This window comes from Salvia miltiorrhiza, chromosome 4 (assembly GCF_028751815.1).
Source record: "Salvia miltiorrhiza cultivar Shanhuang (shh) chromosome 4, IMPLAD_Smil_shh, whole genome shotgun sequence".
Lineage (NCBI taxonomy): Eukaryota > Viridiplantae > Streptophyta > Magnoliopsida > Lamiales > Lamiaceae > Salvia > Salvia miltiorrhiza.
Window position 1 is genome coordinate 38,741,242 of NC_080390.1, and position 144,179 is coordinate 38,885,420.

The following is a 144,179-nucleotide window of genomic DNA, read 5'->3' on the forward strand; positions in this document are numbered from 1 at the left end:
TGGATTTGGATTTTTGACTTTGATGATTCAATTAATCAAGATTTATTTATCCTTTTTTATGTTCTTATGTCTGTTGATTGCTTAATTGCATGATCATCAATTTTGCATAATCTTAGGTTTTAATTTGATATCGAGAGATGCCTGAACTAAGAACATGAAATATACTTGTCAATATTAGTGAAAGAACTGAGATAAGTGTGAGGACATTAATCCTAATGACTATTAGGAGTTGCATGTTTAAGAGTGATCCGGACGGTAGTCTTGCATGTAATCAACGGTTTGTATGTCACGGAAGTGAGTATAGACTAAAATTGAGATTGTCTTGGGAAAATTTATCTTGGCTTATTGAATGGAATTTGTTGGATTATCTGAATTTGTTGAAACCTTTGCATTGGGATATTTATTCTTCATAGTTTTATCTTTTTCTGCTTGTGTGGTTTTATTTTCTTTTATTTATTTTATTTTTAATTGTTTAAAATCAAATCTTATTTTCTATCATCCATATAGAGGATAATAGTTTAAGATAATACTCATTAGGAATCAATCCCTGTGGAATACGACCTTGCTTGCTACTATATACAATTGCACCCGTGCACTAGCAGTGTTAAAAAATAAGTGAACATGAAAAAAAGTGATGATGCAACTGATTCAGATTAGATGTTCATAGCTGAACCGTAATATGTTGAAATATAAGTCATAGATCTCTCAAATTGAAGGAAGACTTAGAGAACCAAGGTTGTAGAGGCCAAAGTACGAAGTTGCAGAACTCGGAGGCGACAACTCAAACACAGTCCAGCGGGAAGATTTCAATTACCAACGAGCCGAAAATTGGAGAAGGCTTTCTCCAACGACTTTATTCAAGACCCTACCTATATATATTACGGAAGATCATAATGCACCAAAGTTGCTGCACATTTGATTTCGTAAGCTATCAAGCTATCTCTCAAGATAACAACAATATTCTGAAGAGGAATTCGTTCTAAAGTGTAATATTCTAAGTCCATACTTTTGAATCAATACTTAGTTTCTATGTAGGCATTTTCTTTGTAATGTGCTAAGCTTAGATCTTGAACACATTGAAATACCCTTTTGTTCTTTATTGTAACAATGTGTTCAATTAGTTGGAAACCGCCTTTGAAACCTCACACCCCTTGTAAAAGTTAGGTGTTAGAGTTAGAAAGAATTCAACAAATAAGCTTCAAGTGAGTAGTTTGAAAACTGAAAGAGAAGTCGGACGCAATCGAGTAAATTGCTTTAATGGTCACGTCAGTATAACCCGATCAGCTTAGCCGAACTAGCTGGTCAATTAGTTGCAACTATAAAATAAGGAATCCTAACGTGAAGTGGAAGTTCATTAGGATCGTGGACGTAGGAACTGTTGGCTATGAACCACGTTGAATATTTATATGCTTTATTTTCTGTTTTACTTATCATTGTATATAACTGTCATTATCAAGCACACAATCATTCTGCATTTTGTTTACCAAGCTCACTCAATTAGTTTTATAAATATTGATTAATTAAATTAAATGTTGACTAACCTGATTAGAAAGCTAAATAAATTTTCATAAAACGTGTATCTAAACCATCACATTCCGCACATATCAAGTCATCAATCAAACTGATTACCTTATGAGCTGTCAATGAGATCGATAACTGTCCACTTGGTTAGAACATGCTTGTCTAGAACTTGGTTAGTCTACTTAACTAGCTGACCATAATTAATTTCAACTAGTCCATTATCAGTTAAACTTGTTATGTTGACACAATTCTAAAAAGTAACAAAAAAGTTGCAACTGGTGTATCCCCCTACACCAGTACACACTTGCTTGGGACCAACAATTGGTAAAGAGCAGGAGGTTCAATAGGCCTTTGCATGGTAATATCAGGTCTGCTTGAACTAATCCTTGAAAAATCTCTTTCAAAGTGTTTTCATTCAACACAGTGCATAAACTATCATCATGAACTCACATATATCAAGCAGAAGTTTAGCTCCCCCTCAGACAAAAAGTGCTCTAGATCAACCAACCACGAGCACACCATTTAAAGAAAAATCTCCAACTATATCAGGTAAAGTGCTGATCTAGAAGCTGAAAATTCAAAGGGAATGTTGTCAGCCAAAGAATTCACTAAGACACCCACTGAGATATTGCTAAAGCTATGCGATCTCATGCATGGTCAAGTGATTCGAGAAGATAGATTCAAAATTCAACAAATACAAAAGATTCCATCAAGATAATCGCAGCTCTCATTGAAGCTTTAAAAATAGGAAAGGCTATGAAGAATCTGAAGACAAACCCATCACATCTAAGAAAATGTTATAAGTGTGGGAAGTCGATACTCTTCAAAGTGGATCGAGTGCCCAAGTATGAGCCACAATGAAGGAAAACTCTTCAAGTTAGGTGAGATAGACAAATAGCCGAAACAATAGCTATGATCATAGAAGAGAAATACAACTCCAACTGCAAGCCATTCAAGAAATCATCAAACTCAGATGTCTTATTGCCAACACAACCAATAATGACATAAGCAACAATCAAGTCATTCAAGATGAATTTTTTGTGGACGAAAAGAGTATAACTTATAAAATATTAAAATTAATATAAATATATATAAAAAAAAAATTCCCTCCGTCCCACTCTAAGAGGCTCGTTTTCCTCTTTGGGATGTCCCACTAGAATAAGCTCGTTTTTTATTTTAAATAAAAAAAATGTATTTAATTAGTGTGGACCACCACCATTTTTCTTTTAAAAAATAAATTTTTTAATCTTGGTGTCCAAAAGAAATAAGCCTATTAAAATGGGACGGAGGGAGTAAGACTTACATGAACTATTATACCCCCTTCCGTCCCACTGTATCTGAGACTCTTTCTATTTTGGGCGTCCCACTGTAAGTGAGACTCTTTCATTTTTGGGTAAAAGTTTTTCTCTTCAAACACCTTTTTACCTTTTCACCTACACACAAAATACACTTTTCTTAATTCCCGTGCCCAAGAAAAAAGGTCTCACTTACAGTGGGACAGATGGAATAACAATATTTCTCATTCACGTCTATACATATACACACCTTATAGAAATCACAGCCGGGAACATCGTCATGTGGCATCCTTATCCTACCGACTAGTCCTTCCAAAATATACACATGCTTTTGGTAATTTTAAGCACACGCCCACTTGCCTTTCAGAATTTACTTTATGCTTTCAAATGATCTCACATTGATTTTGTATGTCCCAAAGTCCAGTCAATTTTTTTGGGATATATATATATATCTCTCTAAAAAAGAAGATAAAACTAACTAATCCCATAGTTTTCTTTATATTTTGTCGAAATTAAACTAAATTTCCTTTAGTTCAACTGTTTTCCGGGATTGGAGAATAGCTTTACAAAAAATTTCACATTGAAAAATGTGTCCGATGCGTAGTTAAAGCATATATGTTACTCCATTAATTTGAGTTCAAAATTCATAATTTTAATTATCTATGAAATGAAAAAATAATTTTAAAGATGGTGTGACGGTAGATTCGAACCTGAGATATTTAATTTGAGGCATTAAAAATACTACCACTAAATCAACACATGCACGTATAATTAACTTCTTACAATCAAGTTGAGCGAGTAGCAAAAGCAATGAAGCACTTCACAGTGTGGCTGGGTGGAAAGATTTTGAAGATCTGAAGGGCTTTAAATGAATGGACTTGAAGAGATTCAGTTAAAGATTTATTTATTTAAGATCCTTTTTTTTTTTGGAAATTATAGTAATTAGTGTTTCGCTCATATGGTGTATTGGTTCGAGAGAGGAAGAAAGAATAGTGAAGAGAGGTTAAATAAGATGTGTAGAAAGAGGGAGAAGTATAGATGCTGGCTGCAACAGAAAGAATATATAAATCGGAAATATCGAGATAGGAAGAAAGAACATAATTTAGAGAGAGAGAGAGAGAGAGAAGTGAGACATGAGCTTACTATCTCAGCTTCATGAATCATATGATCTATGAGTTTCAAGGAATATATCCTACTTTTCTCATCAAAAACGATTTATAACTAGTAAAATATGTTCATAACTTGCACCTCAATTATAGTCAATCAAAGTTATATATATATGTGGAAGGGATTAGATAGAGAATAGAGGCTTTGGGCCTTTCTTTCGCGCCTCAGTTTTATACGCCTTTAATAGACTATGTATTAGTCCTCATCACATCTCATCATTTATCAACTATTGCATGATATCTCCATTCTGTTTTTCCTTCACATTTTCTCCACATATCAGAGTTGCTTTGGCACTTCTACCGATTTCATTATTTACATACAAACCATAGTATTAGAATAATGTTCAAATTTTAATATTTCCATGAACTAAGATAATACTCTTTCCCTCCCATACTAAGTGTCCCTTTTTTTTCGGCACAAAAATTTAGTTTTGTATGATTAAAGAGTAAAAAGATACTGTAGTGGAGACCAATTTTATATTGTAAGATGAATAGAATTTAGCTATGTGGAGATAATTAAAAGGTAAAAAGATAAAAAGTATGAAAAAAGACACTTGTTATGGGATGGAGGGGTATTAAATAAAGATTCTCGATGATATATTATCATAATTTTCAAAATTTTAATAAATTATAAAATCTTCAAAATTCTAAAAGAAGTGGCCTGGTGGTCCAGCCTCGCCGAGGCCCTCTCCTAAACATGGGCCGCCTTCTAAACGGGTCTATAGTTATTATGGGCTAATTTTAAGTTCAGGTTACCACATTTGTAGCTATCAAAATAAACAACTAATATGTTGACATAATACAAAGCACAATAATTAAAAATTAATCTTGATATCCAAATAATTTATGCGATATTAGTACAATTTTTTTATTTTACGCGATTGATTAAAAATGTACCGAAGTACTTTGAATACTTACTTTTTATAATAATATACGAGCTTATAAACTTTACCTTATATTTTACAATAAGTTATTTCTGAAGCTCATTATGAAAGTAATGAAAGTTCTAAATTGTGATATTATATGACTAAAACTTAGTTACACAAACCAGATAAAGTTCTGGAGTTCATTATGAAAGTTCTAAATTGTGATGTTATGGAATCAATTAGATGACAAAACGTCCTCTAAAAAAATAGATGGCTAAATGTTAATTACACAAACCAAATAAAGGCACAAAAATGTTAGCTTAATAGAATTCTTCAATGAACATAAAATATACTCTAAACCAAATTGGAAAATCAGACAAAAACAAAATAAAAGCATGGTACAAAAATAACGATGGAAACTCTGCTGCAAATAAAATGTGAAGAAATTTATTGAGGAAAATAATAAAGTTTGGAGGTGGAATAAGTCAAAGTTATTTAACGGTCGTCCGATCAATCACCAAACACAGAATATAGCTGTTATTGCCAATGAAGGACAGGTTTTTCAACCCCCAAAAACTAAAAAAAATAACCAACCTTAAAAAACATACAACTTCTGCAAACCAAGTAACTAGCCGTTGTGCTTTCAGACTAAGGAAAAAAGAAAAAGAAAAAAACATAACTAGCCGTTGCGATCAAACTGGAGGTCACAGTTAATATTCTCACACTAAACCATAGATTCCTCTCTCTCCATAGCTCTCCCATAAATCGTCTGTACTGAGCTGCAGTCAAAGCAGAAAAAAGCTGAGCCCCAGTGGCTAAAAAGATTTCTCACACTAAGCTCCCTCTACTGCTCAATCTCTCTCTCTCTCATCCGCCATTCATAGATGATGGACGATCCAGTTCAATTGCGGCTCCATCATTTCAAAAATCTCTCGGCGGGAAATGCTGCATGGAGCTTGGGCTCAAACAAGAAGAGAGAGAAATGGAAGCCGGAGTTGGCCTTCCTCAGCCTCCTCCTCGCCCTCTTGTTTTCCGATTTCCGGCTCGTTTCCGGCGTCAAATGGGACGGCGTGATGGTGAGCCGAGCTGATTTCCAAGCCCTGCAGGCCATAAAAAAGGAATTGATCGACTTCAAAGGGGTGCTGCGCAGCTGGAATGACAGCGGCGCAGGCTCCTGCGCCGGCTGGATCGGAATCAAATGCGCCGACGGCGAAGTCATCGCTATACAGCTGCCTTTCAAGGGATTGGGCGGTCGGATTTCCGACAGAATCGGCCAGCTCCAGTCTCTCCGGCGGCTGAGCCTCCACGACAATGTGCTCGTCGGCCCGATTCCGGCGGCTCTTGGATTCCTCCCTAATCTCAGAGGCCTCTATCTCTTCAACAATCGCCTCTCCGGCTCTGTGCCTCAATCGATTTCCAACTGCCCGCTGCTTCAAACGCTTGATCTCAGCAATAATCAGCTCACCGGAGTCATCCCTCCCAATCTTGCTAACTCCACCAGGTTTTATAGATTGAATTTGAGCTTTAATGGCATTTCGGGGTCCATCCCAGTAAGCCTTTCTCGCTCCTCCTCTCTCAACTTTCTCGCTCTTCAGCACAATAATCTCTCTGGCTCTCTTCCTGATTCTTGGGGTTCATTTCAGCTTAAGTCTCTGAGTCTTGATCACAATTCTCTTTCTGGAAAAATTCATGCTTCTTTAAGCAGATTGGTTTCTCTTGAGGAGTTGGATCTGAGTCATAACAAATTTGATGGGAATATTCCTGATGAATTAGGCAGTTTGTCATCTTTAGCGAAGATGAATCTTGAAAGAAACAATCTTGATGGCCCAATCCCAGAATCCATTGGAAAGCTACGGAATCTCACGTTTCTTGATTTGTCCGAAAATAATCTCACCGGAGAAATCCCATCTTCTCTCTCCAATCTCTCAAACCTCACTTCATTCGATGTCTCCTACAACAATCTGTCCGGCGCCGTTCCATCTCTTCTATCAAAGAAATTCAACTCCACCTCCTTCGCCGGAAACATCCAGCTGTGCGGCTACACCACCTCGACGGCGTGCCCGTCGCCTGAACCCTCATCGCCGCCGCAACCGCAACCGCAGCCGAAGCGGCACCGGCGGGAACTCAGCACCAAGGATATAATACTGATTGCAGCCGGAGCCCTTCTGCTGGTTTTACTAATCCTCTGCTGCGCGTTGCTCTGCTGCTTGATCGGAAAGAAGGCATCGTCAAAATCCAGCAAAGCCGGAGCTCCGCCTTCAACCAGCAGAGCTGCCGCCAAGGCGGGCCCCGTCACGGCTGCAGAAGTCGAAACTGGCGGCGACGCCGGAGGGAAATTAGTCCATTTTGATGGCCCTTTTGTTTTTACAGCTGACGATTTGTTGTGTGCTACTGCAGAGATTATGGGAAAGAGCAGTTATGGAACGGCCTACAAAGCCACGCTCGAAGACAACAATCAAGTTGCGGTGAAGAGATTGAGAGAGAAAATCACCAAACCTCAAAAGGAATTCGAGTTGGAAGTTTCCAATCTTGGAAAGATTAGGCATCCAAATATCTTGGCGTTGAGAGCTTACTATCTCGGCCCCAAAGGCGAGAAGCTTCTTGTCTATGATTACATGCCTAATGGAAGCCTCGCATCCTTCTTACATGGTTCGATTTCATTTCTGTGTCACATTTTTATGTTTATAGCAATGTTAATTGTTGGTTTAATAGTATAATGTTATGATATCTGTGCAGCAAGAGGTCCGGAAACGAGCATCCCATGGCCCACAAGAATGAATATAGCTATTGGAATAACAAGAGGGCTATGCTATCTTCATGGTGAGGTGAGCCACGTCCACGGAAATCTGACGGCAAGCAACGTTCTACTCGACGAAAACAAGGAGCCCAAGATCGCCGACGTGGGGCTATCGCGGCTGATGACGGGCGCCGCCACCACCAACGTGGTGGCGACGGCCGGATCGATGGGATACCGGGCGCCGGAGCTCTCTAAACTGAAGAACGCGAGCAGTAAAACGGACGTGTTCAGCCTGGGAGTGATCGTGCTGGAGCTCCTGACCGGAAAATCTCCGAGCGAGGCGAAGGACGGGCTGGATCTGCCGCAGTGGGTGGCGTCCATTGTGAAGGAGGAGTGGACCAATGAGGTGTTTGATGTGGAGCTGATGAAGGACGCTTCCAACGTTGGCGATGAGCTGCTCAACACCTTGAAATTGGCCCTTCATTGCGTCGATCCATCGCCGGCCGCGCGCCCCGAGGCGCAGCAGGTGCTGCACAAGCTTGAGGAGATTAAGGCGGAGGCCGGCGACGCTGCCAAGACCGATGAGTGAAAAAAGCAGCTTCAGATTTGCTTGTGTTTTTGGGTATTTAAGTACTCCATTCATTATTCATTTATTCGTTTGGAATCAGTGGTTTTTTGGTTTATCTGATTTAAAGTGTGTATATAATATTTCTTGATTTTTTGGGTGGAATTACATTAAACTCTATTTTTGGGCTATATTCTTCATGTTCATGTAATAAGAGTACAACTAGTGTACCATTTTTTTTCTTGCTGTTGTTGTAATTATTACTTCTATATTAATGGATTTGCTTCTTTCTTTCGTGCATTAAAGGTTAACGGATTTATAAACGTAACTTAATCAAATAACTATTAATGGCTTTGACTTATTTAATGCTTTTTTTCCCAAACATATGTATATATTACACGTAAATTAATCAAATAACTATTATCAATTATAAACTAGACTAAATAATCAAACAAAATACAATTTAAATAATTAGTGTTTAAAAAAAATCTTTAATGTCTCAACTTTACTGCCAGGACTAGGCGGCCTTCTTCACAACTAATATTGTAAGTTGTTATGTGCGTGTGTTGGCCAAACGGTAAGACCAACTTTATCGGTATCAAAATAGGAGACCAGGTCTCTTGCCATGTGTGTAAGTGAATTAAAAATAAAATATAAAATAAAAAATGAAATGTTTGGATGGAGGGAGATTCAATCAGCTTAAATAAGAGACCACCTTCGTCTCTAAGAGCATCCGCAGCGGCCGGTGCTAAGGGGGGATCGACCCGGGGCGAGAGAGGAGGCCGCGCGCTGGAGAATCGGCCAAGTGCGAGGCCGAGGCGAAGCCTAGCGCCGGGTTGAAGAGGAGGCGTGTGTGGCGCGTCCTGCGGACGCGCCGTTTTTTTTTAAAAAAAAATTCTAAATTCGTTAATTTTTTCAAAAAATGACCGTTTAAATTTTTGTTTTTTTTTTTTTTTAAATGGACCGTTGCCTCCAACGGCCGAATTTCAATTTTTTCCTTTTTTTTTTATTTCCCTTTTATCTATATATATCACCACTCTTTTTCATTCATTTCACATCTCCACATCAAAAAAATCATCTCCACATCAAAACAATTTCTAAAAAAAATGTCTTCCTCCTCATCAAGCCACGAGGACGAGCGACGTGCTGAAGAATTTTCCAATCTTGTACAACAATTTAACCAAATTGTTCAGGATATTGGTGATCCAGAAGAGCAACCTCGTCGTCGCCGACGAGGAGCGCGGAAGAAGGCTTTCATTCGTCGGGACCGTGAAGCCGGCGCTGTACGTTTGCACGCGGATTACTTTGATGAAAATCCGGTCTACCCCGACAACATCTTTCGCCGCCGTTTTCGGATGCGTCGTGCGTTGTTTTTGCGCATCGTTAATGCCGTCGCCTCCGATCCATACTTCCAACAACGCACGGATGCAACTGGAAGGCCCGGCTTCACGCCATTGCAAAAATGCACTGTCGATGTTCGTATGCTAGCTAACGGTGGGGCAGCGGACCAATACGATGAGTATCTCCGGATTGCAGAGTCCACATCGTTGGAGTGCTTGCGGAGATTCAGTCATGTCATTATTCAACTCTTCGGCGCGGAGTATTTGAGGAGGCCGACTTCCGCTGACTGCCAACGGCTTATAGCAATGCACGAAGCGAAGCACGGCTTCCCGGGAATGCTAGGGAGCCTTGATTGCATGCATTGGGCGTGGAAGAATTGTCCAACGGCATGGCAAGGCGCATACACTCGCGGCGATCAGGGGGAACCGACCATCATCCTCGAAGCCGTCGCCTCGCAAGATCTATGGATTTGGCATGCTTTCTTTGGGACTCCTGGTTCGAACAACGACATCAACGTGCTCAACAACTCGACGTTGTTCAACGATCGACTGCAAGGAATGGGGGTGCTGGTCACATATGAAGTCAACAACTCCTACTACACAAGTGGGTACTACTTGACTGACGGCATCTATCCCAATTGGCCTGTATTCGTGAAGAGTCCTACACATCCGACGGATCCGAAGGGAAAGAGGTTCAAATTGATGCAGGAAGCGGCTCGCAAGGATATTGAACGAGCCTTCGGCGTCCTTCAAGCTCGTTGGGCAATCGTCAAAGGCCCAGCGCGTCTTTGGAGCAAGGAGGCGATGAGCGACATCATGTTCACGTGCATCATTTTGCACAACATGATCATCGAAGACGAAGGCGAGCAAGCAACGCAGTGGGAAGAAGACGCCGACGAAGCTTCGAGTAGCGCCGCATCTCAACCTCATGTCGGTGCTCCGCCGGATTTTCGTGCATTTATTGCACGACAATCATCCATGCGAGACGCGGAGATGCATGCTCGCCTCACTTTGGACTTGAAGGAGCACATTTGGTCTCGTTTTGGTCCGATTGAGTCCTAGAAAATTAGTGTAATTTTTATTTTTTTTATTGTATTTAAATTATGTCTTTAAATTATTGTAATGTTTAATTTTAATTTTAATGAAATTTGAATTTTAAAAATAAAAGTGTAGAAATATGAATTTTGTGGAAATGGGGATCTAAGCACCCACCTAAGACACAATGCATTGGAGAGGAGTGTGTCTTAGGTGGGGCCCACTCCTAAGACACCCCTCTAAGACACCACCATTGTGGATGCTCTAAGAGACCACCTTGGTCTCTCACTTTCCTCTACTTTATCACCAATAGATTAGTGACCCTTGTCTACATGGTATTGGTTTCAAAGATTTTATTTAGAAAAATAGATAAAACTATTATATCTTTTATATAAAATATTTAAAAAATAAAATAAAAATATCAAAATTTATATTTTTTCATTCTCTATAAATAGAGACCACTCTTGTCATATTTCAACACACCTTCAAAATCTTCTATTTCCCCTCTCTACATATAACATCTATATTTTTTTTATATTTTTTTTCAATCTTCTATTTCCCCTCTTTTCATTCTCTATAGTATTTTTTTTATATTTTTTTTCAATTGATCGAGGCAATAATTCTTTCTTCAACTCTCATAATTAAATGCTTAGTAGTATTATTTTTTTTATATTTCGAGTTTGGATTGTTGTAATTTATATTTTTAGTTTATCGTAATTTAAAGTTTTATTAGTTTGTTATTTTTTTTAATTTTAATTTTTTTGGTAATATTTTAATTTATATTTAATATTATTAAAATTATTATAATTAAAAATAATAACAAAATAATTATATATAATGTTATGGTTGGGAGGTTGGGTGGTCATTGATAAATCAATAAAAATAGATGTGGTTGGTTTGGATGAATATTAGTGATGTGGAAGAGAGAGAAATTAATTAAATATTGAAGATGGTTGGATGGTTGGGTGGTTGCTGATAAACTTAGTCTAAGAGGTTAATGCTCAAGGCCAAAGATCTTGGGTTCAAGTCCTCTGTGGTACGGTCTTTAAATTTCTTTATTTAATATTGTTAATTTATATACAAAAAAAAATGTTGTAAGTTGTTGGACTAGAACAAGTAATTATTAATCGAGGGTGATACCAGGCCTCGTTTGATATTTAGATTGAGATAAAGTGTGATAGTTAAAACCTTGATGAAAAAATATTAATTTGGTGAGATTATTATTCTTTACATGTGTTTGATAGATAATATATAATTTTAAGATATCTAATATTTTTATTTCGTAGACAAAATATAACTCTAGATTAAATTAATAAATTACCAATTTAATCTTAAATAAATAAATTCAGGAAAAAAAAAAAGAGTTAAAACTGAACACGTGTTCCAAACCCACACTCACTCCTTTGTCTCCAGACACACGTTCCCCCCCTCCCCGGGCAAATTATACCTCCCCCTCATCCTTCTTTCAGTTCTTTGTCTGTAAAAGAAACAACAGCGAGCAGCGCTCTCTCCTTCCAGCGCCGCCATGACCCACCCCCAAATTCATGTCTCTCGTCGCCCCACACCTCCAACCCAAAACAAAATTGTGCTTCCCCATCTGGCATGGAATTCCACTAGTTTGTTCCTTTTCCCATGTCGTCGTCGGCATCGAGCAGCTCTCATCTCTTCTAGGTAAGCTTGCACTGGCCCCTTATCCCAAAAATAGTGGCCTGAACAAAAACTACTCACCCTCCCCTCATCTCACCCAAAAAGAAGACTGCTCTAGCCGCACAGTTGCACCGTCACCGCCACAATTGCTACACCGCCATGCCCAATCCCACTGTTATGATTGCTTCACACCAACAATTCCCTTAACCACCACCATTGCTATCAGTATTGTCCAACGAAATAAGCTATCTGATGAGTGGGTAAAATTGTCGGTCCAAAAGTAATGGAGGATTACTGTTCAAAAAATATAAGCTATCCGACCCTCTATATTTTTTTTGCGGGCTAAACAAAAACACGGGCTTCATAGATTAGTTAAATAGCTTTGCTATCTTGCTAAGGCCTACCAAACAAGGCCTACTAGCTTATTTAATATTTCCTTCATCAATCAATTCTTGACTCATTCTATTTTTAGTGAATTTTCCACTCAAAATAAGGTGCGATCCTCATTCCACTCACAACATACTCAATTTATTAAAACTCATGTCATTATCAAATGAGTTAAGAAATGATGGATGGAGGGAGTACATTATATATATATATATATATATATAATATATATATATATATATATAATATATATTATATATTATATATACAGTGAAAACACTTCTTAAAATATAAATATAAACATTTTTTAATGTACGAATTTTATCCAACAGGGTTACGAATTCATCCAACATGGTTACGAATTGTAAAAAATAAATTTTTGCTACATTTGAGATTCGAACATAGGACCACGAATTCATCCAACATAGTTACTAATCAACCGTAGATCTTGATGATCTAAGGGCTGAAAATTGTTTATATTTTACTATATTTTATATTTTAAGAACTGTTTTTATTTTAGCCCTCCCCTATATATATATATATATATATATATATATATATATATATATATATATGAGGATCTATGAGGGATTATTAAGTTTTTAATAGATTATTTTCACAATCCGTTTAGGATCTATGAGGGATTATTAGAGCACCCACATCGGTCAACTCATACGAGGGCTTGAGTTGATTTGAGGATGAGTCGACCGATGTAGGGCGCAGGCGACTGGAGTTCAGCTCATCTCGATGAGCTCGACTCATCCGGTGGAAATGTAGGGCATGTGCGTTGCACATGCCAGAATTAAAAAAGAAGAAATGAATTTAAAGGTGTTTAATGGCCGAAAACGGCTAGTTTCCAAAAAACTTTATACAGCCTTTTCTTCTTCATTTGTCACCATTCCTTCGTCCAATTGACTCTTTCCTTTTCATTTCTTCTTCATTTTTTTTCCTCAATGACTTTGTGGTTCAATGATACTTCGTCTTCTTCGTCCGACAGTGAGATGAAAAAAATCGTGGACATCATCGTCCAATCGCGCGAAATGGTGGCTCAATTTCTCACTCCCCAACCACAACCCCAATGACGAGTTATCTCGTTTTGAACCAATCGTCTCTGTTCGATGACGTCTTAGGAGGAACGTCATTGCCGGTGACGTTTGTAGTCAATCGTCACTATTATTAGATGAGCTACTAGTTTTGATATGGCATCTACTTTGAGTGACCAACGTTCGTCAAGAGTCCACCGTTGGCGACCAATCCAAAAAAGGCGAGGTTTAAGAAGATGTAAGAATCGACACGAAATGATGTCAAACGTGCCTTTGGAGTGCTTCAAGCTCGATGGAAAATCATTAGAAATCCGGCCCCTTTGTATATTGATCATCTCAGAGAGATCATGTTGGCTTGTATCATTTTCCACAACATGATTATGGAGAATGAAGAGGAATGAGCTATGCACTGGAGAAATGACGACCTGGGACACGGGGCATCTAACAGTGACTCACTGATGCTTCTCGATCGATCCCGCCTAACTTCGAGGAGTACGTGCAAAGAAATACAATTATCAGAGATAGGAAGATACATGCGAAGCCTCAAGCGGATTTGATCGAGCACGTTTGGCAATGTTTCGGACCTCTAGGGCCGAAATAGTTATTTAGGTTTTTATTTTAAGCTATGTTTTATTTTTTAAAATTTTATGTAATTTAAATTAATTCAATTTTAATTCAAGTAAGTGTGTTATTTAAGTTGGTGCAATTTAAATTAAATAAAAAATGCAAAAATCAAAACTAATGAATATGATACAGTTAGATGAGCCTCCCCAATGCAATGTATTGACTCATAAGTAGTCCTCCATGGATGAGTCAGTAAATGACTCAACCAATATGGATGCTCTAAAAGAAAAACAAGCAAATAATTTCGACAAAATTAGGTGAAGGCGGGTAAGGTTTAGGGTTTCACAGTACAAGTGGAAGCCGAGGACAATATTATCATTTCCTATTTTCATTCTTTATCACATAAAAAATATAGGGATAATATATAATTCCTTCTTGAAATTAAAAAATTTGTTAAAAAATTACAAAAAAAAATTATAATACGGTGAAAACAATAAAATTAACTAAATCCTTTTTAGTCTTGAATCAAAAAATTTAAATAAATTAATTTTTTTTAAAAATTAATATTTTTTTTGTTCGAATAAATTTTATCCAAATAACAACGCTGCTTAAATTTATAACCAAAAGAACACGTGCCCATAGCTGAAGTTGGTAGCAACATCGACATGCTCGATCGACGGACATTCACACATGAAGCTAATTAAACTATATAGAGCTACACCGTTTAAATGGATCGATCATAAGCTACGCTTGTTTCTCTATTAATAGTTAATGATGAAATCAAAGTGTGAGTGGTATTGATATCTTGTCCGAGAAAAAGGTCGAGTACTACGTATCAAGCAATTAGTAGTGGTCCAATATTTCAAGAAAAAAAAATTGCATCGTGGCTGTCATTGTCAAAAGTTTCTTAGTGAAAAGAATAAATCAAGGTTCTAATGATTTAAGCTTGACTACCATATCGCCAAAACTGTATCCGATTCTATTCAAATGAGTAATCTTGGTGCTAGATTGGTTGTGCCTATCGATGTGAAGAAGAAGCCAAAGGAGCAAAAAGTTCCTCTGCACAACCGGTGGCACCCTGCTATTCCTCCGGTGGCGGAGGTCCGCACCGGAGAACTTTTCAGGGTGGAGATGGTGGATTTCAGCGGCGGCGGCATCACCAAAGAGTACACCGCTCAAGACATCAAGTTTCAAGATCCTTCTATTGTGAGTTTCTCATGCATCTACAATTTATTTTACTATCAAATTATTTAGTTTTATTTTTAGGCGGACTTTCCAATCCTTACTCTATTATAGCTTCTTGTTTGCCTATTCTTCAATCCAAATTATCGGTTTTGGACTTTGCCACTAGTTGAGTTGAGAATCTCTCTTTCTTTCTTTTAGGGTCATTTCAGATCTTATGTTTAATTGGTGTTTCACTTTTAAATTTGATATTTTAATTCTCAAAAAACAAAAGATTTTATATTTTAATAAAATTTATTTATATTAACCTTTACAATCAAAATATTGAAATTTAAATAAATTACATAGCTTATATATAAATTTATCAATCCTAATAATCAATTATAAATGAATAAGACAAATTAAATTCTCAAATTATAAACCCTATTAATAAGTAAGTTAAACTAAAAATACACGAGAAATTAAAAATGAGACATTTAAAAAAATGAAAAAAACTACTATTAAACAAAATAAAAATTACTAGTACTCAATGGGACATCAAAAGATTTTAAGAAGGTTTTTCCTTCTTAAGGTTTTTTTTTGGGGTTTTTATAAAAAAGGTTTTAATGAGGTTTGGACCCCAGTCCGCGTCTCTGTATTTTTTAGGGTTCTTTTTCTAAGTTTTTTCTGTTTTTTTTCTTTAATAGAATGGTAATTTAATAACTCAATGGGACATGTAAAAAATGAGACCATGGGTCTCAAAATGGAGCCTCCATCATGTATGTTGATTGTGTGTAAGTCATTATATTCTGTCTTACCTGAAAGAGGAACATGATAATATATAATCCATTTCTTTTCCCATAATTAATAAGGTCATGAAGCTTGAATATCTAGCCAGCCTTGAAAAAAAACCTAGCTAGCTCTAAAAGGAAAAGAAGAAATTTTTCTTTCCTCACTTTATTTTGTCAATGAACGTATATAATTGAGAAGAAAAAAAAAAGAATTACAAAAGGAGAAGAAGAAAAATCCAAGCTCATAGACATCAACCAATGTAAAATGGACACACCAATATAAAAGTCCAAACCTTATCACATTTTTATCAACTCCGTAGAAAAAAAGACACTCATACGTTGAATATTGATCATCGATCATTATACTTTATAGGAACTGCTGAATTGTTAATACTACCATAAGATTGATAATAATTACCAGAAATCTATTACAAAAACATCCCTATCATCCGTTGCCGATAGCTTCCAAGATCATTTGACGAGGACAATTAGGGACCACTGGAAAAGTTGCCTCTTCATTTGTCAGTTACCGAACCGTCTAAATCATATTGAACTAATTAAATATCTATTCATAAATATAGTCTTCTTTTGTTGCAAGAGTTTCATGTATCTCAAAAGCACATAGTATATGATAAGGTGAAGAAACATTTGATCAATCAACCCCTAAGTGAGTCATGGCCCCTCCAACTCCAAGACTAACAGTCCCAATAGACTTAAAGAAGAAGCCATGGCAGCAGAAGCTGCCACTTCACAACCGGTGGCACCCGGAGATACCGCCGGTTGTGGAGGTCGAAACCGGGGTCGTATTTAGGGTAGAGATGGTGGACTGGACAGCAGGGGCAATCTCAGATGACAACTCTGCAATTGATGTAAAAACATTAGACCTATCAGCTGTAAGTACAACTTCTCTTTTGGGTACCTAATAAACATGTAAAAACACCCTTTTCAAATAATAATTTCTTATGTATTAACAGGAAAAAAAGAAAGCAAAGAAAAGACCGTCCCTGCACCCGACTTAGCATATAGTATAAGAAGTCTCATAATCAGTTTATCCAAAATTATAATTGAACATCAAGACTCCAATATCTAATTCCATTCTCCATCTTCTCACAAAGTGTACAAGTAACATACAGTATGATCTGTTGACATATATAAGTACTACTCCACAGGTTCATTATCTGAGTGGACCAATCAGAGTGGTGGATGCAGAGGGGAATCCGGCGAAGCCCGGGGACCTTCTGGCGGTTGAGATATGCAACTTGGGGCCTCTACCGGGAGATGAATGGGGTTACACTGCAATCTTCGACAGGGAGAATGGTGGAGGATTTCTGACGGATCACTTCCCTGGTGCAGCCAAAGCTATATGGTATTTTGAAGGAATATATGCCTACTCTCCTCATATTCCAGGTGTAAGATTTCCGGGTTTGACACACCCCGGTATAGTCGGAACTGCACCTTCAATGGAACTGCTGAATATATGGAACGAGAGGGAGAGACAAGTCGAAGAAACTGGGCTCCACACATTCAAATTGTGTGAGGTGTTGCATTCACGGCCCCTAGCAAACCTTCCATCCACCAAGGGATGCGTTCTAGGCAAGGTACACAATGCATTACACTGCTCATTCATATACATTATAGTTGTTGATGATGATCATGATCATGATATGGGGTTGTGTTGTAGATCAAGGAAGGAAGTGGGGAGTGGGAAAGAATAGCAAGAGAGGCTGCACGGACGATACCCGGAAGAGAAAACGGGGGAAATTGTGACATCAAAAATCTGAGCAGAGGTTCGAAAGTGTACCTTCCGGTGTTCGTAGAGGGAGCAAATCTAAGCACAGGGGATATGCATTTCTCACAAGGGGACGGCGAAGTAGCATTCTGCGGGGCCATTGAGATGAGCGGGTTTCTGGAGCTCAAGTGCGAGATCATAAGGGATGGGATGAGCAAGTACCTAACTCCCATGGGGCCCACTCGTTTACATGTGAACCCCATATTCGAGATAGGTCCCGTGGAGCCAAGATTCTCGGAGTGGCTGGTGTTTGAGGGGATCAGTGTGGACGAGAGCGGCAGGCAACACTACCTGGATGCCTCCGTTGCTTACAAGCGTGCTGTGCTCAACGCCATTGACTATCTTTCCCGATTCGGATACTCTAAACAACAGATCTATCTCCTACTCTCCTGCTGCCCTTGTGAAGGGAGGATCTCAGGGATTGTGGACGCTCCCAACGCCGTCGCCACGCTTGCAATTCCAATTGCTATTTTCGATCAGGATATTCGTCCGAAAACAACGGGTGTGCCTACGGGGCCTAGGCTTGTCAGAAATGGAGGACTCCCACAGTGCAGCTATGATGGAAACCTGCCTATTACCAAAAATCCCAGTGCCACTACCTGACTCCATCTCATTTTCAATATCATGCTCTGTGTTTTATCAATGCAATTCTCATCCAACAATTCATGTACCCTTACTTTTGGTTCACTGTATATATCTTAAATTTTTACCACTTTTTCATCTCTTCCTTTCTTAATTACCACCTCAATGTATTCATGCATTTTTTATTTTTGTTATTCTTGTAATTTCTTCGAGCACCCATGGTTCTTCCCTATTGCAGAAACGTTTACTTTCTCCCCATACAAAACTTCATCCCCAATAAAATTACACCTCACCAAAATCGAACCTAATTCAAAAATAATCCAACCAAACTCTATGTTCCAGTTTTTTTAATTAAAATTTTCGATTTGAGTTGAAAATTGCAAATCCAATTTTATTTTGATTCGGTTTTTATTTATTTATTTGAATATTCTATGAATGAAGTGATCATTTTACTTCATTTTCAATGTGCTCATTGGATTTAAGTTTAGTATGTTTGTAGTTTGTAGAAATGTTTTTTGTGATGATGCATTGATGCACATGTATTTTAAGTTTAGAACCAGTGTACCCATGCGACGTACGGTGATTGTGATTTTAGACTCACGTAAATTGTGCATATAATATACTCCTTCCGTCCCATATGGATAGGATGATTGGGATTCTCATGAAGATTAAGAAAAATCATTGAAAATAAAAATATATAAGTAAATTTCCTAGTATGCCCATATTTATTATTTAATGATGTATTAAAGTGTGAGTAAATTAAAGAATTAAATAGGGGTATAATAGTAAATGAGTAAAAAAACATTACTTTTTATGGAAACAAGCCTATGTAAATGGGACATTCAAAAGAGGAAAACAAACATAAGCATATGGGACGGAGGGAGTATTCCCTCCGTCTCACTTATAATGACACACTTTAAATTTGTCGCACTTTTAAAAATAGTAGTATGTGATTTTTACTCATTTTACACTAAGGCTACGTTTGCTTTGATGGAAAAATTTATCCATGGAAAATAATGGATAACAAAAATTTATACCTTTAAATATCTCATTTCTTTTCCCACATCTATATAATATATAAAAGATGAGTTTTTTCCCTGTATTATTTCCCTCTCTTTTTTCTCTCTCTTCTTCTACCAAAATTTCATTATTTTTATTTACTTCTTTATATTTTGTAATTATTTTCTAAACGTCATCAAATTTGATCATGAAAAAATAAACAATATGTATCTTACATTTAATATAGTATGAAAATCATCAAAAATGAATAAGTTATGAAAATATTAAAATATTTTATTTTCTTTCTCTTCATTAAAAATTTATAACTTTTTATTTACGTTTGTATAAAAATATTTATTATGATGAATAATATATGCATAGTGAAAATTTTCAATATCGAATAATTATTAAATTTATTTAATAACTTTAATTATCATTACACTTTGTATAAATTGAATATTTACAGTTTTAAATTCAAGATTTTATTGAGTAATTGGTGTGAACTATTATATTTTATTAAAAATTTATTGTATTTGTTTATATTTAATTTTTTTATTGTTTAAATTTATTTATTTAAATTTATCGTTTAATTTCGATGTCGATTCGTGCATCGCACGAATGGGCGTATACTAGTTTTACACAAAAGAGAAGTTTACCATTTTTTCTTCCTTATTTTCACTTCAAAGATGAATAATATTATCCCTCCAAAAATGGATGGATAATATTATTCATCCTTGAAGTGAAAATAAGGAAGGAAAAATGTTTTTGTGTCAAATGTTGGAAAATAAATTAGACATTTAAAGGCATAAATTTTTATTATCCATTCTCTTACATGGTGATGAGGAGTAATGTGTGCAGAGTAGAGAAGGGACATAAATCAGAAGAATCATGTGGAAAAATGGCCATTGCCAGAGAAGCCATCGCTACAAAAAGAGTCATCCTCATCAGAGGAGTCATCTTCACCAGAGGAAGTATCCTCGTCAGAGGAGTCATCTTCACCAGAGGAAGTATCCTCGTCAGAGGAGTCATCTCCACCAGAGGAAGCATCTTAGTCAGAAAGTATATCCTTGCTAGAGAAGTCACTACCGCCAGAGGAGACGCCTTCGCCAGAGGGGACGTGTTTACTAGAAGAGTCACTTCCACCAGAGATGTCAACATCACCAGAGAAGACGCCTTCGCCAGAAAAGACATTGCCATCAGAGGAGCCAACAAACGCGCGGGAAGGTCTCCCTCATATTATCAAAATTACCAGCGTACCCTTCCATCACGCAACACGCATGCACCGCAGATGTTTTTACTATTTTACCCCTCCGCTTGTAAATCTATAAATAGGGCCCGAGCTCGTGTATTATATTTTACGCTATCTCATATTTTGAATACAACTGCTATTTTCTCTCCTGCGCAAGATTTCCGATCAGCCACTTTTACTCTTCTCGACTAGGTAGAATTCGCGATTTCCCTTTATAGATTTAGGTGTTGGTTTCGCAAACACCACATGGATAAATTTATACATCAAAGTAAACGCAGCCAAAGTGATTTTTGTCCACTTCACACTCTTTATACTTATTCTTAATCTTGGTGTCCATTTCTATTGTGTCATTTAAAGTGGGATGGAGGAAATACTATTTTCTTATAATAAAAGAGAAACATTTTATCAATTGAGTTGTGCTTCATATATTGTCACAGCCCGCCCTAACTAGGGATAGTTAGGCCGAGTGATCCACGACTAGGGATGGGGTTAAAGAAGAAGGGGAAGAAAAGGGGCGTCATTTATAGCCGTAAAACTTACTCATCTTAATAAAACTCGTATTTTTTTTATTCATTAATACTCAATTGAAAACAGTCTATGAAAGACAGCATAAAACTTAATTAATATCATTAATCAAGTTATACATCGTATGAAACCATTCTCTTAAGACTCAAAGTATGACATAACATACTATAACATCAACAACATCTTGCAGCGGAAAGTAGCTAGACATATGTATGAAGACATATTCTAGACAGGTTAACTATTTATTAACAACCCTGGAGACTCCGCTCATTGCAGCACCATCATCACATCAGCTCAACCTGCACATTTAGAAAACATATGCAGGGCTGAGTACAAAAGCACTCAGTGGGCACGTATGCCTAGGTATAAAAATACATGCTTCAAAACTATAAATTGTCATGCCATCATAATCAGTACAGCAAGGGAGTTTTTCGCTAAAAAGGCCCAAGCTTACTAAGTTCATTTGTGATTCTTAAAGTTCGTCTGATCAGACTAAGTTCTTTTGTAATCTATCATATCTGGAACTTTGTGCCGGAGAGGTGGCCACCTCTCACGGTCACTTGACCGGCCAACCCGCTAGATGACTCACGGTCACTGGTGTACACTAGTCCTGGCAGGATAGCTATCAACTGCTCAGGACCCGAATTCGATTGCATCATTGGCAAAGCCAAAGCAGATAGATATCATACTAAAATTTAAACATTTTATGGCAAGACAATACTTGAAATAACTTTAACTCAAAGATTTTGTCATGAAATAACTTGTTTGAATGTAACATTTAAACTCATTTGATATATATGAAACTGAAATTAACAGTTAGATCATCTCATGCATTCATTCGTATAAGAGGCCTACGATACGTAGGGGATCTCTATATACGTATAGTAAAAGTAATGCCCACCTCGTTGTGTCTCTGTATCAATGAGTAACGTCACTCTCTCCCTCAAGTCGTTACTTCCCAAAAGGACCTTCATTGTTATGAAGAATTGATGAGAAGTTATAAAAGAAACCTCGATCAATAATCTAATCTCTTTTATGAAACATTAGTATCTCTAATGTTCATCTCTCTTGATTGTTAATCAATATAACAATTATTATCTCTCGTCATTACTCATTAATTATAACATCCTTATGTTATAATTAGCAGCTCTTCAATTAAAAGAAATATTTAACACATCGAAAAGTCCACTTTCTTAGCAGATCTATTCGCTCTCATCTCGTCTAATTAACCAATTAGAAGTTAAACTATCCATTAGGCATGTATTTGAGTCACGGGTCAACAAGAATTGACTATGCTCAAATCCTAATTTCACTAAAAATTTCGGCATGACCTATTCATATATAATGTCAACCACGAGATTTCAACGCGTGAATCTCACTACGTGAACTCGTCTCTCGACTCAAAACTTAACATCTTGACATCTTTTCAACGCAAACCAAACAATTCAAAATCATCAAAACTCTTTATCAGTAAACTATCATTTATACTCGACACCAATTGTTCGAGTGTCAGATACCAACATTTATGTGCGTTAATCATAACTCTCACAACTCACACCATTTAGTCATATCGTATCATCCATCAAAACAAATATAATCAAGTTGTTTTCTAGAAAGTTTTGCTGTTTTTGTGTCATCTTTAAAAATTCATAACAACCAACTCAATCATCATAAACTCTCATACCAATTGATCTCAAAAACTTCATGAAGTGTAGTTCACTCTAAAAATGGTAGTTAACCAAAAAGGTTAAAGGTTTTTGGAGATATTGCTCTTTTAGTGCAGGCTGTCAAAGATTGACAGTTTCTGCCAATTTTGTTTAGGCCATTAGAAACCAAGGCAAACCTTAATAAAATTCCATCAAATTTAATCATCCAAAACTAAAGGTATCCTTGAAGATTTGGTTAAAATTTCACAAGAGAAAACGTTCATATGATCTGCCAAATAAACAATGAAACTCATACACTTTTACTGTTGGACAAATATGACAGCAGAACAGGGCATTTTTGAAATAATAAACTGCTCTGTTTCAGAGGTCATAAAAATCGAAATCTTATGTTTTTAGAAAAGTATTGAAGTCTAGTTTCGTTTAAGAAAAACGGTGATGCAAAATCCTTCATGGATTAATAGATATAAACGTTTTTGTGAAGTCTACCAATAGTTGACAGATTCTGTCAAGGACTTTTCAAAATATCTTTAAAATAGCAAACATCATCCAAAAGACATGAAATTTTGCAGCAACGAAATACACATATCATAGATAAACATACTAAAATTTCAGAGCCATCAAGAAATGAAAACTCATCGAAACATAAGCTTGAAACTGCTGTAAAATTTTGACAGAATTCCAGTTTTAATTTCGTTCAACAATTATCATCCATAAATTGTAAATCAATTAGCATGCTCATGTGATATCGTAGAACACATATACGCAATAATATTCATTATGCAACGTCTCTAACTTCACGAATTTAAATAATCATACTCTAAAAATTTATACAATTTTCGTGCTTGGAAAAATACGAATTTAATATATATCGATTCTAGCATACCCCTAAGCACAAATATCAAGTCAAAACGATCAAACAAAAATCGAAAGACAAGCTAATATGTGAAAAACGGGGCTGCCCTCATGGGTTTCATAGCTACGGTTCGTTCCGTTCTTACTCCCTTCATTAAACATGCTCAACATCTACCCAAGAACAACATACTAAAAATTTCACGACGATCCGACGTCGTTTCAAAATAAAGTCGAGAATCGACGTTTTTCGACGTCGACGAAAATCGAAAAGAAAACCATCAAAACGTAGGTAGAGATCTTACCTACTTAGATACGTGATCGAAAAGATGATCGGCGTTCATCTCGGTGCTCAAATCGGAGCTCAAAAGCTTGAGCTCAAGCTAAAAATGGTATATGCGTGAATGGTGTGTGTGTTTTAGGTGTTAGTGTGTGTGAGTTGTGTGTGGGCTGAAAATCAACGTGAGTTAAGAGTGTTTGACTGAACTTGGGCGGTTGGGGGGTGGTTTTGGTGGGGTAGGGTTAGATATTTAGTCGTTAAATATCTCGTCTCGTCTCGTCTCGTCTCGTCTCGTCTCGTTTTAACGACTAACAACCCATACTCTTCGTTACTCGCCCTCTCAACCTCTACTCACTTTCATTACACTCGTAATTCTATATAAATATAGAAAACGCAAGCTCGTTCTCGAAATTCTGATAAACGAGCTCGGTTCGTTTATCGAGAAATCCCGATTTAGTATTCACTCGTCGTCCAAAAATAAAAACTTTCATTATTGGACTCGTATCGAAAAACTAAGAATATTTCTCGACGACGTGCACGTAAGATTTTGAAAGTCGACAAAAAGACGAAATAGCCGTATTTTACTATTCATCGTCAAAAAGTCAAAAATTTCAAAAACGTCTTAACGGACTCAGATTTCACTTCCGAGTTCACCGTTCTCATTCAAATAATTATCTAGAATTATTTGAATACTCAAACTCAAATACGGATATAAAATTCCACATCATTCTCACATCATCAAAAGAACATCTCAACATTTTTAAAATATAACAACAAAACTTCATATAACTCTTCATCTCTTTACAAAGTAAATCAAACAAGGGATCTAAACCCTAATTACTCAAATTCAATCAATTAAACACGTCATCAAAAGCCCGGGTATTACATACCATCCCCCTTAAAATAAATTTCGTCCCGAAATTTGTACCTCCTGTAAATGTTTCGGGCACTTCTCTCACATCATATCATCAAGCTCTCTTTCCACTTCTTTCTAACTATAACGTCTCCACTGGACTTTAACCAGTGCAATCGATTTATTTCTCAATTGTCGAATCTTATGATTTAGCATCATCTGAGGTCTCTCTCTTCATAACTCAAGTCTGGTTCTAAGATCATTTCTTCTTAGTAAACCACATGGTTTGGGTCGGAAATATGTATCCTCTCAATTGTGACACGTGAAACACGTTATGCACATTTCCAAAGCTAGGTGGCAAAGCCAACCTATACGCTATTGGACCTATCTTTTGCAATATCTCGTAAGGACTTATAACTCTGGGTCTAAGCTGTCCTTTAACTCCAAATCTATTCATCCCCTTTGAGGGTGAAACCTTCAAGAAAACTTTGTCTCTTATCTCGAAACTTTGTCTCACATCTTATAGGTAAACTCAATTAGTGGCAACACATTCTCCCGATTTACTCCTCTATCAAGGATAGTAGTTCCTATAATATCTTCTATCGCCTGCTATGCTAACATTCATCCTTGTACCCAACTCTTTCTGTAACTCATCCAAAAACGTGATGTAAATTTTTTTTTTTTTTTTCTGAGGTGATCTACACCGGTACTCAATGCAATCTTATAATCTCACGAACGTACAATTGTGATAACTTATCTGGTCCATACGCGATTAGGATCGGTATGAAATGTGCAGATTTTGTTAGTCGATCTACAATCACCCAAATTGCTGTATTTCCTCTTTGACTTTTGGGTAAAGCTGTCACAAAATCCATCGCTATGTGATCCCATTTCCACTCGGGAATCTCCAACGGTTTTAACTTCCCATAGGGTCGTTGGTGTAATGCTTTCACTTGCTGACAAGCTAAGCATCGCTCTACAAACGAAGCTATGTCTCATTTCATTCCGTCCCACAAAAATCTATTTTTTTTACAACCTGATACATCTTTGTGCCTCTTGGGTGGGCGGTGTAAGGCGTGTTATGAGTCTCACTCATGATCGTATTCTTAAGTTCATCATCGCGGGGAATGCATCTTCTCCCCTCAAATAAGATAGCATTGTCTGATTTTTTTTTTTTATTATTTTTTTTTATTTTTTTGTAACTCTTGAGATCTCCTGCTCTTATCCTTTCTCGTAACTTGTTCATTGTCTCATCTTTCCTTGTGCTTCAATCACCATTTTCCTCAAACTAGGCATCGTCGCAACAATACTTGCTATCGTCCCTGGTGGTTTTATCATCTCTATCCTCATCTTGTCAAAGTCCTTTATAAGCTCATCCTCTCTCGTGAGAATACATCCTAACTTTGACGAGACCTTTCGGCTCAATGCATCGGCTACTACATTGGCCTTGCCAGGGTGATAGTTAATGTCGCAGTTAACATCCTTTACTAATTCGAGCCATCTCATTTGCCTCATGTTAATATCCTTATGCTTGAAAAAGTATTTCAAAGTTTTGTGGTCCGTGAAAATCTCACATCTAACTCCGTAGAGATGATGTCTCCAATTTTTTTTTTTTTTTTTTTTTTTTTGGGCATGCACAACGGCTGCAAGCTCTAAATCATGCATTGGATAATTTATCTCGTGGGATCTAAGTTGTCGTGATGCATAGACTATAACTCTTCCTTCTTGCATCAAAACACATCCTAGCCCATTCTTTGACGCATCTGTGTAGATGGTATACTCTTTATCCATTTCCGGGACTAGCAGCACTGGTGTTGTAGTCAATTTCCTTTAAGCTCTTAAAAACTCTCTTTACACTCCTCTTTCCAATTGTACTTAGCTTCTTTTCTCGGTCTTGCTATCGTGGAAAATCCTTCAATAAACCTCTTCTAGTATCCTGCTAAGCCTAAAAAGCTGCGAATCTCGTTAGGCGTAGTTGGTGATCTCCACTCATGTACAGCTTGTACCTTGGCGGGGTCAACTTTAATTCCTTCGGATGATACAATATGTCCTAGAAAAGTTACTTCGTTCAACCAAAACTCGCACTTGGTGAATTTGGCAAAAACTTCTCAACTCTTAGCGTTTCCAACATCGTTCTCAAATGTTTTGGCGCTCCTGCTCATTCTTCGAATAGATGGGAATATCATCTATGAAAACTAGGACAAATTTATCCAGTTATTGATGAAAACTTGATTCATGTGATCCATGAAAACTACTGGTGCTTTTGTCAAACCGAATGGCATAACTACGAACTCATAGTGCTCATACCTCATTTGAAAAGCTGTCTTAGGTGTATCCTTCTGTCAAAATTTGAACTGGTGGTAATATGATCTCAAGTCAACTTTCAAGAAAAACTCGCTCCTCGTAATTGATCAAACAAGTCATCTATCCTCGGCAAAGGATATTTGTTCTTGAGTGTCAATTTATTTAGATCTCGATAATCTATGCACATTCTCAACGTGCCATCCTTCTTTTTGACAAAAATGACTGGTGCTTCCCACGGGGATACACTAGGTCTAATAAAACCTAACTCGAGCAATTCTTGTAGCTGAATCTTCAGCTCTTGTAGCTCCTTAGGCGCCATTCTATAGGGTGCCTTCGACACTAGTGCTGATCCAGGTTCTAGATCGATAGTGAACTCCAACTGTCTTGTTGGTGGCAATCCTGGTAAAACCTCGGAAAATACATCTCTATATTCCCTTATCACTGCTACATCCTCAAAGTTTATTTTTTACTTGATTATCCTTCATCATTCAAGTAAACTAGATAAGCTTGTGCTCCTTTCTTCTTTACCAATTTCGACGCCTGAAGTGCCGAAATGATTGGAATTCTCTTCTTTCTATCAATGTCGTGAAAACATGTCTGTTCCTTCCCAGGTGGTTGGAAAGTTATCTGTCTCTTCTTACAATCAATCGGGCCAAAGTTCTTTGCTAACCATTCCATCCTTAGAATAATGTCTACGTTCCACATATGCATTAAGTGCAAGGTTCTTGCTTTCATCTTTAGTGATCCTAACTCAAGCTCTAAGTTAGAAATCATGTGAGAAACTGTAGTAGCTCTTCCTACAGGAGTGATTACTCTCAACTCGGGACTAGCTTGTTTTGGTTCGAGTTTGAAGGTAACATGCTTCAACCAATTAAAGAATGCGAGGCTCCTGTATTAAACAGGATTCTAACTGGTGCATCCAATAACTTGCCCATACTACCTTAAAGTCCTGCCTTAAACCGGCACTTAAAACTCAGACATCTCTTCATCAGTATCCATCTTCTGATGAGCGAACGTGTTAGCTCACAGAATTCTCGATTATACTCTACAACCGATTTCTTTCCTTGCATCAAACTTCGATAATCAGCCTCTCGCTGCTTACTGTACTCCTCTGTACATACTTCTCAAGAGTAGTCTTCAATTGTTCTCAAGTGTAGTTTGCCAGTTGCTCAGGTGTTAAAGTCCTCTGACGTGCCTCTCACTAGTCTTATACATCAAAAAAAATCTACTAGGATAACTCAAAAGTTGTAAGGGTTCAACCCTAGAACGACATCAAAACAAATTGTTCAAGAGACTCAAATGAATGACCAGAGGGTGGAATGAAGTAACTACCAGGTCGAACAAAAATGACCTAGAGTAAGAACCCATCTGGCTTTTCAACCGAAAGTTGAAACACATGGGTTTATAAACCCAAAACACGTCTACTGAGATTTGGATCATGCGGACTGGCCAGGTCCAACATAATCACTCCCCAGTCACACGGGATATACTATCCCGAACTTGGAAATTCTGTGTCTTCTAAACCCTCAACATACTATACATAACAAAACTTAAGTTCACACCAGCAAGCTAAAAGCTTAAACTCAGGGTCCTATGTTCTAGACTCTTGTTTCGAAAGTTCAATATTTTTTACTCTCCTCTCATGTTGCGGTGGTGGTGGCGGAGTATTATCCCGCCTATCCTTCACCTCACACTCTTGATGACATCTTTGAGGCATTTTTGAAATCACAAAAGGAAAACTCAACTCGACCAACGCTCTAAGCATCCTCAAAACTCAAGTTCAATTTACTAACTCAACTTTAAGGAAAACCCTCACGGTCGCCTTAACATTCATCTGTAAGGCAATAAGCACTCACGAAATGCTAACAAAAAGACCACTCTGGTCAACCTAATATGTCCATCAGTAGAATGCCTCTTTTTAGAGGGCTTACATAAAGGGGTTATTTAAACCCTACAAAAACCATAGTATCTATCGTAATGTCCCTTCTAAACCAACACCATTAATAGTACTATGTCTCGGTCTGAACCTCTTACGGTAATTGCTACCAGTTAACTCATCTAGTTGCTACTTTAGCACACTAGGAACATCCATCTATTTAACATCAGTAGGGTACTATATTCGCATGCTTATCTATCATCATGTCAAAATCTCAAGTACCAGTATCTCCTAAGTAAGTTATATACATCGCAATGTAATTGCAACTAATCAAAAACGAGGGTGTACCGCGCATACTCTCAAGATCATCCTTAGCTCTAGCCTACATCGACTTCTCTTCTCATCCTCATCAACTCTAGCCCTCCTCGGCTACTTCTCGTCCTCATTATCGTTTATCATTTTATCATCTTTGGTAACTGATACTCAAGGATCGACTCGATATCTACTACACTCTTCTAGAGTCCCTGGTAGAAAACAGGCATCCGGTCAGTAGATCCGCATAGAAAATCTGGGTATCTGTAACAAATCCCATCTCCTGTGGGTCCAATGCTCAAGACGACATGTCCCATCATATTGAGTGGCTTTCTTCCTTGCTCAATCCTACCACTCGATTGGTAGCACGGGGACTAGGTGCACGATGCCATCCAGTCTAGTAACAACCATAAGGCTTTTATCCTTTCATAGTCCTATGAACATGTGTTTGAAAATCTGCTAGGGTATCTCTGTACCACATACTGTACGCCTCGTCCTCATATCCGATCTTTCCTGAGTTCGATCTCACAACAGTCCACTTTCGTGCAGTGCCAACAGTCCTGGCCAACCTATAAGGAGAACTTAAAGGTGACTCTAGGAACTAACTCTACTTGGCTCCAGCAACAGAAATAAACAAAACATAACTTAGCAAAACTCCTATTAAGTAGTACTGTTATCTTAAAACTCAAGCTCAAAACATCTAAATTCTCATCTCGTCCCATCTTTACTCAGTAGAGAATCTCTCTAAACAATGATATTAGATCCCTTAATCTAAATCATCGTGACTCAGTAAGACAACTCAACAATTCTCTCTCAAAGCCATCTCCAAAGACTATGGCTCATGATACCTCCTCAAGTACCATTAAGGTTGCGTGAGCAAAACTCGCGTCACAAAACAACTCAACATATCATACAATATCTCATTGCAGCATGCTAATAACTCATCATTAATCATGCTATTATACTCAAGCTCATAACTCAAACTCATAACTCAAACCAACAAGTACATTAAAGCAATTGCTAATTCTCTCAAGCTTTAGCTCTAAGTTCTCATTTTCATCCTTCTACTTAGTAAAAACAATCTCTCTTAACAATGACATTAGATTCCTTCATCTAAATCATCGTGACTTATCACAACTGCTCAAACAATTCTCATCACAAAACATCTCAAATACATCACATCATAACTCATAATTATGCATCCTCAATCATATAACATCATATGATATAAACGCTCTCATGATTCATCATGTAACATCAACATATGCTCTTACAACATAATAACTCATTATTAATCATGTTGTCATCCTCAAACTCAAACTATGCACCTTTAAAGTGTAAGATCATAACTCATCATATAACCTCAACATAATGCTCTTCAAAATTTAACGTCAAATAAACTTTGAAATTTTACATACCTCGTTGAGCCTGGTGTGATGGTGCGCCGAGCTCACGGTTGTTAATAACTATTAGTCTAGTGACTCATTCTAGACTAAACTCAAGACTTCTAATTCAGAGCTTTCCTTCGCTCTGATACCACTCTGTCACAGCCCGCCCTAACTAGGGATAGTTAGGCCGAGTGATCCACGACTAGGGATGGGGTTAAAGAAGAAGGGGAAGAAAAGGGGCGTCATTTATAGCCGTAAAACTTACTCATCTTAATAAAACTCGTCATTTTTTATTCATTAATACTCAATTGAAAACAGTCTATGAAAGACAGCATAAAACTTAATTAATATCATTAATCAAGTTATACATCGTATGAAACCATTCTCTTAAGACTCAAAGTATGACATAACATACTATAACATCAACAACATCTTGCAGCGGAAAGTAGCTAGACATATGTATGAAGACATATTCTAGACAGGTTAACTATTTATTAACAACCCTGGAGACTCCGCTCATTGCAGCACCATCATCACATCAGCTCAACCTGCACATTTAGAAAACATATGCAGGGCTGAGTACAAAAGCACTCAGTGGGCACGTATGCCTAGGTATAAAAATACATGCTTCAAAACTATAAATTGTCATGCCATCATAATCAGTACAGCAAGGGAGTTTTTCGCTAAAAAGGCCCAAGCTTACTAAGTTCATTTGTGATTCTTAAAGTTCGTCTGATCAGACTAAGTTCTTTTGTAATCTATCATATCTGGAACTTTGTGCCGGAGAGGTGGCCACCTCTCACGGTCACTTGACCGGCCAACCCGCTAGATGACTCACGGTCACTGGTGTACACTAGTCCTGGCAGGATAGCTATCAACTGCTCAGGACCCGAATTCGATTGCATCATTGGCAAAGCCAAAGCAGATAGATATCATACTAAAATTTAAACATTTTATGGCAAGACAATACTTGAAATAACTTTAACTCAAAGATTTTGTCATGAAATAACTTGTTTGAATGTAACATTTAAACTCATTTGATATATATGAAACTGAAATTAACAGTTAGATCATCTCATGCATTCATTCGTATAAGAGGCCTACGATACGTAGGGGATCTCTATATACGTATAGTAAAAGTAATGCCCACCTCGTTGTGTCTCTGTATCAATGAGTAACGTCACTCTCTCCCTCAAGTCGTTACTTCCCAAAAGGACCTTCATTGTTATGAAGAATTGATGAGAAGTTATAAAAGAAACCTCGATCAATAATCTAATCTCTTTTATGAAACATTAGTATCTCTAATGTTCATCTCTCTTGATTGTTAATCAATATAACAATTATTATCTCTCGTCATTACTCATTAATTATAACATCCTTATGTTATAATTAGCAGCTCTTCAATTAAAAGAAATATTTAACACATCGAAAAGTCCACTTTCTTAGCAGATCTATTCGCTCTCATCTCGTCTAATTAACCAATTAGAAGTTAAACTATCCATTAGGCATGTATTTGAGTCACGGGTCAACAAGAATTGACTATGCTCAAATCCTAATTTCACTAAAAATTTCGGCATGACCTATTCATATATAATGTCAACCACGAGATTTCAACGCGTGAATCTCACTACGTGAACTCGTCTCTCGACTCAAAACTTAACATCTTGACATCTTTTCAACGCAAACCAAACAATTCAAAATCATCAAGACTCTTTATCAGTAAACTATCATTTATACTCGACACCAATTGTTCGAGTGTCAGATACCAACATTTATGTGCGTTAATCATAACTCTCACAACTCACACCATTTAGTCATATCGTATCATCCATCAAAACAAATATAATCAAGTTGTTTTCTAGAAAGTTTTGCTGTTTTTGTGTCATCTTTAAAAATTCATAACAACCAACTCAATCATCATAAACTCTCATACCAATTGATCTCAAAAACTTCATGAAGTGTAGTTCACTCTAAAAATGGTAGTTAACCAAAAAGGTTAAAGGTTTTTGGAGATATTGCTCTTTTAGTGCAGGCTGTCAAAGATTGACAGTTTCTGCCAATTTTGTTTAGGCCATTAGAAACCAAGGCAAACCTTAATAAAATTCCATCAAATTTAATCATCCAAAACTAAAGGTATCCTTGAAGATTTGGTTAAAATTTCACAAGAGAAAACGTTCATATGATCTGCCAAATAAACAATGAAACTCATACACTTTTACTGTTGGACAAATATGACAGCAGAACAGGGCATTTTTGAAATAATAAACTGCTCTGTTTCAGAGGTCATAAAAATCGAAATCTTATGTTTTTAGAAAAGTATTGAAGTCTAGTTTCGTTTAAGAAAAACGGTGATGCAAAATCCTTCATGGATTAATAGATATAAACGTTTTTGTGAAGTCTACCAATAGTTGACAGATTCTGTCAAGGACTTTTCAAAATATCTTTAAAATAGCAAACATCATCCAAAAGACATGAAATTTTGCAGCAACGAAATACACATATCATAGATAAACATACTAAAATTTCAGAGCCATCAAGCAATGAAAACTCATCGAAACATAAGCTTGAAACTGCTGTAAAATTTTGACAGAATTCCAGTTTTAATTTCGTTCAACAATTATCATCCATAAATTGTAAATCAATTAGCATGCTCATGTGATATCGTAGAACACATATACGCAATAATATTCATTATGCAACGTCTCTAACTTCACGAATTTAAATAATCATACTCTAAAAATTTATACAATTTTCGTGCTTGGAAAAATACGAATTTAATATATATCGATTCTAGCATACCCCTAAGCACAAATATCAAGTCAAAACGATCAAACAAAAATCGAAAGACAAGCTAATATGTGAAAAACGGGGCTGCCCTCATGGGTTTCATAGCTACGGTTCGTTCCGTTCTTACTCCCTTCATTAAACATGCTCAACATCTACCCAAGAACAACATACTAAAATTTCACGACGATCCGACGTCGTTTCAAAATAAAGTCGAGAATCGACGTTTTTCGACGTCGACGAAAATCGAAAAGAAAACCATCAAAACGTAGGTAGAGATCTTACCTACTTAGATACGTGATCGAAAAGATGATCGGCGTTCATCTCGGTGCTCAAATCGGAGCTCAAAAGCTTGAGCTCAAGCTAAAAATGGTATATGCGTGAATGGTGTGTGTGTTTTAGGTGTTAGTGTGTGTGAGTTGTGTGTGGGCTGAAAATCAACGTGAGTTAAGAGTGTTTGACTGAACTTGGGCGGTTGGGGGGTGGTTTTGGTGGGGTAGGGTTAGATATTTAGTCGTTAAATATCTCGTCTCGTCTCGTCTCGTCTCGTCTCGTCTCGTTTTAACGACTAACAACCCATACTCTTCGTTACTCGCCCTCTCAACCTCTACTCACTTTCATTACACTCGTAATTCTATATAAATATAGAAAACGCAAGCTCGTTCTCGAAATTCTGATAAACGAGCTCGGTTCGTTTATCGAGAAATCCCGATTTAGTATTCACTCGTCGTCCAAAAATAAAAACTTTCATTATTGGACTCGTATCGAAAAACTAAGAATATTTCTCGACGACGTGCACGTAAGATTTTGAAAGTCGACAAAAAGACGAAATAGCCGTATTTTACTATTCATCGTCAAAAAGTCAAAAATTTCAAAAACGTCTTAACGGACTCAGATTTCACTTCCGAGTTCACCGTTCTCATTCAAATAATTATCTAGAATTATTTGAATACTCAAACTCAAATACGGATATAAAATCTCACATCATTCTCACATCATCAAAAGAACATCTCAACATTTTTAAAATATAACAACAAAACTTCATATAACTCTTCATCTCTTTACAAAGTAAATCAAACAAGGGATCTAAACCCTAATTACTCAAATTCAATCAATTAAACACGTCATCAAAAGCCCGGGTATTACATATATAGTATGTCAAGACTCTACTTAAATATCATTGAATTTTGATAATAAATTGTATGTTGTAATCAAACACTATATTGTATGCTGATAATTTAATATTATATTTCTACATAAGTTGGATTATAGTAAAAATTTTATTTAACTTAAAAACTACAAATCTTGCATGTAACTCATTATTGTAACTGCACTTAACGTAAAAATTAGTTGCATTTTTATGGTCATGAAAATACACTATAATTGCGTCCCCTACGAGATTTTGACTCAAGACCATAAAAATGCACATACTTTATAATTTTTTTTAAAGGATTAACTAATGGTTTTCCATTTTCCCCCGTAGTGACAGGAATTCTTGATCTATTGGTTCGAGGGGAATCGTCTTACGAACTGAGTTGCGCTCCATTGTCCACATACTTTAAATATAAGTTAAGTGCAAATACTTTATATGTTAAGTATAAGCGATTTATAATTTTTATGTTCAAGAATAAGAAAGTGCAACAACTTTATATGTTCAGTGCAGCAATTGTATACGCAATGTCGTAATGTTCTCATGATAAACCAACCATATACATGTTCTTCGTTGCAAATGTTGCTATGTATTTGATTGTTTAACAAGAAAATCTTTAAGTTTTGATAAAATTTATTATTGTTTTTGATCTTATTTGGAAAATTTCTATAGTTTGATTAAATACCAAAAACTTCCTAACAATGATAGTCAATTGATGTAATTTTATATTGCAGCTCACTTCTTAGGGAGCTTAATTAACAATGGGAAATATCGTCGATGATCTGTCGAGAAATTCAACGATGGATTTTTTCGTCGTTAATCATTTTTTCCGCGATTATTATAATGACGCCTAGTTCCAGTCTATAATTCGTCGAGAATAATTTTAACGATGAGAATTTTCGTTGTTAATAGCATCTTTTTTTTTTTGTAGTGATTGCTTTTTATTTTACGGGATTCTGCAAAGAAGAATTAATAGATGAAGATTGTGAGCCGCCCAAAGTTCCAAGTATCTTTTAGCGTATGACTCGAAGTCTATTAATGGTGTAAAAAGATAAGTCTATTGATCAATTGACCAACTGAAAAAGAGAATATATCAGCCTTGGTCACCTCAAGATCACAGATCATTTCACACATCAACTAATAAATTAGTTCATTAGTTCAGCAACTATTTAGGTCCCAGCCGAAGAAAAACATAATCAACCTAGGACTATAACTAAATTAATCCGAAGTTTGACATCGTTATCACTTGAGATTTCAACAATTATTTTCTATCAAATTCTAAATTGTATTCGTTGTAAATTCATACTTTTAGAATTGAGCTAACTGAATCATCTATGTTGTTCTTCATTGTAATAGTTTGTTCTAATTAGAATCCGCCTTCAAACACTCACATTTTTTTAGAAAAGTTAAAAATTTGTTATTATAGGTAGAAGCAAGTAAGCAGCAAAGTGTTTAGTTATCTGAAAACAAAATAAGATTTTCGATCACAATCGATTAATTTCTGATTCAGTTCAAGATAACATAACTGATCAGCTGACTTGCCGCTATAAAATAAAGAATCTTAAAATTAAGTTGATTCAGATACTTATCAGGTTCGTCGGTGGAAAGTGAATTCACATAGATTCACAATTTTACAAAAAAGTAAAATATAAAAAATAAGAAGATAAAGAAAAAAATTATAAATAAATCTTTAATTTTATTTAATAAAATAATTATCACATAATTTTAAAATTAATTTAAACTCATTTCAAATTAAAAGATAGTATATTTTTAATAAATTATAGATTATAAATTATAAATTTCCGCACCAAGAAAAATTCCAACGTACGTGATCCCGACTTTATAGTATAATGTAAAGTGGACAATTTAATTTTATTGAAATACAGGGAGACATGATGGTCCAATTGAAAAGGGTGGCCCAAGTTGCGAGAATCATAATTATGGATGCAAACAAAAGAGTTGGAAGAAGACAAGCACACGAAAAGGAAAATATAGATTTGCATGAAATTTAGATGGTGTTCGGCTGAATTTACCAGTTTTTTTCAGGATATATTAGTAATTGTTTAGAAGTTCATAATTTTTTTTAAGGTAAGAATTTTTTACTTTATCTTTTCGGAAACGTCTACAAAAGAATTTTTTATTTATTTTTAAATTATATTCCACCACTTATACATATTGCATTCAATCTTATTTTTCATATTTTCACTACTTCTAATACTAATTAAAACATCTTTTTACCATTCTCAATACACTCAATAACTTTTTCTCTACTTTTAATATATCTAATAATTTTTTCTTAGAATCAGTGTCACTTCCTCTTAGGAAGTTCTTTTATGGACGGAGGGAGTATATGATAAAATAAGCTTCTAAATAGTTTATAAACTCTAAAAATAAGATTCAAAAGTTTATGAGCTCCCAAAAAATTAATTTTTTCATAATCTTATATGCAACAATCATTTTACAAATATTATTCAACTATAATTTATTATTTTCATCATATATATTATTTTAAGTTCATTTATCTTTAATCTTTTCTTGCTAATAAACATCTTCTCTCTAATTTATAATAAGTTTAATTATCCAAACACTCTGACAACTTATAAGATTTTGATAAACTACATTTTATAAGTTCTTGAAACATCGTATGAACTGTTAAAGCTTATAAATTATTTAAAATAAACATAGCCAAACACCCTCTAATATATGCATATAGTCAAAGTCCAAATTATGAATATTATTTAATGGCATTAATATTGAGTGATATTGACACAGTCTGAAGATTGAAGAATTATTTAGATACTTGAAGAATTATTTAGATACTATAAAGATACAAAATAGTAATGTACATGTAGGGTCTTTAAGCATCCACACCACCAATTCTTGTCTACCACCAATCTATTGCATCTAACTTTTTCAATGTTCTGTCGATGTTTGAGAATATCTCACCGTTATGAAGATTTTTAAGACATCTAAGATTTTTAAGACTGCAATTGATTAAAAATATTTTTCGATTCAGCTCTCATTATAGTTGGCCTAATTGGTGGGATGGCAATCCTATAACTTTTTTTTTTTTTTTGTGAGTTGAATAAAATACCATAGGTCCGAATTATATGAATATATTTTAAGTTAAGGTACCTTATGCATTTCATCGGTATCTAAAAAGATTTGGGCAATATTTTGGAGGAAATTAGAGAACTTGCTGCTGAGGTTGGGGTTGGATTCGGCTTGGATCGGAACCCAAGTATTGCATTTGTATCGTGTTGCTCTTCCTGTTCCACTGGTCCTTTGCCAGACTGTTGACTGCTATCTCTTCTGTTTCTTAATGCAAGTTTTGTGATTGGTTACAAAAGAAATATACGTGAAGTATTGTTATTAACATTTGCAACTAAGAGTACGTTTACTTTGATGGAAAAGGAGAAAAAAAATATATATATTTTCACCTATTTTCCATCATTTTTACATGTTTACTATGATGGAAAATTTTCTTCGTGCACGGTGGAATATTTGCTCAGGCAGCCTTTTCACTCATTTTTTCTCCAATGTTGAATAATATTATCGTAAGGTAGGAGTGTGAAAATATTTTTGAATATTTTCTCATTTTTTTGTCTTTAGTAAACATATGATAAAAAAAGAGTAAAATATAATATTTTCTTGTATTTTTTATTCATCATTTTCTAATAAAATTTTTACAATCATAGTAAACGCACGCTAATAACATTTGTTTCTTCATTTATCAGTTTTGAAACGAGAAGAACAGCTAGGAGAAGATTAGCTATATAGGCTCTCAACAAATCAAGTACTTCTGGATCGAATCGTATAAATTGATGTTAGAATTTGAAGCATATGAGCTTCTGTTATGAAAAGAGAAGACTATCAAAGGTCTCTTAAGTTGAATCAGTACCGAGGATATATAAATGGTTTCGTTCTGATATTTTATAAAAGGGTTAGGTCCCATGCTAATCTCGAAATAGTATGTAGCATTAAATTTGAACTATTTATAATGTATATATAGACTACAGCACATGACATCACATATTTTATTTATTTTATTCTTTCAATTGAAGGGTAGAATTGGAAATTACACAATTCCTACCATTAGCCTAATTTTTCAAAAATAGCAATTTTTTATTGGATGAGATCCGGTGCCTCATAATTATATGTAGATATGCCACTATGTTTCATTTTTATAATTATAAATACTATGAATTATACTCATCTTTTATTTCAAAAATATAAAATTTTAAAAAATTATATACCATAACTTTTAGGGTGTGTTTGCTTTTTATCCCTCTAAATGGAGGGATAACAAAAATTTAAACCTTTAAATGTCTTCTTTCTTATCCCACATGTTACACAAAAGAGAAGTTCACCATTTTTCCTTCCTTATTTTCACTTCAAGGAGGGATAATATTATCACACCAAAATGGAGGATAATATTATCTCTCCTTGAAGTGAAAATAAAGAAGAAAAATGGTGAACTTCTCTTTTGTATAACCAATATAAACCCTATCAAAGACGAAATAATATTATAGTAATATATGTGTGTGTTCGCTTAGAGCATCAACAACCGTGCACCCATTCCAGCAATGGATTTAATTTTATTTTTGATATAGTTTTATTCTAATTTCAATTTTAAATTTACAATACTTGATAAATTAAAATTTCACTGAATTCAAATTTAAATCCTACATTGATTGAATTAAAGTTGCAATACAAGAAATTAAAATCCTAAATTACTTAAATTAAAACAAACATAAAATAAAAAATCCTAAAAATCTAGCGTATTTTTTTAAAATTTGCATCCACCAATTTTGCTAATTTTTTTAAAATTTGTTTTTAAAAATTTGCTATTTTTTTCAATTTTAATTTTTTTTTTTCAATTTTGCTATTTTTTTATTTTATTTCTTGCTTGAAAAGGGGCGCGTGTTGCCACCGCCCCTCCTTTGCACTCGGTGCGGCCGCTTGCTCCACCTCCATTGCACCCGGGTGCGGCAACGGTGGCGGGTGCGATAGGCCGGGTTCGATCCCGCCATTGTACCCGCCGTTGTTGATGCTCTTAGCGGTATGTGGTTAATACTCAAGGCTTGAGATCTTGGATTAATCAAATTTACCGTTGTGCAATTTTTAATTTTTTTTATTTATTTGTGTATATGTTTTCCAAAACTAATCTCTTCCCGATAACTTATTAGTTCCCTAGTTTCGGTGAACAGATCAATTATGTTATGTGGATTTAAATAGAGTTCCAACTCTGAATTGCAACATCTAAATTTCTAGGTTTCATGCAGTATTGAATGTGGTTAGAGTTTTAATTCAAACAAAAAATCTAAAAGTTAAAAATTTATGTATTGTTTAATCAATTAAATAGTATTGCTTAAAAATGAAAATTTAGATATTCTTATTGTATTTGTAGACAAGTCATGACCCTATAGTAATTGAAGAATTGTGCGTGTATGTTGTGTTTGCAATAAAAACTCTCTTTTCCATTTTATTTTGTTAATTTACTTTTGGTGTATCATTCCATACATGGCACGGAGGTAATATTAGTGTGATATAGTAACAATAACACAATCAAAATCTACCGCTTCCTATAATTAATAACTACTATCAAAGTAGAAACTTCCTCCAAATACTACCTTATAAACATTTGGAGGATGTCTCTAAAATATACTCCATTCGTCTCACTCTAGTAGACTCACTTTTTTTGGGTATAGAGATTAAAAAATTTACTTTTTAGGAGAAAAGTGGTGTGATCCACATTAATTAAATACATATTCTTTACTCAAAATGAAAAATGAGTCTATTCTAACGGGATGTCTCAAAAAGGGAAATGAGCCTCTAAGTACACGTCCTCGAGGGCAGCATTCATGGCAATCATCACTAGTTTCTCCCGAGGAGGGCATAGTATGGCTTTGTTCTTGGTGTTGTTTCATAGATGTCGAGTGCCGCTTTTCCCCGTCCGAGAATCTCCATTTTCTAAGTGGGCGCGCTTATTAGAGTGGGACGGAGGGAGTACTAGTAAGCTTTCTTCGGTACTGAACTACTGTATATAGAGAGAAAGAGACATAAAAGACAATTTATCCGACAAATTCTCAAGGCAGAATCTTTCAGAAGATTGTGATGCAAATTTATGTCAGATTAAGGCAAAAGAAACAGACACTATTATTTAAGAAAATCTGCTTAATTAACCTGAACTGCAGATTAATAGTGTGTTGACGCGAGGAGAATATACAATTAATGTACAGAAATTGTATTAACGGAATTGTAGTTACATTGGGAGAAGAGGATTGAAGGGGCAACGCATGTGATGTAGAGAGAATAAAAGCAGTTTGGATAAGAGGAAAGGAATGTGGTCACTATTTGTCCACTACAGGTGAAAGAGGAGATGTTCATTATTTATTACTTACTATTTTATTGGACTGGACTGAATCAGTCAATAACAAGTAATAACCTCGTTCACTTGTAGTTGTAGTATTCCATTTCTTGGAAACTATTATTAATGTGCATGTAATTTAAGTATAAAGTGAATTTTTTAAAATAAATTTGAAAAAATAGTAGTACGTAGTAACTTTTTTTTAAAGTATTTTGTCAAATTAAGTAAAAGAAAAAAATGTAGAGTATAATTTTGTGTTGCATATTGTATAATTTTTTAGTTACATTGAAGGTGTTTATCATGTATTGAGTGTTTCAAATGAAATACTATGAAAACATTTGTTCCTAATTTCCCTCACTAGGGGTAATTATATGTGGCCATAATTATGATTGTCATAATACTCTTAATATTATGAGTCAATTTTTAAGATAGTTATATTGGACAATGAAACTTAATATTTGGCCATCCATCTTAAAAACATAAATAAATTTTGGTCATTTTTAATAATTTTGAACTGTATTGCCCTTAATTTGGGCGGATCGGATCGGTTTGGACGCGCGGGTTCGGGTGGTACTTTTGGCACTAATGTAACGATATTATAATTTATGCCAAAAGTATCAATTGTTAGGTCCGGGGGGTCTCGAATAGGTGTATGGGGGGGGGGAGTACACCTATAGGCTATTTTTGACTATCTACCAACCTCAATCAGAGGGATCTCAGTCAGAGATAGAAAAGAAACTTTACATGCAAACCAGACACCTGTTTAACCGAAATTAGTTTTGACCAACAGGGTTGACGACTGATACTGAAAGCTCTTCAGTAAAGAGTTATCAGTTAAGTCACTAGAACTTAACTGATCCACGTACGGGCTTCAGTCGTGTTTGCAACGATAGAGATGATATCTCTCTTACTTACTATCAGAGGATAGTTCAGTCAGATTGATATCACACGCAGCGGAAATTAAACTTAGTTTCGAATAGCCTCGGTGGAGCAGATAGTTGGATTAGGGTTTCTCTTGCTGTTAGTCAGTGTTCAGTTTTATCAATTGAAATAACACAGTTATGAAAGTAAAACTGAAAGCTGTAAATAACACAGAGACTTTTACGTGGTTCGGAAAAACTCTTTCCTACATCCACGGCTGGTTGATCAAACCAACAATCCACTCCGCAAGTGCTTGCCTGGTGCACTGCAAACCGTAAACTGAAGATAAACTCTCTTCAGCACCTACACACCTCGCGTAGGGTTTCCCCACCTACACACCTCGCGTAGGATTTCAGCACCTACACAACTCGCGTAGGGTTTCCCCACCTACACACCTCGCGTAGGATTTCAGCACCTACACAACTCGCGTAGGGTTTCCCTGCTAAGCACACCTCGTGCTCAGACTTCCCTTTCAGAGTTCAGAGTACCTTCCTGAATCTCCGAGTCACTCAAACACTCTTATGGGGGAGAGGTTTAAACGAGTGCCAACTATACTTACAAAGAACAAGTTCTTTGAAGCAAGTTTGACCTTTGGCTTCTGGGTACACAGAATATATGCCTAGGGTCTAAGAGAATGTATGTAATCAGCAGTGACTGATTTTGGCTTTGGAATTCTCTTCTTCGATTCAAGCTTTGAGCGGTTAAGCTTTAGGCTGAGTAGCTATTTCGGCAGAGCTTCAGCTTATGTCGTTGAATCGGTGAAGATTGAAGTGATCCTCGAGCGCTATTTGTAGGAGAACTCTTGAATAGATCCGTTGGCGTAAATCGTCCTCAAGATTTCTTCCGTTGGAGAGCAATTCGAATTTTGGGCTGAGGCTTCAATCTTCGAGGTTCCTTGTCTGTGTGGAAACGGCTCTCTTTGAAGGACAGGAGATGTGACATCTCTGAAAAGTAGCCACCAGATAGGAATGACCTCTGCAGAGATAAGATATTGAGATATCTCTGCATTTAATGCGGCTGTACTTGAGCGTACGTGGCTTCCACTGAACGTTGGAAGATCAGTCCTAGGAGGAATGTTCAACTGATACTTGACTTTAGTATCAGTCTATGGCGCGCATTAAATAATCAGTCTTCAACTGATTCTTGAACTGACACTACAGTTGGTAACTCCAGTCTTCAGTCTTCAGTCTTCGTTCTTCAGTCTTCGACACCGCAACTAAACTAGAAACGAACTCTAACACTTGAGTTCAAAACGATTCTAGTCTATTACATTTAAGTCCTATGAGTTTTGGTATCATCAAAACAAGGGTTAGGATATTCCACAAGGTTCCCAACATCAATATAACGCAAAACAAAAATAGTACTAAGTAATTTGGTACTTTGACACTAATGTTATAATTTGTGCCAAAAGTACAAAAATACTTAGAACAAATGAGAATATTAGTGCCAAAAGTACAAACATAAAAAAATGGGGGGAGGGGGGGTTAAGGTGCAGATCCACCTTTGAAATAGAGACACCTAGAGCGTTTACCCCCTCATTTTCGACCTTGGCCCAAACACCCCTTCATAGTCCATAAAAAATGGTGCAATTTAACTCAGCCCAAAGACGGCCGTTAAGCGTCCGTTTTTTTTTTTTTTTTTTTTTTTTCCGCCGCCCAGTGAACCTCAACCCCCTCCCCACCGGCCGTCCCTTCCTGTTTCGACCATCGCACACCACAACTCCAACCACCACCACGGCACACCAATATCCTCTCACCTCCTCCGCAACGCCCCTCCGCTCCTCTTCCACCCTCCAATTTCCTATTAAATATAACATGCAATAATTTTGTTATAGTTCTAATTATAACTCACCTACTGTTTAGATTCTCATCACGTATTTGTGTGTCAATTGAAGGTTGAGTAGAATTTGCTGAAAAAGTGTCGAGAGAATGGGACAGATTTGGGTCGAATTTCACGGCAGAGGGGCAGACGGTGGAGCTGCCGGAATCAGTGGTGCCGGAGGCATACCGGGAGTGGGAGTTCAAAGTATTCGACTAAGGATGACAATCGAGTACGACGGGCATAGATAGTGGCTATCCATATCCATACCCGCGAACTAAATGGATAGTGGATTTTAACTACTAAACTATTCGTGAATATCAAATGCTATCCAAATCCGCCACCCGCGGATACCCGCTACCCGTCGGGTATTCGTCAACCCACTATCTGTCGGATACCCACCACCCGCTATCCACCGGATACCCGCGAAACATAATTTAAATATAAATTAATAACAAATTTAACATAAAAAAAAGAAATTCACCACAAATCACATAGTTCAAATCCACATTTTGCATCGATGTTCAAATTCACAAATCATAGTTCAAATCCACATTCATATTTTAAGAATATTTTGTGGGTATTTTACGACGGGTATTTTCGCGGGTAAATGGATTTCGCGGGTATGGATAGTAAGTATCCAAACTCATACACACGAACTAAATGGATAGTGGATTGTAACCACGAAGCTATCCGTGGATATCAAATGCTTCTCAAACCCGCACCTATTAGGGTCGGGTAATCGCGGATATCCGTTACCCGCGGGTAAATTGTCATCCCTATATTCGACTGGCAAACACAGTGCCCCACCCTCGCTGAAACCCTAGGCAACTCCCCCTCTCTCACGTATAGATCCATCAAGCTCTTCCCCACCGTCGGATGCGAAACCGATGCCGCCACTGTCTACACCTCCGATGAGAGAAATATCTTTGATGCCTCCGCCTTCACATATGCTTCCACCGGATGTTACGTAGCGGAACAAAGGATCGATTCCGTATCCAAATCGGTGGAGCTAGAGCACTGCCTGATTGATCCGACTAACAAAAAGTCGAGGGTGAGGGTGATTCAGGTGCTCAATTTGCAGGAATTTGAGCTGAAATTGGTTCGGATCAAGGTGTTTGTAGAGCAATGGTACGCCCCCTTCCAGAACGACGATCAGCTCAGAACAGGAAGGGACAACCGGGGGAGGGTTCATTGGGCGGTAGGAAAAAAAACCCTGTGGGATGGGTTAAATTACACCATTTTTATGGACTATGAGGAGGTGTTTGGGTCAAGGTCGAGAATGTGGGGTAAACGCTCTAGGGGTCTCTACTTGAGGGGTGAATCTGCACCTTAACCCTAAAAAAATCCAAGTAATTTGATACTTTTGGTACAAATGACAATATTAGTGCTAAAAGTACCAAATTACTTGGTATTTTTTTGTTCTAAAGTAATTTGACACTTTTGGCACAAATTATAACATTAGTGCCAAAAGTACCACCCAAACCCGCACCCAACCCGATCCGGTCCCCCCAAATTAAGAGCAATACAGTCTGAAATTATAAAAAATGGCTAAAATTTATGTTTTTAAGATGGAGGACCAAATATTCAATTTCAATCCCCGATATGGCTATATGAGTGCATATTCTAATATTATATAAAAAAATAATTATGTCTAAAATGCCTCTAAAGTATTTTAAATATATTATTTCTTCCTTAATTATCAATTATTCTTCATTCCATAATTATAGCACAATTTTACACAATATTTTATGAGATTAAAACTAAGCAATAACACGCGCGCGCTCACACACGCATATATATATATATATATATATATATATATATATATATATATATAGGGTCGCATTTTACAAGAAAATGAGCTTAAGCAAGAAATTAAGAAATATTGAACATGTCAATAATGCGGTTGAACATACCAATAATTTATTGAACGTTTGGGGATTTTTGGGTTTGAAACCTGGATACGTTCAACACAATTACTGATATGTTCATCCAAAATCTGGATGCGAAATTTAATCTTAATTATTGACCGCTCGATGGATTATGATCAATGACTGAGATTGTTTTTCTTTTCTTTGCAAACATTTATTTCGCTATTGAACTTCCTCCTATATATAGGGAGTGAATGATCCACCCCCTTATAATAGTATATAATACCTAGCGGTATGACCACACAATGGGCCACGTGGCGCACTAGGAGCGCGCCACATGGCAGCAGCCTCCCAAGACTTTCCAAAGCTTCCAAGGCAAAAAAACACGGAGGAGTAAAATAGTCATTTTAAAAAATATAAAAAAAAATATACTTCCTCCGTCTCACAAAAACATGAACGTTTTTCCATTTTGGGGTGTCTCACAAAAACATGAACCTTTCCATTTTAGTACATCATGGCCCACCACTATTTTTCCTTAATTAATTCATTACTCTCACAACACCTTTTAAAGTGGGACCAATTTTCCACTTACTTTAACTCTCAACTAACATTTCTTAAAACTCGTGCATTTCTCTTTGTTCATGTTTTTGTGAGACGGAGGGAGCTCCGTCTCACAAAAACATGAACGTTTTTCCATTTTGGGGTGTCTCACAAAAACATGAACCTTTCCATTTTAGTACATCATGGCCCACCACTACTTTTCCTTAATTAATTCATTACTCTCACAACACCTTTTAAAGTGGGACCGATTTTCCACTTATTTTAACTCTCAACTAACATTTCTTAAAACCCGTGCATTTCTCTTTGTTCATGTTTTTGTGAGACGGAGGGAGCTCCGTCTCACAAAAACATGAACGTTTTTCCATTTTGGGTGTCTCACAAAAACATGAACCTTTCCAAACATCATGGCCCACCACAACTTTTCCTTAATTAATTCATTACTCTCACAAAACCTTTTAAAGTGGGACCCATTTTCCACTTACTTTAACTCTCAACTAACATTTCTTAAAACACGTGCATTTCACTTTGTTCATATTTTTGTGAGACGGAGGGAGTATTTATTTATTTATTTTACCGAAAATTCATTTTTTTTCTCGCGACTGTCGTCAAAATTATGCATATAATTGAAAACTAATATGCATAACGTTAACACAAATATGCATGATGTTAGATAGAAATATGCATGAGAAAGTATTAGTATGTGACCCATCTGGAAAAGTATGATCCGTCAAATTACCAGCGGCGAGCGCTACCTAATGGTGTCGCATAGTATTATGCATATAGTTAAACACGAATATGCATAAGTGATGAGGAGTAATATGTGCAGAGCAGAGAAATTATGTAAGCCAGAGAAACGGGCTTTCGCAGAGAAGTCAGAGGGATGGACTTTATCAGAGGAACGACCTACACCAGAGAAGCCGCTCTCGCCAGAGGAACGGTCTTCGCAAGAGGAATCACCAGAAACGCGGTAGAATCTCCCGCGTGAGGATAATTTTACTATTATGCCCTTATCCACGCAAGGCGCATGCTCCAGTGATGAATTTACCATTTTACCCTTTACGTGTAATCTATAAATAGCTACCTAAGTGCACTTTGTAATCTTACGTTATTCTTACTCTTAATACTACAGCAGTTTTCTCTCGAGCTCTCAATCTTACTTTTCTCTCCCGATCTTCAAGCAACACTAGGTATAATTCATAGTTTTACAATATTTCACCGATAAAATCCATAGCCATTCAATCGTACTTCACCATCTGGCGCCGTCTGTGGGAAAAAAGGGCTAGGACGTGAGTTTTGTTCGCCGGCGCATGCAGATCCGTAATTACAGTCGGATTTGCGTGCGCAGGCCTCGATCGAGCTACTAATCTGGTTACCCACGTGAATTTGAGTCCATAATCGTGTTTTCTAGGCTGATCTACCTGTGAACCTTTGAGATCTGCATTTTTCATGTTTTCCTTGCATGTACATGATGGGAAGGTGGTGGGGATTGAAGATCGGGTGTTAATTTATGACTACTTCACGCATGATCGGGATAATTGTGTGTGGTCGCAGTGTTCTTTCGCATAATTTGTGTTTTCCTTACGAATCTAATGTATTACACTAGTGATTTGTTGGTTGACGCTCTGTTTTTGCGTTCCTGGGTTTTTTGTCGTTGATTTACGGTTATTTTACGTATAATCGTGATAATTATGGGTCGTGATTTTCGTGTTTCTCGGATAATCTTTATTTTCTACCGTACCTAACGTGTTTCGCTAACAAGTCTCTTGGTTGTTGCTCTGTTTATATCTGTCTTCAGATTTCTTAATTTGGTTATCTTGATAGTCTGTTTCTTCTGCTGGATCCTAATATGAATTCCAAGGGGAAATCTTTGTCGTTTGTACTCCGTTAATTCAGTCTATGCCCTGGGTTTATTTCCCAGTGTATAGAGATATTTTGAGGGGAAATTTATAACGGCTTTTACGCCGGTGCTCTGGATTTCTTATATCGGGAATTTCGGTCACAAGAGATGGATCGATTCATTTTTTATTTGAATTTTTCTCACATCGTTTACGTGTAGGTACTATGGGTTCTTCGGACGCTCACCGCACTCTGGAAAAGGAGTTCGACAACGTTGGGCTTAACTCCGCTGCTCACACTACTGAGGTGCCAACTTCACTGTTCAACGGCATGCAGGGCAGCACCGCCTTCACCACGCCGCCGGGCTTTCACGCTATCTCAGCTACCCCATTGACAGGGCAAAATGTTAACATCCAGAGATCTGCTCTGGTGACACCGGGTTCTGACATGCCAAGCTTGGTCCCCACATCTGGTGGTGGATCGCTAAACTTTGGACTAGCAGAGCAAATGATGGCCCTGCTCAACTACGCTACCATGCGCCAGGCTTTGGGGACTCCCATGTTGTCCACTATCCCCGCCACAACTCCCCTGCTGGGAGGGCTCAACCCACAGGGCACTGAAGCCCCACCTCCCGCTGCTCTGGAGGTAAATAACCCGATAATCAACAAACAGGCTGTGATGCCTGGGGAAATACAGAAGGTCCCTGCTGAGAGGGAATTGGAGAGAAGGCCAGAGGGGAGTCGAGTCAGGCTTAATAGCGTTGTCAGAAGGGAGGGGGTTGATGAGTCTGATAGTCAATCCATTTCTCCCGTGTTCGAGGAGGAGAGGCCGAGGGAGAACGCGCGGTTGAAAAACCAAGTGTCGCAACTAAAACACCAGCTCAAGGACCTGGAGAACTCACTAAGGGAGAAGTCCCAGAGGGACGACAGGGCGCAGAGGTCAGAGAAGTCCCGCAGGGCAGAGAAGTCGTACCGGACAGAGAAATCACACCGGTCAGAGAAGTCACAACAGACCAGGAGATCAGAAGGCAGGGAGCAGGAGTACTCCTCTGGAAAGCAGGACCATAGGGTGCATAAGCGTCATGCCCATGACGCGCCGAAGGAAAGAAGGGAACATGGGAGATACAAGGAGGACGAGAGGGCCAAGACGTCAAGGTTCCACCCCATCAACAACCGCAGTCCTTTTTTCGATGACATCCTGGCGGATACTCTGCCAAGAAGCTACAAACCCATTTCTCTGGACTACGATGGTACCACTGATCCGGAAGTACACCTCAACCGGTTCGAGGGACTCGTTACTCTTCACATGTATACCGAGGGCATCAAGTGCCGTATATTCTCCACCACACTGACTGGACCTGCTCAGCTGTGGTTTGGGACGCTCGCCCCAAATTCCATCCGTTCGTTTGAAGAATTACAAATGCGTTTCCTGAGGCAGTTTGCAAGCTCGCGAAGAGTTGGGAAGTCAGCCCTTTCCCTGATGGATATCAAACAAGACCAGAACGAAACATTGCGGGAGTATACTGCCAGGTTTAATCTCGCTGCTCTGGAGGTGCCAGAAGCGGAATCTCAAATCAAGAATTGTGCCTACGTCAGAGGGCTTAAGCCGGGGCTCTTCTTTGATGAGCTGCAAATCAGACCGGCCAGGGACTTCGACGATATCATGTCTAGACTACCAGGGTATTTACAGTTGGAGGATGTCAGGATGGCAAGGAAAGCTGAAAATGACAAACATAAGGCTAAAAGAGCCGAGGAAGCACCGGAGAGGCAGCGACACCAGGATAGGGCCCCTTTCAGAGGGTTACACCCGAGGGTACCTCCCCCCCAAGTAGAGGGACCACCCCGCCAACAGCGCACTGTGAATGAAGTTACTCATTTCGACGAGTACACCCCTTTGAACAAGCCACAAGAGGAGATCTTCCATCTGATCAAGAATCAAACGTTTTTTAGGGCACCTGGGACTTACAGAGATGGGCAGCCCCAATAGGGACCCAACAACAAACTGTACGAGTATCACAACGCCTATGGGCATTTTACCAAACATTGCGGGCATCTGAAGCATCAGTTGGAATTTTTGGTGCGAGCAGGTAATTTGGATCAATTTATAGCTCGAGGGAACGAAGCCCAAGCACAGAGGCCAGAACAGAGAAATGAGCCCCGACAGGACAGGGGAACAACCGAGACCGAAGGCCAGAGGAAAATCGGGATAATCGTCGAGGAGGAGCAAAGGGTCGGGTACCTCCCTTCCCGTACCGAAGAGAGGTGCACATGATTTTTGGGGAAAATGGGATACCCACATCCAACAGGGCCAAGAAACAAGTTGTACGAGCGGTGAACTTAGGATACTACCCTAAACAAGTTATGGAGATCACAAGCGCGGCAGAAGAGCCAGCTATTACCTTCGGATCCAAGGATCTGAGGACGCTTATGTATCCACACGACGATGCGTTGGTTATCATGGCAGATATAGCCGGTTACATCGTTCATCGTGTTTTCGTAGACTCGGGCAGTGCAGTAAATATCTTGTATTTGGAATGCCTCCAGAACATGGGAGTCGACGCACACATTGAGCCAACAAACGCCCCTTTATTCGGATTTAGGGGGGAAATGGTCATGCCCATAGGCCATAGGTTTCGTGGAGCTATCATTAACTCTCGGCTATGCAGATGCTAGCAAAACCAAGGTAATACGATTCTTGGTAGTGGATATGCCAAAACCATCCTACAATGTGATACTCGGCCGTCCCGCCTTGACGACGTCAGGGCAATAATCTCCATGTTCCACCTAAAAATGAAATTCCCCATCGGAGAGGGAAGAGTGGGAGAAGTCTGGGGTGACCAGAAAGCATCGAAAGCATGCCATGTACAAATGCTTACACATTCCTCGGGTCAAAAAAGGGAAAGAATAACAGAGGGACCGGATACCTGGAAAAATGGAAAGGTGGGCGAAGTAAATGCCCCGGCAGAGGAGCGTCGGGAGCTGGCGGGATAATTGAAAGACAGGGACAGCGTAGAGAAGACCGCCCTGGTCTCCACCAGTGATGTGTGCAATATGATAGAATTGTTCCCCGGGTGAGAGGGCTTTCAGACCAAGATAGGGTCTTCCATGGATGAGCAAACTACAGAGAAACTGACCAATTGCCTCCGAAGAATCGCGGATGTGTTTGCCTTTAGCACAGCCGATTTGAAGGGAATAGATAGAGGGTTGGAGGAACATTGCCTTAATGTGGATCCGAAGGTTAAGCCAGTAAAACAAAGAACAAGGCATTTCGGTGCCGAGAAGGACGCCGCGATCAGGGAACAGGTTCAAGGGCTGTTGGATGCCGGGCATATTGAGGAAGTCCAATATCCAGAGTGGATATCAAATGCTGTGATGGTAGCAAAAAAGACGAACACATGGCGGATGTGTGTGGACTATAGAGATTTGAATGCTGCTTGCCCAAAGGACCACTATCCTCTGCCGAGGATTGATCAGTTAGTTGATTCTACTTCCGGTTGCGCGCTCCTGTCAATGATGGATGCGTACCAGGGTTATCATCAAGTTAAAATGAACAGAGGGGACATTGCTAAGACGGCTTTCGCCGTCTGTTGTGGGGTTTATGGCTGGAAGAGCATGCCATTTGGCTTAAAGAATGCAGGGGCCACATACCAGAGAATGATGGAAAAAAAATTTAAGGAACAACTCACAAAGAATATCTCAGTTTATGTGGATGATATGCTTGTACGCAGTATCAGAGCAGAGGACCATGTCTTTGACCTGGAGGAGGTTTTTACGGTGATCAAAAAACACCGGCTCATGCTCAACCCAGCAAAGTGCACTTTTGGGGTCACCACAGGGAAGTTCCTGGGATACAAGCTTACCCCCGCAGGGATTGAGGTCAATGCAGAAAAGGTTAAGGCTATCATGGAAATGACACCACCCAGAGGGATCAAAGAAGTACAAACCCTGAACGGGCGTATCACTGCTCTGAGCAGGTTCATCTCGCGGTCGGCAGAGCGCAGCATGCCATTCTTCAAAATCTTAAGGAAGGGGACCAAATTTCTATGGACAGCGGAATGTCGAGCGGCATTTGAGGATCTCAAAGCATATCTGGCGAAGCTCCCAACTCTAACCAAGCCAGTCCCGGGAGAAACATTGTATCTATACATAGCGGTGAGGGAGGAATCGGTTAGCTCGGTGCTTATCAGATAAGAGGGAAATCATCAGAGGCCGATCTATTTTGTCAGCAGAATCATCCAGGGTCCCGAGTTGAACTAAACAGAAATCAAAAAGGCTGCTCTGGCGGTCATGGTCACAGCAAGAAAGTTGAGGCCCTATTTCTTATCACATCGGGTAGTGGTGCGCACTGCTCTACCTTTCAGACAAGTGTTGGGACGACCGGATTTGTCAGGGAGAATGGTCAAGTGGGCCGTGGAGTTGGGGGAGTACGACGTGGAGTATGAGCCGAGAACGGTAATTAAAGCACAAGCTCTGGCGGATTTCATCCAAGAAACCACTCGCCGACCTATGCAAGAATTTTGGGTCGCCTTTGTTGATGGATCAGTTACAAAGGAAGGGTGTGGAATTGGGGTGTACATCATTTCACCAGGATATGGGATATATCAGTTCGCTATCAAATTCACCTGCCGGATGTCCTATAACGAGGCCGAGTATGAGGCTGTGGTCAGAGGGGCACACATTCTGTTAGAGCTGAAGGTTGAATGTGTTATCATCAGGACCGATTCCCAACTAGTGGCTCAACAACTGTCAGGGGCCTATCATGTCAAAGACCAGCGGATGAAAGCGTATCACTGCAAAATCAGCGAAATGAAACAAAAGTTCATGAAATTCAAAATCGAACAGATTTCCCGGGAAGATAACACAAAGGCAGACCTACTGGCGCGCATGGCTAGCACGGTAGAACAGACATGGAGTGACGAGATCATATTGCTCTGTGATACCAGAGAAATGGGGACTTCACAGGTTTTTTCAGTGGAAATCAGGGATGATTGGAGGGCTCCAATTATACATTTTCTCAAGACAGGTGAACGGCTGAGCAAGGAATCTAATCAGAGGGCCCGATACGAGAATTATTGTTTAATCAATGATCAACTCTACAAGCGATCTTTTACCCAACCCTTGTTAAAATGTTTATCTCCAGAAGAGGCTAATTTTGCTTTGAAAGAAATTCATGCAGGTTGCTGTGGTGGTCACACGGGATTCCGTGATCTCGTACGAAAAATCATTCGGGCAGGGTTCTATTGGCCTAACATCAACAAAGATGCCAGGGAGTTCGTCCGCAAATGCGAGGCTTGCCAGAGACATGCTGGGAGAATCAACGTCCCGGGGGAAACCATGGGAGTCATGTATGCTGCATGCCCATTTGACAAGTGGGGCATAGATATCGTTGGGAAGTTGCCCACGGCACCAGGGGGCAAATGTTTCCTCATAGTGGCAGTGGATTACTTCTCCAAATGGGTCGAAGCCGAGGCTGTGGGGAAGATCGACGAAGTGACAGTGGAACGGTTCATTTGGCGGAACATATGTTGCAGATTTGGCGTCCCAAGGATCATTGTGTCAGACAATGGAACCCAGTTTACAGGGCAGAGAATTGCGGATTTCTGTGACAGAATGGACATCACCCAGCGTTTCGTGTCCGTAGCTCATCCTCAAGCGAATGGGCAAGTGGAGCTAGCAAACAGATCAATTTGCGAAGGCATCAAAAAGCGCCTGAATCAGAGCAGAGGGAAATGGGTCGAGGAGTTGGACACCGTCCTTTGGGCCTACCGAACTAGCCCAAAGACAACAACCGGCGAGGCACCTTTCACCCTGGTATACGGTTCTAATGCAGTAATACCAGCGGAGGCCAGATTGGAGTCATATCGCATCACTACCTACGATACAGAGCACAATTCCGAACTCCGAAAAACAGAGCTCGATCTTGTGGAGGCACAGAGGGAAGAAGCTCAAGTCAGAGCAGCGAAATACAAAAGCATCATCAAGGCAGGATACGACAAGAGGGTCAGAGCAAGGAAGCTAGCTAAGGGCGACTTAGTCCTCAAGAGAGCCGACGCACTGAAGCCAGTGGGCAAATTTGAACCCAATTGGGAGGGCCCCTTCATCATCATCGAGGTCCTGGGCGGCGGAGCGTACACTCTGTCGGATCCAGATGGCAGAGCTCTCCCCAGACCATGGAACATCAATACTTTGAAAAAGTTCTATGTGTAATGTTGCTTAGATGACACGACAACTTGTAGACCGAATACTCTTTTTTCCCACAGGGGTTTTAACGAGGTTCGGGGCCATGATATCAATAAAATCGGATACGTGGTTCTAGGGAATTCCCTGGTGTTGACTCATTTATTTTAATTATTGCTTTTCACGTTGCATATTACACCTAACATGTTCATGCAGAGCATTGCACATGTCACCAGAGGGGGGAGTAGGGTGTATACCCATAGTCCACAATTTACAAATTGCTGCTTAGCAAGTCAAGGGAAAACGAAGGCAAAATTGCTTCTTAGCAAATCAAGGGAAAAACAAACATCAAGGGCAGACCAGATGAATCATTTTAACCGTAAGCCACGAAAGTTGGTTGTACCCCCAGGGTCTTCCATGCTCCGTGCAGGGGGTTACTGTTTAACCGTAAGCCACGAAAGTTGGTTGCACCCCCAGGGTCTTCCATGCTCCGTGCAGGGTGTTACTGTTCAATCGTAAGCCGCGAAAGTTGGTTGCACCCCCCGGGTCTTCCATGCTCCGGGTAGAGGGTTACTATTCAATCGTAAGCCGCGAAAGTTGGTTGCACCCCTCGGGTCTTCCATGCTCCGCGCAGAGGATTACTGTTCAATCGTAAGCCGCGAAAGTTGGTTGCACCCTCCGGATCTTCCATGCTCCGCGCAGAGAGGGGAAGCAGCAGCGAGAGGAAGCAGCGAGGGGAAGCAGCGAGGGGAGGCAGCGAAGGGAGCAATAAAGGGATGGCCCTGAAGAAGGAGTCAGAGAAATCCCAGAAGGAAATACCAGAGAAATGCTCAGAGCAGTCACAGAGGGCCGAACCAAAGACGTTCCCGGCAGAGGAAATCAGAAGAATCACTCAGATGAATCATTCAGAAGGATCATTCAAAAGCATCAACCAGAAAGCACAGTCAGGGAAGCTACTCAGAGGAAAACTCGACCAGAGGAATCACAAACACTTCAACAAAAAATAAAAATCTTATCCTACTTCACAAAAACATACATCATAAGCTCGAGGTCCGGGAATGCAAGCTCAACACCAATAAATAGCAGAAAAACACAAAGCACGAAGGAAGGCAGAACCAGCGTGGAAATTTAAAGGCAAGACAAGTGATGAAGAAATTTCATTTACAAGTGCCAAAATGGCAGATTATACATCAAGGGCCAAAATAAGTGTTAAGTTTTTACAAGCTAAAGAGTTACAAAATAGTGATGAAGACAGAAAAAGGGAGATCAGGGCCATCAGGAGGGAGGGGCAGAAGAGTCTGGAGTAGGGACAGTGGAGACCGAGGCAGAAGAGTCTGGAGCAGGGACAGTGGAAACCGGGGCAGAAGAATCTGGAGCAGGGACCGAAGAGACCGGAGCAGAGGCGACAGCTGCAAGGACCCGGCTAGAGGAGGCTCTCTCCGCAAGCACCGGCAACGTGCCGGTATCCTTCACCTTGGGGAGACGGGCTTCCACATCCAGTAGCTTCAAAGCTTCTTGCACATATGATGTTTCATCTCTGTACATGGCAAAAAGCTGATCCACCGCGGAGGAAGAGGAAGCAGGATTCTCGAAGGCTGAGGCTTTGAAACCGGAGGGCAGGGGAGACTCCATGCTATACTGTGAAAACCCTCGGGTGCTGCTAGCAGCTGGACCTCGCAGCCGGTTCACGAACCTTACCAGGGAAGCACAGAAGGCAGGCTTGTACACCGGAGCAGCAGGCACCGAGTCAGAGCCGACCCCAAAGGCAAAATAGGGAAGGGCCTTCTCCAACACCAGATACAACCATTCCGGCTTCTGGGGGGAATCAGCAGTGATCCCCAGCAGCTGGTTCAGGTCCTCATCCTTGATGTTCTCCATCAAGGCCGGCAGGTCCAGGGCAGCAATCTGCTCCGGGGCCACCCCGCCATCTCCAACGCCTTTGTTGCGGTCTGTTTTATCACGTAGGCGAAGATGGACCCGAAGCCTTCCAGGTAATCCGGAGTCCGCTGGAAGACTGCCAAGGTACCCTCCAGCATCATACCCAGGAAATGTTGGCCCTGGGGAGACAAGAAATACTCCAGGCGCTGGTCCCGGGCTCCCATGACATAGCCGCGGTTCTGAGCATCCGTACAGATCGTCTTCCAGCCACGTTTGGCCTCCTTGTACTCCTCGTCGTACCTCGCCTTGAATCTAGCGAGGCTCTCATGACCCTCCTTCGTGGCCCTCGCCAGCTCAGAGGCCAAGGAGGCCTTCTCCACTTCTGCTTGCGCAAGCTTGGCCCGCAGCTCGGCGACTTCCGCCTCTGCCTTGCTGAACCGCTCCACGGTGCCAGCAACTTGCTCGTCGCGCTTCTCTATCCGTTTCCTCTCTGCCTCTAACTCATTCTCCAGTGCACCGTAGCCATCGATGCACTGGATCACCTCTCCAACCTGGGATTCCAGCTGCAAAGAAATGATGGGAAATAGTCAGAACAGAGAAATCAAAAGGTCAGTAACATAAAATATTCAAACATGTATTGAATAGTGCAGGGTACCTGAAGCACCAGTCGGCTAAGTGAGTTGGCCAACGCAGCCTTCTTTATCTTCTGCATGGCCTCTTTGTCCTTATGGTGGATGTGGGAGAGTAGGGTGTTGACAAAATTGCGCCCCTTTAGGGACGAGATTGGTTTGGGGCCCGGAGCCTCCGATTCCTCTGCAGGCAAGGCCAATGCCTTGCCCCTTTCAGCATCCACGGAGCCTGCTGCCTCCGTTTCACTTGCCGATCCGACTTCGGGGTCCACGAGCCTGCTGCCTTTCGGTAGTTTCTCCTTGCGCCGCCTCTCTGCAAGGGCCAGAGTAGCAGCTTTTCTCTTCCTTTGGATTAAGCGGGAGTCGGGAGTGGGAACGGTGTGGAGCGCCTGGGAGAGAGGCACATCGTCATCCAAATCCACCACCTCAGCGGCAGATTGTCTCCCAGTCTGGCCAGAGCCAGATCCTCCGGCCCTCTGGCTGTCCGGGCTAAAGGCAAGCAGCACGCCCATATCATTCCCCTTGCCCGGGGGAAAATGTTGTGTGGGAGTGGTCTCCCTGGCACAATAGGTATCAGTCCGGAGACGTCTACCCCAGAGTCCACGGGCTGACCAGAGCCCTGTCCCTCCTCGCCAGAGGGACGGCCAGACGAGAGATCGGCCCTGCACTTGTTCCTCCACGACATCCCTGCAAGCAAATATAGCTTTATCAACAAAAGCAAGGTAACAGATAATTTTGACAATAATTACTAATGCCTATTTTACCTATAGATACAGAAGGGTACAGGGGAAATAGCCCGGTGGCAGCTAAGGCCGATTTATCCTCGGTTAGCTTCTTACAGGAGAAGGGAGCATCTTCATTAAGGGAGTTAAGGAAATTAAGTATGTTCAGGTCAAAATCAGAGGGCTTCTCTTGAGTAGGAGGTTTATATGTGGTTCGGGACTCGTGCCACTGCAGCTCTTGGGCATCATACTGACGCCAGGAGCCTTGGTTGATTTTTACATAACAGTAACGGGATATGAATCCCTTATCATGGGAATTGAGGGAGTTGAGGAAGGAGGTAGGGTAGGTCTTGCGGGCGGCAAAGCTGTATAGGGGGTGGCCCTGCCACCTGATGGTTTGAGTTTGAATAAACAGTTTAGCAGTATCTTGGACACCATAAGCTGTGCAGAGGATGTGAAAAGCAAACAACCACTGAATATCGGAGGGAAGTACTTGGAAGAAGGGGATATGGAAATGGTTGCAGATTTCCACTAAGAGGGGAGGAGGGGGAAGTCTCAAGCCAGTATCCACCTGGGCTTGGAAGAGGGGAATTTTGTTCGCGTTAAGTTTGGTAAAAGGCACCGAAGCCTTGGAATAAGGCTCGAAGGTCAAGCCTTCCGGGCGTCTGCACCTATCAAACATCTTATGCATCGCCGCCACACCCAGGCGGGACGGAGAAATAGTCTTGGGGGATCTGGGAGCGGAGGGTTGGGGCTCAGTCGAGGCCGGGGAATCATGGGGTGAACCAGGGTTGGAAGAAGATGGAGAGTTGATCGGAGAAGCCACGGGAGATGGAGAAGGGGAAGGGGAAAAGTTGGGTTGGGCAATGGGGGAGGAGGAGGCCATGATCGTAAAAATTAAAAAACCTAGGGTTCACGCTCAATCAGAGCACCAACACAGCAGACAACCTATCAACGACAAAATATAAGCACCAGGAAAGGAATATGCAAGTTACCTAAGTCAAGTAAGATCGATGGAAAAGACTGGAACGGAGGGGTTATGATATACGCCGGAACCGAGAACAAGGAATCGCCGGAAATCGCAGTCGAAGGAATTTAGAAAAATCGGAGAAGGTGAATAGTGGAAAGTAAAAATTCGAATCGACTAAGTAAAACGTACGCGGGTAACTACCAACACGCGGGATGAATGACACGTGGCCTCAGGGGAATAATCAACGGCCAAGAATTTCTACAAAAAGACGAAAGGACGCGAAGAGTAAAAAGTAACCTCGAAATACGGGAAAGTACACTGTGAAGGGACAGGCAGTTAATGCGAATGACGTCAGCCACGCGGGTGATTACTCTGACTAGGTTACTCTGTGCCAGAGCGAACTAGTCAGACCAGAGGGGGGAGTAGTTGATGAGGAGTAATATGTGCAGAGCAGAGAAATTATGTAAGCCAGAGAAACGGGCTCTCGTAGAGAAGTCAGAGGGATGGACTTTATCAGAGGAACGACCTACACCAGAGAAGCCGCTCTCGCCAGAGGAATCACCAGAAACGCGATAGAATCTCCCGCGTAAGGATAATTTTACTATTATGCCCTTATCCACGCAAGGCGCATGCTCCAGTGATGAATTTACCATTTTACCCTTTACGTGTAATCTATAAATAGCTACCTACGTGCACTTTGTAATCTTACGTTATTCTTACTCTTAATACTACAGCAGTTTTCTCTCGAGCTCTCAATCTTACTTTTCTCTCTCGATCTTCAAGCAACACTAGGTATAATTCATAGTTTTACAATATTTCACCGATAAAATCCATAGCCACTCAATCGTACTTCACCAATAAGGAAATACATAAATATGCATAACGTTACACACAAATATGCGTAACATTATTCGACAGCGAGAGACACCAGATGGTTTGCATACTGATATGATCTCATGCATATTTCTATCCAACATTATGTATATTTGGGTTTATGTTTATGCATATTGGTATACAAATTACAATTAATTATATGCATAATTTTGATGACGGCTGCGGGAGAAAAATGAATTTTCGGTAATATATATATATATATATATATATATATATATATATATATATAGGGAGAGGTTCAAATAAGAACCACTAATAAAATAAGAACGGAGAACCATTTTAAGCCATTCGATCATCAAGATCTACGGTGGATGCATCATCTTGGTGGATGGATGCAGATGCTGGGTTCGAATCCTGAAGGGAGCAAAAAATTATTTTTTTCGGATGCATTAAATTTAATAGCGGATGCATTAATTTGTATAGCAGATGCAGTAATTTTATTGGTTCTTATGTTCTCACGATAATTGTGGTTCTCACTATAACCGCACCCTATATATATATATATATATATATATAATAGGAACCATTTTCAGCCCTTAGATCATCAAGATCTACGGTTGATTCATCACCTTGTTGGATGAATTCATGGTCCTGAGTTCGAATCTTATAGGTAGCAAAAAAATATTTTTCGCAATTCATACCTTTATACAGTGAATTCATACGTGTTCTACATAAAATTCAAACATTTTTGCTGATTTGTAGTTTTTATTTTAAGAGTTGTTTTTACTGTAGCTCTTCCATATATATATATATATATATATATATATATAGGGGGCCGCTCCAATGAGACCCCCTAATTTTAGTGAGATCTAGGGCACAATCTGGTGCGTTTATTTTATCAATCATATGGCTGATATTGTATCTGGAGGGTGATTTTTTTTCGCAGGGTTCGAATCCTGAAGGGAGCATAATATTTTAAATTTTGTTATTCATCAGTATATACTGCATTGTTCATCAGTATATACGGCCTTGTTAATCAGTATATATGTCTTATTCATTACGAATTTTTTAAATTTTATTTTTCATCAGTATATACATTTTGTTCATTAGATATACGTTTTGTTCATTAGTATTATATGTCTTATTCATTGTACTCATGTTACACGAAAAATAAGGTGTCTCACTGGAGCGCGCCCATATATATATATATATATATATATATATATATATATATATATATATATATATATGAGGGAGGGCTAAAATAAGTACACTTCTTAAGATATAAAATAAGAATAATTTTTTAGCCCTTAGATCATCAAGATCTACGGTTGATTCATCATCCTGTTGGATGAATTCATGATCCTGAGTTCGAATCCCAAAGATAGCAAAAATTTATTTTTCGCAATCCATGCCTTTATGTAGCGAATTTATACGTTTTCTACATAAAATTCATATATTTCCGTGTTTTTTGCCTTAGAAAGCTTTGAAAGGTCTTGTGAGGCTGCAACCACGTGGCCTCATTGTGTGGTCCAAATTTGGACTTATATACTCTGAGGGGAGTTGATACTACATGATCTCATCTCTATATATTATAGTATATGTAATAGATATGCATGTGAGTGACTTATTTGATAATATAATAGATATCTATTGTAATTTTAAAACAATAAATAAATAATTGTAATAAATACAAAATTATTAATCTAATCTATTTATGGCGGCCATAATTATAGCCATTTAGCACTACTCTTTCACTAAATGGCATATTTGGTATACGCAGATATTTATTTTGTACATATTATTTAACTGGTGTGTGTTTATTTAATTGTCACTAGCATTTGCATCACATGCAATGCACGAGAAAATATTTTTTATTTTTATATTTATATAAAATTAATACTAATTCAATTATTATACTTATAAATATAATAAAAAAAATTAATTTTGATTGAATATATTTGAATTGAATATTGAAAAAAAAAATCACTATTATAAAATTTGATATTATGAAAAAACAAAAAATAAAAAATTAAGTTAAAAAAATTAAAAATAAAATACTAATTAAAAAGAATTAAAAATATATTTATTCAAAATAGATGAGAGATGAGAGAGAAATTTATAAAACTTTAATATTTAAACAAATTTAATTTTTACATTTTAAATCAAATATATTCATAAAATATATTATATTAAAGCTCTTATCGTGATCTTTAATTTGATATGCATATTAAATATTTTATAATTAATCGAATTTCACAAGTTTGGAAAGAAATGTAACAACAATTTAGAAGTTAAAGAAAATGAAAGTAAAAAGAAAAATATATAGTTTAAACATAAACGTTTAATTTTATTATAACTACAAAATTGCCACTCAATCTTGAAATTAATTTAAAATTGATTTCAAATTGGAAACTCTTTTTTTAATATAGTATAAATACATATATGAGACTTAAATTCTAATTTTGACAATTAGTTGTGGTTTGAATTTAGATTCATTATGTGGTTTTGAATTTGAATGTTTGATCGATAATTTATATTGTCCTGAATAATTGATTCTATTTTCCCCTACATGTGTATATATTAATACCCAAACATGTTTAAACATAATACTCCCTCCGTCCCTCGAATAAGTTCCTCTTTTTCCTTTTTGGGACGTCCCCCAAATAAGTTCCTCTTTCTTTCTTTCTATTTTTGGACAACTACCACACCACTAATAATACTTTATTTATTCTTACTTTTCACTTTTTCACCACTCCCAATACTAATTATAACACTTTTTCACCTTTTCACCACTCTCAATACTAATTATAATATATTTTTCTCCACTGTCAATACACTTTACTACTTTTCCTTAAAACCCGTGCCGTCCCCAAAGAGGAACTTATTTTGGGGACGGAGGGAGTATATAAAAAAATGACGAATTAATAATGAAAATATGATTGATCAATGACATAAGTCAAACTAAGATTAACAACAATTATCGATGAAAATATATTGTCGTAAGTTAACGATATAAAATAATAGTCGTTTAATTGATAACAAAAATATAGTTGTAAAATGAGATAACGAATCAATGACGGAAATTTTCGTCGTTAACGTCCTCTTTCATGATAATAGTAACAATGCCCTAAAACTCTTATCAATCGATCGTTAAAATAATTAATGATGAAAATTTAAATTTTAACATCATTTTTTTTGTAGTGTACATTATTCTAGATTAATATGCATTTTATAAAAAAAAATTGCTACCAGTTTAAAATCTTATCACGAAAAGTTGTTTTGTGAACCTTATCATAAATAAGTAATCATAATATAACTACAATCAACTAATCAAGCAAAAAACAACTAATTATTAAAGCAATGGGGGTGTCATTGAACTCTAACTCCAAAGTAAGCATCATTAGTATCCATGTGACCCATATGGATTCCTTCACATATTGTATTTCTCGTATTTCTTGATGATGTTTTAGGCCACAATTTTCTTTATTCAAAACCCATATTATTACTCCAATTTATTTACTTGTATATAGTAGAATATTCGACAGCGTTGGATGCCATTATTATCAAAGTACGAGATAGAAACACGGATATGTCGTTTTCTCTTCTAAAAAACTAATTTTGAAGTAAAAACGTTTGACGAAATTCCAAACAGATAAAAAATAAAATAAAAAAAGGCTTTCGGTATGATAAAAGAAAAGCAACAGTGTCAGCTTGGCGTGCCTAACGCTATATTTTGTTTAAAAATATTTTATTTTATTATAAAAAAGAGTTGGCATTATATCCACTTCCCTTAAAATTAGGGAAAATGTCATATAAACTCAAGGATTACGAAAACTACAAAATAAACATTTCACCAATTCATTGGCATAATTCGACAATAAAAAATGGTGTAACAATGTGCATGTATTAATTAAGAGTGAAAATTTAAAATGATATTTCTTAAGTTATATATGAAAAAAAATACCCTCTTTTATAAACATAAGCTCCTTATGCCTTATTCTTTAAACACAAAATCTCATGTACACCCGGGTGTACGGTACACTCGGGTCGTACTCAACTTGAATCCTAACTCGAATTCAATATAATTGAACTATTCTACCTGAATGTCAAGTGTTAGAGTCATTTTGATATAGTGTCAGTGTCATTTATACATAGTGTTAGTGTCATTCGTAAAACAAAATAGTATTAGTGTTATTTTTGAAATAGTGTCATTTGTAAAACAAAATAGTATTAGTGTCGTTCCAAGATCGTGTTAGTGTTAGTGTCATTTCGTATTAACGTTAGTGTCATTTCAAGAAAAAAATGGGTTAGGATAGTCCAACTGGGTCAGGATTCGGGTCGGGTACAACTTGGGTGTACAGGAGATCACCTCTTCTTTAAATATCCTTGATGTTGATGGGTTTGCTTGATTTTTTGTGAAGGTCTTATACATTTGACCGATTTGACAGCTATCAGTCAAGAGTACATGTGACCTGTGGGTGACTAGATTATCTGATCGCCTGGGCGATCATATCATTTTATCGGGCGGTCACATAATTTTATCAACCGGATCATCTGATCGGCCGGTAAAATCATGTGACCGCCTGAACGGTCAGATAATCTAGCCACCCACTGATTACATGTACTTTTGACTGATAGCTGTCAAATTGTTGATTGATAGCTGTCAAATGTGTAAGATTTTCACAAAAAACTAAGCAAACCCATCAACATCAAGAGGTAAAATAGGTCATTCACTTAATTTGAGCATAAAATGCTTAAATTTATAAAGTATGACAATTTTAACATACACCTTAAGGAATAGGACATTTTTACCTATTAACACTTAATCTAGTGTAAAGTCATTAATTAATACAGATGCCAAAAGCATCCACTACAAAAAAAAAAAAAAAAAAAAAAAATCCACTAATAACATTAGGCTTGGTAGCTATTATGTGTGTCATAAAAATTAGTGACATTTGATGATGTAGCTAATCACTAATAATTACACTTTCAAACACCACTAATTTTTGTAACACAAATATTAGCTATCAAGTCTCATGTCACTAGTAAAAAAATTTTTTTGCAGTGATCAATTTCGAATGTACTATTACATAATTTTTTTAAATAATAAATTTATGCAGCTCCAATATGTCATTTTTGGCTATTAACAAATTAGTGAAATAAGAAAAAAATGATTTCCTTAATTTATTTTTTAAAGTAAAAAAAGATTTAGTTGTTTTAATGGATTGTTCACATTGTAGCTTTTTTTTTGGTAATTTTTTGATTTGATTTTATTTTTTTTAAATAAAAAATTACAAAAAATTAAAACAAAGTAACTTTAATGTGACCAATACAATAAAATAATTAAATTCTTTTTTATTTGAAAAGATAAATTAAATATATATTTTTTTTCATTTAACTAGTTTGTGGGCAAGATTATTTAGCATAATTACTCTTTTTAAAAATATTTTTTTCCTACCAAAAATATTGTGAAAACAATGTCTGTGATTAATGTTTGAAGTTAATGTTTCAAATTCAGTAGCGTCATTATTTGTTCATTTATTCCAGAGGACAGAAAGCTGTTTAAGATTAGAGTAAAATTTTGAAGTAGCCAAAATGAAGCATAAAACACAATTTATGGCCACACATTGAAAAAACACAAATTTTGGCCATTTTTATTGATTTGGACGTTTTTGCCCTTAATGAGGCGGACTGGGTAGGATCAGGCACGCGGGTCGCGTGCCGGGTCGGGTTAGGCACTTATGGCACTATTAGTGCCATAAGTGCCAACGAAATTCAAAATAAAACTAAGTAAAATGGTCATCAGCACAAATACAGAAACAACAACATCATTTAAACCCTAAATGGAACATCTAAACCCTAAATGGATAATCTAAACCCTAAATGGAACATCTAAACCCCAAATGAATAATCTAAATCCTAAATGGAATATCTAAACCCTAGGGGGAAGTGTGCACTTATGGCACTATTAGTGCCATAAGTGCCATACGTGCAGCATAGATCAGATCAGATCAGATCAGATCTGTCGATGGCTGAAATCGAAGGAGGCGGAGATCTGATCTGCCGATGGAGGAGGCGGCGCAACGATCAGATCAGATCCACCGTCGCCGCCTCATCAGATTAGATCCACCGCCACCGCCGAGGAAGGAGTGAAGCATGCCGCCGGAATTAGAATCGCGATCGATTTCTGCTCTTCATCGACGCGGAAGAGAGAGAGAGAGGAGGGAAGCACGCCGCCGGAATCACGACCGATTTCTGCCGTTCATCATTGACGCGGAAGAGAGAGAGCGCGAAAGAGAGGGCGCGAGAGAGAGAGAGGAGGGAAGCTTGGATCACACGTACTGTTACTTGGTTGGAGATGGGTTGGAGATGGAAGGATAAGTTAGTCATACCACCTAAAAAATGGCCAAAATTTTATGTTTTAAGATTTGAGGCTAAATTTTGATTTTGTATGCCCAGTAGGGCCATTCGGCCCTATTATCTCTTATATAATTATTCATAGTTCGAAACATTTATGTTAAAAGATAATAATTCAAATATTTAATTATAATCATGCATGATTTGGGATATTATATTTTTAATCAATTCACTTTATATATTAAGAGCTCGTTTCATACGAATGATTAGAGTGTATAATATATTTATGAGTAGTGCTATTTGGACAAAATTTGACCAGACAAAAATAAGGTTAAATTTTTTAAAAAATTAATTTATTTATAAATTTTGATTCAAGTTTAAAAGGATTTAGTTAGTTTTATTGTTTCTTCATATTGTAATTTTTTCGTAATTTTTTAACAATTTTTTTTTTTATTTTTTGTTACTTTATTTGTAGTTTGTGTACTTTAAAAATAATAATAATTCAAAAGGTTATTAAAAAATTACAATATAAAGAAAACAATAAAACTAGCTAAATCCTATTTTATTTTGAACCAAAATTTTTAAATAAATTTATTTTATGAAGTATTTAATTATATTTTGTTCGGATAAATTTTGTCCAAATAGCATTATTGTATATTTATAGTACCTTAAAAGTAACGTGACAATACTAGTGAGATTAAGATATAGGGAGTAGAAGGTTATGTTTGTCGATAGATTCAAGACAAAGATATTAATCATTTTTTAATATACTATTCATTTAGTTAAACATCCCATCGTTTTTGCCGAATTAGGAAGTCACTAAGTTTGGCAACAGTTTTCCACGAAACCCTGGCATTTTGCTTCACAATTCGACCAAACTTTGAAAGAGACCCATGTAAATTGTAATTATTACACAAACTAAGACTAAGAAGCATAATACAATTAATACCACTTTCCGGAAAAATGAAAATAAAATTGATACCATTTGGTAACAAAGAATCTCATGTATCCTTTGATACATGTAGAATTTGCCCGATATTTAGGATGGTGAATGTAATTCATTTTATGGGAACTATTTCCTCCGAGCATTTAGTAAAACATGCCGTAAATATTTTCAAAGATTTGAAACAAATTTTCAGATAAGATTACACAAAATTAAAGCATACAACAATAATATCAAGTTGTATTTATATTTATTTAAAGGTTCGTGTAATGTAATATCACTATGTTATCACTTTTATTTTGTTACAAAATTAACACTCCTAAAATTTTATAACTATCGAAGAGCTGACGTGATATAAGAATGTATCTTATAAATGTAATTACGCGATCTTGATTTGCAAATAAGTTAGTACTAGTATGATCATTCGTGCGATGCACGACGAAAATCGAAGCTAAATTATATATTTAAGTGAACAAATAAATATAAATATTAAACAAACTTAAAATATAAATTTTTAATTTTGTATAAAGCGTAATGATAATTATTTCTATTAAATAAGTTTAAAAATTATTTGATAATGAAAATTAGCATTATGCATTATTATTATAGAGTATTACACATCATAATAAATAAATAAATATTTTCATATACAAATATAATTAAGAAGTTGTGAAGTTTTAATGAAAAAAGAGAAAATAAAATATTTAAAAATTTTCATAAATTATTGATTTTTGATGATTTTTTATATTATATTAAATTTACGATGTATATAGAATATTTTTTCATGAATCAAATTTGACAATATTTACAAAAGAATTAAAATATAAAAAATAAAAAGGAAAAAATAGTGAAAAATTTGGTGGAAGGAGAGGGAAAAAAATGGAGGGAAAAAAACTCCTCTTTTATATATTATATAGATAGATATAGATATAGATGATATGAATACGTTAATTGATGGGTGATTTCAGTTAATATAACAGTGACCTCATATGTTAATTTACGGGTGATTCCGAAAAATTATGAGGGTTTATTTTAAGCAATATTTGTAATATCGGGTTAATATTAGGAAATGAATGTAAGTGTCTGCATTAATTATTAATTAATTCTTTATTTAAGCACGAATTAAGTTATAGAAGTGTCATTCTATTGGGATTTATATAGAAGATCTCCATTGGCTACAAAGCTCAAAAAGAGGCCGCCCCACGCCGTGGACTTACAGCGTAAATACGCAGATTATTAAACAAGGTAGTAAAATAAAAATTTAAAAAGAAACACAGCCAAAACTTTGATCTTTATTTTATTTATTTAATGTAATTTATGTATTAGTACTGCAACTTTTATTTAACTAAACGTTACGGGAAAATGGTAGTAATAATTTGATTGATGGTATAAAAAGGCGTGGGAAGGGGAGGAAAAAAGGGTGTTTTGGTGGTGGGGCGGTGGTGCTGATAGGTGAGAAGACTGAAAACATTCTGAGAAGGAGTGGCTTTTTTGTGAATACACGGTGTTGCTGTGGTGGCTGTCAAAGATTTGCGACAACACATCTTTTTTTCCATGGTTTGGGTTTCTGCATTTTTTTGTTGCCTTCTTCGTTCCGTAAAGTTGTAGTTGTGTAATACTGCTTTTTCCACTGGTTTCTTCCTTATTGAGAATTGCTTTTTCTGATATGAGGGAGGGTTTAGGTTAAGTTGTTTTTTTCTTGAGTGTTGAGCTACCTTTAATCTCAGTTGATTGATTGATGAATATGTAAGGGCATGGAAGTTGGTGCTAATTTGGTGTCACATGGTTACTGATTGGGGGTTCGAATTCATGATTTACCACCATTTTCTTGAGTTGAGTTACTGATTCTGGGATTTCGCTGATTTCTTCGCGTAAAGTTGTAGGTTATGATGCATTTGATAATGTGGTAAATTGGATTTGATGCTTAATCTTGGGGAATTTATCAGTTGCTTTTACTCTTTACCATTTCTGAGAACAAATATGTTGGTATTGGTGTTGGCTTGTTTGTATCTATAGAAATGTTTACGCTATCTTCCAAAACTAGCTGGATTCCATTTGTCTGCTGAGTTTGGTGGGTGCTTATTTTCTCTTACCAAGATTATGTTTGGCTTTGATAGGTCTCTCCACACTTCATTGGTCCAAAAAGATTTGTCTGAGTAACGTGGATTCTTGATCTTGATTTATGAAAGGGAACCTGTGGTTTTGTTCTTTATCTTCGTGATAAAAGTAAAGACGATAACTAATGAGGAAGTTTGGTGGTATCGGCGTTTTGAGCACGTGGGATGGTAGCAGTATTTGAGAAGAGTATATCGAGCATCTTCTTTACTTATTGGTCGTTTTGTTGGCTTAATCCTGTTCGAACCATTTCCTACTCTTGGCATTTTTGCCTCTGCAACCAAGCAAACTAGTGATCCTCTTCTTCGGGTTTTCGTTCTTTTCGAAAGATCAAGCTCTCTTGCCATACATTGTTCCGCACGTGGCATTAGCCCCTTAATACTTTGTGCCCACTCTTAAGTCCTCTATAAGTGGTGCCGTTTAGATATTTAGTTCTGATTCCTGGGTTTGCCCTTTCAACTTCTGCAATTTGCTGCGGTTTGTGTTATTGAATTGGGGATTGCTGGGTTAACTATAGGAGACAGTGTTTTATATTTTGGAGGTGAGAGTACATTGTACCTGCCAAAATGAAGTTTATGAAACTTGGATCAAAACCCGACCAGTTTCAGACTGATGGAGACACTATCAGGTTAGCTATGTCTTTCATCAAATCGTTGCTAGCAGCCGTGTAAATGTTCAAACAGATTCTCTTTCATATAAGTATTGCTGCCCCAAGTTTATTTTTACTATATATCCCTTATTTGTTAAGTCATTAAATAGCTATGTATACTGGTCTCTGCTCTAACAATTTTGCATCTGAACTATAATCAAGATTCCATGCTGACAAGGCTGCTTTGCTAGCTCAAATCAAAATCACCATTCTTTCTTTCTATTTTTGCATTTTAGTATTGACGGGACAAGCCAAATAGGTAAAACTGAGTTCCAGCTCAAAATTCAGAAAGTATTTTGTATTCATCAATATATCCGTTATTAGATATGGAATATTAAGGACACGGATTTTTGGGTTTTGGAACAGATAAATAGAGTATACTATTGCATATAGGTCAAAGATGGTTGATTGAAGAATGGCCTATAATTATTTATTATAGGACATAGGTGTTTATTATAGATATAGTCGATGTTTGATTGAAGAATGGCCTATAACCATACGGGGCCCTTTCACCAAGAAGTAGATGTTTTGATTCAGCTAGTAAAATGCCAGATACTAAGTAATAGGATAGGACATTGTTTTCTTGCTGTTGATTGCTTGCTTCAATCAGTTGAGGGTACAAGCATGAGCTAATACTTTGGAACATGGTGTAACGTGCAGTGCAAATTTGACTAATCATGTCTTGTCTTTCAGGTATGTAGCAACAGAATTGGCTACTGACATGGTTGTTAGTGTGGGGGATGTCAAGTTTTATGTTCATAAGGTATGATCATTTTGGCCTTAGAAAGGGTACTAAAAATATGTCTTTAATTTCAATATATAACTGATAGATCTGTAGCATCTAAGATTCTACCAGCTTCGATGAGGCTATGATTTTTATCCATAATACATTTTGCCTAAAGTCTCAAGTTGCCTCAATTTAAACTAGGAGACTGCTCTTGTTAAATTACCTAGATTTGTACATTCTATACCTGAGATTTGCTAGAATTCTGATTGCTCAAAATCCAATGACGTGTTTTTTCATTTCAATCCTGTTTTGTTATAGCTCTTTCGCGAGTTACTAACAGGACTGCATTTTGATGTAGTTTCCTCTCCTCTCCAAGAGTTCTCAGCTTCAGAAGCTTGTCACCACTGCAGGCAATGACAACAACGATGAAATTGACATCCATGATATTCCGGGTGGACCTGCAGCATTTGAAGTATGCGCTAAGTTCTGTTATGGAATGGTAGTAACACTCAATGCTTACAATGTCGTAGCAGCACGCTGTGCAGCTGAGTACCTGGAAATGTACGAGACTGTTGAGAAAGGAAATCTAATATACAAGATTGACATTTTCCTCACTTCTAGCATTTTTCGGAGTTGGAAAGACTCTATAATTGTACTTCAAACGACAAAATCTCTTCTTCCTTGGTCGGAAGAATTGAAGATTGTCAGCCACTGCCTAGACTCTATTGCCACCAGAGCCTCCACTGATCCTTCGAAAGTAGACTGGTCATACACTTATAACCGTAAGAAGCTCGTATCTGAGAATGAGCATGAGGAAAAATGGAATGGTGTGAAGAAACTACAGACAGTGCCGAACGACTGGTGGGTGGAAGACCTGTGTGACCTTCAAATTGATTTATACAAGAGGGTTATTATAACAATAAGAGCCAAAGGGAAAATGTCCACAGATGTTGTAGGAGAATCATTGAAGGCGTATGCTTTAAGAAGGCTTCCTGTTTTTAGCAAAAACACCTTACAAGGAAGTGATCATCTGAAGTACCGTTACTTGGTAGATGCAATCACATCTTTGCTGCCAAAGGAGAAAAGTTCCATACCTTGTGATTTTCTGCTGAAGTTATTACAGGCATCCATAATGTTAGATTGTGATGAGTTGGGAAGAAGGATGCTTATGCTGAAAATTGCTCAACAGCTCGATGAGGTAACTGTTTCTGATCTGATGATCCGCTCCTCAACTGGTGAAACAGCCCGTTGTAACATAGATGTCGTACATGAGTTGGTTGAGCAGTTCGTGATGCAAGAACATAGCATCCAGACTGGTTGCCCCGATGATCATGAGTTCAGGGAGATATGTCCTGGATTTATTTCAGATTCTTCCAAGGCTAAGGTGGCTAGAATGGTTGATGGTTATATGGCTGAAGCAGCCAGAGATGTTTCATTGCCTCTGTCCAAATTTGTTGATCTGGCTGAAATGGTCTCTACCTTTCCAAGATCGAGTCATGACGGGATTTACCGCGCTATTGACATGTACCTCAAGGTTTGTTTGTTGATCCATATGGATCCACTCTTATTCCATACCACCTCCACCTTTCTTTTCTTTTTTTTTTTCTTTTCTTCTTCCTTCGAGTTCTTCAAGTTAATCATAACCACGAAATCCTCTTCAAAGAAGAATATACAATCATGTTCTCGCTATTTCTTTTACCCATCCCCCCTTCTCCAGCTGTGATATATACATATGTCTTTCACTGACTGATTATCATCTTTTCTGCAGGAACACCCTGGGTTGACGAAGAGTGAAAAAAAGAGAATTTGTCGGTTGATGGACTGCAGGAAGCTTTCAGCTGATGCATGTGCACACGCTATACAGAATGAGAGGCTTCCATTGCGGGTGGTTGTGCAAGTTCTTTTCTTTGAGCAAGCCAGAGCTACAGCAGCTACTGGGAACAACACTCCTGATCTCCCTGGCTCTGTTAGGGCTATGCTTCCACGAGGGTCTTGTGGGAGCTCCAGATCTGCAACTACCAACTCGGATGAGGATTGGGACGGAGACCAGACATCTGAGGAGCTTAAGGATTTGAAAGGGGAGCTCGCTTCTCTTAGGCTAGGAAATAAAGGAGGAAGTGACGGTGATAGTGGCGATGCTAAATCAAGCATTGATAAAGTCACTTCCAAGAAAATGAAGAAGATCTTCACGAGACTATGGTCAAATAAAGACAGACAAGGCGAGAATAGTAGCTCAGATACATCTGAAAGCCCTGCTTCCACCAGCGTGGAAGAAACAAAGGAGGCGGTGAAAGTGGCTGCACGAATGATTCAAAATCAAACGACGAAGAAATTGCAGGTAACAAAGTGAAAATGGTCTTCTCAAGGCTGTTCTCAAACAAGGATGGATCAAGGTGAGAGATAGCAGCTTAAATCAGGTGAGAGATAGCAGCTTGAATTCATACGGGAGTCTAGAACAAGACGTAATCCATCCAAGTAGTAGGCCGATTTGTCTCAAAAGTAAGAGGAAGTGTTCGGCAACCATCAATCTGTAAGTTTTGTTCCTTATGATGATCCAGATGAATTAAATTGGAGAGAATGACTTGCTAATCATTTTTTGACGCTTCAGAAGCTTATCGGCACAAGAAATGCTCGTCAGTTTTATCCTTGGCACAGTGAAAGATAGGTTTAGTGTGTTCTAGAGCTGAGTATCTCAGTACTAGATTTTTTCCTTACTTTCATTTCATTCTGCTGTAGTATCTGTAATTTGCCAAAGGAGTTTTTTTATAGCCAGCCATTGTCTATCTTAGCTTTTTTAGATGTATTCTCAGCAGTATGAAATTTTGAGTTGGGCATAAAGATTGCAAAGTTTTGAGTTGGGAATAAAGATTGCAGATGTTGACAATGATTGACAGTTTCTGCCATTAATACATGGCCGAATCCATGTGATAAGCTAAAAGTTGTTAGTCGAAAATTAAGAACTGAATAAACTGATGGATTAAAATCCATGGATAATTTCGTTTCGAAATTGGGTTTTAGTTTCGGCTTAATTTGACCCTTTTTGTTTCTTCTCATTTTCCCCTAGCGTACCATCCTCCCCTCTTAACAAACAAAATCATGGGGTGATTTTGATAAATAATTCATGGAGAAGTCTTAACAAATAAAATCATGGATGATTAAATAATTCATCCAATATTTATAAATAAGATTGATAGGATTGAAGAAGTGATGATATAATCGACCCAACTTTGAATGGATAAATAATAACTCATTTGGATGATTAAATGTAGACCAAGTTATCAATCATGGGCTCAATTATGCAAACCATACATTTGATTAAGGTAAATTATTTTATCAATTATCCCTTACCACTCAAATCAAATGGCTCCTAAGTCGAAAAACTAAATCCAGTAAGTTTTGCAACTGAGTCCTCAATCTTGTCAAAGTTCTTTGATTCTTCTCAGGGTGAGAGTAAAGACTCTCGGCTGTTATTGTTGTTGTTGATGTTTCTATTGAAGCAGTTGTTATGGTTGTGGTGGTGATTGAAACTGCTATCGAAATTATTGTCGCTATTGCGGTGGTTGTTACTGTTCTGGATATCCCACCATAGTTCTGGGGGATTGAGTTCAACTTGATTGGTTAGGTGGATGTGTGTGTGTGTTCGTGTTCCTTGCTATCTATTGGGGAAATTGAGTGAGTAGTCGCCAACTTATCCATATGTAACAAACCTGCATTCATTTCTGTAGCACTCGGGACATAGTTGTGTTTTCAGCTGGATTTGAAGTAGTCTAGTTGGTCCTTGGAATTATGGTCTAAATTATCCTTGAGGTGGCTGCTAATTTAGCCCTTGCCAAGGTCTCTTATTCTGTTGATTTCTATTTCTCCTATTTCCTTTACCATTAAAATTTTGATTCACAAAATTAAGGATTCGTTGCTATTGATGCCTAAGTTTGTTGCTAGCTTCATATCTGGGGTTCTGTTCAAAACCTCCGCGTAAGACAACATATGTTAACTTGCTAAGACTAATCCTTATATCTTATATTAAACTAGTGTAGAAGTTTGCATATCCTCCCATCCATGTCAATTGTATAGGGTGCAAAACGTAATAAGTTGCTAAATTCTTTGCCTGTATTCTGTCACGATTTTCTTTCATTGCTTCAGGTTGAAATCTCAATCTCCTTTGGCTTGCTATAGCTTCAAGGTATGAAGATCTCATAATATACCAATTTAAGTTATGCGCATATGAAAATTTCAAGGTGTTTAAAAGTAAGTGTTTTTTGGTGTGCTTCTTTCCAATAATCGATAGATTTTTTAAGTTGAAAAGACATGCACAACATGCTCTCCTAATATGGGCATCTCGACTAATTAAAGATTTGCTCCATCGTGCTAACCTATTCCTTGGCTTTTGCTCAATTTTTAGTTTCGCCAAAAGTCTGGAGAATTTGGTAGAAGAAAAAGTTCTTCTATTCTTCTTTCGAGTTGTGGGGGTGGAGGTGGCAGTGAAGTATCTTCTTGCTTTATAGTCCTCATATATTATAATTTCTTCTTCTAGGTGGCATTCAACGTTATTGATAGAACTGGATGAAGGTTTTGATGTCAAGATTTCATTGAAATAATATTTCAAATATAAACATGCAAGTAAAAACATACTACCTAGAACATATAAGCTGCACATAAAGATTATGTGGAAAATCGAGCACTAACATACTTTTAGAGTTCAATTACTAACATTTAATTGTAGTGACTTGATCTTTGACTGTTGATTCTATTTGCTTTCGATTCAACCTATGAATATTCTAGTTTGTTCTCTCATATAGCTTGAACATTGGATAACTGACGAGCCTAATAGCCATGAACTAAGGGGCCACCAATTACTTCTCGAGGAAGTAAATTTTTGGTGTCTCTCTCTCTCTCTATATATATTAGGGGGGAGGGGGACGAAAATTTCTCTCTTTGGTCCAAAGAGGAGCCGCCCCTTATGTCATATTTATAGGGATTTTGGGCTAAGCTAAAGATTCTTATGAGGATTAGGATTGTGCCTTCTAATGGACTTAATTTCATTAAGTTGAGTCATACTTATTAAGTTTATTAATATTAATTCATTCCATTAAATAATTAATATTACACTACCCACCTTATCCATATTACGAATATGACTGATTTCATTTAATAATATTAAGCAGCGTACAGGGCCGATCATGATAAAAATAAGGCCATAGGCGAAACAAAAAAATTGGACCTTTTAATACTCCTTCCGTCTCACAAAAACATGAACATTTTGTCATTTTGGAATGTCTCACAAAAATATGAACATTTCCATTTTTGTACAATATCCTCTTATTTTCTATCCCTCATTTTCATACTTATTCACAAAAAACATCATGGCCCACCACTACTTTTCATCAATTAACTCTACTCTCACAACACTTGTGGGACCCATTTTACACTCACAATAATTTTCAACTAACATTTCTTAAGACTCGTGCCACTCTCATTTGTTCATGTTTTTGTGAGACGAAGTATATTATTAAAGACAATTTTCTATTGCGAAAATGACGGTCACTGTTACAAAATCAAAATATATTAAAAGTATAGTAGTTTACAATAAAAAATAAAACATATATATTTATTACAAAAATCAAATTATATAAGAAAATTTACTATTAAAGTTTCTTTAAGAAATAACAAGTTTTCTAAAAGATGATTCTATTGTTAGCAAAAATAAAATAAAATAAAAGTTAAACTTGAACCTATGAACTATTGATAAAAGAAAATATAAAATATCACATTCTATACGTAAATTTAAACAAACAAATAATATATACATATATAAATGATATATGTACCAAATGAGTCCTAAATAGTACTCCCTCCGTCCCACTAAATGTGACCTGTATTTCATTTTGGGCCGTCCCACTATAAGTGGTCTATTTCCACAAATGGCAAAGTTTATCCTTTAAAAAAGTGTGGACCCTACCTTTTTAACACATTTACACATTCTCCTTAATTTTCGTGCCGAAAAGTTTTGAGCCACTTATAGTGGGACGGAGGGAGTATATGCATATAGATAAATTATATATGTATGTAACAACAATGATTTTATCTTTTTTTTATATGGTTTTTCTGAATGTAAATTTGTAACTCTGTTGTCTTGAATGAGAGGAAATGGGAGGAAGATAAGAGAAAAAGAGAAAGTTAGAGAGAAGATAGAGAAATAGGAAATTGGATCATTTTCATAATGCAGCCCAAAAGTGGCTGAAACTCTAATAACATCAAAGGTGGTCCATCAAAATAATAGATAAAAACGTTACACCTCAACAACAACTAAAATGAAATAACAAAATATGGTAAGCCAATCACTAAAGTCTTCGTGAATGGTTGAAGCAAGCTAGCTAATACTCTAAGATGAAGACATGTGCCCCCTTTTGTTAGTCAATGCAGTACAATTAATTGAATTCTTTTTCTCCCCTTTCAGCAAACCCAAGGACAACATTTTTACCCCCATCGAAAGAACCCTAACTCCTTCCCCAACCTTCTTCTTAATTTCTTCTCCAATTAGACAGGAGTTCCATTACAGTACCCCCATCTTTCAAAGATCTTTGTTCCCAAGGATTAAAGAACGAAAATTTCTTACAGAGGAAAAACACATTCTGCCAACTAGTGGTTCCCAAGCAAGTATCATCCCAATTGACGAGAAGTTGTCGAACTTTCTTGCCTCCCCTCGAAATCACTCGTTCATCAAGCACATAAATTGGGTAAGTGATAAAGGCTCTGTCTTGATCAACGATCGAAAGTGCAGTACCGGTGGTGGCGATAGAACTGAAGGTACCCTTGAGTAGTGAGACGTGGAAGACATGTTGGATTCACAAGCCTTCTGGTAAGTCCAGTCTATAAGCGACCTTGCCGATTCTCTCCAAAATGGTGTAAGGTCCATAATATTTGGCTGATAATTTGATGTTATTTCTAAGGTAAACGGAGTTCTGCCGGAAGGGCTGGAGCTTCAACTAAACCTTTTCGCCCACTTGAAATTCTCTCTCAGATCTGGCCTTCTCTGCGTATACCTTCATTCTGTTTTGAGCCCAAATTAAATTTTCCCTCAACTCTTGTAAGCAGTCCTGTCTCTGTTGGAGTAATCCCTTAGCTTTTGTGTCCGTGTGTGGTAGGACATTATAGTATGTAGGGGTGGAAGATGCCCGTACAGGGCCTCAAATAGAGTGGATTTGAGGCTAGAGTGGTAGTTAGTATTGTACCAAAATTCAGCTAGTGAGAGCCAATCCATCCACTTTTTAGGATTCTAGTGCACCATACACCGAAGATAGGTTTTCAGACATCTATTGAGCCTCACTGTCTGACCATCAGATTGAGGATGGCAGGCAGGGGTGTAATGTAGACTTGTAGCCATTCCCTTGAAAAGTTCTTTCCAAAATAAACTTGTGAATACCTTGTCCCTGTCAGTTACAATACTGAGGGGCTGCCTATGTAGTTTGTACACATTGTCAAGAAAAACCTTGGCAATTCCCTGAGCTGTGAAAGGATGAGATATAGGAATAAAATGCCCATACTTTGTGAGCCTATCAACAACCACTAGGATAACATCTTTACCTTGAGACTTAGGGAGGTCTTCAATAAGATTCATGTTCAAGTGAGTCCATGCCTCTTTTAGAACAGGGAGTGGTTGCAATAGACCAGGATATGGACCCATATCAGATTTGCTCTTACTGCAAATGTCACACCCCTTAACCCAGTCCACAATATCCTGTTTTAAATTTGGCCATTAGAAGATTCTTTTAATTCTTGAGTAAGTACCAAGGATGCATGAGTGTCCACCAAACCCAGAGTTGTGCATTTCCGTGATAAGTATTTGTCTGATATTGTTAGATTTTTCCACTGTAATAATTCCTTTATATCTAAGAATGTCCCATAGTAATTCCCACTTAGGTAGACTCTCAGGGTGGAGGGCCTTAGTAGCCATAATTTTCTGCATATAATCATCTCCCTTGTAACTGTCTGCAATTTGTTGAATCCAAACAGGGCTAACTGTTGTTAGTGCTTGACAGTTGATATTGGCTTCACCTCTCCTTGATAAGCTATCTGCAACTTTGTTATCATTGCTCTTGTTGTACTGAATTTCATAGTGATAACCCAATAGCTTAGCTACCCACTTCTGTTGCATAGGTGTGATGATTCTTTGGTCGAGCAAATGTTTCAGAGCCTATTGACCAGTCTTGATAGTGAATTTGTTTCCCTGCAAATAATGTCTTCACCTTTGTATAGCCATAAGTATAGCAAGGAATTCCCTTTCATATATAGATAGTGACTGATGTAATACATAGAGTCTTACTAAGATAAGCAATAGGTTTCCCTCTCTGAGTAAGCATTGCCCCAACTCTTGTGCCACTAGCATCTGTCTCTAGGGTAAATGGTATAGTAAAGTCTGGTAAGGTGAGCACCAGAGTATTAGTCATTGCTCTCTTGAGCTCCTGGAAGGCTGATTCAGCTTTCTTATTCTAATGGAAAGCTCATTTCTTCAACAGTGAAATTAAGGGTTTGTTGATCACTCCATAGGATTGGACAAACTTCCTATAGTAACCAGTTAAGCCAAGAAATCCCCTAAGTTGTTTTAGAGTAGCAGCAGTCGGCGCGGCATAACGACATCACGGTACACTTTGATTCCTTTTCTCATCTTAGGAAAGGGAAGAAGATCCGTAATCTTCTCAAAGCTCTTTGGATGTGTTCGTGTTGGCTGCTTTGGAAGGAAAGGAACTCTAGCCGTTTCGATGGTAAGGTCCGGTCTGTTGATCGTATTGTGTCGGAACTCAAAGCTCGTAGTTGGAGTTGGTGTAGTGAGTTTAAGGTTGCTGGGAGTGTTCGTAGTTTTGACGACTGGTGCTCGTCGGGTTTAATTTCTAAACTGTTGTAACTCTTCTTTTTGGCATCTCTTATGCCCTAATGGAAGTTTTTTCTTATAAAAAAAAAAGTTATGTTTGACTGTGAGATTGTTCAAATATCTATAATCAATACATAATCTCCAGCTGACATCCTTCTTTTTAACCAATAAGACAGGTGATGTATAGGGGCTTTTACTATGTTGAATCTCCCTAGAAGCTAATAATTCCCCAACAATTCTCTCAATCTCATCTTTCTGATCATGAAACACTCTATATGGAAACTAGTGTTTAGGAACACTGTCATGTTTAAGTATGATCTGGTGTTCTATCCCCCTCTATCGTAGCAGACCCTTAGGCTCTTCAGATAGGTCCTGGAAGTCTCTTAGAAGAGCTTCTCACTCTGGAGAGTTTTGTTGCCCATCATCTTTAGTCTTAACCCAAAATAACTCCTCAATCTCATGTGGTTCCTCCACTAATAGGTGATAAAGCTCTTGGTCAGTTATATGTTGGCATTGCCCTGCTTCAGTTACGGTTTGTAGTTTAATCCTATTTCCCATCCAGGAGACAGTGATAGTTATCCTATCATAGTCCAGCTCAATGGAAGTGCATGCCTTGAGTCAGTCACCTCCTAGGATTAAATCACAACCCACTGTATTTAAAATCCTTGGAGAATAAGTGAACTTATGTTGTATTTTCCAAGAAAAATTCTTCACTCTCTTGGAAGAGACCATCTTATCCCCATTGGCCACCTTCACTAAAATGTGTTTAGCAGGTTCAAAAGTGCACCCTAGTGTGATAGCTACTGGCTCACTAATGAAACTCAGCGTACTTCCTGAATCTAGTAGAATATTAATCTTTTTCCCTTCAGCCTCTCCAACCTAATCCCATAGTAGTAAGCCTTCCATTACCTGAGATAGCACTGAGAGTGACCTGAATCTCATCAATGGTTTGATTCTCTTGTTCCTCACTTATATTTTCATTTAAAACAGCTTGCATTGCCATATTTTCCTCATCTTCTGTCATAACAATATAGATTATCCTCTGTTTGCATCTATGCCCTAGAACATTGTGGAGTTAGTGACTTCAAAGATAGCAGCTCACTTGTTTTCTAGAGGTTTTCTTCGGTTTTACTAGAGTCGTTATTTTGAGTGTTACGTTTCTCTTATGCGATGTCGTTTTGTATTAGTCGGAGTCAAAGATTAATAAATAGAGTCAAAATCTGGTAGTTAGTTATCAGATTATCTTCTTCCTCACAAAAGGTGTGTTTTTGAGAGAGAGAGAAGCTTCTGTAAAATCGAGTCGAGTTTCTTGATTCTCAGTTGAGAGATCTGTAATTCCGGTGAATCTCCGGGCAAAGGCAATAAAGAACTCAGTTTGCCCTCCGTGGACGTAGGCCTTACGGCCGAACCACGTAATTGCTTTGTTGTGTGTGTTCTTGTTCGTTGTTTAAGCATTTCGAATTCAGTTCGTGTTTGCAACATTTGGCGCCGTCTGTGGGAACCCAACCCACGGCCATGTCGACGACGAGATTCGATGCTGAAAAGTTTAACGGGAAGAATGATTTTAATCTTTGGAAGATTAAAATGCGAGCGCTCCTGATCCAGCAGGGGTTGTTAGGAGCACTTCAAGAAACAAAGCCAGATCCAAAGGGGAAGGATGAACTGGATGCCGGAAAAGGATTGAGCAGCGTGGAAATCGACCAGAGGGCTCATAGCGCAATCATTTTCTGTTTGGGGGATCGAGTACTACGAGAAGTGTCGAAGGAAACTACTGCGCTGCAGGTATGGAACAAGTTAAACTCACTTTACATGGCCAATACTACTGCAAATAGGCTTCATGTTAAACAATACTTGTTTCAATTTAAAATCACCGAAGATAAAGATCTTGGTGATCAATTGGATGATTTTCAGAAATCTTTGGATGAGTTGGAAAGTGTAGATGGTATTATGAAAAATGAGGATAAGGCCATACTTCTGTTAAATGCTCTTCCTAAATCGTATGAGCACTTAAAGGATACAATCCTCTATGGTAGAGACAGTAAAATTACTCTAGAGGATGTTGTTGGTGTCCTAAAGGCAAAAGAATTGCAAAGAAATACAGGAGTTAAGCCTAGCTCACAAGTCACAACCTGAGAGCTTGAACATCAAGAAAGGGAAATCTGGAAAGTTCAAGAAAGGAAACAATCCAGCAAAGAAAGGACAACAAAAATCAAAGGAAGGAGATGGAGATGAAACAAGAAGATGTTTCCACTGTAAGAAGCCCGGACATCTGAAAAAAAAACTGCTACTCTTGGAAAAGAAAGCAGCAACAACAACATGGAACTCAAAACCCTGATTCTGTGGATGTGGCTGAAGAAACTGAAAGCCATGAAGTGCTCAATGTTATGAGAGCAGCAAATGCAGACACATGGATATTAGATTCTGGGTGTTCTTTTCACATGTCTCCTAACAAAGATTGGTTCATAGATCTAAAGGAAGAAAACCTTGGAAGTGTAGTTCTGGGAAATGATTACAGTTGCTGTGTTAAAGGAATAGGGAGTATTCGATTGAGATTGGAGGATGGATCAACTAGAACATTGACAGAAGTGAGATACATTCCTGAGATTAAAAGGAATTTGATATCACTTGGGATCCTTGAAAAGAAGGGGTATGATTTCAACTCTAGAGAAGGCTCAATATATGTGATGAAGCAGTCCAAAGTATTACTCAAAGGAACAAGAAGAAACGGATTATACCATCTTGATGGTATAACTCTGATTGGAGAAACTGCTGTGGTGACAAAAGGCAATGGCATGTTATGGCACTTCAGAATGGGACATTTGGGTGAATCTGGACTCAATCAACTTGCAAAGAAGGGAAATATCAATGAAGGTGGAGTTTTTAAATTTGAGTCATGTGAAAGCTGCATTCTATCAAATAGCAAAAAGCAACCATTTCCAGTTGGCAGACACATTTCAAAGGAACCTTTGGAGTACATACACGCGGATCTATGGGGGCCAAGTAGAACTCCAACAATGGGAGGTGGAAGATACTTCATGTCTTTGATTGATGACTATACCAGAAAGTTATGGTTGTATATCATGAAATCAAAGGATGATACTTTCAACAAGTTCAAAGAATGGTGTCAAGCTGCACATGTTGAGAAAGGTTCCAAAGTAAAATGTCTAAGAACCGACAATGGATTAGAATTCTTATCAAATGAATTCAAAATCTATTGTTTAGACAATGGGATAAAGAGACATACCACTGTCCCAGGAAATCCCCAACAGAATGGGGTGGTGGAGAGGATGAATAGAACCATTCTCTCGAGAGAAAGATGTATGCTTCAATCATCTGGTATCCCTAAAATGTTCTGGGGAGAAACTGCAGCAACAGCTGCATACTTAATAAATAGATGTCCATCATCAGCCATAAATGGTGAAATACCAGAAGAGAGGTGGGCAGGAAGGCCAATCAACTACAAATTTCTCAGAAGTTTTGGGTGTCAAGCTTATGCTCACACAAGGCAAGATAAATTAGAGGCAAGAGCCAAGAGATGCGTCTTCTTGGGATATCCAGAAGGGACAAAAGGGTTCAGGCTTTGGTGCATTGAAAAGGGTGAAAATAAGATCATCATCAGCAGGGATGTGGTCTTTCATGAATCTAGAATGCCTTTTCTGAAGAATCAAACACCTGAAAGTTCTGAAAAGTTGGATGTTATCCCAGAAAATCAGTTTGAGGTGGAGCCAAGTGAGAGCAGCAATCAACAATCACAGAATCTCCAAACACCAGAAGATACTGATGAAGATTCAGAGATTGAGCAAACAGACACTGACCAACATGGTTTAACTGAGTACCAGCTGGCAAGAGACAGACCAAGGAGGATCATTCAACCTCCAATAAGATTAAGAGATGATAGTTTGATAGCTTATGCACTGGTGGTAGCAGATGAAACATTGCACTCAGAACCAAGAAATTTCTCTGAAGCAATGAAGGGAAATGAGAAGGATAAATGGATTTTAGCAATGACAGAGGAGATTGAATCATTACTTAAAAATGTCACTTGGATACTTGTGGATAGACCAATTAATCAGAAAACTATTGGCTGTAAGTGGATATTCAAGAAAAAGATAGAAATGGTTGTTATAGAAATCTTGAGGTATAAAGCAAGACTTGTAGCAAAAGGCTACACACAAAAGGAAGGAGTAGACTACAATGAAGTTTTTTCACCTGTAGTCAAGCACAGCTCAATCAGAATTTTGCTAGCATTGGTTGCTCAGTTTGATCTAGAACTGGAGCAATTAGATGTGAAGACAGCATTCTTACATGGTGATTTGAAGGAGAGTATATATATGGAACAACCGGAAGGTTTCATATCACCTGGGAATGAGAATAAAGTATGCTTACTGAAAAAGAGTTTATATGGGCTGAAACAGAGCAGCAGGCAATGGTACTTGATGTGTGCATTTTAGCTACCTAGTTTAGTGTGCATTTCGCCATGGTTTCATGTAATTTTGCATAGTTTGCAATGTTTTGGCGCAGGGATTCGAAGAATTGGAGATGGAGCTGCTGATTGGAAGAAATTGGAAAAAGACGAGTTGTCGATGGAGATTTGACGTGAAGATGGAAGAAAGTAGAGATTGGGCTTTTAATGACTTGTTATATTTTTATAAAGCTCAAAACTCTTAGTTTTATTTTATTTTGGATATTAATTAAGTTAAGGACCGAAGCCCATGATTTCCTTAGTGTTAGGGCCGCATGCATGCATGCATGGCCATATATAATAGTTAGGTTTTATTTTATTTGATCACATTCACTTTACATACTTTGACAGCAGCAACTTTTGATTTCTTAATAGGAGTTGACTTTTATATTTTTTCATGTCATGCAAATTCCATTACTTTCATGCAAATTCTCGATTCCAACGTTTTTTTAGTCCTTTGCTTTCATAGTTTTATTTAGTTTAATTCTTGTTTTATTGGTTCATCAATTGCGGCTGGACTTGGATTGAGGCAGACGACTTTTCTTCAACTTGGTTCAAGTTTGATTTAATTTCTTGCAATTTATTTTCTTAGTATTGTTCGTTATTTATTTATGTTTAATTTTATTTATTTGATTGTTTTTATTTCAAGCATGAGTAGCTAAATCTTTTAATTCGGCGAGAATAATGAAACTCTAATTTAATGATCTGTGAGACCTAATTGGTTTAAAATTGATACCTATTGATTCCGATTAATTCCTAGGTTCCAAGATAATTCTAATTTTATTTAAGCCTGATCAACTTAAGTTTAATTGGATTACAGTCAATTAGTTCCTGCCAATCCGTAATTGTTGGAATAGGGCTGATTAGTGATACAACTACCATGTTCGTAGTATAATTGGTATATTAATTATTACTAGCGTCTCTAGGATAATTGGTATAAATTGGGTTCCTTCATCGTAAGGCTGTTAGAATATTAAATCTAGGTCTGGCGTCTCCAGCTAGGTTATATTTTAATGAGGGAAATAAGCAGGTCTGGCGTCTCCAGCTGTTTATCGATACCGTAAGTAGGAATTGGGGTACGTCCGTTGCGTTTCACGGTATCCTATAACTGGTTGGTTAATAGGGATTGATTAATTATTGCGTCGAGGATCAGAGTTGAATTAGAGTGGATTTATTTGAGCCGAATTACCCTTTTTATTGATTTACTTCAAGCGTATTTTATTTGATTTAATTCTGCATTCTTAGTTTAATTAACTCCTCTTAAATTTAAGGCGTGGTGGCATCACCGTTTTTATAGATTTAGGAATTTGAATGATTTTTAACTGCTCTCTGTGGGATCGACCCTGCTTACCATTGTACTAATTTATTTTGGTAATTCCGCAGGAATTATTTGGTGGTTGGCGACGTCCACCAAATTGGCGCCGTTGCCGGGGAACCACATTGGATACAAAAGATCAGAGCATGATAATTGCGTTTATGTTAAGAATGCTGGCAAGGACATGGTGTCATTTCTTTTGCTATATGTGGATGATATGTTGGTAACAAGCAAAAGTAAAAGGGAGATACAACTGTTGAAAAGAGATCTTGAATCCAGATTTGAGATGAAACAGTTGGGAAATGCAAGGAGAATCTTAGGGATGGATATAATCAGAGATAGACAAAAGGGGAAGTTATGGTTGATCCAGGAGAATTATATAAAGAAAGTCATCAGAAGATTCAACATGCATGATGCAAAAATGGTAAGTGTACCTCTTGGTCCTCATTTCAAATTATCTGAGGAACAGAAGCCCAAGAATCAATCAGAGGCAGATCAGATGAGCAAGGTACCTTATGCAAATGCTGTGGGTAGGGATGGCAATGGGCCGGATCTGGACCGGATCCTGTTTGGTCCAGATCCAGATCCATGTTTTTTTAACTTAGATCCAGATCCGATCCAGATCCATTGGATCCAAAAAAATGGGATCCAGACCCAAATCCATTAGATCCACAGGGTCGCGGGTCCAGACCCAGATCCATATTATTTTCTTTTCTAAAATAATTGTGACTAAAAATTAACATTTCGAATAAGCAATACTTAAATATATTTCCTACATCAAATTACATTTAACTATCTTCTAATTGTCAATTGTAAGATCAGCTTGTTTACTTCCATGATTACTAGTTTACTACTCTCTCCTCCCCATGCCAGGATAGGTTTACTCCAGCCACAGGTGCTAAATTACATAAACATGTTTCGTGCTTAGTTTCACTTGCAATTAGAACTATCAATTTATTTGTATATATATATATATATTGTGTTTTCATGAAATAAATACATTTTACTTATCAAAAACATAAACAAGAAAAGAAAAAAAATATAAAAATGAGCTTAAAAAAATATAAAAATGAGCTTAGGGTTGGAGAATTAAAAATATTACATATTATTAAAAATAAAAATATTATATATTTAAATATAACCGGGTCCATGGACCAGATCTGGACCGGATCTGGATTTTATATCAACTACTCCAGATCTGGATCCGATTTTTTAGAGAGTGGTCCAGATCCGGTCCAGATCCGCCGGGTCCAAATTTTGCAAGGTCCAAATCCGGAAAAAAGGGTCTGGATCCGCGGATCTGGACCGGGTCTCGGATCCATTGCCATCCCTAGCTGTGGGTAGTATAATGTACACTATGGTGTGTACAAGGCCAGACCTAGCTCATGCAATAAGTGTTTTGAGCAGATATATGTCAAATCCAGGAGCATATCATTGGGAGGCTATGAAATGGATTATGAGATACATAAAGGGATCTTCAAAGCATGGGATACTATTTGAACAGTGTAAAGATTTGAATGGTGATGTCTTGGTTGGTTTTGTAGATTCTGATTATGCAGCCAATATAGACAACAGGAGATCTTAGTCAGGTTATGTGTTTCTTCTTTATGGTTCTGCTATATCCTGGAAATCATGTTTACAAAGTGTTGTTGCGCTATCCACAACCGAAGTAGAGTACATGGCACTCACTGAGGCAGTCAAAGAATCTATTTGGCTCAAGGGAATGATTAAAGATTTTGGGATTCTGCAGAAGAAAGTGATAGTCCATTGTGATAGCCAAAGTGCTATACATTTATCAAAACACAACGTTTTTCATGAGAGATCAAAGCACATTGATGTACGACATCATTTCGTGAAGGATATTGTCAATAAAGGCATGGTGGATGTTCAGAAGATTGGAACAGCAAACAATCCAGCAGATATGCTCACTAAAACTTTGCCAACTACCAAATTTAAACACTGTATTAGATTGGTAATTTTGGTGGATCGAGCAGATCAGTAATTTGCTGGGAGCCTTGTAATGGGGCTGGATTGAGGGAAAGCTGAAAGAGTTCAGAGTTGCCATCTTCTTGTCAAGGTGGAGATTGTGGAGTTAGTGACTTCAAAGATAGCAGCTCACTTGTTTTCTAGAGGTTTTCTTTGGTTTTACTAGAGTCGTCATTTTGAGTATTACGTTTTCTCTTATGCGATGTCGTTTTGTATTAGTCGGAGTCAAAGATTAATAAGTAGAGTCAAAATCTGGTAATTAGTTATCAGATTATCTTCTTCCTCACAAAAGGTGTGTTTTTGAGAGAGAGAGAAGCTTCTGTCAAATCGAGTCGCGTTTCTTGATTCTCAGTTGAGAGATCTGTAATTCTGGTGAATCTCCGGGCAAATGCAATAAAGAACTCAGTTTACCCTCCGTGGACGTAGGCCTTACGGCCGAACCACGTAATTGCTTTGTTATGTGTGTTCTTGTTCGTTGTTTAAGCATTTCGAATTCAGTTCGTGTTTGCAACAAACATACTTCTCATCACAATTATAACATAACTTTTGTTCTCTCTTGACGGTCATCTATTCAGCTGTCAGCATCTTGAATGAGGGTTTGTTGACTGTGCCATACCCTCTAGGTGGAGTTGGGGTGGGTATATCAGATCTTCTGAAGCTGGTGTTGCTTGAACTATTGTTCCTCCTAGTGTTTCTTAATTTTTGGTAAGGGCCTCCAGAGTTTGCAGTTGATTTCTTCCAAGTTCTATGGTTTGGTTCAACGAAATTGGATTGAACATCTGCATAAAAGCTTGTAGTTCTTCATTCAGGCCGCTGATAAAACTTGCTACGAAGTAATCTTCAGAGCACTCCCCCTTATTATGAGTGACATGCATGCTTTTAACTCTTCAAATTTCTCCATGTAGTCATCGTAGCTCTCTCCTTGTCTAATCTTATTGAATTCAGCAATTATCTTAGCTTCCTTTAACTTCTCAAACCTTGCTGAAATGAGATCAACAAATTGCTGCCAATCAATATCGATCTGTCGGGATGACAAATTCAGGTACCATTGTGATGCCCTACCATCAAAATGCATTGAGGCCAGTGTGACCTTATGTTGATCAGGAATATTAGGAATCAACATGAAATAAACTTGGCATTTTAACATCTACTAGCGTGGATTAGACCCATCAAATCTTGGAAAATCAAGTTTGAGAATGGGGTTCACTATATTAGAGCTTGACTGATCATGATACTTAACCCTGTAAGTTATAGGATTCCTGGAATTCACACCTTCATTGCCACCACTCCCTAGAATCGATTCCTCCTCATATTTTTCCCTATTCATTAACTGGAGTTGAATGGATGCTAAAGTATTGGTTAAGTGATCAAACTTACTGTTTACACTGCCCATTTGTTTCTTCATTTCAATTGCTACGCTAGTGATCTGCTCCTGTAATTTCATCTTAGATTATTCATGTTTTATTGCTTCCGATTGGAGAATCTAATCTAGCATTTTCTGTGCTTCTTGCAGCTCCTTGAGTCGAGTATTTTTAGCCATGGCACCAAGATGATGGCTCTAGATACCAAATTGAATCTTTTGATTGTTGATAATATTTATGAAATGTTTTTTAGTAAATAATTATTATCGAATTTTCATTTATTTATCACTATATTTGAATTTGATCTACAGTAGTATAATTTTAGATATTTATTTTATTTATAACTATAATTATGAATTGATGATTTGATTTGACGTTAATTAATTTAATTTATTTTATTTTCAACATTTAATAGCTAAAAAAATCTTTGAAGATGTTGGCCGACCCGAGGGAATTAAACTAGACTTGCTATTTTGAAGCTCGATCAAATTTCGGACCCGATACCAAATAGAATGGGTCGGGCCGACCCGGCACATTTGCCACATCTACCGATTACCTTTAAGAAAAGAAGCGCCGCCATTTCTGCTTCCACTGCACCTCTTTTTTGTGATGATTAATAATCACTTATTATTACAACTTCACCGGTAGACTCGAAAGGACACGGAAAAAGAATACACACACTTTGCCTTCTGCCCATCACCTGTTTCATTAACACTTGCCAACAAAATAAACAAATTCATCAACACTTGGCAAACTGAGAAAAATGAAAAGAAAAGAAAAGAAAAAAGAATCTCCTCTTTATATTTCAAACTTGTACGTTTCATCACTTATATATAATTAATATATTTATCACCTACATGCAAACGCATTAGATCAACATCAACATATATAACTTTAGTAATATATGGACATATTCCTATATACCTTAATGTGATCTAATCCAACGGTGAGGTAAGATTTCATTTGATGCTCATGAAATATGCATATAGAATAATTGCACAGAGCCACAGGTTAATTTGTGTCTTCTTCTTTTTTTTCAAAATGGTTTTTTTTTCTTGAGATTGAGATTACGGAGGTCCCTCTATAAATAGGAGCAGCACTACTAATCCTTCACTACCTCTCCTCTAATCTAATCCCTCTCCCACAAACTCTACTATTACTGCTATTAATCTACTCTCTCAACCCAGCATTCACTCCTCTCCTTTCTCTCTCTAGCTAGTCCCTTTCTACCTTTCCCAATTCCACTTGGATTTTCATCTGACTTGGGATACACATTGTCTATACAAGTTATACCTGCTGCAACTTCTTCCCCTTACTCTATACAGTTTGCATATACGATCATATATATATATATATATAGAGAGAGAGAGAGAGATGTATGTGGCGGTGGTGGTGGTGCGAGAATACGATGCGAAAACAGATAGCAGAGCAGTGGAGGAAGTGGAGAATAGGTGCGAGGTGGGGCCCAGCGGAAAACTCTCTCTCTACACCCACCTCTTGGGCGACCCCGTTTGTCGAGTCCGCCATTCTCCGGCTTCTCTCATGCTGGTAAAATTCACTTCTTCTTTTTTCACCGAAAATTCAAAAAATTTGACAAATATTGAAAGGATCGGATTATTAGATGACTTACCATCACTAATACTTAGTTAATAATTGGACGTTGGCTTAAGGTTAGTGGATAATAATGCCTGGGGCCAAACATCTCGTATTCGAGTTCATCACGTTTTAATAATATTGTAAATATTTAAAAGAAATAATATTTTAATTTTATAATGTATAGGTGTGTTAGTTTAGTGATAGAATCTAATACTTCATGTATTCAGTTAAAGAAATCTTTTTATTTATTTATTCATTAGCAAAAAAAATAAAATAATACTGTAATAATTAGTAATTTATGCGTGTTGATCTAGCAGCTAGGTAACAGTCGATTAATCATTGAGCTCAAAAGTTTCAAGTTCCACTGATAATGATACATATGCCTTTAAACTTTTGTTTATCCTAGTAATTTTAGTAGTGATTAACACTTGAATTTGCTTTTGTTCTTTTGTGGTTTTTGACGGTGGGTATAATTAAATAAATGCATGGAGAATTCAGGTGGCGGAGATGACGGTGGGTGGCGGCGGAGACGATAAGGATAAGAGAGAGATAGTGGGGATGATTAGAGGTTGCATCAAAACCGTTACGTGCGGAAGCAAGGTCTCTAGAAATGGCAAAAACTGCCCCACTCTCCCTCTCCCTCTCCCTCTCTACACCAAACTTGCCTACATTTTAGGCCTCCGTGTTTCTCCTTCTCATCGGTAATTACCATTTCCCCTTTTTCTATTATTTTCCTACAAATGTATTCTAATTTAACAACCAAGTCGTCTTATCTACCTAAATAGTTCGACAAACAGAATTTCATTCCGGAAATTGATTTTGTGGGCACCCTTTTACATAATTAATGATATCAAAAATTCATTACTTTTTTGGGCGGCATAAATTCTTTCTTAAACATGTGGGGGCGATTTCTCATTTCAATACTAATATAATCAATCATTGCTAAATAAGTTTTTGTCTCGTTGTAGGAGGATGGGAATTGGGCTGAAATTAGTGCAAAAAATGGAAGAGTGGTTTGTCGATAATGGCGCTGAATATTCATACATGGCTACCGAAAAAGACAATCTGCCGTCTCTCGAACTCTTCACCGGCAAATGCGGCTACTCCCAATTCCGCACGCCGGCGATCTTAGTCCAACCCGTTTACGCGCACCGGGTCAGGGTCAGCAAGAAAGCTACCATCATCAAGCTCAGCCCCGCCGACGCTGAGGCTCTCTACCGCCGCCGCTTCGCCACCACCGAGTTCTTCCCGCGCGACATCGACGCGATCCTCAACAACAAGCTCTGCCTCGGCACCTTCCTCGCCGTGCCGGTCGGGTCATGGTCGGGTCCGGACGGGTTTCTGGGCGGGTCGTGGGCCGTGATCAGCGTGTGGAACTGCATGGAAGTGTTCAGGCTCGAGGTCCGCGGCGCGTCGCGCGTGCGGAGGGCGCTGGCGGCGGGCACACGGGCCGTGGACCGCGCCTTACCTTGGCTGCGGCTGCCGTCGGTGCCGGAAGTATTCAGGCCTTTCGGGTTTCATTTCTTGTTCGGGCTGGGCGGGGATGGCCCGGATGCGGCGGGGTACGTGAGGGCGCTCTGCGGGCGGGCCCATAACCTGGCGAGGGAGCGCGGCTGCGGCGTGGTGGTGACGGAGGTGGCGAAGCGGGAGCCGCTCAGGTTAGGGATTCCGCATTGGAAGAGGCTATCGTGCGCCGAGGATTTGTGGTGCATTAAGAGGCTCGGGGAAGACTACAGTGAGGGGTGCGTGGGTGACTGGACTAAGTCACCGCCCGGTATGTCTATTTTTGTTGATCCCAGAGACTTCTAATTCAACGGATTTAAGCATAAACAAGTAACCTAAACTTAGCAAAACAAGAAGATATGAATTGTGGTGTTGTAATTGCTGTAAATGGGATTCATCCACACACCCCACTCCTTTGTTGTTTATTTTTCTCAACATCCTTATTGCACCCACACAAATGCAATTTTTATGTACATTACTACAACAGCAACAGCCTGATTTTTTATCATCAACTACTACAAATTTCGGGCACTGATATGATATCAAAGTATTTATAAAGGCTTCAACAAGTATATTTTTCAACTTTGCCAAATAAAATTCTTTAATACCCATGGGCGTGTACATTTTTATTTTATAAGCAGTGAAGTTTAATGTTTAAATCCACGCTTCTATTCCCCTCCCCCAAGGTCGATAAAAAAACACCTATATAATACTTATCCGGCCACGAAATGAGTACTCATTTGAGAGTGATACGAATTTTAAAAAATTCGTTAATTGTGTATAAATGAAATAAAAGATCTGTTTTTGTTGTGCCACGAAATGAGTACTCATTTGAGAGTGATACGAATTTTAAAAAATTCGTTAATTGTGTATAAATGAAATAAAAGATCTGTTTTTGTTGTGAGTGTACCAAAAAAGAAAATGAATACTTACTTAGTCGACGCACCAAAAATGAAATATGGTACTCATTTCGTGGACGGAGGGAGTATATAAAAGATGAGTTTCTTCCCTCCATATATTTTTTTCTCTCTCTTATTCCACCAATTTTTTTCACTATTTTTTCTTTTTTCTTTTTTCTTTATATTTTAATTCTTTTCTAGTCAAATTTAATTCCATATATGCATCTTAAATTTAATATAGTATAAAATGAATTTAAAACAAATAAGTTATAAAAAGAATTAAAATTTAAAATATTTTATTTTATATTTCTTCATTTAAAAATTATAATTTTTTATTTATATTTGTGTATGAAAATATTTATATATTTATTATAATGTGTAATACTCTATAATAGTAATGCTTAATGATAATTTTTCTTATCGAATAATTTTTAAATTTTGTTTAATACTATAATTGTCATTACATTTTGTACAAAGATGGAAATTTATTTTTTCAAATTCAAGATTTTATTGAGTAATTGATATGGATTATTTTATTTATTTTGTTTTATTTTTAAAATATATTTTGTATTTGTTTATATTTTTTGTTTAGTATTTATATTTATTTATTTAAATATATTGTTTAATTTTAATGTCCGTCGTGGATTGCACGAATGGCCGTACTAATTTTTCAATAAATATACTTGAAATTTATATGACGCAACTTACTATATAACCAATTTGGTATAAAAAATATGAAATTAACTAGCATTTTAAAAATATAGTATAAATTATAGCATGTTTATCAATATATTTGATACACAAAACTATTCAATCACATATAATAATAATATAATATAAAGTTAATATACTATTCTAGCCCATTTTAAATAGCAAAAAGTAAATTTATCTATGAAATAAAAAAGTCAGAAATAATAATTTTATTTGATATAAATATACTAATTTACCCTTAATAATTAAAAACAATAATCCAAAAATAATTAAAAAAAAACTTACTAACTTAGCATTACATGCATGTGCCCTCAAACCGTCGTCCATGACGCTATTATGCGTATGCCACCACCATATACAACAGCTTCTCTTTTTCTCCACCCAGTGGCGGATCCAGAATTTTTAAATTGGGGGTACAAAAAAATAATCTCATAAATATAAATACAAAAGATACTTTAATATTAAAAATAGCACATCTTAAAACATTATTGAAAAATTATGTGTATTACATAAAATAGCTTTAATTAAAACTAAAGACATAATAATACCTTAAAGTTGGATGAAATTCACACTCTAGGCTGCTGCGTGAGTGAAATTTTCTCTGACTCATAATTCTATCTCGACTCTCACCTATTTATCTCTTTAGTTTAGTTTGTATCTTTTTAAATTAATTAACTTATGCACATTACAGCCGCCTTTTTTTTTGGGAATCAAGGAGCCCTCCCTCCGTTTATAAAATAAAATAAAATTTAAAATTGGGCCCCAAGCCCAAATGAAATATAAGAATGGGGATCGGGAAGGTGACTCGCTTCTCACATTCAGTTATTATTTAGGAGTACAAAATATATTAAACAATATATTTAATACACAACATAATACTACTAAAAGAAAAAATTTGGGGGTACAGCTGTACCCCCATCGCCCCATGCTGCGTCCGCCACTGTCTCCACCACTGCTATCGCTCTACCGTCCTTACAAGGCGTATGTCGATTGATCGGGATCTGTTTCAATGCCGCTATCTCACTTCTCTCTCGATTCTCCAGCGTCGACGTCGCCTTCGTGATCGCTTGCCCTTTCTCTGGAATGGCTATTGTGTAACAGTGTTTACACACTTTTGCCAATAAGTGCGTAACAACGTAAAAAATGTGTTGTTACGAAAAAATGTGTAACAATAAATACATAATTATACACTTTTCGTGACTATTACATGATTTTTGCAAAATCATATATATCGAACAAAGCTCGTAAAGTGCATTTAACATTGTTACACACTACTAGGGTATTTTGATTAGATTGATTACTATTTATATCTCCGTCCGCCAAGATTATGGCACAATTACTATACCGGGCGTCCGCCAAGATTATGGCACTTTCCTTTTATGGCAATGGTCCCACCATTCACTTTTATATTTTATCCTTACAAACACTCTTTATTTACAAAAAACTCACCTTAAATTCAATTTCAACCACACATCTTATAAAGTGGTGTGACCCTTCCTCCACTACATCAAAATCATCATCAATTTTATTAAATGTCGTGCCCAAGCAATTTGTCATAATCTTGGCGGACGGAGGGAGTATAATTTTATCAATATGGTTAGAATTTCCTTTTACTATATAGTTTTGGCTAGATTAGAATGCTCCTCCATATAAAATATCAACATAGATATAAAAACATAAAGAATAATCAATTTATGTACTCCCTTGGCCCCTCATATTTATGCATATCTTTCATTTTTTAGTGCGTCCCCTAAATTTATGCACACTCTAGTTTTGTATACTACATTGCACATAATTTTTATAATTTTACCCTTGTAACTTACACTATTTATCCACAATTTACTTAACAATACCCTTGTTAATTTGAGTTATTTTAACTCTAATAAATTATTTATTCATGTTATGAATAAACCTTGATTTTATCTTGTTTATTAAATATTGTTTAAAGAGAATTAATATATATATATATATATATGTGTGTGTGTGTGTGTGTGTGTGGTTGTGTGTGTGTGTGTGTTCGGAAGTGAGCTAAAATAAAAACACCTCTTAGAATATAAAATAGGAACCATTTTCAACCCTTAGATCATCAAGATCGACAGTTGATTCATCATCTTATTGGATGAATTCATGATCCCGAGTTCGAATCTCATAGGTAGAAAAAAAAATTATTTTTCGCAATTCATACAGTTACACAGCGAATTCATACGTGTTCAACATTGAATTCATACATTTTAGCTAGTTCGTATTTATATATCAAGAAGTTTTTATACGCTCGCTCTTCCCTGTATATTCGAATAATACAAAGTGAATGAGAATAAATAATTCAAACAATACTTGGTTAAAGAAGAGGATTAGATGATATAGATTGCAGAAGAAGGATTAAAGGCTTTGTCTTTGGATTTAGGAATGTTGGTTAAACTAGCACACTTTGGCTTGAAGATAACTCCAACACCCATGTTTGTTACCTACCCCATGATCTCAGGCACGCTTTTCTTGCCCACCAAGCATATATAAGATCTATAAATAGGGACAAAACATATTGCATTCGACACCAGTCTAAAATACAAAGACATACAAGTGCAAGAGTTCAAAGCTATTGTTCCAACATCTTACACGACATCTAATTAAAAATACACCTTCAGTGGGAGACTCGTGTGTCTTAACATTTTTTGAGTGGGAGACTCGTTTGTTTGGGCTAGTCGGTAGGTTTGTATGTTGGATATTCATAGATTAGTTTCATTTAAAGTCTAGTTGTTGCTAGCATAATTGATAGGATGGAAAGAATTTCTTGTTCTAAGATTAAAACACATATCTATTAATTGTACCTAGAATGTTGATTCAACACAGAAAACTAACATCCAAATAACCTAATGTTAGATGGACAAATAAACAATATGCTACGCTCTAATGACCTTGATCTTCAATTCTTGCCCTTGACCTCCCATCAATACAAAGTAAGCCTTTACAGATTTGTCCTCGCCACCACTGGTGAGGGCAGCAGGAAGCAGCAGTGGATCTCCCAATCTTCGTGAAGGATAAATTGTTGGTTCTCCTCATGAATTTCTTGCGACTGGACCATTGTTGTTTGAGCTTCATTGCAGTCAATATTGCCTTTTTGTCTTCTTTTTCTTTAAGTAGTGTTGATTTTTAGTTACTTTACAAATATCTGGTGTTGTGCATAGGTTGTTAAATTTGATTTGATCTTTCCTTTTTCCAGTTGTGGTGTTAACCAAAACTTTCCATATTGTCTGAATATTGTAACTAGTTTTTAATATGTAGATACGAAATTGTAATGTTTGTGAGTGAGATTTAATTTGACTACACTAATTAGGATTTAACAAAATTAAAATACACACTTAATATGTGAGCTTTCTTTCCTTTTTTTGTCTAATTTAACTTCCTAAATATCTTGTCGAAAAGTTTTATATTTTAAATAATGAAACAAAGAGAGTATTTTTCAAAATAACCATAGTTTCAAAATTATTATTGATTTTCGAATAAGATCATATATCCTTTTATTTTTCTGTGTATTGATATTTCAAAAGTGAGTATAGTCTTTTAAATCTATATAGGCACGATTTTTGTTTGTTATCGGTATTTAAATTTTCATAGTTATGATTTAATATTACATTTTTATATTTGTCTTTAGTATTTTTCCCATATTCATTATTTTAGTAAGAAAAGAAATGATTATGTCCTCCGTCCACCACTTCTTGACCCCTTTCATAAAGACATAGATTTTAAGAAATTAGTTGAATATGTTGTGAATGGAATAAGAGTATTACATTTATTATAATTTTAAATTAATTAATTTGATTGAGTGGTAATGTTAGAATAGCAATATTAGTAAATATGGAAAAGTATTGAAAATTAAAATTAGAAGGATACATGGGATAAACTTACCAAAACTAAAATAAGTCGAATGTTGGTGGACGACCAAAATGAAAAAAACATGTCAAGAATTGGTGAACGATGAAACAAAGGAAGTAGAGTATTAGTTGTCACCTCCTTCGTCCCTCATAAATATGCATAATTGATCACAGCACAAGTTTTAATAAAAAGTTGTTTGGATTATTAATAGTGAAGAAAGAATCACACATTACGGGTATTATTAAGTATATTGTAGATAAATAGTGTAAGTTACAAGGATCAAATTGTGAAAATTACAATGTACCAAAAATGAAAGATATTCATAAATATGAAGGACGAATAGAGTATTTAAAGTTTACATAAAAACATGTTTTGCAAGAGTGTATAATGAATTACATTTGAAATTCTCATAAATTTGATAAAATTATACCCCCTCTATCTCCAGAAAAATATGCGTAATTTTTTATCTTAAGATGTCTCTCAAAAGCACCCACTTTAGACAGTACTTCACTCACAGTAAAATGAAATCCCTTTTTTTCACTCACCCACTTTAACCTAATATTTCTTTAAACTTGTGGCACCAAAAGTGAAAAATATTCGCAATGTATAATGCTAAAACGGGAAAGTTCATCTGAAACACTTGGCAACCAAGCTAAACGATGAAGCTTTAACGAAAGATGTTCAGTCGCTACTTCTACTGACGATCAGTATGGAAGTTAGATCGCATCATTAAAGATAACGAACATATATTTTATGATATGCGATGAAAACACTAAATTGAGCTTTTTCTGGCGTAATTATATGAAAATTCATTAAAATTCCTAAAATATGAGATAACAAAAGTCTAGACATCCATTGACATCAAACCGAACAAACATCCAAAAACAGAGATTAAAATGGGGCTTGCTTCAGATTCAGAGCATAAATAATGGTGCGGAATCAGCCTTGCCATGGCAGAAACATGGAGGTATATTCCCTTTGTTGCCGGAATATTGTACTCGTAAAATTTGAAGAATTTCAGATGAAGTGGAAAAGATGAAGCCCAAACGAGAAGTCAAAGGGGATCAGAAAAACAATCCCTGAATGAAAGCCAACAAACATAATACATAGGATTGGAAAAAGATTTTAGCACAACAAAATTTTATAGATCTCACAAGATACAACAGTTATCCATGCATTGATGCAACTTACTCATGTCTTCTACAGTAACAAGATACGTGATGGATTTAGAAGGTAATCAAGGGCATAGGCAGGCCATCCAAAGGCGAAACCACAATTTCTGCTTCATTTCAAGCAAAAGATAATGTAATTGAAGAAATCAACCATGAAAAATCTATATCTCATAAACCACACAAAAGCGCTGACACAAATTTGTGTACAATGGATGTCCAACAAACTCGTGGATGAATTAGATGATAAGCACGGCATGCAGAGCTACTCAACATGAATGATCGTACAAGTTTACAAGAGAAACAAGAATAACCAGGCACCTCGAATTTGACACGGTGACCCCTCCTTCAAATCCTATTGCCCACGACTTCTGCGGCTTTCTGCATTCCTTATTGGGTAAAAATAAGGATGGGCCTGCACAAGATTACAACCACCAGTCAGCAGAAAAAGATATGCTTAAAGCCGCAACTGAACAAAATTTTGAGCATTAAGTATAGGATTAGAGCGGATGGAGTATAAATTGGATAAAATGTTTCTTATGATGAATCAAAATTAGTATTGTTTCCAAATCTCAAAATCCATTAATAGAAACAATAATCCCCTGTGGCTTTAGATGTTGGAAACAGTCAAGTGAACAAAGAAGGTACCATTGCTTCCTTCGCAGTTGGCCTTTCTTGATGATCATATCGCAGCAATTTGTCAACAAAATCAATTGCCTTCAGATGATAAAAGAATATGAACAGTCAAAACACTATAACAAAACTTGATTACATGGAAATTAGGTTCTCAGTAGCCATATGGATAATTGCTTACATCAGGAACAGCCAAATGTTGATTATCAGCATTGATAAATTTTGTCCACGGCTTTCTACTATGCCTAGATTGGCACTCCAGAAGATCAGTACAATATTCTACTAAAAATTTATATAAACATACAAAAAGAAGAGCAAGTGCAAAGTTTCAGATATTTCACCTTCCAACAAGAGCAGCAAGATTTTGGTCTAATTCCAAGCGGTACTTGTTCAAATAGGCATTCAACTCATCCGTACCCAATACCTGTCATGTTATCAAGATTCCATACCTTACAAGATCGTATCAACAATTTAAACTACTTGCATGAAACTGGTAATGAATCTGCTCACATGCTAATCATTCACTTCCAAACATAATTGCCAAAGGATAAGTAAACTTAAGAAGTATTTATACTTTTATACACAAAAAAGGATGCAATTAAACCCAAAGGGAATGACAATCTAATTCAACAGAAGTTGAGAAATAATTGCTAGAACTTGGGACGCATTCCAATCTCCGCCATGAAAACAACTGTATGGAAGAAAAAATGAGTACAAGTAAAAGTAAATTCATTACAGAGTTATCTTTAGATATACCTTTGCAATTTTGACCAGTTGATCGTAGTTATCATGCCCATAGAAGAAAGGCTCCTTACGGAATATCTGTACACCACAAGCTTCATATAAGCATCATTACAAATAGGAACTTTTTATACTTATTTTGGGTATTACCATTCAAATTCCCATCTACCATCCACACATCACATCACAATAGATCATAAAAGTTACTCATTTATGGCTTCAACAATAGCTATGATAGATTAAGATGCCTAATATAATAGATGTGATTGTAGTCAATATTAGAAAAGAGAATGAACCAATCTTCTGGGTTAGCAATTTTAAAAAGAATCTCACCAATTTATATGTCCAAGTCCATTAGTATACCACCTAATTATGGTATAGCACATATGTAGAAGAATAGAAGTTTAAATCTTACAACAGACGGATAAAAGAAGAGAGCATACCATTCCAGCAAACATACAGCCCAAGCTCCATAAGTCTAAGGAGTAATCATAGTCTTGCAAATCAACAAGAAGTTCAGGGCCTTTAAAATATCTGCACATATGACAAAATTGTGAAAATGTATACTTGGCACAAAGCTAGAAGCTATATAATCAAACAAATGCATGTACTCACGCCCATGAAACTGTAACCATCTTTCAACAATTAAATATGGTGACAGAGCAGAGATCTGGGAGAAGAGCTTGAGATAAGAGGCTGCTACCCAGATTTTTAAATACGATAAGCTGGCAGAAGTGAAGCATGTGTAGCATGGCAATTTTTAAATAATTTAATTAATCCCTTGAAATAGTCACTAATTCACATTTTATTCTGACACCCAAGTTTTACCAATAGTTCAAATCTAGATAGCTTATAAATTTGCAAGAGACAACCAAGTCCTATGGTTAATCCAAATTTAAAATAAAAGCTAAAAATGTTCAAATTGCCTACTGTCCCTACATTTGTCAGATTATACATATAAGAAGTAACCCAATCAATTATTCATATAGGTCATAATCAAATGCATCCACTCACTCATACGAGATAACAACAAACCATGTAAATTAGCAATAAGGGCATCAATTAATAGGATATTTACCAAGAAATCAACCATGTGCACTGCAGTTGACAGAAATAATTTATAGACAAACTTGTACTTGACAATTAATTTCCTATCAAGAAGACTACAGAGAACTAATAAGGCAAATTCAATAAACTCAAAGTAAATTATTTTCTATAGTACATTTTTTAGATGTAATCTTCTTTAAACATATTTACCTTGAAATCAAGTTCATTATTTACTACCTATCTAGATGCATCTAAAGTTTCAAGATTTTTGGTTTTCACCAACAACACTTATATTTTATTATTCTAATTAAGTTATTATATTATCATTATCATAATAACAGGGTTTATTAATCAAGTATATGATAATGAAAGATGCATACATAGAATTAAGAGTTTGAGAAGATGTGTACAACATTATAAGAGTCCACTTTAACACTCATCAATTTGTTCACTTCAGCTAAACTAAACAAACATCTTCATTCTTTCTCTCAAAATTGGACTTACAGAATCAAAATTGAATTCTCGTCAAGTAAACTATCACTTTTCAGAATTATAACACCCTACCTAGGTCAAGATAATTCATTATTCCATTTGTTATCTACCACAGATCTTTATGCATCTATTCTATCATTTGCATGATCCAGCAACCTGTGACAATACTACAAGTTTAGTGCACAAGGGAGTTCTAGATAAGAATAAAAAACTGTCAGCTTATATATAGTTGCCTAATCTGCAGCCACAGAGCTTTAGTGAGACCACATCATGCTCATGGTTCAAATTTATAAGCTTACTAGTACTAAATACCAAATACAAACTTCTAGTAATCAGAACCATTATTTAGTATGTCAGAACAAATATTTGAAATTGAAATCATAGCCATAGAGATAATTAATACAATTATTTATTACTATGTTAAAGGAATATATAAATTGACCTAGAACTTGAAAAGTCATTGTTGGCATTATGTGCTGCAAGAGAAATAGACACAACCCCACTCCATATGCAAAAGAGTAGCATACAGCTTGGGTATGAAAAATCAAATAGAACAGTTGTACAAAATCAAGTCTTAAGTTGACAATAATTTAAAGTGGATATCTTAATACCAATCAGAGCATTCATTTAAACCTCATTCATCATAGACAAAAATAGAAACTGAATATCAGAAGAATTTTCTCTTCCTTTGACTTGGTAAACAATCCTACATGAGTTTCATTTTCTTCCTCCATAGTTGGTGGTGGTTTATAAACTATACTTCATGATTCTCTTCCACTAACTAAACCAGAGCATACATATCAGAAACGGAAAGAACAAATTAGAAATAGAAATTGAAAAAGGGAAGTAGATTTTATCAAATAGAGTATATCGAACAAAATAAGACAAGATCATTAGTAAAACCATAGGTGAAGAATGATGGCAAACCTAGAAGCAACACGAACATTATACTCTTTCCCTGGATGGTAGAACTCAGCAAGTCCCCAGTCAATGAGGCGGAGTTTACGCTGCTCGTGATCTATCATGACATTGTGGGGCTTCACATCCCGATGCATGATACCTTGAGAATGGCAATAGTCTAAAGCCTGTATAGCATTAAAAAAGCTTCAAATCTTGAGAATGGCAATAGTCTAAAGCCTGTATAGCATTAAAAAAAGCTTCAAATCTTCTCCATCAGGATACATCATTTCTATCACAGCAAGAAGAGCTCAGGAGAAGGTGAGTGCAGGTGACTAATTTGTTATAAACAAGCGCATGCTCATTTTGATATTAAACAAGCCAAATAGTCAACTAAATTAACAAGCTTAATGGACTCAAGCCCAAGAAGCCATAGTCTCATGCATGCCAGACTAGACTCCGGAGCACACTTATAAGCATCATTGCTGCTGGTGCTGCTACCCCAGAATCAAGAGCAGAACCTATGGCAATTCCTATTTCCTTTGTTGCTTGTCAGTTTTTCTTCCCAGCACAATAAAAGAACTAGGTCCTCGAATTTACTCTTCATGATTCTAGCAAATGCATGCCAAAAATTAAAAGAAAGCAAACTAGTTATAGTTAAAAACTTAAAATTATGTTATATTCTCCAAGTTCAAGTTGGAAGGTAGGAATCATAATGATGGACATCCACATAAAATGTCTAGTTTTAAGGACTTGATCCATTTAGCTCGCTGTTCTTCAACAGGTTACAAAAAATGTGAACACAAAAATCAAATTGATGATAAAATTTGATAGAATGGCACATGTCAAGTGAATCCCTAGAGTAAATATGCAAGCAGAGACTGAAAACGTTTGAGAGGATAAAGAAGAACGAAAAATATTTCAATCTTCAATCTCCAAAATTTATTCAAACGGTAAATGCAAATGAAAGAAGAGACGTACCTTCAAAAGTTCATATATGTAATATCTAATATCAAAGTCTGAAAGGGTGGGATACAGCACTTTAAAGTCTGTATTGTTCACATGTTCAAATATAAGACTTGGGGTCTTTGATTGCTGGTCCCTTACAATATCAAGCAACTTCACAATATTTGGCCCTCCACAGAGATTCTGCAAAATCTTAATCTCTCTCTTGATCTGCAGAAATGGATACTATCGATCATGAGAGCCTTAAAACAGTTACAAGTGCAGTACCAACAGAGAATAGTATATTAAACAAACTATGAATTTAAACTTGCTTCACAATGAACCAGAATAGGTATTCAAGTGACAAACTTCTACTACATTAGATTTTTTTTCTCCTGCATTCATATTATCTCTTCTTAGTAGTTAGTTCTCATGAATTATCCCCCACTTCTGGCATTTATCTTTTCCATTTCTCCTTTTAGCTTTTCCTTATTCTTCTGCCACTTGCCTCCAACTCAACCCCCCATTGAAAACAAAACAAAAAATCTAAATACCAAAAAATAAATCCTCGCTATATCTACTGCTTATGCTTAACCAATAACGGCATGATTTACAGGGGGGAGATATGGAAAATGACTTCTTTACTAATTGAAGTGAAACAAGAGTCTTCAGACCCATTACTTCTAAGGAAGTTTCTAGCCAATTAATCTATTTGATTGATTGTTCAGAAACATAAACAATCTCTCTTCTCCCCCTTCATTTTAGTACAATCTCCTCAACCCTATTCCCCAATTCTCATAAGCTATTATGCAAAGGTAAGAGATGGTAAAATCAATGTCAGTTTTTCTGTCCACGTCCTAGTTAATTGTATACCATACAGCTCCAAAGCATGCTTATAGTCATATCACTACAGCATGAACTGATTATTTCAGCTGATAGCTGGAGAATTGTTATAGTTGGCATTTGAATCCCATAATCTACACAGGGCTTAAAGACAGGCCCGTAACTGGAATTGGTCAAAAAACAAATCTCCATACCACCCAAGAAATAGCATTTTTCAGCAACGCAACTATCTTGAGGAACAATAAATTTATCAGAAAAACGAAAATACGAGACCTTCTTCTTCTTGACCGGTTTGAGGATTTTGATGATGCATTTCTCGTTATTGGTTACGTGAATACCCTCAAAAACCTCGCTATATTTCCCCCTACCCACCTTCCTGACCACCTCGTAATCATCTTGCTCCCTGTCGCAACCAATCGAAGCCAAAAGGAATCAAACAAAGCCAAAAAAAAACAAATTAGAAATTAAAGAAAAAACAATCGAGCAACCCAATTAATTACCCCCATTGAACAGTTAGCGACTCGTAGTCCCAATACTCCTTAGGGCGGATAACATTGACGTCTGAGTAGACCCGCGCCTTCGACGGGGCTCCAGGCCGCCTAATCGCTTTCCCGATCTTCTGCGACATGGTTTCGAGCAGGGAGCGGCGGCTGACGGAGGTTAATTGCTGGTCCGGCGGCGGCAGAGGCGGCGGTTGGCCTTCTTCCTTCTGGCGGTAGTGGTGTATATTCTGGTGGTGGTTTAGAGCGAGCGGGGATGCTAGACGGTGGACGAGGCCGGGCGGCGAGGAGCGATGAGGGTGGTGGCGCGACACGAAGAATTGGAGAGGCCTTACGGCCATCAAATGGTAAGGGTTATTATAATTTGCGTTCCTCTGCTGCTCTTCTTTTCCATGGAAACCCTTTTTCCCTTTTTCTCCTTTCGTATTTCTTTTTCTATTTCCTTTCCGAATTTCGTAACTACCTAGCGACGTCGTTTCATGAGAAATGGATAAGGCTAGAGGGTTTTCGAATTAGGTCGGACCCGCATGGAAAGTTATCCTGCTCCGCTTCATTTCGTTTTGGATCAGAGTTTTCTGATGAATTAATAAGCTTGAATTCTCTCTCAACTACTATAAATTTTCGACCTAAATCTTAATTTTTTTATTTTTACACCAACAAACTTACAAGAACAAAAAAATAGCATGCATTAAACTTGTTTATTCGATAAACGCTATACTTCTAATTTGAACATTAATAACACTGAGATATGATATCACTACCAATTAATTGAATACATTAATTAAATTGCTGCAAATAAGGGCATAATTGGTATGTATGAATCAAATTAAGTGAAAAGTAAATAAATTAGTATAGTATCAGTAATGGAATGATTATGAGAAAAAATATATATAAAGCAGTACCATTTTCATGGTCGGTATCCATTATGCATGAAATTAAATGATCATTTCTTCATTCGAATGTTTGTAAATGTAAATGGTGGTATAATCTCCAGTTTGGTTGATTTTGTTATGACACAGAATACAGATGCGGCTTTTTTGGTGATGAAAACTCCATGGGGATGCGGTGGGTACCTTCGTGGCTGCCAAGGCTTTTAATTTTCCAGGCCGCATTCGTGTTCAGGAAGGGCAGCTATAGGTATTTTAGTGATGTCCACGGCCGCCAGTTGGAAATTGCCGGTTCGGATCTAAATCGGCGATTTACAGTTTATCGGAAGGGTGAACTATAATTGACCTAATTTGAAGGAGGAGTCAGTTACGGTACGGGCTGGGTTCAACAATCTTCATGTTTGAAGGCGTAGATTATCGTCTGATGAAAGGCGACCATTCCTGCGACAGTATGGGCATATACAGCTTTCCGTTGTTGGCCGAGCACATGGTGAGGACAGCGCGGACAGATCCAATACCTGGTTACGATAAAAGTCAGTTCCATAAGAGTTGTGATATGCTAGGGCTCAAATGCTCAGCTGAGGCTGTTGCAGTTCCAGTTGAGCACGGCACGAGCAGTAGCACTAGTATTATTATATTTTCTACTCAGATTGAATATTTCTATGATAGGAGTATTGATTTCGATGGTCGAGTAGTTGATTTTGAGATTTACAACACTGAGACGAAGCTTTCTTTAAAGCTTCCACCTTTACGTATTGGTCGGCAAAGCTATGGATGTGTATATTTAATAATATGCGTCAACGATAATCTGTCGCAGTTAATGTGTATATTTTTCTTTTGAAATGACATAATTTACTATATTACATATTATTAAATTGTTGAAAACTATAAACAAAACAAAGTATAACACTCAAATGATAATAAAATTTGCACTTTTATTGAATTCAAAGTAACCGAATTACAATTAATATGAACAATAAATTACAATCTTCTAATTACTTCATCCGTCCTACGAATCTTGACGCATTTGGTTTCGGCACGGGAATTAAGAAATTGTGGATTAGTATTTAATAAAGTATAAAATTGATAAAGTATGAGAGAGAGAAGATAATAAAGTGATAAACTAGAAAATAGAATGTAATTAAAAACTTTATTTTTGAACTAATTATTACCTTATTTGAAAATGTGTCAAGATTCGTGGGACGACCCAAAAAGGAATACGTGTCAAGATTCGCGGGACGGAGGGAGAACAATATTTAATAAATAAACACTAGGAGTAGGGCTAGAGATGAGTAAACTAAAGACTAATTTTAAAGATTAAGAACTAATTAATATACCGTATAAAGAATAAATAAAAAAGAATAAAGAGCTTGAGCTCAATTTTAATGTAAATATTTAAATTGAGTGGCATGTGTATCTTCATTGAAAAACTAGTACCACCATCCATACGATGCATGGCGAGATCAAATTAAATAATATTTTAAATAAATAAATATAAATATTAAATAAAATCAAAATATAAATAATGTAAAATATAATTTAAAAATAAAATATCAATTACTCAATAAAATTCTGAATTTAAAAATGTAACTTTCAATTATGTATAAAGTGTAATGTTGGGAAATAGAATAAATATCCTATCACAGTTTTGATGATCCCAAAACTTTTAGTTTTCTCTTCTCCTAGACTAGCCTTTGTGGTTTGAACTCAACTGATAGAGTTCAATCTTTTAGCTAGACTGAAGGTTACAGGTAACTAAAGTTTCTCCATGTTGAAGACCAAAGAAACTGAAGACTGAAGACTTAAAAGATCAAAACCCGACTGAAGATAGAACAATTGAAGGAAGACGCTGGTGATACGAAGGACATTGTGAACTAGAGACGTTCAGTTCAGTTAAATTGGAAGACAATTTAACTGAAGACCACGACTGCTCAAGCGAAGGACAAAAACTCTAACTGATTCTTCAGTTAAACTTAAGATCTCACGTGCAAACACGTGTAAACCACGTAGCTTCGACTTGAGTTTATCAGTCAACAATCTTCATCAAACTGAAACGCTGGCGCCCGCATTAAATGCTCCTGCAACAACATTAAATGCACCAGACATGAAAATCGTCATTTCCAGCACACCAACTTTCCTTTTTCGTGCTAAAGTTCAAAAGCACCCTGCTCCAAGGACATAAAGGATTCGGACCTTCAACCAATCAAGAGCTAAGAAGATTGAAGCCTCAGCCCAAAGCACAGAACGTCTCACAACGGCTGAAATCCTGAAGACCATCTCTCCAACGGATATATTCGGGACTTCACCTATAAATGGAGCTCGATGATCGCATTCAATCTTCACCGATTCAAAGACATACGCTGAAGCTCTGTCAAAATTACAAGCCAATATTAACTTAGACAAAACTTTGAATCGAAGAAGAGAGTACTCAAACGTTGTAAAATCAGTTTTACTGATTACCTAAACTCTCTTATAAATCTAGGCAACCCTTGTTTTATTCTAAGCCTAGAATCAATTACTTGAGAGCCTGCTCTCAGTAATCTTAGTTGGGAGATTTCGAACCTCTTTTCAACCGAGTGAAAAGAGTGTTCGAGTAGAGAGGAGTTCAGACCAGGGTTATGACTCCAGAGATCTTAGCCAAGCACTACAAAGGCATTTGTGTGTCTTAGCGTGCTAAGAGCGAGCGAGAAATCCAACACAATGTGTTGGTACTGAAAATCTGATTTACAGTTGTAAGGTTCGCTGTACACTCGTAAGCATTAGCCCAGAGTGTTTGTCAGACTAATCATATGGTCGTGGACGTAGGAATTTATTTTCCGAACCACGTAAAATTTCTTGTGTTCTTTATCTGCTTTTAGTTATTCCTTATTTGCGTTAAACTTGTTTTATAACTGAACTGACTTAACTGAAAAGTGTAACTAAGGATTTTGTTAAGTGACAAACTCTTTCTAAAGGCTATTTGAATTAAGTTTAAATTTCCTCTGATGAGTTATTAGTCTAACTGATCAATTATTTGATAGTCAGTAAGATTAGTAACTCTACTCTGTTTCACAAACTCTATACTGAAGCCTTACGTGGATATCAGTTAAAGCTATGTGCTTGACTGAAATCAAAATATTGAAGTTACTTCAGTATCAGTCTACAACTATTTTCCAATTGAAATTTGGTTTGTTTGTCTTCGATTCGACAAAAATAGCCTACATGTGTATTCTCCCCCTCCATACACATGTTCAGTCAACCTTCCCGAACCCAACATGTAATGATGATTATAGTTATTAAATAATTTTAAATTATGTGATAATAGAGGAGGGAAAATGGAGGTAGAAAACTCCTCTTTCATATATTATATAGATATAGATTTTTTTTAGAGCCATTTATTATATAGATTAAGAATCAAAGCCCATATAGTTCTCTTACCAAGTTACCTATTCGGCTTGGCACGACTCGTCCCCTTGACCCACCTAATCATCAAATTCTCCAACCGTGTCGACGTTGGATCTTTTGAATTTGGTGACTTCATTATTTGGGCTCTCGTCGGCTTGATTTCATTCGTTTTCTTGAACTCTTAACTCGATTTTGGACCAATTGTCAAGAAACATGGATTTATGATGCATTATTTGTCGATTTTTTTTGTTTTTTCTAAAAAAAATAATTCAAATATGTGGTAAAATAAAATTATGTTGTATTAGAAGTACAAGAATATGCTTTGGTTCGGTGGATAAGTTGCTCTTTGTATTGTTGAAGACCAGAATTTGACCCTTCTAAATAGCAAATTTTCTGAATTTTAATTTTTTAAACGGGTGTTCGGATACCTAAATAACCGATTCGGGTAACCGATCACCCAAAACGGTTCGGGAACAGTTAGTGAAATAGGCCATATTTTGGGTTCAGGTAACCAAAAATTTCGGTCCGGGTAACCAAACCGAACCATTTAGATAATCCTAGTCGTGTGCAGTGGGCCAGTGGCGACTCTTCATTGGGACTGCAATGGGCTCCAGTCCAGTGCAACCCCAAAATTTTGTCCTATATATATTAAATATATTTAGCCTAATATCTATATAGTTAAGCTCAAAGCCCAGTCCAACTTTCAGAAAAAGATAAAAAAAAAATCTTTTAAAGTAATAATAGAAGTTAATTTATTTTTGTAGAAGATAGATTAATTTTTTAAGACCCATAGAGAGATAATTTTTTATATGCTTTCAATATATTTGTTATTGAATTAATAAAAAAATAATTATTTATTATAATCGGTGATCGAATTCTAATTTTAAATCCATTAAGATTCTACTTGAATATAAAATTAAACTATATGAACTATCGAAAAATTTTGGCTCGACGGCTGCCGCCCCAGAACCCCCGTGCATACGTTCTAGTTCAGCCTCCCTCCCTATCAAGAAATTTTGGATCCGCCCCTGATCGTGTATGTGCTGTCAGCGACAGAGAAAGGAAGGGGACGGCAGCGACGAGAGAGAGAGAGAGTGGGCGTGGGCGTGGGCGTGGGTGTGTGAGTTTTAAATCCGAGAGAGAGAACAAATGAGAGAAATCGAGAATTAGGTTGACCAATGTTTTGGGCTTCATCATTTTGCCAATTTTACTATATTTAGTTTGTTGGTCTACTTTTATTTATGTGGGCTCAATAACCTTTCATTTAATGTGGGTCTTGATAAATTAAATTAGTTTAGGCTAGATTGAATTAATTTACTAATTATATTTAAATTATGGATTTATTGTCTTAAATTATGGATTTAATTACATTAATTACTATTTAATTAATGAAGGGGACTAGATGTCCTAAGTCGAAATGATAACCCAACCCATTAATATTCAAGCCTTTAATTTAGTTTTATTGTTTAATCATATAGTCCAGGTTATTAATAAAAGGGTTAATTGCATATAATATCACGAACTTTGTCCAAAATTCATTTTTCCCATGATCTTTAAAAATTCTATTTTTTATCAAATACTTTGACGTTTGTTCAATTTTTCCACGATTTTCTTTTTCGATGACCGGAAAAATGACATAGCAGTGATGTGCATTTAATTTTACACATAACACCGACGTGGAATATATATATATATATATATATATATATTGAATTACACATATAATACTAAATAATAAAAAAAAATCCTAATTTCTTTTAATTTGCCATTTTTTCAGAAATATGAGAGAATAATAGTTGGAAACCACAGAAATATGATGAAAAAACCAAATGTTAGAACACTTATCTTGCCGAAAGTTTTGATGCGCCGGGACAAGATTAAGAGAAGACCAAAAATTGGAGATAATGCGCCTGAAGGAAGACTTTGACTCAATGATACCAACAATAAGCGGAGAGAAAGAACGACAGTGCTCCTTGAGAATGCGTTTAGACTTATCCGTGAGGCCACAGACATTCCAAACAAGTAGATTCATCAAATTAGGAACGATGTGTGGATGGGGTTTCCCCTGCCTCCACTTCATTATCCCATCGTTGAAAAGTTATATTGGTCATAGCTTTAGCACTTGAAGACACTCCTTTATTGATAAAGAAGTCCCGAGGGGAGTGTCTGGCGTCATAAGTTTCCTTAAGGCGACTTTGGATAACACTTTTCGCTTACAGGTTAGGGACAATCTTCCCCGTTTCCAAAGGTTTTCTCAACCTGCCTTTGATGCTATTTTCAATGGGGTTTACGAGGAGCAGCCTGTGTGCTGAATTTTGATAGTTGTTGCGCAATTCTATCATGTTCAGTTTCTATGCCATTGACATGGCTCTCCTCTTCCTGCATTTCTCATTCTTCCACGATTTCTATGTCATCTCCATTGTCCTCCTCGAGTGGCGTCTTGACAGCCTATAGCAGATCAGGGCCTGAGATGCCCATGCTATCAGATCCAGTAGAAGCTTTCCATGGCTTTCCAAATGGGGGCTGCTATGCGTTTCTGGAAGACCGGGGTCTTCGTTATCCACCTCGTCCAAAGCAACGAAGTTATTATTGTAAACTATGTCTTTCGTGCCATTCTCCACCTCTTTCGGTTTCCAACGGTTGGCACGGTTTTTGACACGGACAAAGCCCTCTTTATCAGCCTAGTCATAGCCTTGCTGTCATTAACTTCCTTGATCGGATCTGCCTTGATTTTGTTGTCCTTGTTCCCTGACCTCTTGCACACGAAGTCGGTGACACTTGAATTAATAACTTTTTGCAAAAGAGAGATTTCAATGCCTCAATTTTACCATTTAAACTAGACCTCCTCGATATTAGACCATCCTACTTACTTTTTTAGAAATAGAAACAATGAACTCGTTAAGCTATGCTTTTGCTCCACTAACAATAAGACCATGTTTCATCTGTAGGTGGTTGGCACTTGGTAGTGGTGGTTGAACGACACCTAGAAAATAATAAAAAAAATAAAAAAATGGGAATAATGAATTTTGGCATGGTCGACCGCAAGGAAAATGACACTACGGTGGTGGTCTATGTCTGTCCTCTATATTCTATCGATGAGAGAGATATGCATGCACTTGTCTCTATTCCATTGGCTTTGGTGATTTTGTTTAGATAATTATCATATATATCTTTTATATAAAATATTAGAAAAAAAAATACAAAAATTATATTTTTTTCATTCTATATAAATAGAGACCAGTCCACTCTTTATATAATTTCAACACATCTTTGAATTCTCCCATTTTTTCCTCTCTACACATAGACGGAGCCAGGGGGGCTAGAGCCCCCTCCCAAATTTTGAGTTTTTTTTTTTAAATATATATAGATATATGTTTATACCTATTATAAAATAATTTTGTTTAATAAAAGAGTATTTGGTTATTATATTCTCTCATATATATACTTAATTTAAGGATAATTCCGTTATTTAAAACTATATAATCTATGAAATATTGTTTGTTATTATTACTATTATACTTATCTTTTAATAAAAAATGCCTAATATGTATGAAATGCTAAAAAAATTATAATGTATTGAAACTAGTAAATATACAGAATGCCCAAAAAAAAAAATCTCGGGGGCTACCGCCCCCGAACCCCCGTACAATTTCAGCCCCCCCGAAATTAATTCCTGGCTCCGTCCCTGTCTCTACATATAACATGTATCGATTATTTATTTCTATATTTAGGATAGACACCCAGAGGTCTACTCCCATCCGAAAAGATTTAATATGTATAGGGCTAAGGGTTTAGGGGTAGACACCCATGAGTTGACTTCAATCCAAAAAAATTTTATATGTAATTAAGTATATTTTATACAAATTCTTCATAATAAAACAACCTAATATCGTAATTAAATGATTAGTATCGATTGTTTATTTTCAATTTCCAGTTTGGATTATTGTAATTAATTTATGTTTTTAGTTTGTCGTAATCTGAATTTTTTACAATATTGTAATTTGTATTTAATATTACAAAAATTATTATGATTAAAAATAATTATATAATATTGTGGTTAGGTTGTTGGATTGATCATTAATAAATCACCAAAAGCAAATATGGTTAAATTGGAATGAATATTGATGATGTGAAAAAAAAATTAAATATTAAAAATGATTAGATAATTAAGTGATTGAAGTGAACCCATTGCTGATAGCCTGATAAACATAATCTAACAGGTAACAGTGCAGCAGCCTGCCCATGCAATGAGATATGCTCATGTGCACTAAAATTTTTTACTTCACTTACGTTTTCTTTCTCATAAAATTCAGACGAACTTTTGTAATTTAATATTTAAATTAAATCACATTTCAAACAAATCTAGATAATAAATGCATTTTTCTAATGAATAAATTGTGATAATTTAAAATGTCAAAATTAATTTTTATTCACTCTCTTTTATCTTTAATGTTGAACATCATATATTCTTTTTTCATTTACTTTTTGTTTATTAATGACAAAAATAAAGAGATGCCATTTATTTACTTTCAAAAAAAATTATATGATTATTTAATTATACTTATTCTAAATTTAAATATTTTCAAAGTATAATAAAGTGATTTAACTGAAAAACATAACTTACTATTTCTAAAATTAGGTCTCCTTTAATAGACGTATAGATTAGGAATATCCTAGTGCAACACTGATTAGCTTTTATTATTTTAAAAATCAATAGTTGCTTTATCATTACTTCATACTCGTGGAACCCCCTTTTCTCAAAATTTTAATTTTTAATTATAGTGATATGAAATTATGAATAGGTATGATATAAAAGGCTCCTTTACTCCATAAGATTGTCCGAAGCCATCAAATGGAAGCAAAGGCAAGGGATGATATGCTTGACGTGGGAAATGAACACGGAATTTTCAACTTTCTATTCCAAGAAGCAAAATCTTAAACTTTATTTCTATTAGTTCCCTTAATAGTTACCAACATAATGCTGTAAAGCAACATATTGCTCACCACGGCATTTTATTTTTATATATGCTGGTTCTCTTTTTTTTATTATTATTATATTATTTAAATATGTAACTTTTCACGTACGTCACATGTAGTACTATATTGCTTAACTAGTGTATATAAAATAAAATAAATGAGAGTAATGACGATCAGTTCACGGCACATGCACTATATCATTTTTCACCTATGATATGTGCTGCCCCGCTTATATAAGTAAAAATAAATATTTCAAATAGAAAAATTAGACATTATAGGGTATATCGTCACATTATTCTATATCGGTATGGACAATTGGACATGTGATTATTTTAATAAAGTGACATTATTAACATTCACATTATGAACTAGAGAACTGCGAGCCGTATGTATGAGTTATATTTTATAATCGTGTATGCCATGATTAAAAGTATATAGTACTTTTTTTATTTAATTTAATGTACATAACACGAGTAGTGCTTTGTAATTTTTAATAATATCAAATATGTGTCGTAAGAAGAATACCGTTTTAAACTTTTTTTACTTTATATTTCTTCTTTTGGGATGATATATTGTCTAAAAACTGGCGACGACATGACTTTCTATTGTCATAAAAAAATGAAGGCAACATCCATTTCCTAGTTCCTTCACAAATAATAAAACAATCAATAACTGCACTATTTTATTATGAACATAATGAGTATGAGCAATGATGACCCTCAGCATTTATAATACTCCCTCCGTCCACTAATTGTTGGCCTACTTGCCTTTTTGGTCCGTCCACCAATTTATGTCCTATCTATTTTGGGTAAGTTTATATTCATATTTTAATCAAACTTGTGGGTCCCTTTAATAAATTGTGGCTTAATTGCATTGACTTTAATAAATTGTGGGTCATTTCCTCCACTCAATTAATAAAAATACATTTTTTCTTAAAACTCGTGTTTTGCCTCCTAGGCCAATAATTAGTGGACGGAGGGAGTATTAATCTTCGTGGGACGCGTTTGGTTTGGGCATGAAATAATCCACCTTAATCAAGTGTTTAATTTGTAAGGTTGATTGGGTCCGTGATTGATAATTCAGTCGCATTTAATCATTCAATTGACGCTTATTTATCACCTCAAAATTGGATGAATTATTTAATCATCTCTTCAATCCTATCAATTTTATCAATCACATCCACCAAATCAAACATCCCCTTAAAAGATAATACTATAACATAAGGGGTTAATGCCTAAGGCCAAAGGTCTTGGGTTCGAGTCCCCTGTGGCGCGGCCTTTTAAATTATCTATTTAATATTATAAATTTATCAAAAAAAAATGAAGTTATATAGCTAGCAATTTTAATTTGACGCCATATGGTAATCTGATATAAATACGTACAAAATTAATAGGTTAATATCAAGCCTTTTCGAGTTGACCTGATAATGACATGAAATTATCATGTCCGGTGTCGGATACAGGTCACCTGTTAACATAAATATGTAAAATATATTATTATTTTAAATTTTATCCCCTTAAGCTAATCTTCATTTGAGTATGTAATTTGAAATGTATTGTCACATTGTTGAATAATTTATGTATTTTCTTTAGGTTTGAAATCGAATATGTTATGTAAAATTGCAAATTGTGCATTATTATTGTTGTTATTATAAAAGCTTTATGATTTTTGTGTCGTTATTGTGCGTGTAAGTTAAGTTTTAATTGTGTCGTGTCAAGACAAAAGATATCATATCATATTCGTGTCCGTATCGTATTTATGTCATGTTCAAATTTGGACAAATTGTGTCTAATTCGTATTCAATAGACATATCTTCAACAGGTCTAGTTGAAATTTTACCGTAACATATTGTGTCCTTATCAAGTCGACACAATATATAGCGACACCATTTGCCAGCCCTTAATTTAATTATGTTCCCATTATCCCGAAAAATTAGTATAGTTTGATTGGATTTTATTCAATAAATTGCACATAATGATCGTGAAAAATAAAATCTTTAAAGATTATTATAAAGGGAGAGACCAAATCCTAAACGAATTTAAATTGAACTATTAATTGAGAAAACATAGAAGATATGTTTGTTTATTAGAGCATCTCCAATGCATTAGATGGGGTCTTAGATGGTGGTCCCCACCTAAGACACATCCCTCTCCAATGCATTGGGTCTTAGAGTCAGCCTTAAATCCTCATTTCCACAACATTCACATTTCTACACTTTTATTTTTAAATTCCAAATTTCATTAAAATTAAAATTCAACATTACAATAATTAAACTAAAATTAAAGACATAATTAAAAAAATTACATAATTTTAATAATAAAAAAATTACAATAATTTTAATTAACAATAAATATCATATTAATTTAAATACAATACAATAAATTAAATAACAATAATTAAAAATTGGGCTAAAATTAAAAGGAATTAAAAATGCTAAATTTGAAAATATCAAAAACAATAAATAAAACAAAAACAGTATTAAAAAAAGTCAAATCAATCCTACCCACCCACCCCCCGCCCCGCCCTTCTCTTTTTTCTTCTTCTTCCCCCATCTCTCATCTCTTCTGTAATTTTTTGTTTTTTTTTTTAAAATTTCCGCGCGTCTCCCGCACGCGATCATCCTTTTCTCTCCTTCGACCCGCGTCTTCACCCGGCTTTGACACCGCCCAGTTCTCCAACGCGGCCGCCCCTCGCAAGACCCGGATTAATGCGGCTTTTCAACACCGCGTTGGAGATGCTCTTAGAAAAGTAATGTGAATTGTGAATGTTACTCCTAGAAAAATAATTTCTTGAAAAATGAATCCAAATAAATTTATTTTTCTGTGTTTAGCAATATAAAAAACAAGAGGCATTCTCTTGTGCAACCGGTTGCACCGTGCAACTGGTTTCTGAATGACACTACTTCAACATACAAATGAGTGTCATTTGTATGTTGAAGTAATGTCATTCGAAAATGTTCAAGTGTCATTTCACAAATGAAGTAGTGTCATTCTGGCAACCAATTGCACGGTGCAACCGGTTGCACATGAGTATTTGTGCAAAAACAATTGTTAGGATTATAAATTTGTATCATTATTTAATCAATATATTTAAGAATAAAATTGTATCTTAATATGCATAAAATTTTTATCTAATCAACTTGTTTAGTAACTATTAAGATTAATTATATGATTCATAATTCTAAAATTAATTCAGATTTTCTTATATATAATAATAATAAAAAAATTGTGATTCATAGCTCTAAGATTTAATAATAATAATAATAATAATAATAATAATAATAATAATAATAATAATAATAATAATAATAATAATAATAATAATGTACAACATAAAATATGATTCATAATTCTAATATATTAAATTAAGATTTTCTTAACAGCAACAACAACAACAACATAAGTTATGATTCACAGTTTTAAGACTTAAATTGTGGTTTGCTCAAAATAAATTATTAATTAATAATAATAATAAATTATTATTATTATTATTATTATTATTATTATTATTATTATTTACATTTTATAAAATAATACAAATAATATTAAATATAAGAGCCAACTTTTGAGACAACCTATTGAGCAATGGAACTTAATATTTGGACATCCATCTTAAAATTTTGGCTATTTTTTGTAATTTCGGACTGTATTGCCCTTAATTTAGGCAAACCGGATCGGGTTGGGCACGCAGGTTCGGGTGATACTTTTGGCACTAACGTTATAATTTGTACCAAAAGTACCAACATAAAGCAAAACAAAAAAAATATTAAGTAATTTGGTACTTTTGACACTAATGTTATAATTTGTGCCAAACATATTACTTAGAACAAATGAGAATATTAGTGCCAAAAGTACCAACAAAAAAAAAAAATCAAGTGATTTGGTACTTTTGGCACAAATGACAATATTAGTGCCAAAAGTACCAAATTACTTGGTATTTTTTTGTTCTAAGTAATTTGGTACTTTTGGCACAAATTATAACGAGTACCACCCGAACCCGCGCCCGATCCGGTCCGCCCAAATTAAGGGTATATAGTCTGAAATTGTTAAAAAATGGTCAAATTTTATATTTTTCTATGGAGAGCCAAATATTGAATTCCAATCTCCAATATGGCTATATGAGTGCTTATTCATTAAATATAATATGTTAGTAAGAATTATGAGAATGAGGAAAAAGAATTCTTAAGAAAAGTTAGGAAATACTCCCTCCGTCCACTAATTCAAGGTCTTCTTTCCTTTTTGGGACGTCCACCAACTCAAGGCCTATCCATTTTTAGTAAGTTTTTATTAATATTTAATTGGTGGGTCCCAAAACAATACACTTTTTCTCCACTCAACTAATAAACAATACATTAATTGTGGGTCCCTTTCTCCACTCAACTAATAAAAATACAATTTTTCTTAAAACTCGTGTTTTGCTCATTAGGTCATGAATTAGTGGACGGAGGGAGTAAGAATTATGAAAAGTTGCATTATTTCCTTGTTTTCATGTTTGATAAAAAAAACTAATCAAACACATGAATTTAATATTTTGGAACCATATTATTTTTCCAGAACAAAATCTGCGCCAAACAGACGGGCCCAACAGGAGGTCTCAAGGAGTTTAAATGAAGAGATTCGTTACCGTTTTTATTGCCACCTATTGAATTTTTGTCTTTATTTATAAAATTATCATTTATTGACTTTTTAATATAGTATAGACGTATATGGTTGGGATCCAAGAGAAATTAACTTTTTAGTGTGTATTTTACAATTTAGGATGGCCACCTATAAATTCATATGTCAAGCCTATCAAGGTAAAATTCACAAAGTACACTCTAGTGCATCCGAATGTAGTGTGTATTTGTCCTAATTAAATCCCAAATAGGATTAATAAACCTTAATCAAGAATGAATAAACTCGAACTGAAGATTAATAAACTCAAAAACTTTAACTGAAGATTAATAAACTCTAATTGAATTTAATTAAGATGAATGTATTATACATCGGAATGCATGCAATAGCAAAATTCGATTAAGAGCTTTGGATGTGTTAAAGTGTTTGGATTAGCATCATAATGACGCACCCATAGTCTTGTTATTGACGGCTGTGATAATCCGAATCGTCAACGGGAGCAAGCAACACAGTTATTCTTTCCTTGCCACATCACTTTCCCAAATGAATTTCGCAGCCGACAAAAAGCCACATCTGAAGAATGAATTAACAGAAAACACTGCATATACTTTCTAGTGTTGCTTGTTACATCCAAAGCGTGACACTTAAACAATAAAAAATAAATCAATATCTATATTATATTAAAAAAAGTCATGATTTTAATTTAAAATTAATTTCAAAATTGAGTGACAATTTTATAGTTATAATAAAATCAAAGATTTATTTATAAACTGTATTGTTTCTTTTTATTTCATTTTCTTTATCTTCTTATTTTTTGTTTTATTTATTTCTAAAATTATGAAATTCGATTAATTATAAAATATTTAATATGTATATCAAAATAAAGATCATGATAAAAGCTTTAATTTGATACATTTTTGTGTAAATATTTGATTTAAAATGTAAAAGTTATATTATTTAAAGATTTTAAAAAAAATCTCTCTCCTCTCTCTTCTTTTTTGAATATATTTATTTTTCAATTAATTTTTATTTTTATTTTCATTTTTTAACTTATTTTTTTTCCTTTTCATAGTATCAATTTTTAATATAGGAAATTCTTCTTTATTTTTTTAATATTCAACTCAAGTATATTAAGTTAAAATTATTATTTTTAATTATATTTATAAATATGATAATTGAATTAGTATCAATTTTATACAAATATAAAAAAATAAAAACGCTTCTCGTGCATCAAAATATGTTTAAGTTTATAAATGTATAGTATTGTTAGAAAAATTCACAGCCAATCAATAATTAGAAAATGAAAACAAAGATATATATATATATATATATATATATATATGTATATGTATCATGTATGTATTTATACACATCTTTATACATACATATATATATATATATACATACATATATATAATATTGATCTCGGATAAATATTTCTCTTCAAGAGATCTAAAAATCTTGAGAGAGAATACTTAAAAAGATTAGAATTCAAAATTAGTAAAATCTTTAATAATTGCTTTAGTGACTATTATTCTTACATAAAAGTAAAAATATTATATTTTGAAAATTATACTCCCTTCGTCGCCTAAATAACTTCTTAGTAGGGGTCGACACGAGTTTTAAAGAAAAGTTGTTAAGTGTATTGATAGTGGAGAAAAAATGTTATAATTAATATTAAAAGTGGTGAAAATGTGTTATAATTAGTATTGAGAATGATGAAAAGTTGCAAAATAAGAATAAATAAAGTATTATTAGTTGTAGGGTAATGTCCTAAAATCGATAGAAAATTATTTGGGGGACATCCTAAAAAGAAAATATAAGAAGTTATTCGAGGGACGGAGGGAGTATATGATAAAGATATATTATAAAACAAAATTTTGGGTTAGCTAGTTGAATAAAAAATAAAGTTATTTACTAAAAATGAAATTTGAAATTTCAAACTATTATTAATTTATTTTTGTAGGATAAAAATAAAGTTATTTACTAAAAATGAAAGTTGAAATTTCAAACTATTATTAATTTATTTTTGTAGTTCAAAATAAATATGGATATGTTTGTTTCCAGTAATATACTAGTATATTACTATGTATTTGTATATTATTTATTTGAGTAAATATTGGTATGTTTGTTCCCAGTAATACATGTATTTAAGTGTTACGCAATGGCAACATGGACAAAGAAATAAAGGTGATAGAGAATGGTTGAAAAAGAATTAAAGTTATTTACTGAAATGAAAGTTGGAAATAATAATTTCAAGCTATTATTTATTATTTTTCTAGTAAAAACTTAAGCAAGAAGTTATTATTTGTATATCTGGGAAACTCTTCCCGTTGAATTGAATTGATTTGCTTCACGAATAAATGGCCCTCCATCCTAACTTCATCTATAAAAACTAGCATCTGCATGGGTTGTACTTAAAATCTTCATTACAAAACTAATAATTTCCAAATGCTAAACTTTTTGAATTTGCATATTTAGATTCTTTACGGAAGTGGTGAAAAAGGATACCCTTGGCATTGCGTGCGTGGGTGTGTATGATATGAGAGAGAGAGAGGTAGCTGGTTAACTAAGTTAAGTAATTGTAGTGAAATGAAAAGCGAGGCTACTTCGGAAATCATCGCTACTACCTCATAACATCACTTCAACTCGTTCTTCATTCCTCTCTCTCTCTCTCACACACACACCCACACCCAAACTGAGAAATGAAGGAGAAAGAAAGAGCATAAGATAATTAACCAAAGAAGAAGCAAACGATGAGAGCTCATACCTTGAGCATTTTCCTCATCATATCAGTGGTTGCATCCTTGAGGGTCCAATTAATCAATGGAGCACAATCAAAGTGCCCTGATTGTACATGCCAGCACAAGAGCAGGAGAATTCTGCACCAACCTCTGTTTCCGGTGGACTCAGCACCGCTGCCTCCGCCTCCGCCCCCCACTCCCGACATCCCAGATGAAGGCCAGCCGTTCTCAAACGAAGCTCCGACATTTGATCAGGGCTATCTACCCCCGCCCTTACCAGATATCGGTACATCAGTGGTGAGTCCAGCCGCTGCCACGCCTCCACCATCCAACCCAATCAAGAAACTGGTGATCATAACAACATCAACACTTCTGACGCTGGGAATGCTGTTAGTTCTGGCCTTCTTTCTCTACAGGCACCGTCGAGAACACCACCACGACGAGTCCCAGAAGCTTGTTGGTGAAAATTTGCAAAGGATGGACGAAGAATCAAGAGTGCCACCACCTGCATTCCTCTGCCTTGAGGCAGCAGAGCCATCCACCACCAGAGGTTTGGTAAATGAAGCCAATGTTGCCAGTGGCTCACCGTACCACAAGCTCAACTCAGGTAAAAGATTCAATCACTATAGACCCAGTCCCGACCTTCAGCCACTGCCACCATTGACGAAGCCGCCGCCACCTCCAAGAATGAGCTCACCACCACCCATGTCATCATCAGATGATGAGAGCCATGATACCCATTTTGACGCCCCGCGAGGGACGGCTCCAAGTCACGTGTCCCCTAGTTCACTGCACTATAATATGAGTAACAAAACCAGCCAAGTGAGCCAGGCCAGGCCAGATAATCTTGCTTCTAAGCCTCTACCTCATTCCAAGAGGACTCCACCAAAATCTCGATTTTCAGTATCTTCTCCAGATACAAGGCCTGCGATTGTACCATCAATCAAACAATCATTGCCGCCTTCACCACCACCATCAACAACTTCCTTGGGACCGTTGCAGTCATGCAAACCACTGCCATTTTCTCCTGGCAGGACCAAATTTTCAGCATCACCTCCATCGCAGGGCATACAACAGTATCGATCAGTAACAAATTATGAGCAGAAGGCATCTAAAATCCCAATTCCACACCCACCACCACCACCACCTCCACCTCCACCTCCACCGCCAACATCAATGACAAAAAAACATGTGGCTGCAAAGACATATACTTCTTCACCTGTTTTCAAGCAAACAAGAAGGTCAATCTCTAAAAGTCCTAGCCCAAAAGCAAGTCCATTGTCCGAGAAGATGAGGCCGGTCAAAGAAGTAAACAAAGGTGCCAGTTCAACAGAAAAAATCGATGCTGAGAACAAGGATTCAAGAACCAAAATGAAGCCACTGCATTGGGACAAAGTACGGGCCACTACAGACAGAGACACTGTTTGGGACCATTTAAAGTCAACCTCATTCCAGTAAGTAAACTCAAACCTTTCTTATAGAGTTATAGGAACTAATAGTGGTTCTATGATATTTCATTTGTGTATCCACAGGTTGAACGAGGGTGCTATGGAATCATTATTCGGATGTAATTCTGCGACTTCAGTACCTAGAGAAGCGCCAAGGAAGTTCGTCCTCCCTTCTTTTGAGCAGGAGAACAGAATACTAGATTCAAAGAAGTCCCAGAATATTGCTATTCTTCTTCGTGCATTGAATGTCACAAGAGAGGAAGTCTCTGAAGCACTTTTAGATGGTATGTACCCCTATCCCAGTATATATCATATCATACAGAGATAAAACAGGTTAGTATCTAGCTGGCTGTTAACCTACGTGTAACAAAAGAAAACATGAGTTTAAACTTGGTAAAAATAGACTAGAGAACCAAACAAGTACAAAGGAGACTAAATATAAGAATAATTTCAATTTCAAAGTCCATTCAGAGAGAAGATTAAAGTTTTGGGGTATGCAAAAGAAACTATTAATTCATTAACTGTAAGATATACGTCCAATCGCATCATTTGTAACAACTATCTAAAGCAACTATTATTAAAAGCATGTGGAAGTATTTTGCAGTTCACACTCCATAAACAAAAGTTTCAGTCAGAATAAAAGACAAATATACACCATCAAGGTTTGAGGGTCAAGCAGATCTAAGATTGTGTTTAATCAATTTCTAGGTCAAATGCAGCTGGAAGGGTTCCACAACTTAGGAGCCATCAGAATGAATGTCAATGAAACTATACACTCACATATGAAAACCCACATGCTAGCTCATTATTAAAAAATTAAAGTGCCAAGATGCAGTAACATAACATGATACTTAGAATAACAGCATATTGAGATAAGTAAACATAATAAAAACTTGATGCAGCAAAAACCTTATACTATTATAAAAGTGTGTTTCCTTACAAAGTTTCATATACCTATAATATCCTTACTTTTTTTTTAATTAGCAAGAATAATTTAGTAATTCTGTATAAATATATATTTAGGAGTTATTTATTCAATATAAGATAAGAATCATTTTGCATATAAAATTCATCAAAATTGTGAGATAATTTTTTTCTACTATATATATTACTTTAAATCCACAACATTTATGTGAGCTGAATGTAAAATTTTGCTAGTTCTATTATAAACACAATTTGGGAATAGGTTCCTATAAAATGGAAAAAACATTCATTTTGGTGCCACAGGAAATCAAGAAGGACTAGGTCCAGAGCTTTTCGAGACTTTAGTGAAGATGGCACCAAGCAGGGAGGAAGAGATAAAACTTAGAGGGTACAATGATGAGATCTCTAAATTAGGCACAGCGGAGCGATTCCTCAAGGCAATACTTGATATTCCATTTGCCTTTAAAAGAGTGGAGGCGCTGCTGTTTAAAGAAAACTTCAACACAGAAGTAAAGTATTTGAGGAAGTCTTTTCAAACCCTAGAGGTAACTACTCATTAATACGTTTAACCTGCTGCTACAACATGAACTACATGTATAAGTTTTCTTGCCAACTAACCATTTGTGCACCTGCACACCTGAACTAGTCTTAAGCCTCAGAATTTTTCTCATACATGGCTTTTGGTGCAAGCAGGAAGCAAGTGAAGAACTGAAGAATAGTCGCTTATTTCTTAAACTACTTGAAGCTGTTCTAAGGACAGGAAATCACATGAATGATGGTACTAACCGGGGTGATGCAAAAGCTTTCAAATTGGACACTCTGCTGAAACTAGTGGACATAAAAGGAAAAGATGGTAAGACAACCTTACTTCACTTCGTTGTCCAAGAGGTTATCAGATCAGAAGGGACTGGTACCAATACAAGAAGTGAAAGCCAGCTGCAAAAAAGTAATCTAAAATTTAATGAAGAAGATTTTAAAAAGGAAGGACTGCGGGTTGTAGCAGGGTTAAGCAAAGAGCTTGGCAATGTTAAAAAGGCAGCAGGGATGGACTCAGATGTTTTGAGTAGCTATGTATCCAAGCTCGAACAGGGACTTCAGACGGTCAGACAGGTTCTGCAATACGAGAGTGATATTGTGCAAGACAAGTTTGTAGACTCAATGAAAGCGTTTCTGGAAGAAGCCGTTGATGAAATTTCCAGGGTCAAGGCTGAAGAGAGAAAAGCTTTGTCCTTGGTGAAAGAGGTAACACAATATTTCCACGGAGATGATGCAAAAAGAGAAGCTCATCCTTTGAGAATTTTCATGGTCATACGAGATTTTCTCTCCATATTGGATAATGTGTGCAAAGATGTTGGGAGAATGCAGGACAAAGCTACAATGTGTTCAGGAAGATCATTCAGAATATCAGCAGCTGCACCATTGCCTGTACTTAGCAGATACAACACGCAGAATGATAGAAGCTCCGATGATGACAGCATGTAATATTGCACAAGTAAAGGTGACAAGAGCAATTGTCTGAGGATTGCCGTAATAAGAAAGCATGAAGTCCACAGATAATCAATATAACGAAGTGCAGCAAGAATCAAGCAGTCATATACTCACTTTGGAATCAGACAGCTCTGAGTGCATCAATCAGCTGCAAATTGCCAAAGTGGAATAGATACTGAAGATCTTTAACAGCAAACGAATAAGTCATATAAACAGCAGGTTTCAGTTTCTGAATAAACACATACTGATTCAATCAAGAGTAGCCAAATAATAGGAAAGATGCTTGTATTTTTTGATGCATAGCTGTAGCCATTGGTAATAATGTAGTGCTTGTTCCATTCATACAAACGAGTTCTTGAATACCTAGATCATTTCAGGAAATTGCATTTTAAATTTTACAGCTACAGTCCAGTTTCATCCCTACTCTTTTACACATAGGAACATTACAAATAAGCATACAATAATTAACTCTATAAACAACGACAACCAATAATATGCAACATTAATCATTAATATAGATCACCTAATTACAGTAGGCAAATTGAGTAAATCGACATCCTCCATCCTAATGTATCCTTGCAGAAAACAGAGTAACAGACTAAACTACAGATTGTAGAGAAAGGAATTGCCAACATTGCAGCATTATGGTATGAAAGAGTCATATCAAACAAGCACAAATCTTAAGTTCAAGTCCCAGATTTCGGCCATGGCTCAGCATCAATTTCTGGGTTGCAAACTCACCAACACACACAAAAAATCATAAAAGGCATGCAACATGCTTTGATGCTATCTGCATCCATAAAACGACGCCGTCTCTGGCTGAATCTCATAAATCAATCCCCCCACCACCCTTTTTCAACAATCATCTCCGGCTTTTAACTTCCTCGCTGGTAATCCTCATTCTTATATGATTACTAACCCAGATTGGGCTCACACTTCTTCCCTTTTCTCCTTTTATCCCATTCTTCCCCCAAAGATTTCTAGCCCTTTTATCTTTATCAACAGATTTCACTTAATTTTGGATTCCTTCAACTTTCACAGATGATTTCTCTTCAAAATTTCTCAATCGCCTACTTTATGAGGGGGACCACATGGTGTAAAGATGCTGCAATGGGGTTACATGATAGCTTACATGATAGTTTTAGTTTTGATTTTTATGCTTTTTACTTAAATTTAATTGCTCAAATTTAAATAACACTTTTACTAATAATTAAAATTTCATTAAAATAAAAAACCTAAAAATAACATTAAAAAAAAATAAAAACATAATTTAAATTACATAAATTAAAATCCTAGTCTAGATAAGTCCACGACGCTTGAGCATTTCTTGGACCATGTGCTCGTGGGCCATCCTTTGTGCATCGCTCATATGCGTCGTATCCAGACTGAGGAGTTACATATCGAGCTCCCTCTCCTTGAGCTCGTTCTTTTTGGCATACTTAGCGGTGATTTTTTTCAAGTTGTGGTCAGACCGCTCCAATGCCTCTTTGTACTCCGATGATTGCTCGGAGCTTGCCGCCTTCCCTTTCCCCTTCGCTTCCGCCGCCCTCGCCGCCGCCTTCGCCGCCTTGTTCCCAATCGGCCGGGCAGACGAGATCTCCTCGCCCGACGCCGAGGTGGTGAAGGCGCCCTCCTCTGTCGTCTTTGTCCTCTTGGAGGAATGCACGTCTCCCTCGAGGTACATCGACTTGAACTTGTGGTTGGTCCGGAGAATTTTCCACGCATTCCAGTAGTTGAAGGAGGCGTTATTTGCGCTCCGACTTTTGAAAAGAGTTTGGGCCTTGTCCCGGAGCATATCGTCAGAATGGCCGGACGGTCATCGGCTGCGCGCCTCCACCCAAATACTCTCCCACAGCCGCACCTCTTGGGCCACTCGGGTCCAGTGCCTTGAATTTGGCGGTGCTTGAGGTTGGCGCCGATGATGGGGTTGACACGGGCGACAATCCTCTTCCAGTAATCGTACCCCTTTTGATTTGTCCCACGGATGGCGTCGTTTGTCTCCTCCATCCAAATTTGGACGATGATGTCCGTCTTCTCAGGGGTGTAGGTATGACGGACAGTCTTTCCTCCGTCATCCTCCGCCACCGGCGCCTGCCTGTCATGCCAGATCTTGTGGGCGACTTCTTTCCTCCGGCTGCCTTTCTTCGGTTTGGCGGCACTATGGGCTGCCGAAGGCATCTCCTCGCCGGATGGAGGAGCATCCCCCAAGTTACATCCCGACAAATCGGGATGATATTCGTCGGATAGATCAGGACACCAATTTAGGTCATAGTAAGCTGGGTTGTGTGGATCCATGGAAGGTGTAGAGAGATGATGAAAAAAGAAGTGAGGAAGATGAAGAAAATGGTGGAAGAAAGAAAGTGAGGAAGAAGAAGAAGAAAAAGAGAAGAAAAAGAAGAGGAAAAAGGAAAAAAAAATCGGTCAACAAAACACGCAAAACGAGACAGACAAATTCAATTTCCCATTTTTTTTAAATGGCGCGTGTTTTACACGCGCCAAGATTAACGGTCGAAAAGGGCTACACGATAGAACGTGTAGCCCTCGTGTAACAATAGGCTGCATCGTTTACACGAGTAAGCTGCTATCGTGTAAGCGTTGCAGATGCTCTTATGCTCAAATCCCTTTCCCCACAGTTACAGTAGCAGCATTGTATTCGTCCAACCCCGCCAGCCTCGGGAACCATCTATGCAATCCATCATAAAAACACACACAAAATTTAGAGGAGTATGATTCATTCACTAATTTTATTTTAAAATTTAGAAAAATAATTATGATGTACAATAAATAGAAATCAAGAATAATTGTAAATATTAGGGTTAGTTTTTGTTACTTTGTGCATCTTATTCCATTGCTAAATTTGGAATGTTTAGACATCATAAAGCGATCAAAAATTTGTCACAAAATAGAAAAGATTACTATGATTTTGTCACAATCTATAACCACGTTGAAAATAATCTCACATTTTGGATCATATATCACAAATATAAAAAAGATTTGGTGAAATGATATCCCTTTCCGGACGACTATTTAATGTGATCTCGAAATTAGCCTTAGTTCCCTCCTAAATGAGATCATAATTTTCGTTTCCAATCAATTTGTAACCTATAATAAGTTCAAAAGGTACTAAAGATCACCAAATACCATCACCCAAATTCTTAATCTTCTGATTTATTATTAAGATGACGTGTCTCAAAGCTTCTACTCCAATGTTGACTCTTCTCTTCCGAATTCAAATCATCAAAATAGACATGCTCATGATAATCAATCACTCAAACAAGAAATAAATCTAGAGCTCAAAGAATTAAAGACATTCAAATAAAAATTAAATGATAATCAATCACTCAAACAAGAAATAAATCTAGCGCTCAAAGAATTAAAGACATTCAAATAAAAATTAAATTAAAATAATCATCAATCCATTACAAACCCATTTAATTTAATCCTTAACTTAAGAGATTTTAGCCAAGCATATTCATAATCAAAATAAATCTCAAGTCAACATAATCAAATATACAAAAACGATAGAGATTTAAATAAAAATCATATAATTTTGATCTCCAATCATGTAGTCTTGATGAGCTCATTTTCAAGTCTTCCCCTTTTTTTCTTTGGTTTTGGTGTTGTTTTTATGCGTGAAATGAAATGAAAAATAGAAAATGGTAGATGAAATTTGCATTTGGGATCCACAAATGCCAAAACCCGTCTTTTCACGCGGTCACGGATGCGACCGCGATCGGAGAACGTGGGAAAAAAGGAGTAGCCCACGATCAGGCCCGCGGTCGCGGGGTGTGACTGCGAGAATATATTGGACTTCAGATTTAAGCTAATAATACTCATGCCAAGTAGTCATAGCCCGTGATCGCGGGGTCTTGCACATTAGATTTGCTTGAGTCTTTTCTTCTTCGTTCGAGATCTGATTTGTGCACCATTTTCGTCTATGAACTCCTATCGAGTTGTACTTCGAGTAATAGCGGTTATTATTACTTCCTTCGTCCCTCAAACATCTTCTTTTATTTCAATTTTGGTTTATCCTCAAAACATCTTCATAACTTATTTTTGGAAACAATTCCAATAATTATTACCCTTACAATCTTTCACTTTTTGTGGGACGCATTATCCACTCATCAAATACAAAATTAGCTTTTATTAAAACTCGCGTCGCCCTCCCTTAGAAAGATTAGAGAGTATAGAAAATGAATTTTAAAATAATTCTTTTATTGCATTTCAGGTGGTTACGGATATGGGTTTATAATTTCAAAATGAGTTTTATTAATTACATAATTTTCAAATTTATACTTTGAATTTATTTATTTGTTTATAATTATTATTTGATAAATTAACAGTTAAATATAAAGACCGCACTAATGTGGATTCGACCATGAGACATTTGACCTTAGATATTAACCACTCTACCACTAGGCCAACACACGAACACTATTATTTGTTATATAGTCCCGTTCACCTACCCACCGTGGGCACGCATTAACGTGCCCACCGCTGATGTGGCAATGCCACATAAGAAAGAGAATTAAATATAGTTAATCCCACATTTTCATTATATGGAAATTTTTTATTTTTAGTTTCAATACCATAAATAAGGAATTAACTTAACAATTATAATCATTCTTAACGATAATTAAATCAAATTAGCTTCTTCCTCATTCCGGAAAACCCCTGTATACAAAACTCCATTAAATTAAAACTAAAACACACACACGTCTGCCATCATTCTTATCAAACTTAGGCCTCAACATCCCAAACACCCCCAAATACTCCTCCAAATCGATCAGATCATTTAATATTGCTTGATTGTATAACATCTTTTATTTTATAAGTTCCGTCACATCTACCATCATTTTGCAAAGCAGAGAACAAAAGAACAAGTTAGCTTCATTAATTCCAAGATACAGGTGCGTTTGAATTATGTATAAATTAGCAAAGTTTATAATTATCATTATTTTATTTTTCTTCTACACTTTTAGTTTCTTTCAAGGTTCTAGACTTTAGAACAATTAAAAAAATAGTTGTAATCCTTTTATGCAGATCGAATTGGATAATTAAAATTGGTTACAGTATTAAGAAGCTTTGTGAATGCATATATAAAACATTTATTTTCATCACAAAAAATATTTATGTTTGATCTTATTTTTGTAGGAATGTCAGGAGAACAAGATGCATTTTTTGTTCCCCAAGTTACAGTAGATGTTATTCCAAAGGTTGGTCAAGAATTTCAATCCCTTGAAGATGCACACAATTTTTATAATAATTATGCAAGGCAAGCAGGGTTCAGTACACGAGTTTCAAATAATAAGAAGAAAGAAACAGGAGAAGATGTTTGGAAAATGTTTAGTTGTTCCAAAGAGGGAAAGACAGACGAAAGTTGGCAGAATAAGCATAAGAATATTGTGGCACGATCTGGAGAACAAAATCGAGGTCATACACGATGTGGGTGTAAAGCTAAATTAACCGTGAAGAAGTCTTCTGATACAAATAAGTGGATTGTTGGTTATTTTATTGAGCAACATAATCATGCCCTTTCTACTCCTACTAAGGTTCATCTTCTAAGGTCGCATCGAAGCGTGTCAGCAACAAAAAAGGCTCTTGTGCAACAATTTTCAGAGCCAAATATTCCTATTTGCCAACAGGTACGATTATTTGAGATTGATGCTGGTGGTCCATCATCTATTGGTTGCTTGGAAAGAGATATCAGGAACCATAAAAGAGACATCCAAAATGAGTTGTTTGGGCATGATGCTGAATCGTTGATTCAATATTTTGAGTTAGAGAAAGAAAAAAAAATGAGAATTTTTACTTTGCTTATGAGACAAATGAGTCGGGTGTTTTTGTAAGATGTTTTTGGGCAGATTGTGAGTCTAGGAGATCATATGCACAATTTGGTGATGTAGTGGTGTTTGATACAACCTACAACACTAACAAGTACATCATGATATTTGCCCCTTTTGTTGGAGTGAACCACCATCGGCAAACTATTGTTTTTGGGTGCGGACTGTTAAGTGATGAAAAGACGGAGTCTTTTATTTGGTTATTGTCAAAATTCCTAGAATGCATGTCAAGTAATGATCCTCCTGGTGTGATTATCACTGATCAGGATGCTGCCATTGCACGAGCTATCTTAGAGAAATTGCCTCGTACGTTGCATCGATTTTGTTTGTGGCACATCCTTAATAAATTTCCTGAAAAGATGAACTCTTTACTATACCACGAGCATTATCACAAGCTTGTACATATTATTAAGGAGTCAGAATCTGGTGAGGAATTTGAACATCGATGGATGGAGGTAATGGAATCTACAGAGTTGAAGAGTAACGAGTGGTTAAGTGATCTCTACACAATACGTCATCGATGGGTGCCAACCTATGTTAAAGATGTCTTTGCTGCAGGGATTTCCAGTAGTCAACGAGCTGAGAGTAATCACTCTTTTTTCAAGCGGTATGTGAATCACAAAAATTCTTTGATTGATTTTATTATGCGATTCAATAGGGCGCTTGTTAACCAGAGACATGAAGAGCTAGTTGCAAATCACACCGATATTAATGAAAGACCGCGGCTGATTACAGGTCTTTTAATGGAAAATCAGATGACATCCATTTATACGAAAACAATATTCTTATTGTTTCAGAAAGAGTTGCAACAAAGTATGTTGTATCTTTGTACCGTACTTTCTAGCACGGATGCATATTCTAAGTACAAGGTGAAGAGATTTGAGTTAGGAGAAACATTCAACCGAGAGCGTGAATTGACATACTACACTTCCTCTGATTCAATATCATGTAGTTGTCGATTGTTCGAGTTTGAGGGATATCCATGTCGCCACATGCTTTGTTGGATGAGAGTTCAACAAATCATGATGTTGCCAGATAAATATATACCTCAAAGATGGACAAAGTTGGCAAAATCTACTGTATTGTATGAGCATATAGGCTTTGCTAAAGGTCAGTCATTTACTTCAAGGCGGGGAGCATTATCTCATATGGCAATGGATATAGTCGATAAGTGTTCTTTAACGGAAGCTTCTAGCAATTTTTTGATGATAGAATTGGAAAAGTTGAGGTCTAAAGTCAAAGATTTTGATATTGGTGGCAATACAAGCAAGCCAGTGAATGAGAGCGACAGACATGAATCTGTACAAAGTGTTCAAGATCCGAATTTGGTGCGAGCCAAAGGATGCGGCAAACGACTGAAATCATCAAAAGAAAAAGCAATGTCTCAAAGCAACAGAAATTGTAGTATTTGTAGTCAGAATGGTCATGATAAGCGAACATGCCCACGAATCAACAAAAAATGTATGATCTCTCGTTATATTCTTGCGAATATATCTAACTTTTTATTAGATTTTGAGATGTATTTTCCATTTTCAATGGCAGGTTACAATTGACTGGTGAGATTGGAAGTAGAGGAATTTGGGAGCTATTGATTTCGATTGAGGGGATCGGGAGCTGTTCATTTCGATTTGAAGGGGTTTGTTACAGAAAGAGGAGTTGAATATTGAATTTGAGAGAATTATGGGGTGAACGATGGTGGGATCTTCCCTTCCGAGACTTGTTTTAGTTTTACTTTCTTTTCCTAATGTTTTTAGCCTTGATTTTGGATGCTTAAGGTGCTCAGATTGTATATTTATATTACTATTAATGTGAAGAGAAAATATAGTCCATTTGATGTTATAGGATAGTTGAAGGAGACATTGAACGTTGAGAAGGCTGTTGAGTTAGTTCTATAGTTGATCTCTTCTTGATACTTTAAAGGGCATGTGCTTTGTTATTGTGAGATGGTGGATGATCCATCTACGGACTTGATTGTGTATCATGGAGTCAGAGCAATACAAGTTTCATTGTGTGGAACCCTCTAGAGTTTTCCAGGGAGCTACTGCCCAGATACTTCAAGCACAACACTTTCTCCTGCTTTATTAGGCAGATAAATACATATGTGAGTAGTTTGCTATCAACAGCTTGAGTTGATGCATTTAGGATTAGAGCTTTTACCTTTGTTTTGATTGATAAAAGATGTATATTCTGCTCCTTGAAATTGAAGTGTATGAGTACCTCCAATGCTTTGGTTCTTTCTTTTATTACAAACTCTTAAAAAGAGACATGCTTACACCAGAACATAGAGGCTAAATTCGCTTGGTGTTTGTAATGGAGCTATTCATAATTTGGTAAATATTGGGGATAAAAAGTTGGACTACTTCTACTCATCAGTCTGGCCAATTAAATTAAAATTGGTTATTGATGTTTGGTTTGTGCCTTTTCGAGCTTATTGTTGATGCCAGTTCAGCATGGTGGATTGACGATTTAGCTTCAGCATTTTGTGTAACTGTCAATGCTTTTAAATTTTGATAAAGAACTTCATATGATAGTCTAATTTGATTTAATCTATCTATTATATGAAAACACAGTTTGTGGCAATTTAGTAAATAAAATAACATATAAAGGGCAAATTTATATCTATCTATTATATGTACACACAATTTTCAGCAGTTAACTTTTTTCTCTCTTTCTCACACGTTCTCTAGCTACAACAATTTTCTCTCTCCCACTCTAACACGGTTCTCTCACCGATTTTATCTCACTCTTCTCTCACGGTTCTCTCACAATATATTTGGAACAACGACTATTTCTCTTAAATATATAGATGGGTTATTAGCCTGTAAATACACGAACTTTTTATATTTTCTGAAATTTAACATGACTTTTATTTTTAGCCCACAAATACACGAACTTCACATTTTTTTTTATTTTTGACATGGACAAGAAAAAATTCTAATTTATTATTAATGTGAAGGCCGGTATATCATGTCATTCACTCTCTAATCAAAATAATGAATCAAATTACTCTATTCAAGTGCATATTTCGTAGTCCACGTCATGTATTTCGACCTCCACCTCAACAATAAATAGAGTTTTTTCATGTTGATGTCAAAAATCAGAAAAAATGCTAAGTTCGTGTATTTGTGGGCTAAAAATAAAAGTCATGTTAAATTTCAGAAAATATAAAAAGTTCATGTATTTACAGGCTAATAACCCTATATAGATTTCTCCAACTGCTATTCATTTTTTCTGCAATTGTTTTCGAATTTGAAGCACTGTTTAATGGGAGAAGAAGCATAGATAAATTTCGTCGCAGTCCAGCCCCAAGTCGGCGCTACCGCCCCGTCTCCACACCAGACTCCTCCCCCACGCCGTGATTCGTCACATTCCAGCCCTAAGTCGGCGCTGCCGCGATTCCCTCCCGTCGTTTCTCTGACTTACTCTCTCTTCCTGTAGCAGCCTACAACCAATACAGCATATAAAACCCTCCTCTCTCTTCCTTTTTCACAACCAATACAACATATAAAAAACCCCCTCTCTGTTTCTTTTTCTAAATTCGCGGTGTTTAGTGATATCAATTCTCTGCTTTGATTTTTGGATTTCTTTCTTGCTGTGAAATTGTGCTATTTTTGCAATTCCCCTTTTTATCCGTGTTGAAGATTGGATTTTTTTTTTTGAATTCGCGGTATTTAGTGATATTAGTTCTCTGTTTTTATTTTTGAATTGTCATTCTTCCTGTTTTGATGTACTACAAGAAGGGTGTCAAGTGAAACGTGCAGGATCGTCTTACATCATTGATTCTAGAGAAGACTATTTCCATAAATTATGTTATAAGAACTTGATTTTCTTTTTTTTTTCAAGAATGTTAGGATGTTTACATTGCTGGTTGTAGAACTTAAATACAAGAAAATTGCTTCCACCATTTGATTTTATCGATGTATTGGTCTGTTGCAGTGTGGTGTTAATACAGTCTCTCTTGAATATGTTTTGTACAGGACATAATTGCTTGATTTGGTAAGCAAGAGGCAATGCCAAGAGATTTTTTCACAGATTTTGTGAAAGTGGCACAAGATAAAGGTCGACACTTCACCCTGCTTGCAGAAAGATTGAAGGATATGGGATCTTTCTATGGAGCATTGCCTGCTCATGACGGTCTCTGGGATTCAGCCGCCGCTACTTCCAACGATCTGTTACCACGTTTAGCAATTAAGCATTGTGTTCACGAGGTATATCCATAATTTCTCAGAGTTTGAAGATCGAATGTGGTTGGTTACAAGAGTTGATAGTTACACATTGTTGGCGTTGGTTTTTAGGCTAGAAGCCTGGACCTTGCATGTTGATAAACCAATCTTAGAATTGGGTGCTCGACAAACGGTGGCGGGAATTACGGCATGGAGTGGTGTTATCATCTTTTGCTTATTTATGTTTCTTTGTTTGTGGTGTCTTATGTTCCACAGCGGCTCTAAGTATTGTTGTTTATCTATTTTTATTTTACTCTTCTTATGTCATATTTGATTCTCTAATGTTTGTTTTGACTTTCTTCATTGTTTTATTTATTGTCCTTTCTGAATTCGTTCAATCCTTTAAACATGTCTTGGTTCTGCCCAATGACTGTGATTGCAATTCTTAGATTTTTTTCGCTTCAGTTTTTATAGTATCACTATATCAGCGATCTATTGAACACATTAGTTACTTACATTAAGTTGATCCTAAACGCTGTAGCAATGGTATATTCTCTCTATATCAAATAGGTTATTCAGGGTTATACATGGTAATTACAACAGATAGGTTGGCGTCCATATCTCTAGAAGAGGCCCCTCAAAAATAGTTACTTGCATAATTGCTTAGTTTCTCATAATTGTTTTATTGGAAATCGAGGCAAACCTTCTTCTGCTAATTTGTGTTCATACAATTTCGTATTATCATGGAACTTATTTGTATTAAAAAAATGTTCAGATAAACATCCAAAAGATTTTAATGAGATTTTCAATTTTTTTTTTTTGGAGCTAATCACTATTTTATTTTTCAAAGAATTTCATATTATTTTGATTTTTTGGTACTTTTGGATTCAATTAATGATAAATGTTCGTTTGAGAATTTTGCATTGTAATTCATCCAACTGTAGTTATTTTTTATTTCAAGAGAATCAATTGTAATTCTATTTTTGTTTTTTAAAGATCTATTTTTAAAATTGACATATTTGAAAAAAACAATAATTTTTACTTATATCCATTAATATAAACTAATCCGTCCGCCCATTAGATGGACGATGAACATTAAAATTGAATGTTATTTTAAATAATAAAATTATTAAATGGAATCAAAATATAAGCAAATGCGAAATATTTTTTTAAAATAAAATTATTCACATCTTTACAAAGTAAAGAATCTAAATTTAAAAACATAACAAAATTTAACTTTTATTCTCAATTGTAAAGGTTGGCACTTCAGCTATTGAAAGTACAAAGTTAAAGACTTATATATTTTTAAATTTATGTTCTTTATTGTGTAAATGATGTGATTATTTTATTTTAAAAAAATAATTCACATTTACTTATATTTTGATTCTTATTAGTAATTTATTTATTTAATTATGTCAAATATAATTTAATTTTGATGTTCGCCGTGCATCGCACGGGTGAGCGTACTAGTTATCATTAAGAACGTCCGCGGCGAGGATGAAGGAGCGGAATGTGACGGTGGTGACGGAGACGGTCAATCTAGGGGCTCCGTTTAGTGAGACTATCGCGCTGCGGGTGCTGGTGCCGCTGTACGTAACAGTGAATCAGCGACTGCCATTCTTTGGTAAAAAAATTATTTGCACAAAAACATGGCTTTCTCCTAAACAAACATTTCATCATTCCAGAGGTCCTCAGGCGCCAAGGCTAATAACTACCCGGATTCTGGCATGAGAAATTTAAGAGGAAAAAATTTATTGATTTAGATTTAGGCTTCGATGATGAATGATATGCCATTATAATATTGAAAAAGTTTATCAAATAATTACATTTGGAGGAGTATGTTGGGGATGTTGAGGTACAAGAGACATAAGTGGGTTGTGGTGCCTAAGTTTGATAAGAATGATGGCAGACGTGTGTGTGTGTTTTAGTTTTAATTTAATGGAGTTTTGTATACAGGGGTTTTCCGGAATGAGGAAGAAGCTAATTTGATTTAATTATCATTAAGAATTATTATAATTGTTAAGTTAATTCCTTATTTATGGTATTGAAACTAAAAATAAAAAATTTTCATATATGAAAATGTGGGATTAACTATATTTAATTATCTTTCTTATGTGGCATTGCCACATCAGCGGTGGGCACGTTAATGCGTGCCCACGGTGGGTAGGTGAACGGGATTAATTTGTTATATTAGTGTTTACAAGTTATATATTAGTATGTAGATTTTTATAAATTTTAAATTGATTCGAAAAATTAGCATGTAATAATTTGACGAGAACGTGTAGTAAAATAACTTACTAATTAATCGTTTCAAAAACTGATAGGAGTGTATAGGTTCTAAGTGAATTCATAGAGTGCACGTATGATTTTTATTAATTTAATTTTCAATCTTTTATTGTTTATATGCTTTGTGATTTTTGGGGGTTATTGAGAGGATAATCAATTATTGTTTTATTTAATTATATACGTATTTTATAAATTTAAATAAGTTCGATAAATTAGTGGATATTACTAGGATGTGAATAAATAATGAAATCTCTTAATATAATTTGAGTTGAGTACATATACATAATTTTTTGAATGGGCCCAAATAACTAAACATATTCAGTGCACATTATTAATGTACGTGTTCGAGACGAGAATGAATAGTAAATCACTTTTCAATCGTTTGAAATTGGTAATAATATAGCTAAAATCTCCAACTTAATAACAAACTCTAAGTAATTTTCACTAACTAGAAAACCTGTTAAACACATAATATGTATTTTCTAACATTATTTCAATTTCAATTGTTTTTTGTCTTCGTCAAGAACTGTTACATAAATTAAATGATTAGATATAATTATATATTTTATACATACTATTATTTTATTTTTTTGGATCAAATAATTGTCGATTAATTTGTTGTATATTTTAGTTATGACCAAATCAATTAATATCCAGGCTGCAGGCCACATGGATTCTTGCTTGATTTTTTAATATTATATGTGATGTTTATAACAAAAATGTAGTATATATATATATAGAAGGGTTCAACAGAGAATGCTAAATATTTAGATAATAGAGAAATCGTGAAACAAAAATGATCAGATCTATAATTTTGATGAACAAATCAATGTACCGCATGAACAATAATTTGCCCCGGGTTCGAATCATACCGGTGGCTAGTTTTTTCTCTATTTTTACTAAATACGTCTGTTCATTACTTATGTTGATCTGTTCGTAGAATATATAGATTTGTTCATGATGAATAAAAAGATAATTCTCTATTGAACTCAACCCTATATATATATATAGTTTTTTATTATTTTGAAAATAATTATATTATACTATATAGTAAAAAACTAAAAGTAATATTTTGAAATTATGAAAACTATAATTTTTAGTGAGTAATTTATTTATTAGTGTATATTTTATAATCTTATTAATATTAAATACTCATAATTTACTTCAATTTTGGACGGACTATAAATTGGTTTATATATAAATTAATATACTTACGTACGTGTACCAACGTGCGTTATATGCTCCATGTATATAAAAAAACAAATGAAGAGATAATGACTTCCCGCTAAATTTGGTAGCAGCAACAACTTCGCAACTCCACTGCTCAATCTTTGTTTCTTTCTTTCTAGAGTTGAGGATTTCCTCAATCTCTTGGACCATACAATTACAAATACAACCAGATCTTCTACTTTCTTTTCACAATATATTTAGCATAATTTCTCTTCCGGGATTTAGTCAAGAAGAAGAAGAGAAAACACACTGAAAAAAATGGAATCTCGAACCTTTCTGCCAAATCTTTTATGTGAAGAAAGCAACATCTTATTGAGAGAGAAGGAAGATGAAAACGTCGGTTTCTGTTCCGTTTCCGAATCTGACTCTGAGTTCATCGAAATGATGTTAAAAAATGAGGCTTCTTTTCAACCCGACGGCGACGCCAATTCGGTCTTGACGGAAGGGTGGTGGTTCCAATCCGTGCGCTCCGGTATCATCAAATGGATTCTTCAAGTCTGTTTTTCTCTTTTCCCCCCTTTTTTTTATAACACAAAAGGAAAAAGAAAAAGAAAGAGGGATCGAAGTAGATTTTTGATTTTCTTGTTGTTGAATTGTTGCAGAAAAGGGCTGAATTTGGATACCACTACCGCACTGCATATCTGTCACTGGTGTATTTCGACCGTTATCTAACGAGAGTGAAGCTTTCAGTGAGTATACATTAATCTAATCTCGATGCAGTTTCTTGGTTGTCGCCTCGGGATAATGTGTGTGTTTTGATAAGGATAGGAAGGGAAGCTGATGAAGCTTCAGATTCTGTCGATTGCATGCTTGTCGTTGGCTGCGAAAATGGAGGAATGTGAAGCGCGACTATTAGCAGAATACACGAGAGAGGGCTACCAATTCTGCAACACTTACATAACCAAAATGGAATTGATAGTGCTAAGCACATTGGATTGGAGAATGTGTTGCATCACTCCCTTTACTTTCTTGACCTATTTCGCCGCCAAGTTTTGTCAACAAACTACGGATCATCATGAATTGATCCTTCGAGCTAAACAACTCATTTTATCAATTATGCAAGGTATTTATTTCTCGACTCTTCTTTTTCTTTTTTCTTTTTTTGATTATTGTTTTGGGTGCAGAGATTGATGTGGCCAAGCATCGGCCTTCAATTATTGCGGCCGCTTCCGTTTTGGCGGCGTATGATAAACATCTGAGTAAGACAGCGTTGGAGAGCAAGATGGATGCAGTTCCTTCGCTGGAAAATGTGAGTTGTTGCTTTATGTGATCAGTTAGATTTAGATGCTCTGTTAATTTATTTACTGGGATTTTGAATTGGTGTTTTGATAGGAAAGTATAATCTCATGCTATAGCCTAATGCAAGAAATCGTGGAGGCGGAGACACCAGAATCGGTTGTTTCACAGAATCCGTTGAATGATGATTCAACAAGCACAAGCAGAGGCACCAGAAGAAGACTTAACTTTGATGACTGCGATCAAGATTGCCCTCCGCCAAAGAAATGATTTTTCTTCTATGCTTACATTTTTAGACTTTGTTTTTTAGTGTTGGCCAAGATTTTGACCTTTACCTATAATTGTGAGGAAAAGTATACATTTAGCTCATTATAACAAGCGATGAGCTAATGTGCAGCACACATTTAGAGCCAAAGATATAGGGTGTGTTTGCTTTTTATCCCTTTAAATGGAGGGATAATAAAAATTTATGTCTTTAAATGTCTCATTTCTTATCCCACATTTTACACAAAAGAGAAGTTCATCATTTTTCTTTCCTTATTTTCACTTCATGGAGGGATAATATTATCACACCAAAATGGAGGGATAATATTATCATTCCTTGAAGTAAAAATAAAAAAGAAAAAATGGTGAAATTTTCTTTTGTGTAAAATGTGGGATAAGAAAGGAAACATTTAAAGGCATAAATTTTTGTTATCCCTCCTTTTTCCATCCATCAAAGTGAACGCACCCATATAGTATCACTTAAAACCCTTTTCCCCCTTCTAGATATAGTTAGGTACTTCACTATTGTTGATTCACAATTTCCTTCATTCTTTCAATTTGTTGCAAATAAATGCATCTGTGTGCTCTACATTTGGAGAGGAATATAATGAGATATTATTTTGTTTTACTGCATTCCATGACATTTTAAACTCAAACAAGTTTTTCCTTGATTGGCTTACTGTTGAATATTTTGGTGTCATAAAGTGCCATGTTATGATTCTGCACTTACATGTAAGGGGGCCTCTTATCCTCATATGAGAGATAGAGAGAGAAGGGGCCTCTTTAAGTTTAAACTCTACAGTGACCAATTTTTAGAATTTAAATTTTAATAATATTCAGTTTTACAATTAAATGAATGTAAGGTTTCTATCTGGACAGCTGTATGCAAAGGCCATTGCTAATGGAACATTGAAGAAGTCCCACGTGCTAATCATCATCCATTTTTTACTTGCAAGCCGAAAGAACGGAAATTGTACATACAATTAATGTTATTTCATTTAATAAAAAATATTGATATAATATTTGATAAAATATTACAATTACAAATATTGTGGTAACTTGTTAAAATATGAATTTATTATTATTTTCAGTTTGATCATCATTAGAATCTCCAATAATATTCAGTATTTCAGTCACACTCAGTTGACATGCATTTGTTTAATTTAAATGTTACTATCTCTTATTTGTTTTTAAGCATTATAACTTTTTTTTTAAATGAAAATTTTATAAAAAAGAAAATAAAAAAACCTAAAATTAAGAAAATTTTATAACTTGATTTAAAACTGTAATGTTTGAAATTAAGAAAATAATTTATAAATTAATAAATAATCAATTTAGCGATATATTAATAGCTCCCTAAGGTACCAAAGTTATTACTTTATAGAAATTTTACTGTATCTTTTATGAAATCTAGCATCCATATTGAATTTTCAAACAATACATATCAAAGTATGTGTGTAATTATTTTTAGACGTAACCAAGTATTATTTTATTTGATAAAAACAAAAAATATAATATACTCCAGCTAAATCCATTTGTATATACACCATATCTATTATATTTAATTTTTAATTAAAATTTGGTTTATTTATTTAATTTAAATATTATATATCTCTCATTTATTTTTGCACATTATAACTCGATTTAAAATTATAATTTCTAAAATAAAAAAACACTATAAAATTAAAAAATTTATTAATTTAACGATATATTAATAGCTCTCTAAACTAATAAAATCCTTAGGTTTTTTTTTTTTTTTTTTTTGAAGGATAGGCCCTAAAGTTATTAATGTATAGAGATTTGACTGTATCTCTTAAGAACTCTAGCATTCATACTAAAGTTTCAAATGCATACATGTCAAGGTATGATAACATTTAATTTAGTGTATACAGGAGTACCATTTTTATTTATATAATAGTGATTTATTGTTATTTTTCATTTCGCTAGTTAAGTAGTTAGATTATATAAGCTATTTTTTTTCAGTATTCTAAAAAGAGTTTCAGATTGGATAAGTAATGTAATTGAATAATATTTTAATATCTAATACTCCCTCCGTCCACGAAATGAGTACCCATTTGTGGACGGCACGGGTTTTAAGAAATGTATGGAGTGTAGTGTGAATAGTTTAAGGGTCCCACTTTTTGAGTGTATTAATTAAAGAGATGTGTGGGGTACACTTGCCAAAAAGGGAAATGGGTACTCATTTCGTGGACGGACGAAAAAGGAAATATGGGTACTCATTTCGTGGACGGAGGGAGTAAATTAATATACTAGCATATAATTTATACAATTATTCTTAAAATTAAATATATAATAATAGCTAATTTTATATTTTTTACCGAAGACATTTTTTTGTATTTTTATAGCTTATATATCAATCAAGAATGTGATAGAAATCTAAAACATGTTTGTACCAAACAACTACAAGATTCCACTAGCAGCAAGAATTGGTTGAATATTCTAACCTTTTCACAGTGCACATGAAGCCGTGTGAAGTGTTACATCATGCACAAAGCAAATTGGTGGTAAAAAAAAATGTGGGCATAGTTTTGCCCAGTCTCTGAAACTGATGGATTTTTGGGTAACATTAAAGAACACGCTAGATGTCTCCTCCTCTCTAATCTACTGTGGGTCCACCAGTTTTTATCTCTAACAAAAAATGCTCTGTCTTCTAGTACAAGAATGCGTGTTACTGCTTTTGGATCAATATATATATTTTTTTCTTTCAAATTTCTTGTTCTTGTTTTCTTCACTTTGTATCCCACAACTAGGGCTGTCGATCGGTTCGGGTTCGGTTACCCGTACCCGAATTTTCGGTTACCCGAACCCGAAATTGCCAAATTTCAATAACCGTTTCCGAACCGTTTTAGAAGTTCGGTTACCCAATACCCGCTTCGGTTAACCAATTGGGTTATTTGGGTATCCGAAATACCCATTTAAAAAATAAAATTCAAATAATTTTTGCTCTATCTACTCTAAAAGAAATTACAAATATATAATATATATTTACAAATATATATTATATATATTAAATAATTTACAAATATATAATATATATGTAAATTTACAAACATATAATATATATTTAAAAATATATAATATATTTGTAAATATATTATAATATATATATTTGTAAATATATAATATATATTATATATATAATATATTTGTAAATTTACCAATATATATTATAAATTTACAAATTTATAATATATTTGTAAATATATAATATATATGTAAATTTACAAATATATTTATATATTAATTTACAAATATATAATATATTATATATGATATATTGATAATATATATATTAAATAATTAATAAAATAATTTTCGGTTATTCGGTTAACCCGATCGGTTTTTCGGGTTAACCGATAACCGAAATTTCCAAAAAGCCAATAACCGAAACCGATCCATTACCCGAAATTTTCGGTTATTGGATACCCAAGCCCGGAAATTTCGGTTCGGTTAATTGGATACCCAAAACCCGATAACCATTTAGACAGCCCTACCCACAACTAGGGAAATGATATTGAATTGTTTGTAATGCATTACATCTAAAGAATTGTTTCAAGTGCTATACGAGTTGGGGACTTTTAAAAAAATTGGCAAAGTTTTTTAGATAAAGTATGAGATTTCCACAAGAAGTAAAAAAAGTTTAGTTTACATGGATTTTAATTTTTGGAAGTCTTAAATGAAGGAATATATGTGTAGAATACAATACATATCAATTTATTACTACTAAGTTCTAATGTAATCTTGATAAGCCACTGAAATCTCATCATCTCAGCCCTAATTAGCTAAATTACCACTTCTCATACCTAAAAATTAGCCAGATGTTATGGGAAAGATCAAAGTTAGAAGTCATATATATAAGAGTTTAAAAATTTGAGAGAAAATAATGTAACATTTATTAATTTAAGAACTAGTTTTATTTCTGTGTGATGCATGGTTATACCTACTTAATTAAAATAGTATACGAAAAAAAAAGAATATATTTATTTATATGATATATAATAACGCTTACTGTTCGTCGTTATTAGTAGCTTCCTTTTACATTTTTCCACATTTTCATTTTCGGTAATTAAAATTATTGAATATTAAAAGAATTTTATTGTCCATCAGTCGGAGCAATTTCCCACCCAGCACAACACCTAAAACCAAAACCAAAACGAAAATAATTTCCCCCCAAGAGAAATTTTTTTGCACCCCAAACAACCCCCCCCCCCCAATTTTTGCACCGCCGCAGAGAAGTACAACCGCTCTCCTCCCTTCTTTGTTGTAGAACAAGCCTTCGTCAAAAAATGGACAATCGTCGATGCCCCTCCCCCAGGGAATCCTTGCAGAGGTTGAGCTGAGTGAGAGTAGTTTTTTATTACTGTGAAAATATGAGTGTTTTTGTAGCAATAGGTTTAATAATAAGATGGGTGGTGAGAGATTACTCGTAGACTTTATGATAGTTATATACTTTTATGCATAGTATCATATTAAAGCAAACTTAAGCTAATTAGAAGCAACCCTCAGCAATTAAGTTAAACATAATTGTATAATTACATATTACAATTAATTTCCTTTCAATATAAATTATTGAAGATGCACAATAATTATTTATTATATATATGTGGGGGCTAATACATGCAATACCCACTTTTACACTACAAATACATTGGTGCTCGATGCTGAGGTTTAAGATGGTATTTGAGACGGAGGATTCCTCGCGCATAAGCTGGTTCATGGGAACCTTA

The 144,179-nt window shown here is 36.1% G+C and overlaps 11 protein-coding genes and 3 long non-coding RNA genes across 19 annotated transcripts; 11 read left to right on the plus strand and 3 right to left on the minus strand.

Annotated features, from left to right (window-relative positions):
* Window positions 1-5,280: 5,280 nt before the first annotated feature.
* LOC131021540 (probably inactive leucine-rich repeat receptor-like protein kinase IMK2) lies at window positions 5,281-8,450 on the plus strand. Its single transcript, XM_057950774.1, has 2 exons — window positions 5,281-7,497; window positions 7,585-8,450. Exons 1-2 carry the CDS (start codon window positions 5,733-5,735, stop codon window positions 8,172-8,174), a joined length of 2,355 nt encoding a protein of 784 aa, XP_057806757.1. The 5' UTR covers window positions 5,281-5,732; the 3' UTR covers window positions 8,175-8,450.
* Window positions 8,451-9,256: 806 nt separating this feature from the next.
* Window positions 9,257-10,552, plus strand: LOC131023413 (protein ALP1-like). Its single transcript, XM_057952954.1, has one exon. It carries the CDS (start codon window positions 9,257-9,259, stop codon window positions 10,550-10,552), a length of 1,296 nt encoding a protein of 431 aa, XP_057808937.1.
* A 4,281-nt stretch (window positions 10,553-14,833) lies between these two features.
* LOC131021541 (uncharacterized) lies at window positions 14,834-18,619 on the plus strand. 2 transcript variants are annotated; one of them, XM_057950776.1, is made up of 3 exons: window positions 14,834-15,372; window positions 17,288-17,716; window positions 17,800-18,619. In XM_057950776.1, exons 1-3 carry the CDS (start codon window positions 15,154-15,156, stop codon window positions 18,508-18,510), a joined length of 1,359 nt encoding a protein of 452 aa, XP_057806759.1. In that variant the 5' UTR covers window positions 14,834-15,153; the 3' UTR covers window positions 18,511-18,619. The 2 variants fall into 2 exon arrangements, with proteins under 2 accessions (XP_057806759.1, XP_057806758.1); XM_057950775.1 differs by having other exon boundaries at window positions 14,967-17,011.
* A 2,716-nt stretch (window positions 18,620-21,335) lies between these two features.
* Window positions 21,336-24,723, minus strand: LOC131021542 (uncharacterized). The gene is made up of 3 exons (XR_009100985.1): window positions 24,084-24,723; window positions 22,164-22,230; window positions 21,336-21,561 (listed from the first exon to the last, which is right to left on the minus strand). It is a non-coding gene; the product is annotated as an uncharacterized LOC131021542 (long non-coding RNA).
* Window positions 24,724-31,113: 6,390 nt separating this feature from the next.
* LOC131021543 (uncharacterized) lies at window positions 31,114-34,498 on the minus strand. The gene is made up of 3 exons (XR_009100986.1): window positions 33,861-34,498; window positions 31,942-32,008; window positions 31,114-31,339 (listed from the first exon to the last, which is right to left on the minus strand). It is a non-coding gene; the product is annotated as an uncharacterized LOC131021543 (long non-coding RNA).
* A 9,098-nt stretch (window positions 34,499-43,596) lies between these two features.
* On the plus strand, window positions 43,597-45,170 carry LOC131023414 (uncharacterized). The gene is made up of 3 exons (XM_057952955.1): window positions 43,597-43,639; window positions 43,920-44,042; window positions 44,617-45,170. The coding sequence occupies exons 1-3, from the start codon at window positions 43,597-43,599 to the stop codon at window positions 45,168-45,170; spliced, it is 720 nt and encodes a 239-aa protein (XP_057808938.1).
* A 7,329-nt stretch (window positions 45,171-52,499) lies between these two features.
* On the plus strand, window positions 52,500-55,288 carry LOC131023415 (uncharacterized). Its single transcript, XM_057952956.1, has 3 exons — window positions 52,500-53,127; window positions 53,281-54,255; window positions 54,984-55,288. The coding sequence occupies exons 1-3, from the start codon at window positions 52,500-52,502 to the stop codon at window positions 55,286-55,288; spliced, it is 1,908 nt and encodes a 635-aa protein (XP_057808939.1).
* Window positions 55,289-67,778: 12,490 nt separating this feature from the next.
* LOC131021544 (BTB/POZ domain-containing protein NPY5-like) lies at window positions 67,779-72,995 on the plus strand. Of its 3 annotated transcripts, none has more exons than XM_057950779.1 (5): window positions 67,779-67,862; window positions 68,735-69,360; window positions 70,075-70,144; window positions 70,467-71,642; window positions 71,877-72,995. In XM_057950779.1, the coding sequence occupies exons 2-5, from the start codon at window positions 69,299-69,301 to the stop codon at window positions 72,456-72,458; spliced, it is 1,890 nt and encodes a 629-aa protein (XP_057806762.1). In that variant the 5' UTR covers window positions 67,779-67,862; window positions 68,735-69,298; the 3' UTR covers window positions 72,459-72,995. The 3 variants fall into 3 exon arrangements, with proteins under 3 accessions (XP_057806762.1, XP_057806760.1, XP_057806761.1); XM_057950777.1 differs by lacking the exon at window positions 67,779-67,862 and adding an exon at window positions 67,955-68,174; XM_057950778.1 differs by lacking the exon at window positions 67,779-67,862 and adding an exon at window positions 68,199-68,449.
* Window positions 72,996-88,974: 15,979 nt separating this feature from the next.
* On the plus strand, window positions 88,975-91,779 carry LOC131021549 (probable N-acetyltransferase HLS1). Its single transcript, XM_057950784.1, has 3 exons — window positions 88,975-89,646; window positions 90,193-90,395; window positions 90,663-91,779. Exons 1-3 carry the CDS (start codon window positions 89,473-89,475, stop codon window positions 91,501-91,503), a joined length of 1,218 nt encoding a protein of 405 aa, XP_057806767.1. The 5' UTR covers window positions 88,975-89,472; the 3' UTR covers window positions 91,504-91,779.
* Window positions 91,780-97,406: 5,627 nt separating this feature from the next.
* Window positions 97,407-104,533, minus strand: LOC131021548 (casein kinase II subunit alpha-2-like). 3 transcript variants are annotated; one of them, XR_009100987.1, is made up of 12 exons: window positions 103,945-104,410; window positions 103,718-103,847; window positions 102,638-102,832; window positions 101,687-101,844; window positions 99,664-99,754; window positions 99,236-99,301; window positions 98,821-98,903; window positions 98,661-98,724; window positions 98,495-98,563; window positions 98,168-98,261; window positions 97,869-97,956; window positions 97,407-97,756 (listed from the first exon to the last, which is right to left on the minus strand). XR_009100987.1 is itself a non-coding variant. In XM_057950782.1 (11 exons), the coding sequence occupies exons 1-10, from the start codon at window positions 104,283-104,285 to the stop codon at window positions 98,202-98,204; spliced, it is 1,257 nt and encodes a 418-aa protein (XP_057806765.1). In that variant the 5' UTR covers window positions 104,286-104,410; the 3' UTR covers window positions 97,790-97,956; window positions 98,168-98,201. The 3 variants fall into 3 exon arrangements, 2 of the variants coding, with proteins under 2 accessions (XP_057806765.1, XP_057806766.1); XM_057950782.1 differs by lacking the exon at window positions 97,407-97,756 and having other exon boundaries at window positions 97,790-97,956; XM_057950783.1 differs by lacking the exons at window positions 97,407-97,756; window positions 97,869-97,956 and having other exon boundaries at window positions 98,003-98,261; window positions 103,945-104,533.
* A 15,494-nt stretch (window positions 104,534-120,027) lies between these two features.
* Window positions 120,028-124,809, plus strand: LOC131021547 (formin-like protein 6). Its single transcript, XM_057950781.1, has 4 exons — window positions 120,028-122,003; window positions 122,082-122,281; window positions 123,225-123,466; window positions 123,615-124,809. The coding sequence occupies exons 1-4, from the start codon at window positions 120,562-120,564 to the stop codon at window positions 124,401-124,403; spliced, it is 2,673 nt and encodes an 890-aa protein (XP_057806764.1). The 5' UTR covers window positions 120,028-120,561; the 3' UTR covers window positions 124,404-124,809.
* A 5,667-nt stretch (window positions 124,810-130,476) lies between these two features.
* Window positions 130,477-131,805, plus strand: LOC131023417 (protein FAR1-RELATED SEQUENCE 5-like). Its single transcript, XM_057952957.1, has 2 exons — window positions 130,477-131,713; window positions 131,795-131,805. Exons 1-2 carry the CDS (start codon window positions 130,477-130,479, stop codon window positions 131,803-131,805), a joined length of 1,248 nt encoding a protein of 415 aa, XP_057808940.1.
* A 1,651-nt stretch (window positions 131,806-133,456) lies between these two features.
* LOC131021555 (uncharacterized) lies at window positions 133,457-134,806 on the plus strand. The gene is made up of 2 exons (XR_009100988.1): window positions 133,457-134,460; window positions 134,548-134,806. It is a non-coding gene; the product is annotated as an uncharacterized LOC131021555 (long non-coding RNA).
* Window positions 134,807-137,873: 3,067 nt separating this feature from the next.
* LOC131021550 (cyclin-D5-1-like) lies at window positions 137,874-140,061 on the plus strand. The gene is made up of 5 exons (XM_057950785.1): window positions 137,874-138,426; window positions 138,534-138,620; window positions 138,700-138,994; window positions 139,056-139,180; window positions 139,264-140,061. The coding sequence occupies exons 1-5, from the start codon at window positions 138,190-138,192 to the stop codon at window positions 139,435-139,437; spliced, it is 918 nt and encodes a 305-aa protein (XP_057806768.1). The 5' UTR covers window positions 137,874-138,189; the 3' UTR covers window positions 139,438-140,061.
* The last annotated feature ends 4,118 nt before the right edge of the window (window positions 140,062-144,179 follow it).

Excerpts from the sequence above, each read along its gene's own strand:
- LOC131021540 (XM_057950774.1), top strand. The coding sequence starts at position 5,733 with ATGATGGACGATCCAGTTCAATTGCGGCTCCATCATTTCAAAAATCTC. Across the intron at positions 7,498-7,584 it reads CCTCGCATCCTTCTTACATG|CAAGAGGTCCGGAAACGAGC; the intron begins GTTCGATTTCAT and ends ATATCTGTGCAG.
- LOC131023413 (XM_057952954.1), top strand. The coding sequence starts at position 9,257 with ATGTCTTCCTCCTCATCAAGCCACGAGGACGAGCGACGTGCTGAAGAA.
- LOC131021541 (XM_057950776.1), top strand. The coding sequence starts at position 15,154 with ATGAGTAATCTTGGTGCTAGATTGGTTGTGCCTATCGATGTGAAGAAG. Across the intron at positions 15,373-17,287 it reads AGTTTCAAGATCCTTCTATT|GTTCATTATCTGAGTGGACC; the intron begins GTGAGTTTCTCA and ends ACTACTCCACAG. Across the intron at positions 17,717-17,799 it reads AGGGATGCGTTCTAGGCAAG|ATCAAGGAAGGAAGTGGGGA; the intron begins GTACACAATGCA and ends GTTGTGTTGTAG.
- LOC131023414 (XM_057952955.1), top strand. The coding sequence starts at position 43,597 with ATGGTGCAATTTAACTCAGCCCAAAGACGGCCGTTAAGCGTCC. Across the intron at positions 43,640-43,919 it reads AAGACGGCCGTTAAGCGTCC|AATTTGCTGAAAAAGTGTCG; the intron begins GTTTTTTTTTTT and ends AAGGTTGAGTAG. Across the intron at positions 44,043-44,616 it reads CCGGGAGTGGGAGTTCAAAG|TATTCGACTGGCAAACACAG; the intron begins TATTCGACTAAG and ends TTGTCATCCCTA.
- LOC131023415 (XM_057952956.1), top strand. The coding sequence starts at position 52,500 with ATGGTCAAGTGGGCCGTGGAGTTGGGGGAGTACGACGTGGAGTATGAG. Across the intron at positions 53,128-53,280 it reads TATACATTTTCTCAAGACAG|GTTGCTGTGGTGGTCACACG; the intron begins GTGAACGGCTGA and ends AAATTCATGCAG. Across the intron at positions 54,256-54,983 it reads CACTCTGTCGGATCCAGATG|AGAGGGGAAGCAGCAGCGAG; the intron begins GCAGAGCTCTCC and ends TGCTCCGCGCAG.
- LOC131021544 (XM_057950779.1), top strand. The coding sequence starts at position 69,299 with ATGAAGTTTATGAAACTTGGATCAAAACCCGACCAGTTTCAGACTGAT. Across the intron at positions 70,145-70,466 it reads TCAAGTTTTATGTTCATAAG|TTTCCTCTCCTCTCCAAGAG; the intron begins GTATGATCATTT and ends ATTTTGATGTAG. Across the intron at positions 71,643-71,876 it reads CTATTGACATGTACCTCAAG|GAACACCCTGGGTTGACGAA; the intron begins GTTTGTTTGTTG and ends TCTTTTCTGCAG.
- LOC131021549 (XM_057950784.1), top strand. The coding sequence starts at position 89,473 with ATGTATGTGGCGGTGGTGGTGGTGCGAGAATACGATGCGAAAACAGAT. Across the intron at positions 89,647-90,192 it reads CTCCGGCTTCTCTCATGCTG|GTGGCGGAGATGACGGTGGG; the intron begins GTAAAATTCACT and ends TGGAGAATTCAG. Across the intron at positions 90,396-90,662 it reads CGTGTTTCTCCTTCTCATCG|GAGGATGGGAATTGGGCTGA; the intron begins GTAATTACCATT and ends GTCTCGTTGTAG.
- LOC131021548 (XM_057950782.1), bottom strand. The coding sequence starts at position 104,285 with ATGGCCGTAAGGCCTCTCCAATTCTTCGTGTCGCGCCACCACCCTCAT. Across the intron at positions 99,755-101,686 it reads AATGTTCGTGTTGCTTCTAG|ATATTTTAAAGGCCCTGAAC; the intron begins GTTTGCCATCAT and ends TCATATGTGCAG. Across the intron at positions 98,564-98,660 it reads AACATTTGGCTGTTCCTGAT|GCAATTGATTTTGTTGACAA; the intron begins GTAAGCAATTAT and ends TATCATCTGAAG.
- LOC131021547 (XM_057950781.1), top strand. The coding sequence starts at position 120,562 with ATGAGAGCTCATACCTTGAGCATTTTCCTCATCATATCAGTGGTTGCA. Across the intron at positions 122,004-122,081 it reads TTAAAGTCAACCTCATTCCA|GTTGAACGAGGGTGCTATGG; the intron begins GTAAGTAAACTC and ends GTGTATCCACAG. Across the intron at positions 123,467-123,614 it reads AGTCTTTTCAAACCCTAGAG|GAAGCAAGTGAAGAACTGAA; the intron begins GTAACTACTCAT and ends TGGTGCAAGCAG.
- LOC131023417 (XM_057952957.1), top strand. The coding sequence starts at position 130,477 with ATGTCAAGTAATGATCCTCCTGGTGTGATTATCACTGATCAGGATGCT.
- LOC131021550 (XM_057950785.1), top strand. The coding sequence starts at position 138,190 with ATGGAATCTCGAACCTTTCTGCCAAATCTTTTATGTGAAGAAAGCAAC. Across the intron at positions 138,995-139,055 it reads CATTTTATCAATTATGCAAG|AGATTGATGTGGCCAAGCAT; the intron begins GTATTTATTTCT and ends TTTTGGGTGCAG. Across the intron at positions 139,181-139,263 it reads CAGTTCCTTCGCTGGAAAAT|GAAAGTATAATCTCATGCTA; the intron begins GTGAGTTGTTGC and ends GTGTTTTGATAG.